The sequence below is a fragment of the Lissotriton helveticus genome, chromosome 4_1 (genome assembly GCF_964261635.1).
Source record: "Lissotriton helveticus chromosome 4_1, aLisHel1.1, whole genome shotgun sequence".
Classification (NCBI taxonomy): domain Eukaryota; kingdom Metazoa; phylum Chordata; class Amphibia; order Caudata; family Salamandridae; genus Lissotriton; species Lissotriton helveticus.
The window spans coordinates 1,762,232,433-1,762,376,611 of NC_136063.1; positions in this window are offsets into that span (position 1 = coordinate 1,762,232,433).

Here is a 144,179-nt window from a genome sequence, read left to right on the forward strand (position 1 = left end):
AAACAGAGAATATTAGAATGATGTTACAGCAACAACTCAACGACCTCATGACCATTGACATTGACTCAGACTAGCATGAGTCTTTTGTGCTTTGCCTGAGTATGGCAAAAGGAGGGTCTGAGGTTACGTAGCTTTCGGCTTCGCTTCGTATCTAGTCGCCATTTTGTGTCTAACCGCCATTTTGTGTTGCCTCACTCAGGCAGCACGGCGGACACGGTGTTTTTGCTTGGTTCAGCTGCTACGTGTCTCGTCTGTTAAAGAACTAAACCCCCCTGCCCTTGTTTACGAACCCGATGTCAGGGACTGGCCGAGTCCACTAATCCATGTCTAGGCTGATTGATCCCTGTCTCGACTGACTGTTTGGCTCTCACTATTCTTTCTGACTTTATCTTATTTGACTGGCCTTCGCTATTCTCTTCGTGTATTCTCTTGTTACATAAACTATCCTTTGAAGCATTCAAACATGTTCTACCACCTGCAAATTGAATTACGGGCACTAATGTTGATTAACTTGAGGGGAGGAGAGCACACAGGGTCTGAAAGAAGGTATGTTTTTGACATTTGATAACTTGTTTTTGAATTATTCCTATTCGTCAGTTTTGTATATTTGGGAGTGGGCATTGTAAATCTGTACGCTATAATAGATTGTGCGCCACGGAATTAAGTGGCAGTCTCCTGAGAATTTACCACTGGTGTACTTCTAGGACCACTGTGCTTAGCTGCAGCTAATAAACTTGATTTTCTGTGCCTAACAGAGTGTCTTGTGTCTCTGTCTGACAAGGCAGGTGAAACCGGAGATATTAGGCGTGCCCTGCGCCGCTGGGCCCATAAGGCCCAGTTCTCCACCAGGCAGATGCTGCTCATCTCCTGCAGACTCAGAACTGGGACTGCTCTTACTGAAAGTCAGTTAGGCGATGACAGTAACTCCCATCCGGACTGACAATTGCCCTATTCCTCAAAAAGACCTACTCTTTTATTTTTGAATTTTGTGAATGTCTTTCAAATAAATATAGACATCTGTTTGTGTCTTTGATTTTCAAAATGCAATTTTTAATGTAAACAGACTATCAACTAGACCACTGTTTCTCTTTCGTAATGCTCAGTGGTTTGTGTCTGACTCTCAATGCTTTGCAGCTTAGGCAAGATGCCAGAGTGTTACAACCACACACTGTTGTTTTATGTTATAGTTGTCTACCTAACATTGAGCAAGATGGCCCCTGGACAGGAGCTCCCCTAGTGAGCTCCAGGTTGGGGATCACCAATTTGGTTATTATCCCCATATAACCCATCGCTAACCGCCTGGAGTTCCATCCTCACTCCATATCTACTGAACCGTTGTTCTTTTGATCAAACAACACTTACCTCCATCTGCTATGCGACGGACGACTCACCTCGGCTGGCCGACGACGGGGAACCTGCGCTGTCCGGTGTTTGTCGGGTCAAGACCCCTGCACGGCCCAGCAGTGTTGCGACATCTAGGAGTCCAGGTCTTGGATACTGGGTCTGGCTCTACCGTTTGGGGGCCCGCGCTAGGTCTGGCTGCTGGAGGCGACCAAAGGAGATCGGTCAGACTCCCTGGGAGCGGGAACTGGTCCAGGAGCTTTTCGCTGGGTCCCCCATGCCTACTGACAGCAGGAGCCTGATCAGCGGAGCAGCGAGGCCGGGAGTCAACTTTCACGGCACCGGTAAGTCCCTGATAGCTGCCCAAGAGGTTTTAGTGCCTGCCACCCGCGGGGGGTCGATTCCGGAGACACGTCTCTGGGGCAGGGTGCCTGTCCCTGAGAACGACCTCCTAGATGCAGACGATGTCGGCACATCGTCTGCCGATCGATGGGCGATTTAGTGTCTCTGAGGAAACGGAGAACTGCCTGCTTGGGTGATCCTGCGAGCCTCTGCAGCGTATAGGATCCAGCGTTCGCCGAATGGAGGCTGGTCGATATCTTCTTAAAGGCACCGCACACGAAGAAACAGCCCCAGCTGCATTTACTCTCTTCGCAGCAGTGCTCTCCACTTATGAAGGCACAGATACAGTTAACTTTTTCGGATCTACCATTACTGAAACACTCTTAAGCCTGACGCCACAGGAGATTTGCCTCAGTCGGAGGCTTGCAGCCCTTATTTACCCACCTACTAGTTAATAACATGGACTGTTCTCTATCAATTAGTGGAAACATTAACTCTCCTCTCAGTTGAGTGCCTGCTTTAAAGACACAGATAAATTATGGTATTTGCTCTGAATTCTCTGGGCTCTTCTGAAGCCTGACGCCAGAGGTGTAGATCACCATTTTGTTTCACTTAGCCCTTATTATCTACTGTTGATCTCCAAAATCGAGGCTATCCTGTAGCCCGGAGGGGAAGACCAGCATGGCAGCTTTGCCCGTAAACCAAGGCCTTGACATGGAGAAAGGTCTCTGGCTGTTTATTGTGCACTAAAACTAGAAAAAGGACTAACAAAAAAAGGGACTTAAACTAGAACAAGGACTGCAAAAAAAAGACTACTAAGAAGAGAGGAGCAAACCTGGTTATACTTGGTGGCCATCTTAGAAAGACTTTGCCACTCTTTCTAGCAACTGAATGTTATGGTGGCTGGATTTGTTTCTTGTTTACTGGGAACTTTCTAGTAATTATTTCCCCTTGTCAAAGCTGGAGTGACCGGGATCGTCCCTGCCATCTCTCTTCTCCTTGGTTTACTCTTACCATGGCTGTCAACAGCAGCAGCCTGACTGAAGGATCGCTTTCCAAAGTTGGAGTCAGTGCCTTTAAGATCACATATCCACCTAACCTCACTAAGAGTTCATCAAAGAATTCAAACACAGCTTAATAAAAAACAAACAGAAACTCTTATATCAGATACATACTTCAGTATGTACAATGGCAACACCATGTCTGACCTAATCTTCTTCACGATTAAGAGAGCCCAATGGAGGAAAACTCTCATATCATTTTTCCAGTGCAAACAGATAAGGAAAACACCCCACTGATTTAGTCTTGCTATCACTCCCTCCCGGATCCACAAAATAGATATCATCATTACTATCTATAACAATGGGATTGTTCTCATTCAAACTGCTAATCGAAACCTAGAGCAGTTCGATAAACTCTTTTTGAAGATCAAAAGCTTGGTAGCTAACTATTCAACCCCAGGGCAACTAGATACAACACTAACCACCTCAAGTTCAGTCCAATCAATGCTTCCATTCCCTCCTCAGATTCACATCCCTCCTCTATCACCACCCTTGCATTGCCCCTTCAGGCTGCAGAACTGTTCGAATCACATTCGAATCATAATTTGCGACCATTGACTGTATCACCATTTCCAACCTCCTTATCAATACTACCTGGCACACCTCCAAAACTCAGTAACCAACCCCCCAAGAGAACCTCCCATTATCACCGCTGACCCCTCTAACACTAATCGGCACCCAACCCCCTCTGCAGCTCTCCACACTCAATCAACTTCCTGATCTATGCTTCCTGAAAAAACGCTCATATTCAGGGACATACCTTCTCCCAGGCAATCCCCCATTACCACCTCGAACCCCTCTAACACACTTGGTCACCCACCCTCTCCAGATCTCCACACTCAATTTCCTCCACTTTCACAACACCCAGACTTGTTGGCACGCTAAGATAATATCTCCCTCCAGCTGCACCTTCTCTCCCTCAAACTCGACGGGTTGAAAACCCTCTCACCTGAATATCTCCCCTTGTTAAGCCCCCTCCTCTCTAGTTCGTACCGGCCCAGAGCCCCCGCCAACGCCACTGACACTGCTCCCCGTGACCATCCCCTGTCACCTATCATCTCCAATTCTGTTCCAATACCTCTCACCCAAGAAGCACGTCCAGTCTCACGCCCAATGAAATCGACAGTCTTCTCAAGTCTTATTCATCCAACACGGACTTCAACCCGAGTTCGAAGGGTATAATTCAAACCATTCATTCTAACCCTAACAGAGAACCCTACCACAACTTCAGAATCATAAACAACGATAACCTCAAGAGAGTGAACATCACTCAGACCCCTCCCACCCATACTCCGGCTCCACTCAAATGCATACTACTCAATTGTAGGTTTGCTAGCAAACACGCCTCCGAGATCTTCAAACTCATTCAACAGAATGAGATAGACATCATTATCCTCACAGAAACTTGGCTCAACCCTTCATCCACTCCAATTCTTGACCTTTTCGTGCCCCCCACCTACAACATAATTAGTCTTGACAGAGTTAAGAAGCTGGATGGTGGCCTAACTTGTATACATCGGAGTACGCTTGTGGTCTCCCTTTCAGAGTCATCTTCGCCGGTAACGTGCGAATACCTTGGTCTCAACATTTCTAGTAACAATCATCTGGTTTGCAAACTACACACATTCTATCACCACCCAGGCAACAATCTCCCCTTCATTGAACAATTAATGGAAAGCATCTCTAGCAATTTGGACTCAGTCCAGTCCCACATTTACCTTGGGGACTTTAACCGTCACTGGTAACACTAATGATCAAGCAGTCTCATGCCTCAATTCCTTCTTACATGACCACAAACTGATTCAACATTGTGGCCAGCCTACTCACATTAAAGAGGAAACTTTAGACCTCATCATATCTAAAGGTCATTCCATCTCATTGAATTCCATCATACCATGTGATTGGTTGGACCGTCACATCATTTCCTTCCATATCAACTCAGAGGTTTATCTGAGTAAGGCACAAAAAAAACCCCCAAAGATCTGGAAAAGGGACCCCAGATATATCAATACAGCGGACGTAGCAACCTGCTGTAATGAGGCCCTCTCTCACCAATCGGACATATTTGAAGTCCATGCTCTCACCGACTTCTACAACTCTTCTATTTCCAATATCATGGATTCTATGGCCCCAGTCCAACAAAAAATGCACCTGCAAAAATGTCTAAACCTTGGTTCAATGGCAACCTAAATTGAGAAAGTCGCAATCTAAGGGCCATAGAACGTTCCTGGGGAACGTCTTCATCTGCTGACCATCTAAAAAACCTTAGAGCAGCAAGAAATGCATTTAACAAACAAATCTAGACAGCCAAGGCAGAGTTTTTCAGATCCCAACTCAACAAATCGGTGAATCGCCCCAAGAAACTGTTTGAAATGGTTAAAAAACAATCAGTGTTAGCCCCTAACCGATCAGCTTAGTAAATCAGACCTCCCACCCTCATGTGATGATCTGGCTGCCTTTTTTACTGAGAAAACTAGACTTAATAACATTGATTTGGAAGCTAGGAAGGCACTATTTCTACCCAATGAACCTGCACCCCCACTGCCCGTACTAGACAACACAACACCACATATCTGGGGTGTTGTATAGCTCCTATATATCCTTATATCATGTTAAGTTAGCATAGGTACATTTGAGATTTAAACGCCATTTTTCCTTTCTTGCAACTTCTGCACACGACCCTTAATTGTTGACTTAGCTTTCAACCTAGTGGTTTGCCGTGGTGTATGTGAGAATAATATGTTATTGCTCTGATATCAGTTTTGTTTGTTAAACCATGTCTGCACGGAGAGTGCTGAAGTTTCAGGAGCAACACGATATGGAATTGTTATGAGGTCTGATCTCCACGCCTTCATAGTCATAACACAAGTGCAGCCTTTGCCAACTTGGGCTTGAGGCGGGATTGATATTGCTTTGCACGAGAATTGTTAACACACTTGATGCGGTGCACATGCAGAGAGAGCTGGTGTATGCTGATGTGATTCCTTCATGCTAGGACACTAAGGTATGGGCCCGCCCTAAAACAACCCAAAGAGACCTTCTTAGCTAATAATATAATATATGTGTTAGGGAGGGTGAGATATAAGTGTTGTTAACTCTTATTCATTACAGCATGTTAACATGCTGTCACCATTCGCTTTTTATGTCTTAGTAACTATGCTGATAATTTTGATACTGATAATAAGTATACTTGTATTATCTAAGATACTGCGCCTGAGAAGACGGCATTAGTAAATAAACATTTCAAATGCACATGTGTCTTCTTTACTCCATGTTCTGGTTTGTAATGATAATATAACAAAAGAGTGTTCATGAGTTCCACGTACCCTGAGGTACTGTAAGTTCATGTTCTGGTTTGTCTAAACATTGGGAGTTTGATATGTCCAATGAGACACTGTAGCTAGCTCGGTAAGGGGTGAGTTGGTTGCTAAGGTAAGTTTTGGGACACCCTAATTTGCCGAGGTTCCACTCCTCTGTGCACAGTTCTGTGTGAGTACAGAAACCCTGCAACATGGCGCCCAACGGTTTCGGTGGTCTTATATCATGACACTCGAGTAGTTTATCGTTCATGCCTTAACCCCTTCACATCCGTTTCCGGAAAACGGGGTGTCGGTGAAACCTACCTATTTTTTGAAATAGGTCTTTATTCAAGCTTGATTCTTTCTCAAACGGTTTCTTTGAATTACTACCCAGTTGTGCTACAAAGTATTCTTTGTGTGTTCTTGTTTCCAGTGTTGACATGGCGGCGGTGGCTATTGCGCAGCATAGTCGCGTAGCGGTACGCAACCATCTTCAGACGTACCAAGTCCCAGTAGATGGGATGGCTGTGATTTTCGTGGTATGTGCAGATCCGGCGTTTCCTTACGAGTTGTTTTACTCTTGGGTTACGTTTCCGGCTGTGGACGCTAATTCTGGTTTGTTCCACTCCTACACCGCCTCGGATGTCCCGGCTGAATATACGCCGTACAGGGCATTGGAAATACCTACTGATCATTGGCAGCATCGAGTTTGGTTTGATGGCGCCCTCCCCCACTCTTTGTCCGCTGCGAGGTTAGGTCCACTCTCGATTCCAGGTACAAATTGGCCTGCGTTGGGTGGCTTTACCCCGCACCCGAATCACGGGGCTTGTACCCTGGCAGAAATTCGCAGGCTACATGTTGTTTCCATTTCCGTGATTCGTGCTTTAGTGCAATACATCGGTCGACATCTTCCTGGTGGTCCCCAGGGGGGTGCGGCCGCTCCCATGGAACGAGGCGGAATGCGTCTCAATCCTGTGATGGTTAATTCGGTTTTTGGTGCGCGTCCTGTTGACAACGATGACTTCCCATTCTGGCTAGCAGAGAAGTTTGATCAACTGGAGGCGGTTTTTCCGAATTCTACTCCTGCTGATAAACATAGAATGTTAACGATTACTCTACCAAAGGATATTACTCCTGAACTTGCTGACTGTGAAAGCTGGGGAAAAACTTTTGCGGCAGTTTATACGAGGTGCTTCGGCACCCCGTCTATGAATGCCCTGCCTGAAATCATTAGACGTGTTCAGAATGATCACGGTCCAGAGGCAGCGGTTGAATTGGGTATGCGCCTGTGTGGTTCATTTGAGATTGTAAGTGATCTCATTCTCTCCAATGTTAAAGGAGATGCAGTTAACTTTCAGGTGTCGAATGCTTTGGCTGCTCTGCCCGATGCCGACAAACCCCGCCAGTTAGCAAAGATTGTGGTGGCCGCTTATAAGACAATTGGCCGCACAAGTAGAGGTCTGAAATATTTTCCAGTGAAGGATAAAAAACAACCTCAGGGACAATCTGCAGTGACAGATGTCCAGCCCAAGTCCAAAAAACAGAATTGGCCTAAAAAACAGACACAGGGGAAGCAGACTAGGCAAACTCAGGATTCTGTTCCTGCTATACAAGCTCCTGCGCCGGCAGACAGAGTTTATGATTTGCGCGATCGCGCGATGATTAAATCACCTGATCGTTTTCAGGGTTCTGATCAACGCTCTCCTCGTTCCTTTCAGGAAACATCGGCCCAGAAGACCGGTGGTGGAGGAGGGGGTGGACGTGGACGTGGTGGCCAGCAAGGACGTGGTCAGTCCCGCCAGACAGACGGCGCAGTGAAGCAGGAGGATTCTACGCCTAAGCGTCCGCAGTTTGCGAAGAAGAAAGTCGCGGCCTTAACAGCGCATAGATATGCCACAGATAGTGAGAACGCGGCTTCGGAATCTGACGTGGGCTCTGACCTTGCTGGACAGCGCGGCGGAGATTACCATAGTCAGAGAGGCGCTCCGTCCACTACTGAGGGTGACAGCGACTGAAGTTTTTGTTGTTATAGAAACAGCCGATACGAGATTGGCTCCCCCTGAAAGACTTTTTGAAATTGTCCTGTTAATTGAAGGTGACATACAGCGTACTGTCAGAGGGGTATTTTGGGAGAACCTTTCGTCTACGTACGACATTTTGCTTTCCGAGGCTGACTGGCCCCCACCTTTTGTGCTCGCAGCGCCGCGAGGGGAGGAGGTAATCCTTCCCAGTTTCGCGCACACTGTCTCAACTGAGCATGCGCAGCATTTTGCAGAAGAGTGGGCTCGTGCTCTTGCACCGGCTCTCTACCGCAACCAATGTGGTTGGGACAAATTGTCCCCATGCCACGAAATTCCTTTGCGGTCTGAGCCGCAGGCTCAGCCTCAATATCCCATACGGCGTGAAGCTAAAGCGGCCGTCTCAGAAATCCTTGAACAATTGGAATATCAGGGAGTTATTGAAACGTGTGTGTCACCAATGAATAATCCCCTTTTTACTGTGACCAAACCTGACGGATCATATCGTTTGGTATTGGATTACCGGCATTTGAACTCGCATTGCCGTAACTGTGCAGTACAGAATACTCACGGCTCTGCCCTAGTGGATAGTCTAGTGTGTAAGCGTTTCAAGACAACGCTTGACATTTCCAATGGTTTTTATGCCCACAGACTGGATGGTTTAGCTCCCAGTGGACAAGTTTTACGTCCGCTGGTGTGCAAAAATGCTTCCGGCGACTCCCAATGGGCTACAAAAATAGTCCTGGGGTCTTCACCTCCAGAATAGTCACACTATTGGAGGGAATCGATCCGGATGCATGTTCTTATGTGGATGATATTTATCTCACAGACGACGAAATTTGGATGCATCTGTGTCGAGTGAATTCCATAATTTGTACCTTTGCAGACATGGGTTACAAATTTAATTTTGCAAAATCGCACATTGCAGAACACACAGTGTTGTTTTTGGGCTATGAGCTCAACAATGAAGGTAGAGGTTTGGCTCCTCACTTCTTAGAGAAGTGCGCACAATTGCGCGCTCCAACAACACTGAAAAAATTACAATCTTTACTGGGCTTTTTGAATTTCGGCAGAACTTACATTCCGGATTATGCCCAGCGTATCAAGCCTTTGTATGCTTTGATACAACCAACTTTCTCAAAATCATGCTGGCTGCCTGAGCATTCAGCCATTTTGCAATCCTTGCAGGCTGATCTGCTCGCTTCTAAATATTTACTGACTCGTGATAACCACACCAACCTGGTAATAAGAATAATTCCTGGGACGGTGGGTTTCACATACCTCACTTTTAATGAAGGTGACACAGTACCTATTGCTTACAAGTCACACTTGTACACTTCGGCTGAGATGCGGTTTCCCACAGTGGAAAAGGTTTTAACTGCTGTACAGATGGCTATTCTAAAGGAACGAGCACTGTCTCAGGGGAAACGCATGGCTCTAAACATGCCTACGTTTCCGCATGCGCCATTGTGGTCGGTGCTATGTTGAATGATGAGTTCGTTTCCAGGGAAGTGCACACGTTGCCCCTGGGCGATTGCACCGCACAATTGGCAGAGCTTCGTGCTCTCTTACTAGCTTTGGAGTACGCAGATCCAAGTGTTACTACTCTAATTGTAAGTGATTCTTACTACTGTGTCCAGTCTTACAATGAAAACTTGTTCTTTTGGATTCAAAATGATTTTCATGATTCCAAGGGTAGCACAATAATACATAAAATGATCTGGGTTCGTGTGGCAGAGCTTAAGGCTATGTTGCCACTCGTTTATGTGATTCATACTCTCGGTCATCAGCGCGTAGGAGTTCACGCTGTTGGCAACTCGCTTGCTGATGAAGCAGCGAAATCAGCAGTATCTACATACTTAGTTGCAGCAGTTACTAGGTCTAAAACCAAGATTGATAGCGACATCTTGGCAGCGATTGCTGCCTCTGAGAAGGGAAGTAAACATCCTGCGGGATTCCCTTCGAAGTATAAATACCACTTAAGTCCCGAAAAGGTTCCTTTTGTGACAATTCCTGATGTTGGGGAACGGCTGATTCCCAACTCGGATCGCAGAACAGACTTGATTACAGCGGCTCATGAAGGTGTGGCGTCTGCGCATGCGGGCGTCTCAGCCACTGTAACGCAACTACAACAACGTTTCTGGTGGCGGGGACTGTACAAACAGACGCGTGATTATGTCCTTCTTTGTGACATATGCCAGCAGATTAAACCTTCAACTGCTACGCGTCCGCCACAGACTCAGTTGTACATTTCTAATAAACCACTAGGCTGTGTTTATTTAGACCACTGCGGTCCTTTTTCATCTGATACTGCGTATAAGTACATCTTAGTAGCAGTTGACTCATGCACACGCTTTGTGTGGGTATGGCCACATCGCAGCGCTGATTCACGGACTGTCATTAGAGATTTGCGTATCTTTATAGGGATTTTTGCCTGTGGTACCTTCCATTCGGATCAGGGTCCGGCTTTCGCCTCTAAGGCGTATAAGGATGCCATGACTTCGATGGGGGTCCAAGTCAAGTTTTCGTCACCCTACAGACCTGAGGGTAATAGTATAGTTGAACGAATGAACCGTGATTTAAAGCAATCTTTGACAGCCCGAGTTATAGGCACTGGCAGAAACTGGCTGGCTCACCTCTATGGCGTGCAGCGTGCTCTTAATAATCTCCCTAGAAGGTCTCTGGGTGGGCGGACCCCATACGAAATGCTCTTTGTCATCAAGATGTACGTCCCTGACCTTGACGGTCTAGACTCTGTGGTTCGCGCCACTTCCTTTGACGCAGATGAACATTGCAATGTTTTACAGAATCTACAAAAGACCAGAGACAGTCTTGCAAAGGAACATTTGCCCTCCACATCGGATGATGCGTTGCAGATCCCGGTAGTTGGCTGGCTACCCCAAGTTGGAGAACTGGTTCGAGAGAAGATCGACAACAAGAAAGAGTTTGGTCCCTCCTATCGAGCTCCGGTCCCAGTACTTGGAGTGAAGGGCACGAGAACAGTCATTTTACCACCACTTCCAGGTCGTAAGGAAAACAGGTTTATTTCTATTGACAATGTCAAGATACACAGAGTGGCCGATTCTTCTTAGCATGACACCAGCTGTTTCCTGTCCTTCCATTGTGAGAAATTCAATTATGCCCACTGCTTCTAATAATGAACCTGAGGTGGCCATCGAATTACCTGCTGTTTCCAGTCCATTATTAAATAATTTACCCGGAACTAACATTGATGAGACAGACTATACATACCCCACTGATTTGTCCATGCCTGACCTGCAAGCTCGTTTAGCCACGGAATCCAGATTTTCATTTGACTCTGCTTCCCTTGCCTCGAAAAAACACTCTCAAATTGCGGTATATGCTAGCCTGTTTAAAAAACATTTTTTGATTCCTCCTTGGATATACATTTGGCTGGTCCTTTTTTCGGTTTACCTTTTTATGTCGATTGGTTTTGTGTTTTTTTTTTCGGATTATGAATGGACACTATGTCGAGGAGAGAACTTGCATTACTCATTTAAATGGAACATTGGCCCCACTTTCCTCTTCACATTCTACACACAGATTAAAAAGAGACTTGACTTTGGTTAACATCACAGCATGGCCTGTTCTGGATGGAATCGCGTGGGATGCAGTTCGGTTTCAGATTCATGGCCCAACGGAAGTCGTTAATGTTCCTAATGTACTAAGAGTTAATATGGGGGATGTGGTGAAACGAAACATTCGTTCTGATGATTGGGATGTTAATGCTGTGGAAAGTTTGTTTTCTGATTTGAAATACTATGCTGCTTTTGATGCTGAGGATTTATATTTAGAATCTGCTAATTATGGTGAATTGTTCTGTTACCAACATTATGGCAATCACTTCTTACACAAAACATCTTCCCGAAGGGATGCTGTTAATTTTACTCAGTGGGAACATTGCCCAGCTCCTACACAAGGGAGTTCAGAAACGTTTCTTAAAAAGTATACTTATTTCACTGACTTTAACCAGTCCAATCCCGAGTCCTTTTATTTTAAATTTCACAAACAGCCACTGTCCAAGGTTAGACTTACCGATACAAAATTGTTGTATTCGAAGGCCTTCCTAGATCAATTAGTTACTGGGGGCTATGAGTTATGGAAGGAAACAATAGACCTTAAATCGGTTTGGGGTTCAAGGGCCTGGCAGGTACGAGGCACTGAGGCTTTGCACCGTGCATGTCTCATCCCGAATCATATGTTGTTTTTAAATGAAACCATTTCCCAGACCACATGCTTTGGATTGGCTACATCTAAAAGGTTAAACACCCCGTCTTTCCCGGAGTTGGAGGAATATGAGGATTGGAGTAATTTTACTCGATTGTCCATTAAAGATATACAGGCTCTGCTTCTTAATTCCTCCTTTAACATTTCCAGTATGAATCCAAAGGGTTGGCTGCTTTGGCACCGTAGTGCTGATTCTTGCCAAAAAAGATTTTTAAATATAACTGACGGTTTTAAGACTGTTAGATCTGATCCCCGTTTTGATTTGAGTCATACTGTCACCTCTTACTCTGTGGGCAAGTTATGTCAAGCTTGGCTGAAACATTCAACTTTACCTGCGGTTAAGTATCACCTTTCCAAACTGAATGCAGACGTGGATTTGAATGATTTCATTAAAGGCCCCGCTAGTGGCAGGTCGAAAAGGTGGTTATATGGGGTTTACAATGAAATTTGGAAACTCTCACAGATTGAGGCTGCTTCACGCCTTAGGGCTATTGATCAGGCGAATCTTGAGAAAGTGCTTGCAGTTGTTGACAATAGCATTAACGTGCTTTCCTCTAGAATTTACACATTAGATAATATTGTGTCGTCTGTTGTTGATATTGTGCATGATGAAGTGTCAGTATTATACCATGGTCAAAATCAATTACGGTCAATCATGCAGTTTGCATGGACACTTCAGACTCTGAAAATGGGTAAAGTTCCCTGGGGATACATGAACGTTTCCTCTTTATTTTCACCGTTTAATTTGACAGACAAACAACGCTTGCTTTCAATGCGTGATGCTTCCTTTTCTATGCTCCATATTGAAAGGTTGGAATCTTTACCTTTTTCTGTGGCAGAAGCCACTACTGCTACGTGGCTTATCCACGGTTTAATAACACTGCCTTTTGCTTTATATAAGTTTTCAAATTGTATGAAATATGTGCCAATAGGTCGTTTTGAACCCTTAGGTAGCGGTTTTCTTCATGAGGTCTGGTCACTCCCATACACATACAGATGTTTCAAGGATGAACAAGAAGTTTATCTAACAGGGGATGAGTGTACTGAGACGCCAGATCATTCTTTAATGTGCAGACACATACAGTTACACGGTTCATGTAACAAGGACCGACCGAATATGGCTTGCGTTTTACAGGGCACGCCAGTTCCTGCTATCATCCCCACGTTTAAATTGTTAGAGAATGGTAGTTATTTAATGCTCAATAATGAAAACTGTTGTGGTTTAATTAAAGGTATAGCTTTCATAGTAACAGTTAGTGAGCGAGTTATTTGCTGCAGAAATGTTCTTTATCCTCCCACACGTGAACATAGGGAGTCTTCCATTTGGCCACAGATACCGACCTTGGGAGCAGAATTCAGCGGCATGGCTAGAATAAGAGCTCTATTGTCCCAGAAAGAGGTGGCCTTGAGCTCGGCCCGTGAAACTTTCGTGCTTCACATTGCTAACACCCGTACGGAGGTTCAGGCTCTTTTAAACACTGATTTGCCTTTGCATTTCGGAGCCATGGTCCGTTCTATCTTTAACGCATCCTCCACAACGGGCCTAGCGCATTTTTTTAAAGTTGTTAGCGGTGGTCTCGTGACTTCCTTTGAGAAGATTTTTGGAGTCATCCCTGCCTTCTTCCATTCTATTTTTTCATCCTTATTTGGAGGGTTCCCGTTTTTACTTGCATTAGCGGCTGGCGCATTGGTGGTTTTCTGCCTTTTTAAATATGGATGCCCTTCCTGTGCAAGACCACGCTCAGCTGCTACTGACGCGGTTTCGCAACCGCATGCTTGATTATTATGGCACACTGCCGTTGGCGACTCTAAGCACGGCGTTTGGATTATCTTTTCGGTTCTCCTATTTCACCTGTGTCCAGCCTGTATTTCGCTGCCTGACCTGTGATTTCCTTTGGGCCATTGATTTGTGTCTCTGCGGACCAATATCTTCTGACGTCGATTTTGATCAACTGATGAGTCCTATCATTGCTCACGAGTTGGTTTGTTCTGACGAAAGGATTATGGCCTTGGCGGTGGCACATGGACTAATGGGTCCCTGGGATGTGTTGTCGGCAGCGCAAAATTTCTTGGAACGAAGTTTTCTTGAAAACCCACCGAGCTGTCCTCTGATGGTTATAGAGGATCCGGTGCTGGAAGATCACGTATGTTCCTTTCATCTTTTAAATTGGATGGCTAAACTGTTTTCGGATGAGGACAGTGACTTCCTCCTGGAGGCTGTTGCAGCTTACTTTTCATATACAGTCTTATCATAGACACTGCCTCAAATTGACATGCTGATTGATAGCATTTCCTTGATTTTATTGACTTTTAGTCAAGACATTTTTTTTCTTGCCTATTGGCTTGAGCCACATTGTACTTGTGGGCTATTTTTTAGCATTAGTTTTTATAATTGAATTTTTATTCATGCTCTTTTATAATTGGATTCTGCTCTCATGTGATGGCACTTCTGTTATCTTATTTAGTCCGTTCTCGGATCATGGGGGGGTGTTGTATAGCTCCTATATATCCTTATATCATGTTAAGTTAGCATAGGTACATTTGAGATTTAAACGCCATTTTTCCTTTCTTGCAACTTCTGCACACGACCCTTAATTGTTGACTTAGCTTTCAACCTAGTGGTTTGCCGTGGTGTATGTGAGAATAATATGTTATTGCTCTGATATCAGTTTTGTTTGTTAAACCATGTCTGCACGGAGAGTGCTGAAGTTTCAGGAGCAACACGATATGGAATTGTTATGAGGTCTGATCTCCACGCCTTCATAGTCATAACACAAGTGCAGCCTTTGCCAACTTGGGCTTGAGGCGGGATTGATATTGCTTTGCACGAGAATTGTTAACACACTTGATGCGGTGCACATGCAGAGAGAGCTGGTGTATGCTGATGTGATTCCTTCATGCTAGGACACTAAGGTATGGGCCCGCCCTAAAACAACCCAAAGAGACCTTCTTAGCTAATAATATAATATATGTGTTAGGGAGGGTGAGATATAAGTGTTGTTAACTCTTATTCATTACAGCATGTTAACATGCTGTCACCATTCGCTTTTTATGTCTTAGTAACTATGCTGATAATTTTGATACTGATAATAAGTATACTTGTATTATCTAAGATACTGCGCCTGAGAAGACGGCATTAGTAAATAAACATTTCAAATGCACATGTGTCTTCTTTACTCCATGTTCTGGTTTGTAATGATAATATAACAAAAGAGTGTTCATGAGTTCCACGTACCCTGAGGTACTGTAAGTTCATGTTCTGGTTTGTCTAAACATTGGGAGTTTGATATGTCCAATGAGACACTGTAGCTAGCTCGGTAAGGGGTGAGTTGGTTGCTAAGGTAAGTTTTGGGACACCCTAATTTGCCGAGGTTCCACTCCTCTGTGCACAGTTCTGTGTGAGTACAGAAACCCTGCAACAGGGGTATCAAGAACAACGCATCCTGGGACACCTTTACCCCCTCAATGAAAATGATATCAAAAAGGTACTTCGTATTATCAACCCATCTAATCACTTCAGTGACCCATTACCACCTAACATCTTCAAAGTAATTAAGGACAAAATCGCCCCCTTCTGGACAAAGATTGTCAATGCGTCTCTGTCACAAGGCACAATCCCAGAATGCTCTAAAAGAGGCTTAGGTAACACCTATCTTAAAAAAACCACCTATCTCCAGCATACCCACTCTAGCCAAACTCCTGGAAAATTGCGTCCAGTCACAACTATGTGCGCACATCGAAAATTTTCACCTCCTGGACCAACACTAATCTGGCTTTCGTAGTGGGCACAGCACTGAATCAGCTCTCACTCACGTGATAGATTACATCTTAATAATGCTTGATAGAAACAAATCCTGCCTCCTTATCCTACTTGACTTTTCCTCCACATTTGACACTGTCAATCATGACAACCTCCTATTCATTCTGGAGCATAGGATGGGCCTTTCGGGCCAGGTGCTGCATTGGTTCTCGTCCTTCCTTCAGGACTGAACCTAAAGAGTTAAAGCCAACCACTCACTCTCCCAGCCATCCCCAGTCAGCATGGGGGTTCCACAAGGATCCTCCATTTCTCCCATTCTCTTCAATTTGTTCCTGGAACCATTAGCTAATGTTCTAAAGTCCTTGGACATTTGCTTCCATTTGTATGCAGACGACACCCAACTCTATCTGAAAATCATTTCTCCAGATGACATCACTTCACTCAATTCTACCCTACTGACTATCCAAAATTGGTTCGCTGCGAACCACCTACTGCTAAACACCTCCAAAACAGAATTCCGCCTCATGTCTCCCCCGAAACATACTCGACTTATGGATGTACCAACTCACCGCCTTCAACTGTTCCCCCCGCATTATCGACTCAGCTAAATATCTAAGAATTACCCTGGACAAGCATCTGAATATGAAGTATCACATTAGCAATGTGTGCAATGGAGCTAACCATCTTCTGAGAACACTTAGGTATCTCAAACCTTTCCTACCGCAAGATATCAAGGAAGTGGTCCAAACGCTTGTTTTGCTGAGACTTGACTGTGGCAGTGCCACGATATGTGGCCTCCTGAACTACTCTTTCGCCTCTCTAAAGTCTTCACTGAACGCAGCGTCCAGATTGATCACGGGCACCAAGCGAAAAACACACATCTCCCTGGTTTTAAAATGGCTAAATTGGATACCCTACGAAAGTAGAATTCAACTGAAGATTGCCTGCCTTTCACACAAAGCCCTCCACTTCAAGACCCCCATCTACCTTGCACAAAAACTAGAACAATCCGGAGGAGGTAGACTGCTAAGGAGTGCCAATTCCCTCCTCTTGAAACCACAGATCTTCTACAAAAAGAGAACATGCCAACGAGCCTTCTCTGGCTCGGCTCCGAACATTTGGAACTCCCATACACCGAAAATTCGGAGGATCTCTTCCAAGACTGCTTTCAATTTGGAAGCAAAAAGATTCCTCATGAATAATTTCTTACCTTAAAAGGAGGGGCAATTTTTAGCTCAATGTGCATCGGACATACTATAGTATCGGTCATTATTCCAGTATATGATTATTATTTGGTTTTTGGTTATTATTCCTGTACATGATTATGGTATTTACTCCCCTTAAGTCATTATGCTATATCGTCTTGCCCATTCTTCATTCATACAGGTGTATAAATGATCTGTTAGATGTTCACCACTTGATTCAATGCCTATTAGACGCCCCATTTGACTCATGTTTAGGCTATTATTTTGGTATTGGTTATTATTCCTGTATATGATTATTTTACTTCTCCTTTTATATCACTATGCTCCATCGTATAGCCCATTCCTCGTTCACTCAGGTTTTGTAAATGAGCTGTTATGTGGTTACTATTTGATTCAATGCCTATTATATTCCCCATGTTAGACTCATGTTTTGATTTGTTACCTTTCCCTCTAATTGTAAAGCGCTCAGATATCTTCCAGGATCAAGTTTGCGCTATATGCGCTATATAAAAGATTATAAATAAAATAAATCTATCAGGAATTACACTATTAGCCACTCTTGATATTTCAGCGAAGAGCATTGAGAATGGTTGGATTTGAACTTCAGATATTTTCATTCTAGGCATGAATCTACAAGTCTCAACAAGCTCAGTGTTGTTGGATGATAAAATAGAAGTGCCTCCAAGAAAATTCATGATATGTAACTAGCGGGTAAGTATGGGTATTGAATGTATACTTGTAAGTCCAGGTACCATAAGCCTGCAGCTTTCAAGCAAAAATGAGAAATCATTGAGACAAGTATTATCATCTGTCATTAGAGCAGTAAAAAGGAGATTGTACTTCAAATTCACTGAATTGCCATCTGATCTTTTTTAGGGTTTGCCTTTCAGGGTCATGAGGTTGAGCTATCAAGGCTTGCTTTTACACAGTAGTGTGTGAAAGAATTTAATATACAGGGAAACGCATAAAACTTCGATTTATATTAAGTTCAAATGATATTAACAATGGGCCCTTAAATCAGACAGTTGTAGTGATAGGTTAAACAGAGCAATGACTGGGGAATACTCTGAGTACTTTACACGCATTATTCAGGTTCAATGAGGAAGCAACACTTATGGGGCTCAGAGTAAGTGTTGTGTTTATACGTGGTGGCAGTACAATGCTCAGCAGAGTTTTACACACTTCTGTTGCACTCATTTATATTTAATTCTTTTTTACCGATTTATCGTCCTTGGTGGCAGGATCTAGTGGAAGGTTGCACCAGTTGTAACTGTGTGTCCCAAATCCATGTCAGGGCTATTAAGTACAAAAACAGGTGGATTATCAGGAATGGATGGTATGCTCAGCACTGAATAGCAAAAGGGAAAAGGACAACCCCCTGGAAGAGAAAGAGTACCTATATAATTCCATGTCTCCATTATTCACAAATATAATATACACGTTTGAGTATTTTACACATGGAATTTACTCTTAAACTTTTTAGTAAATTTATACTTGAAGTTTGTGAATAGACAAAAGTAGTAACTTACTTAAAAGTGTAAGAAATTTTAGAAGAAATGTCAATGATTTACTTAAAAAAAGTGACAACTTCTCTTTTTGAAGTAGGACTTTTTGACTTCGAGACTCTTCACCGGAACTAATCCACTGATTGTATCTGAGAGGGGCTCCATTGCAGTCGGCCTCATATAATGCCTGTGTCGCCATCTACCACTCTCATGAACTATCATTGGTGCTTTGTGTAATTTGGCCCTGTTTCTACTTACATTATAAATAAAACAAAATTTCTGCTTTCCCCTACCGTTTTTTTGACAGTTTTTCTCTTTATTTTAAGATTGGCGGCACAGTTTTATTGCGTTTTGTGCGACTTTTTCTAATGCATATTCACTGCATGAATATTTTACACATTGGCTTTGAATTAAGCCTGACTGCTTTGTGCCAGGCTTCCACAGATTGAGAAGAGGTTTATTTTATTACATTTCTGTGGCATGTACCCGGAGATGGCCTTACACTTTGAGCATGTGTCAGCCCCAATTATTGATTCACTCTACTACAGGGTAGAAATATAATTTTAGGTGTATCAATCCTTCCCCGCTATGAAAAAAGGGTGGATAATTTTTCAGTGATATGGGTAAGTTTGTCTTTAAGTACATCAACGTTAATCTTCACCAAGATAGAGAACCAGATTCATGAAATGTAATATTAGTAGTGGTCCAAACAAGCCCAAAATATTTAACAATTCTTCTAAACAATATTTGCTCTGTGGCATAGCTTCTGATTTATCAATATTTCATTTAAAACCAGTCTGTGCCTGAGCTGTAAGCCACTGCACTCAGCAACAACTTCTGGGCACCTCGATCTTTGATAGGACCATTTACCTGCCGGCACTGTATCTTTTCCTGCAACACTGAAGTTCCCACACACAGGACAGACATCACCATAACAGCTACAACTGCTTCAGAATACTCCGCTGCCTCTTACTCAACCCAGAAACACTCTGCAAGCCCGCCACCAAGATCAGGGACACCAACTCTGTTTCCACGCCTGACATAACAGAAGCAACACATACAGCTACAAGATAGCACACCAGGACTGCAACATCAAACATGGAGGTGGAATCACCATTATCACCCTAGCTGTCCTGCTATCCCTCACCCGAACTGCCATCCGTCGCATCCACCCGGCAAACAGTAGAGGCTGCTCCTTCTCCCATCTGGTGGCCAAGACATCGAAGGACCCCCCCCCCCAGCACCTCAGAGCCTCACTATCTCTCCAGCAATTCAAGAAGGACCACAAAACCTGGATGTTCAACCAATAAGAGAACAGGCAGCATGATCCAACAGCTCTTCGTGACTCTCATGGGTGAAGCAGGTGCCCTCTACAAATCCTGATTGCCACTGAATTCAAGCTAGCCTGGCTGATGAGGGCTGTTAGCCCGAAACCGGTCCCAGGATGCTTGTCTGCGGTCCAGGGAAGACATAGCTTGGCAAGGATGGACTTTTCCCATGGGGCACAAGATCAAGACTAATATACATATAGTTGTGTTTGAACTGGGGTGGCGAAGTGAGCTAAAGAACAATGATGGATTCATCCCAGATCTGTGACTGGGGTGAGTGTCTGAAAAGATTCAGCGTTCCGTCCGTCATCTCCTTATGTTTGCTTTGAATGAATAATTCCACAAACACCCCATTCACTGCACAAGCGCAGCAGATGACACCACCCCAAACATGAATTCCTCAATTTCCAACTTTATACTGCCATAAACAGCACCACCAAAGGCACACTTGCCTACAGACCTCAAAGACCATGCCCCAGTTCATGCAACACCATCCATGAATGTATTGCTTGCCATTGACTCCATTGTCTCCAAACAGTAAGGGGCTCATTTATTAGAGGCTCGAACTGCCAGGGAGTTACGTATTCTGATGCTCCAGTGGCGCAAGCCTCTCAATCTTATTGATTAGTCTGTGCAAAGCCACTCTGCGTGGCTTTGTATGGCCTCCTAGATAAGACAAAGCTTATTCTGTGCCAAAGAGGCATTCCACGGTCATTGCGGTGGGTTTTCCCATGCAACACCCATGGATTTGGACACAGCCCCAGATTTACTTAATCATGTAAACCGTGGGCAGTGCCAAAACTTTACGTCACCCCAGAGCAGATGTAACAAGTTTAAATATTTGTATTTCTCCTTGTTTTTTCCACCTTCCATATGTGGCTCCTGGTGCTATGCATTCTAGATACAGTTTTATTGCATACATCAATATTGTTTTACTGCTATTTACATTGTTATGTGTGCCTAAATCATGCCATACATTGACATTGTTTTAGTGGTGTTGATATTCTTATGCATGCATAGATTATGGCATACATTTAGATTGTTTCGACTGGTAACACCACTGTTATGCATGCATAGTTTATTGCATACTTTGACATTGTTTCTACTGGTTTAGACAATGCTATGCAGGCATAGTTCATGGCATACATTGACATTGTATTCACCCATACTAACATTTCCCCCTCTAGTTGAATTTTAAACTACTTTATCCTCCCCTTATGTCATGATGATTACATTATTTGAAACCTATATTTGTGTGTTGCAGTAGTGTCTGTTACTCTCTTCCCAGATATATGCATACTACCTAATTTGAGGAGTATGTTTTAACAGCAGGAAACCCCCATTTGTAGGAAATCACACAACAGAAGTACAATGAAAATTGGGATTAGTGATGTGAATAGTTTAGACACCCATAGGGGGATCCAAGAAAAGATATGCATTTGTTCCTGCTCAGGGGCACCTCCCTACTTCTTCATGTCTGCTTGCAGATGATGCAGTTCTTGGGTGGCAAGCGCATGAGTTCCGTTGCCAAAATAATTTCCCAGAATAAAAGAACAAGGCGAGGCAACAATCTGGGCACAAATCCCACCAACCATTCATGGTCATCAAGTCCAACACATTCCAATGTTTCCTCACCATAAGGCGGAAGGCTCTCAGTTCCTCCTATATAGTGTTAAGGCTGAACTCAGTATCATTTTGCATCTTCAACAGCTCCCACCTAGTTATCTATAACCGAAGGGCATTCAGCTTTGTTTGCATGGTGAATAAGCATATCGACCCTCCTGCATTTACTTGAGTCTCCGTAACAGTCTAAATTCTTCTGGAATGTCCTTGTTCTGAGCCCAGCCAAAATAATCAGCAGGTTTTCAAGAATGATTAACAGAGTTCTTCTGTCAAAAGTGTTGTGACTACTCAGACAGCTCTTCTCCAGGTAGGACCAGCGTTGAGGTGTGTATGTCACAAAGGTGCAGAGTCCACGCCATGCTGGGACTAGCTGGGTGTGTGTAAGTTCACCGCACTGTCAGTAGATATCGATCAACTTGGAAGTGCCCCATTCACGTATATGTAGTATCATGCTACAGTTTTTAGTTGCTGCCAAGCAATATGGCTCCTTTGCCTCTGAACCACAAAGAATACAGTGTACGTTTCTGTACAATTAGGGGTTGACCCCTTCCCTCCAACCATGTGCACCTATTAATCTTGTTATCTCAAATTTCTGGGCACAGCTCATCAATACTAGTGTTATGTATGTTATGTATTATTTTAGGACCCTATTGTAAGTTTCCTGATTCAAGCCCTTATATAGGGCTTGCATATTATATGTAGGCATTGCTCATGCAGTCCAAATACGGCAGGGCTACTTCCACTAGTTCCGAAAATCCACAACGATTTCTTGGGAAACTCAGCTTCAGCAGCTAGGGACTTCCCCTTGCTTGAATATTGATTTGTCCAAGAACTCATGGAGTTTTCAAAGAACTGAGACTCTTTGATGACGTTATTATGTCCAACTGTATGGCACCGTTGCGGAATAAATATGCCCACACTCGCCCAAGCAAACACACGGTGGTTTGGAGCAGTTCGACTATCTACTTGCCTGACGCGCACTGCTACAGCAAGTGCCAAAGAAAGCCGACCCTCCAGCAGACACACTGATAGAGACGCTGTCTTTTCTCCTGCCGAGAAACCCAGCTCCACTGTTTCCAAGCTACCCTTGCGGGTTGTTGGGAAATCAAGTCTGACCTTCTCCATTCTAAACTAAGGTACGGAGCTGATTAGAATTCTACAATTATGCTACACCTCACTTACTTCTTCCCTCGTACTGAACTTAGGTTAGGTACACCGGGATAGGCGTATTTAGAAGCACCAGTTGAGTACTTTTAACCTCTAATATTTATGTGTGTATTTATATATGGTTTAGAAACCATACAATGCTCTAACAGTATTATTTGATCCTACTTTTTATACTGTATGAATTATAGTCTATAAACAGTTTTACGATTGTAGCAGTTCATTTCTTATGCTTGAGAAAGAAGACTGTTTAATAAATCCTTTTATTGACAACACCCAACGTTCTACTCTCTCTGCACCTCTAGTGAAACGAAGCATGCATGATTGACTGAGTGAAATATCTATCTATTGTTTCCACGGCTCTGAAGATACGTTTTATCTTGGGGAAACAAAGTTGTCATGTTTAAGCGGTTGTCAGAGACTAATCCCTTCTTGTGAATTCGAGAAAGTTTCTAGTGACCACTGAGCTAGCGGGCACACACAATTAAGTCTAGTATACTCGATAGAGACCTAGTCGACCTGAGTCCTACGTCTAATCTATAGGATATACTATTCCAATGCCAGAGCCTATTGGGAATATAGGAACTATACTATGTGGCGCCCAACATTTGGTAAGGCACTAATTTAATGCTAGATCCTAGAGTAACTCAGTCGTGCTATTCACAGAGACCCCTTTTTCCCATAAATAATCCAATAGACGTCTGGAGTGGGTCAAAGGATAAAATATCCGCCATAACTGAGTAGGACGAAAAATCCTATGTATTAGTTTTTGGTTTGTTCAACGTTGAAGGATACAGTGTTCCAAAATATTGTGCACCTTATCTTTATTCCTTGAAACTTTCTCTGCAATACCTGCAACAAAATACAAGATAGCGACGAAGAGAACAGTGGAACTGCAGGCACTATTGCCCGACAGGTCTCCAACAAAATGACCCGGATGCTATAATCATCCTGGAAAACGTAAGGAAAGCCATAGCTATAAAGCTTATAGAAAATGGCCTATCACCGATAGGTGGTACGGTTATATTTGTCATAAAGGCACACGAATATCAGCAGACAGAGGTATTCTATTCATGGATTGTCTTTCCACAAGCAAATCCAACAACACATGTGTTCCACTACTATAAGATGGAGGAACATCCAGCGGAATACGTTCCTTTCGAGGACGTAGAAATTCCACTAACTTGTCAAGAGCATCAGCTCTGGTTTAAAGGCGCCCTACAACATCAAAATCACATTACCAGGCTTGGTCCACTAGGTAGACCAGGAGCAACATGGCCGGTACTAGCCAGCTAAACACCGCATCCTAACTTTGAAAAAATGTCAGATGTAGAACTGTTAGCTCAGCTACAACAATTAATTAAAATACATAGACAATTGGTACAATATGTTATACGGACCTTAACGGTCCAACCTGCTATAACAATTTCACAGCACACCCCTCATCAGGGAAACAAACAAAATCACACCACAGACTATACAGTCAGGAATTGGTAAATTACCTGCAAAAAGGGAAGAAACTCCATTCTGGTTAGCCCAGAAAATTACTCAAATAGAGGCAGTATTTCCCGATAGTACACCTCATGAAAAACGCAGGGTTCTAACAATCTGTTTACCAATGGGGATTGAACCACACGTGGAGGACTGTGACACTTGGGGTACAGTCTTTGCTTCAATCTACACAAAAACACATGGTGTCCCGTTTATGGTGGTAATTCCAGACGTTCTGAGACAGATTCAAAATGAATACGGTCTATAACCAGCTTTGAATCTTGGTATGAAATTACTGAAAGATTTCAAACAGGTCTCAGCTATCTTATTAGCTAACATTAAAGGTGAAGCAGCATCCGTGGCAATCCGCCAGAAATTAAAATAATTTGATATTACTGAGCAACCGTATGAACTTACCAGAATTATTGAAAAATCCTATGAACAACTAGAAAGAGATAGTTTGGGAGGGAAACCTGTAAATCCTGAACTAACAGAAAATCCTGAAAAAGTTGTTATCAAAAACAATCTAACTACTCCTAAAAAGAAATGGGAAAATAGTAGACAGTCACTACCTAAAGAGAAGCGCTCTCAGTCCAGAGGTAATTCTCCTCAAAAGGAGTACTCTGAATAGAGATAAAACCTTAGAAATAGGATAATATAAAAAAAACTGATAGATATCAAGATACTGATACACGATCCTCTCGTACCTTTCAGACTTCCTCGCAGAAATCCGAAAGAAAAGGACGATCAGAACACAAGGAGGAACTCGTGAAGTCCAAAGACGATCAGCACGTTCAGAAAAAAAAGAAAACCCAATTCTCCGAAAAGAAGGTAGCAAGTCTAAAAATCAGACATGCCGAGGATCTTGAGGACACAACTCAAGAACGGGGAGTGGGCCCAGACAATGCTGGACAGCGCAGCAGAGGTCACCATAGCTCGCAGGATCCTGAAAGATCATCTGGAGACAGTGGATCTGAATGAATACATTCAGGTTGAAACTGCCAACACCAGGGTTGTTGTACCCTATGAGTTATATGAAGTAACACTCCGAATAGAGGGGGATATAACTATGAAGATTAAAGCACTCTTTTGTGAAAAATTATCTAAAGGTTATGACATCCTTCTAGCTAAAAAAGACTGTCCACCTGAATTCGTCAGGGAGTGCCCACATGGCGAAGAGATCATTATGCCAGCCTTCTGTAATCATATTCCTATTCATAAAAAATACACCTATGCCAGAAAATGGACTGTTGCCCAGGCTCCAGCATTATAAAAAAATCATGTGGGATGGGATGAGGACTTTCCTCACCATAAAATTCAGTTAAAAAAATCAACCAACTGCTCAGAGACAGTATCCAGTTAAGCAGGAAGCTAAAAACAAGTCAGGGAGATCTTAGATCAACTTGAATACCAAGGGGTGATTGAAACATATAATAATAATAATAAAACCATTTATTAAGCGCCTGGTTACACTAACAGTGTGTCCCCGCGCTATAGAACCACCTCACAAAACCCTCAAACCAGCCAGAGCAGTGAAATCTCCAATACAACATAGATCATTAATCAATAGGGAAAAGATGCGTCTTAAGTTTCATGCGGAATCTCCTCTCGGAAGGTTCCATCCGCAACTCAAGAGGCAGTCTATTCCAGTAGGAAGCTGCTAGATAGCAAAATGAGCGGCCGCCCATTTTAGCTTTGAAAATGCGAGGGACTGAAAACAGCATGCTGCCCAGTGATCTTAAATGACGTTTCGGGCGGTAGATGTTAAGAAGCTTGTTCAGATAAGGAGGACCTTTCCCTTGTGCAATTCGATGGGAAATGCACATGGCCTTAAAGAGTATACGCTCCTTTATAGGAAGCCAGTGCAGTTTAGATAAAGCATCTTTCCCTGATGCTCTACGGGGGAGGTTGAGGACTAAGCGGGCAGCCATATTCTGGACTCTTTGGAGTTGTCTCAAGCCTTTTTGGCTCAGCCCTATAAGAAGGGCATTGCCGTAGTCCAGATGGGGGGTGACTAAGGCATGTACAAGAGTTTTCCTAGAGCTCATCGGTACTAGGTCCAGAACTTTACGCAGGATTTTAAGAACAGCATAACATTTGCCCGTAACCTTTTCAATATGCTTCACATACGAAAGATTGGTATCCAGTAACATTCCTAAATTTCTGGCTGAGTTCGTAGGAACAGGGGTCTGGCCAAGTTCTGCAGGCCACCAGTCTGATGACCACACTGAATGAACCTTCCCAACGAGTAACACTTCGGTCTTGTCTCCATTAAGACGCAGACAATTACCATTCATCCAGCTCGCTACAGCTGAAAGACAAGCTGAAAAGTTGGTTGCTGTCTCTTCACCGTCTTGGCTGAGTGTAATCATTAGTTGAGTATCGTCGGCGTAAGTTATAATATTAACACCAAAGGACTCAACTATGCGTGCAAGGGGTTCCATATACAGATTGAACAGAGTAGGGCTCAGACTTGAGCCCTGTGGAACGCCGTGCTTCAGCTGTCTGGGAGTGGACTTGAATGGCGGACAGTGGATCTGGAAATTTCTGTTTTCCAGAAATGACTTTAGCCACTCATATGCGTCTCCTTCAACTCCGATCTCAGATAGACGTGACAGCAGCGTGGAGTGTGACACAGTATCAAAAGCTGCGCTTAAGTCGAGTAACACAAGTGCTGCTGTCTGGCCTTTGTCGGCTATTTGCCTTAGTAGTTCAGTAGAGTAAAGGACTGCCGATTCAGTGGAATATTGAGCTCTGAAGCCTGATTGAGTAGGGTGAAGGAATTGGCCTTGCTCCAGATAATCCATGAGCTGCATGTTCACAATTTTTTCTGCCACTTTCATACAGAATGGCAACAGAGAAATTGGACGTAGGTTCTGAAGTTGAGACATATTCAGGTTAGCTTTCTTTTTCAATGGAATCACCTGAGCTCTTTTCCAAGGTTCAGGTACTAGCTTTTCAAGGAAGGAGAGAGAGATAAGATGACTTATGTGTCCTAATAATACATCTGTAATGTCGGTAAAGCATTTAGGGGGAGCAGCATCATTCGGTGAGCCTGATTTCACACTATTGACAATGCGAAGCATTGACTGACGGTCAGGCACCGCGAAACTATTTAATCGCATAGTTCTTTCCGGGCAATTGTCTATCATGTACCCCTGTATAGGACACACAGGTGTTTTATTGAATGAAGCATGTATTGTGTCTACTTTGTTTATGAAATGGTCTGCGATGGAGTTACATAGTTCATCGGACAGCGTATCGTGGGCCAATAGTCTATTAGGGACCGTTATTTCTTTGTATATGGCAAAGAGTTCTTTAGCAGGATTATTTGCATTCGAAATTCTGTCGTTGAGACATTTACTCTTTGCTGATCTGATCAATTTGGAATATTTACTTAATTCAGTTTTGTAAAGTTGTTTACTCTCTGTATTATATTCTCTTCTCCAGAGGCGTTCCAACCTTTTGCATGTGGCTTTGGCCCTTTTTAGTTCAACAGTGAACCAAGGAGCCGTTTTATTACTTCTGACTGGAATTTTCGTAGTCCAAGGAGCAACTTTATCCAATGCCTTTTCCGTCCATTCTTCATAATCCGCCCAACTTTTAGACAAATTGTCATACAGGGGAGGGGGATTTTCCAGTAGGGCCAACTTATAAGCTTCTTGCGTAAATCTCTTCCAATTCCTGCGCCTATAAGACAGGAATGAAGGAGATTTCGTAGTGTTAAGGACGTGAGAGATTTCAAAGAGAATAAGCTTATGGTCTGACCAAGGAATTGTGATAGGAGGAGCGGTTTGAATGGAATTCCAGTTAGCAAAGAGAGGGTCGAGTAGGTGGCCTGATTGATGTGTAGGTAACATAGATTGGGGTTCTAACATCAGGGATTTGAGTGCCCCTAGGAGAGTTTGTGCTTCTGTGCACTCTATGTTCTCAAAATGCATATTTAAATCCCCCAGCAGGAGAAAGTGATTATATCTGACTGCTGGTTGAGTAATTGCGTCCAATAAGCTGTCACAGAAGGTTGTAACAGGACCAGGAGGTCTATAGAGCAGGTAACCATTTGAAACATGCACCTCGTCAGTGAAAAATCAATTTTTTCCTGTCTCCAAACCAGACGAAACATATCGTCTAATTTTGGATTACAGACATTTAGGGCTAGATGTAGGTAATACCCATTTACAGACTCCTAAATACCGAATTTTATCGATTCGGTATGTGAGAGTCTGTAAATGGGAAGGGTGCAGATTTAGGTAATTCCGAATTCAGGAATACCGAATCTGTAAGATTCGGTATTTACCGATTCGGTAAATACCGAATCGGTATTGCCCATTTATTCCTATGGGCCTTGAAGCCCATAGGAATCAATAAGCAATACTGATTCCGTATTTACCGAATCGGTAAATACCGAATCCTGCAAGGGTGCAAGGGGTGTCACTTTGACACACTCTAGCACCCTAAGTACAGGCCTGTGTGACATGTGGCACACAGACATGCCCTGAGGGCATGTCTGTGTGTCACATTGCACAGGTGTGCATGCACAGATGTGCATGCACACCTGAATTCGGTATTTTACCACACAATAGGATGTGTGGTAAAATACCGACTCTTAAGGGCCTGTGGCACTCTCAGGAGTGTCAGCTACATATGGATTTACCGATTCAGTAAATATACCGATTCGGTATTTTACAGAATCGGTATATTTACCGAATCAGTAAAATTACTGATTCTTAAAATTACATGCCCCTACATCTGAAAACCCAAATACCGGTCGGTAACGGCCGAAATCGGCCGTTACCGACCGGTATTTGGGCTCCTACATCTGGCCCCAGATCTCTTGTTGCAAAACTTTTGCAGTACAAAATTCACACAGTGCAGCACTAAGGAATAATATCGTTTGGAAGAAATATAAAACTATTTTAGATATTTCAAACGGTTTCTTCTGTCAACATATTGCACCAGAAAGCAAGTACTTGACCGCTTTCTCAACAATGGGGCCACAACAACACTTCTGTCATCTCCCCCAGGGATTTAAGAACAGTCCTGGGTTATTTTCAGCCAGAGTAACAGAGTTACTACAAACATATGATGATGAGGCATTATCTTATGTCGATGACATCTACCTGACAGATGATGATTTGGACAGGCACTTGAACAAGGTGAACACTGTAATACTTGGGTTCGCCTCAGAGGGGTATAAATTTAACTTTAAAAAATCAAGAATTGCCCACCTCAACGTCCTATTCTTAGGATACAAACTTTCAAGTGAAGGCAAAAGCCTGGCAGCAAACTTTTTAGAAAAATATGTGCTGCTCCAAACTCCAAAAACCCTGCAAAACTTACAGTCCTAGGATTCCTAAACTTCGGAAGAACTTAAATTCTGAATTATGCAGAAAGGTTTAAACCTCTCTACGAACAAATCAAACCTGATTTCAAACCAACTAATTGGACTCAGAAACACACAGAAATTTTGCGTTCAGTACAAACAGATATGTTGGCAACAACACACTTACAAACACGCGACAATGTACGCAACCTTGTTATCCGAATCATCCCAGGGAGATGCGGATTCACATACCTGACCTTTAATGAAGGTGAAAAGGTACCAATAGCATACAAATCACACTTGTACACACAAGCTGAAATGAAATTCACTTCAACAGAAAAAATTCTGACAGCGGTTCAGACTGCTGTAGCAAAGGAGAGAGCCCTAGCACAGGGTAAACGCATTAAAAATGTTACACCTGTACCTGCCTTAGAGGCAGTGATGAAGGCAAGCATTCCAAATGCAAAAGCTCTACATCAAATATGGATACAATGGGTTAATTCTCTTTCTGCAACAGACGTTGAATACGTTTTTGACCCTTACTTGAAGACACAAGAATTTCTCCAATACGAACAAGAATGTCCTCTGCCTACTGAAATTCTACCTCTAGAACATTACGGCTCTATAATTTATACAGATGGATCAGCACATTCCGCGATTGGGGGCAAACAAGCTTACAGTGCTGCGTGCGCGACTGTTAAAGGTCGCAGGCGCGATGGTAAATTCAGACCTATGGTCACAAAAACTCAATCACTATTAGACTGTAAAGCTGAGCTAGCTGAACTCCAAGAATTCAAGATGGCGCTTGAAAATACTGATCGCGAATTCCCTACACTCATAGTGTGCGATTCGTATTACTGCGTCCAGTCACACAATGAATATTTGCAGACCTGCGTTCAAAATGGTTTTAAAGACGCAAAAGGTGGCACAATCAAGCATAAAATGCTTTGGGGACAAGTAGTTCTTTAACAGAAAGAACTACAAAAGGTTCACGTGATCCATACATTGAGTCATCAGCGTGATGGCGTTCACGTTGAAGGGAATTCATTGGCTGATGAAGCTGGAAAGGCTGCTGTGCAAACGGCTTCCTTAGCTGCAATTACTCGTTCAAAAAATGAAAACAGACAGCGAAATAATGCAAGCGGTCACTACTTCTATAAAAGACAGTGGTAAAACACTACCGAAGGGCTTTCCACTCAAGTACTCGTATATAACTGATGCGAATAATGTTACTTTTGCTCGAATCCCTGGAGTGGGGGATAGAGTAATCCCAAACATGGAACACAGGTTAGGACTAATCTTAGCGGCACATGAAGGGCTTGCCTCTGCACATGCAGGTGTTTCCGCCACAGTTTCATTATTAAAACAGCGATACTGGTGGCCACGCATGAGGAAACAAACCAGAAACTATGTTTAGAAATGTGAAATATGCCAGAAAATGAAAGTTTCAACAGTGAAACGCCTGCCGCAGATGCCTCTTCTGATTTCAGATAAACCACTAGTGTGTGCTTACCTGGAGCACTGTGGTCCTTTACAAATGGATGGCAACTATAAATATATCTTGGGCGCAGTGGATTCATGCACAAGATTCATTTGGATGTGGCCTCAGCGCTCGGCTGACGCCCGAACTGTTATAAAAGATTTGGGAGTCTTTATCGGCACATACGCAATCGGCACACTACATTCTGACCAGGGTCATGCGTTTAGCTCTAGGGCTTACAAGGAGGCCATGGCCAGTTTGGGCGTGCATTGCGATTTTCAAGTCCATTCCATCCTGAGGGAAATTTGGTTGTGGAGAGAAAAAATATGACATAAAGCAATCTATAACAGCTAGGGTATTAGGCTTGGGTGATGGGTGGGTCAAACATCTAATAAATGTCCAACGTAGTCTTAGTAACCTGCCAAGAAATGTTCTGGGTGGAATCACTCCATATGAACTCCTTTTTGGTACTAGAATGTTGGTTGAAGACCTCAATCGTCACACTTCAGTGGTGGAACAAAAACTCTTTGGTATCAAAGATCGTTTGGCTGTTTTACAGGACTTAAATGAAACAAGAAGTCTAAGCAACACCAGTGAAAAGCCAACGACCACTGAAGAAAAACCACGTGTCCCAGCAAAACCTGTCTGGATTCCAAAGGTTGCGGATCTAGTCAGGGAGAAAATAGCAGATAAGAAGAAATGTGGGCCTTCTCACAGAAAACCAGTACCTGTACTAACAATCCACGAATCAAGAACAGTACTACTGCCGCCCCTTGCTGGAAAAAAGGAGAACCGGTCTGTGTCAATTGACCTGGTTAAACCACACTTTGTGGCCGATAATAAGTAGTAGGCCCAGTGGACTCCTAAGATGTAGAAGACGACCAAATCTTACTACTATCCAAGAGGTTCAAACTGAAAGACTCATCACCTTTGAAGATTCTAAAGTGAGAAAAGAAGGACTATGCAACAAAGCCATGGAACTTGTGCCTCTTGAAACCCAAATAACAGTTCGTCAAGAAACTCCTGTCTACAATGATGTAGCATCTGACTGTACAAACATGTCAAGGGAACAAGCAACTCCAGCGACTTTGATAACTTTTCTGAGGATCCCAGTGAACCTGAAACTACGCCAGCAAATAAAACTTCCAAGGAAAAAATAAAGGAAAATGTATCATGATGTACCTATGAGCAATGTTTATTGGAACTAACTGACCTTTTACAGGCTGTAAAGGCCAATTTGTATATATAGTGCATTGTATTTCTGTCACAAACACCTTTTCCCTGTCCCTCACCCGTGAACTCACTATCACTGCTCTAATTTCGCCTTTTTGCTTCCTACACCTATGAGCACTATTAATAATATATATTGACCCATTAATGCTTTGACTGATAATCGCATTTAATGCTGGCACTACGTGGGAAATTCAAATTTCCGTCCTTGAATTGATTTTCGATTTATGGTGATCTGTTTTCATGTTTTCTTTTTGTACTTTGAAGTATATTTGATTTTTGGACTACTCCGACCAATTGTGTAAACGTACTGCAATATCCATGTGCAGCCAGTAGGGAGGAGTCTGCAGCTGCACTCCTGACTTGAATACCATTGTTCTCTCATTTAGAACATGTATACAATCTTCCCTGTGAACTATTGCTAAGTCATCAGCAAATTGTTGCACATAGTTCCTCAACATTATTGAGAGCTGAAGACACAATCCAAATACTCAAGTCTCACTCTTAGCGTGTGAGACTTGAGGTCTGTGTTTCTCTCAAGTACCCAGGGTTCGATTGGGATTAAAATTGGCCCCCTTAGGTGGTTCGGGCTCGCTCGCTCACATTACCGTGTCGAAAAATGATGATTGTCGAAAAGTGTGTCACCATCATGAAAAGTTTGGAAAGCTGTGCGGTACACTATTGTGTCAAGGTATTAATTTATACCGAGCCTGCGAAGGTTCTTCCAATAACCTTTCTTACCACCTGCAGTATTCACCCACAGCAGTGATAGATCTAATTTTCAGGCAGCTTTCCAATGGTAGCTACATCATGTTAAATGATCACAGCTGTTGTGGAAGGATGCCAGGAATAAGCTATCTCGTTACTGTGTCAGCCAGGGTCACTTGCTGTATGCAAGTATTGTTTCCTAAAACTAAGGCAGTTGTTGTGGGGGAGGATATTCATTTGCGGATTGATTGATTGCGGTTCATTTTTAAGAGACTTGATTGGGGTTCTAGGATTGCCTAAATTAGACACGGGGCTAGAGACTGGTTGGAGGTAGATATCCTCATGTCAGAAGCCTTTCCTGAGTAAGAAAAGTTACTTACTCTTTTTAACAGCCAGGCCTTTTTTGTATTGATGCTTGCAAGCTGAAACCTCTGAAAGCACTACTTCGTAATTTGAGAAATAATACTCCTAATGCCCCTTGCCATAAAACATGCTAAGCAATATACTACATGTGATACCACACATCAGGTATAGGTGATAGTATATTTATTTATTTCTTTTTATTTATTTATGTATTTATTTATTTAATGCGATTTTACATAGCATGAACATTTCAAAGCCACTCTAAGAAGAGTAGCAAACAGATAAACTATAAAATCACATAGGAGTGGTAGTAATTACAATGGTCTACTACTTATACTAGTGGTTAGAGTTAAATATATATATATATGTATATATACAAATTGCATATTCACTAAGGATTACATTTTAACAGCGATTAGGCTTGTACAATTATATATTACATATTTACAGAGCAGGACATTCTTGCCATCGTTCAGCCAGGTGTTCAGGTGGTGTTGGAAGGAAGGCACTGACCAACAGTGAGGATCAGTCTGAGTGTCAGTTGCAGCCACAAGATGGAGGGTCCAGGTCATGGAGGTAAATACCTCACGACAAAATTGCGGGCAATGCATGCAAAACCGAACCAGCTGAAAAGTCAGAGAGAACACCTACCCCTGAATGGGAAGGCAATGTCACCAAAATTTGAAAGAGGAACAGCAGGGTGTCGTCGATCCCTCACCGGGCATCGAAAGTATGGGGAGATGTCAGCGCCGGCTTGGATCCATAAGGGAATGGCAGTTGTGGGGTCCAGACGGCGCGACACAGCCAAAGGGGAAAACAAGCTTGGAAAGACGGGCTTCTGCACTCTCCAGGAATGCACACAATTCAACAGCCCCAAAGCGGCACCACCGGAAGATGGGAGTTCGCAAGAAAGGTCTGGGATGGCAAGCGTAGATCGGCAGACCGCCCGGTCAGCAGAGTCAAGTATCAGCCGCAGTGAGGCGAACAGGCAGCGGCAAACCCACCGGAGTTCCTATTCCTTCCTCCACTGACACTGGCAATTGCATGCACACATAGAAAACTCTCACATCCATTGTATCTATATACTCACACAACAACTTTGCATGTGCACTCAATGTGTAATCACCCTTAGACAAATCTACATAAAATAAGCAACTAATTTCCTCTATCATAGCTCTGTTAGATCCTAATGTACCCTTTTTTGTGACCGCCCTGACCCGTGCAGAAGCTTTCGCTCCTCTCACTCGCTGATCTCCTGGGTATCGTAGCGCTATATCGCTGACTACTGCCAAAGAACCAATTGCACATTGCACGCAATCAAACTGGTTGTGCCTCTTTAACATCGTAGCGCTCTATCACTCGCATTGCATTGCTCGACTTTAAAAATTGTTTGTGCTTTAAAATTATTCATAGCGCTCTATTGCTCGCATTGTAATTAGTGCCTGATTGTGTCGGTGCCACCGCCCATTGCGACGTTACACATTGTGCCCCAATCTCACCCTGTTTCGCTTTGTTGTTGTTGCTGCCATTTTGTTGTTGTGCCGTTCCAGCCCGTCTCTCCACCCCGCTCCCGCCTCCCAGCTGCTCCTCCCTCCCACTGATAGTATAGGATAGTCCCGTTCTTGTGAAGCCCTGTGACCGTCCTGACCCGTGCAGAAGCGGTCACTCCTCTCACTCCCTGATCTCCTGGGTATCGTAGCGCTATATTGCTGACTGCTGCCAAACAACCAATTGCACATTGCACGCATTGCGTTTCAAACTGTTTGTGCCTCTTTAACATCGTAGCGCTCTATCACTCGCATTGCATTGCTCGACTTTAAAAATAGTTTGTGCTTTAAAATTATTTATAGCGCTCTATTGCTCGCATTGTAATTAGTGCCTGATTGTGTCGGTGCCACTGCCCATTGCGACGTTACACATTGTGCCCCAATCTCACCCTGTTTCGCTTTGTTGTTGTTGCTGCCATTTTGTTGTTGTGCCGTCCCAGCCCGTCTCTCCACCCCGCTCCCGCCTCCCAGCTGCTCCTCCCTCCCACTGATAGTATAGGATAGTCCCGTTCTTGTGAAGCGCTGTGACCGTCCTGACCCGTGCAGAAGCGGTCGCTCCTCTCACTCCCTGATCTCCTGGGTATCGTAGCGCTATATTGCTGACTGCTGCCAAAGAACCAATTGCACATTGCACCCATTGCATTCCAAACTGTTTGTGCCTCTTTAACATCGTAGCGCTCTATCACTCGCATTGCATTGCTCGAATTTAAAAATTGTTTTTGCTTTAAAATTATTCATAGCGCTCTATTGCTCGCATTGTAATTAGTGCCTGATTGTGTCGGTGCCACTGCCCATTGCGACGTTACACATTGTGCCCCAATCTCACCCTGTTTCGCTTTGTTGTTGTTGCTGCCATTTTGTTGTTGTGCCGTCCCAGCCCGTCTCTCCACCCCGCTCCCGCCTCCCAGCTGCTCCTCCCTCGCTCCGCCCCCCTCCACTATCTACATATGTCAGAGCAACACACGCGCAGCGATCGTGCCCTATGCGTGCCGAAGGCGCGCCAAAGGTAAGCCCGTCTAAGCCCGTAAGTGCCTGGACCGCGCCCAGCGCCAGACCCCCTGGCCCCCGCAAAACCCACTCCACTCGCATAATGTACGACGCCGCAACACTCTCTGCACTCAACCCCGGCCGTCTCCCAGTCTGCCACCAAGCCGCCCCAGGACACACTCATGGACCCTTCACCTGCCACTCCTGCAAGTTCGACTGCATCAAGACCCACACCAAATCCACAAACTCCAAACAGAGCTCCGACACTAACCACCTGAAGTGCATCCTACTCAACACCCGCTCGGTCCACAGACACGCCATTGAACTTTGGAACCTACTTGACACCACATCGCCGGACGTCGCCTTTCTTACAGAAACCTGGATGAACGCCTCATCAACGCCCGACATCGCCATAGCCATCGCGGACGGCTACAAGATCATCCGAAATGACCGCATCAACCAAACAGGAGGAGGCATCGCCATCGTCCATAAGAACACCATCCGCATCACGACCAGTTCCGACGATAACCTCACAGCCGCCGAACACCTTCACTTCCAGATCCACACCGACCCCAAGACCACACACAGAGGCACCCTCATCTACAGGCCACCAGGACCCCACTCACAATTCAGCATAGACATCACTGACTTCATCAGCCCACACGCCCTCCCCTCCGAAGACTACATTCTACTGGGAGACCTCAACTTCCACCTGGAAAAGAACGACAACAGCAACACCACCACCCTTCTGGACAACCTCGCCAATCTCGGACTCAAACAACTTGTTGACACCCCCACCCACTATGCCGGGCACACGCTCGACCCAATCTTCACCTCCAGCAAGCACATCTCCTTCAATCACACCACAGCTCTCCATTGGACGGACCACAGCTGCGTTCACTTCAACTACAAGAAAACTACGACCCACAACCACCCACAACCAATTCCCCGCAGAAACTGGAACAAAATCACCACCGACCAGCTCTTCACATCACTCCACCAAAACCCTCCTACCAAATCATCGGACCCAAACCTAGCAGCCACCAACCTCGCACAATGGATCACCCACAGCGCTGACGAATTAGCACCCTTGAAAAACCATCAAATCAAGCAAAGTAGCAAAAAAGCCCCCTGGTTCAATGATGACGTTAAGAAATCCAAGAAGATCTGTCGCACCCTCGAGAAAGCCTGGCTAAAAAACCCAACCACTGACAAGCTGGCTACCTTCAAGAACGCCACCCGCAAACACCACCAACTGATCCGATCCACCAAGAAATCAGCATTCAAGGATTGACTCGACAACAACGCCCACAACAGCAAGGAACTATTCAACATCGTCAAAGAGCTCACCAACCCCACCTCCGGCACCAACGACATCACTCCCTCCCAAGAACTCTGCGACTCTCTAGCCTCATTCTTCCACAACAAAATCGCTGACATACATAACAGCTTTGGAGACCAGTCCAAAGACCAGTCCACCCCACCCACCTCCGAACTAAAACCCCCCTCCAACTACCTTTGCGCCTGGAATCCAATCACCACTGAAGATACCATCCACCTGATGAACTCCATCCACTCAGGTTCGCCAACCGACCCATGTCCCCACCACATTTTCAACAAAGCAGACTCCATTATCGCACCCCATCTCCGAGACGCCATCAACTGCTCCCTCAACTCCGCTACCTTCCCGGATAGCTGGAAACATGCCGAACTCAGCGCCCTCCTGAAGAAACCCACAGCAGACCCCACTGAACTTAAAAACTACCGCCCCATTTCACTCCTCCCATTCCCTGCCAAAGTCATTGAGAAAGCCGTCAACAGTCAGCTCGCCGCCTTCCTCGAATCCAACAAATCCCTCGACCCTTCACAGTCCGGATTCCGAGCCAAACACAGCACCAAGACCGCCCTCATCGCAGCAACAGACGACATTCGAACTCTACTAGACAACGGAAAACAGCTGCCCTCATCCTACTTGACCTCTCCGCAGCCTTCGACACAGTCTGTCATAGCACCCTCATACAATGCCTCAGCAACGTTGGAATACAAGGAAAAGCATTGGACTGGATCATCTCGTTCCTCACCGGGAGAACCCAAAGAGTCCGCCTCCCCCCTTTCAAATCGGAAGCCACTGAAGTCATCTGCGGTGTTCCACAAGGATCATCACTCAGTCCCACCCTCTTCAACGTATACATGAGTCCCCTCGCATCCATCGTGCGCCAACACAACCTCAACATCATCTCCTACGCAGACGACACCCAGCTGATCCTCTCCCTCACCAAAGACCCAAACACCGCCAAAACTAACCTACACAAAGGAATGAAAGAAGTAGCCGAGTGGATGAAGAACAGCCGTCTAAAACTGAACTCGGACAAAACGGAGGTCTTCATCTTGGGATCATCCCCCTCAGCCTGGGACGACTCATGGTGGCCACCGGCCCTGGGAACCGCACCCATACCAACAGACCACGCACGTAACCTGGGCTTCATCCTGGACTCCTCCCTCTCGATGACCAGACAAGTCAACGCCGTCTCATCATCATGCTTCAACATCCTACGTATGCTCAAAAAAATCTTCAGTTGGATCCCCACCGAAACAAGAAAGACGGTCACCCATGCACTGGTCACAAGCCGACTGGACTACGGAAACACCCTTTACGCCGGAACCACACCCAAAATACAGAAAAAACTCCAACGCATCCAAAACGCATCAGCCAGACTCATCCTAGACATCCCCCGCCAAGCTCACATTTCCGGCCACCTGAAAGATCTCCACTGGCTCCCCGTCAACAAGAGAATAACGTTCCGTCTCCTCACCCACGCACACAAAGCCCTCTACGACCTAGGACCCGAATACCTCAACACGCGCCTGTCCTTTTACACCCCCACCCGCTAACTACGATCGTCCAATCAAGCCATCGCCGCAATTCCTCGCATCCAAAGATCCACCATGGGGGGAAGATCCTTCTCCTACTTAGCAGCCAAGACCTGGAATTCTCTCCCCATCCACCTCCGCCTTACACAGAACCACCTCTCCTTCAGAAAACAACTAAAAACTTGGGTATTCGATAAGTAAAGTACCTCCCCTCCCTCAAGCGCCTTGAGACCCTCTGGGTGAGTAGTGCGCTATACAAATTCTAAACTCTAAACTTTTTTGCACTAGAAGCAGAAGGAGTGGATGTCCCTCGTACTCCCACCCCCTCAACCTCTGTCTCATGCAACTCAACAATGGATACAATTATTACTTACAACTATAACTATGATTACTCCTACTATAAGTGTACCTTATACACCCTTCTATCTAAAGTTTGAATTTCCAGACTCCATTCTGAATCGGGTTTGGATAGTGACTTGCAATAGGACCAACCAAAGTCTCTTCTTTGCCTCTCACTTGTTGCACATAAAGTTCATATGCGATGGCCTGGAGTCCTGGAATTTATTCATACTCAGTTTACCTCAAACTTATTTACACAGTCCAATATTTTCCCTAGCCCTCTTTCTTTTTCTACTGGAAAGTCCATAAATGTATTCTTCTTTCACTTGGGCATAGGTTATCTTCTTAGAGTGATAGCTTTTTTTGTTTTGTTTCTGTACAGTTCAATTTACATCATGCATGAGATCGGAAAGAGAAGTTCTTCAACAACACGTTGCAAGATTTCCATTTGATATTCAATGATCTCCTGAGCTGAAGGGTGACGCCCAAAAGTTGGAACTGAAAGCTCGTTTAGAATCAGAATCCGCAAGCCACTCAGCCTTGGAAGATCTGGTACTGTCAGCACAGCCAAGTCATGGAACCTCCTCCCTATCACAATAAAAAGTAGCCCGTCCATTCTGTCATTCAGAAAGGTAGTAAAAACCTGGCTCTATCCCTGCTAAGCCAGATTTTCACCTCAGCAATAACCTGAAGCACATCGAACAGTAGCTCCAAGACGCATTCGGGCACTCTTCACTTTATAAGTATACAAATCAAATCAAGTGTCAGAACTCCACAAGCTTCTACTCCAGGAACCAACAATTCCGTTTAATTTATCAGAGCTAAGGTTCCATGCCTCACTAGTCTGGATCTCAGCCTCCCGGATCTCGCTGTTCCCGGCATCAGTGATCAGATATGTCCACTCCAGGTCAGCCTATCTCTGCCATGGTACTCTTGCTCGCCTTGATCTTCTCAAACATCCTTGATTTTGCTCTGTGTCGCTTTGCTCTGATTCAGACATTTCAGAGATGTGAGCAAGGACTCTTTCTGCTGCAAGTCTCAAGTTCAGCCTTCCTTGTCTCACCAACCATGATTCTCTTTCGACTTTTGTTCTTCTCTGCAGCACTTGACCATGTCCCGTCCAGTCTCTTCAGCTGAGTTTGACTCTATATCACTTGCAGCGTTACCATCTCCCTCAGAGTCTATGCCTGGGCCTTGTACCATTAAACCCCCCCCAGCTCGACCTGGTGGGTAACCAGCTTCTTCAGGAACTCCCATAGCTTGGCTTGCCCTCTCCAATGGCCTTGTGACCACTGCTGGATTTTCTTCAGGGAGAGGTGCTGTTTCTCCTGAGGGTTCTGGAACCTTGCGGGTATGGGAGGCATGAATCTAGTTCCGCAAACCTCCACACTTCACAGCAGTATTTGTCACCAAGATCACCTGATACAGACCTTGCCACCGTGCATCAAGGTAGTTCTTCCTCACATGCTTGCAAACCAATTCCCAGTCCCACTGTCATAGGTCGTGCAAGAGGTCCTTCGAGGTCGATGCCGTTGTAGCTTCAACCTGGTGAAACACAGAACGATCCACATCAGCAAATACTTTACAATATTCAAGGATCAGGTCATTGATGTTTATCAATGCTGTAGCTGGCACTGCAGGCAAGCTCATCACCCTCCCCATCAATATTTCATGACACAAGAGTCCTGTTCTCCTATCTGGAGTGCTATGCAAACTCATCAGCGCCAAAGGCAGCACATCAGGCCTATTCAAAGACGTCAAAGAGCACACTTTTGCCATCCTCATCTTGAGGGCCCGATTCATTTGGTCCACCATTCCTGACGCTTCCGGCCTATAACTACAGTGCAGTCTCTGGTCAACCTCTAAGGCAGCAGCCAACAGCTTCATGATCTCGCTACTATCACAGAATAACTGAGTGATATCTTGATCCTGAGATGCACATTGTTTACATACGGTGATAGACAAACCAAACTTTTCACAAGCAATGGGCTCCCTTGATTCAGTCCTTTTCAAAGAGAACAACGTTGGGTCTTCAGAATGAGGAGCGACAGACAAGGATTGAATTATGAGATTCCCTGGACCAATCTAGGGCACTGAATATGTTCTATGATAGCAACTGACACCCGGGCAGAGACCACTATTCCCATATTGAGATCTCTTGGAGGACAAGGCTGTGTCATTCTATGCCTACAATAGTTAGGTCAATTTGTGCTTTAGTCACACCCTTTCATCTTTACCTCCCTTCTCTTTCTTCTTCACCACCGAGAGGCACTGATCACGTTTATGTGCCTTCTAGTTCAATCTATAATGTCCCGCCATGGCAAAGGCCAACCCCACATTGATGCAGGAACTCACCCATGTGAGCCACAAAGGGAGTAACCCTGTTAGCCCTTCCAACACCCTGAATAGATGCCAGGTATGCTTCACTCCATTTAGTGCACCATACCTGACATTCCGCATATCCACACTGCTGTTCTGGTGTCTCTTTATTCACAACTTTGAACACAACCTTTGGAATAACAAAAATATTTTCAAATAATCCTTACAGATTTCGATCGTAAACTATTTGTCACCATCTCGATCCAGTTGCAAAGATGCCATCGTAGAATTACATCTCCCATGAGCAGTGTGTGATGCGCCTCGCACCCAAGCTGCATGTCACACACTGAATTTTCAAACATAACGTGGACGGCAGTTGATCCTGTCTCTCGCTGGGGCATCCTGTCCATAGCTGCATCCACTAAAAATGGAAGTGGTGCCGATCGCGGTCGCTGAGTTGCTCCTTACCAATGAGCTTGACACTCTGAAACACAAGTGTATACATTTCTGCCACACTCCTTAGGGAGTGGTATTACCGGATAGGCTTGCGGCCTCCAGACTGCATACCTGCATGTCCCTAGATGCCTTATGCAACTCTCCCAGCAAGATGACCTTTTTCTTAGCCCTCTATCAGCCAAAGATTGAGAAGAGGTCATGAACATAAAAATGTTGTTGTCTTTCCATGCAGCTTCAGTATTTGACAGTGTGGCTCTGCCTCACACACACATATTTTGTTATATTCCATATAAGTACCATAATATAGGCCCCAGTAACTTCATTACCCTTCACCTATATTCTTCCCTTCATTACACTTGTCACAGTTTACAGCGACTGACCTTTTACCTAGATACGACACTACATTCAGAACACAGGTTTTCCTTAGTTCAAGAAACATACATTATGCATGAGGATTCTTGGAAGCACCGCTGGGCGATCATGTCCTGTATAATATCTATATATAAAGTTTATGCCTGACGTCATCCTTAGGCTGACACAGTAATACAGAGAGGTAGGACCCCCTGGGGCGTCCAGTTCGAGACCAGGATGGGGTCCCATAGTCTCTCACTTCAGGTAATGGGGTTGACTAAATCCTAGAGGGATTCTTGGCTTAACACCTATACACATGCTAGGTACATTTAGGTACATCCAGTTAGGGAAGCATTGTAGGAGTACGCATCTTTTATAATGTGTTTCATATATTCGTATATATTCATGATTATTGTAAGATGGTAGAACTATACCATCCATTCACCTTTATGGTACTGCTAATCATTTATATATTATACTGTCTAATGGTTTTTGCAGCTCATCTATTCTACACCAGAATAACAACTGTTCAATAAATACTTATTGAAAATGTCCAGCCTGTTTATTCTGTGTTTCTCTCTGAGAGAGACTAAGTAAGCCTGAGTGATTTAGCGAAAAGTAGTATATTGTTTCCACTGTCCTGCGGGATCAGGGTTGTCATGTTAGAGGGTTGCCAATAACTACTTTCTCATTGGTAAGTGGAGATTCTAGTGGTACTGTGAGCTAGTTGGTACAAAAGGCAAATGTACCCGGTGGGGGTGTTCAGAATCAATCTGACACCAATCTAACAGTGTATATTGTTTAAACGCGCAGATCCTGTATACTTTTATAGAAACTACATGACATGGCGCCACCAACATTGGGTGGGTACTTATTTAACAGTTGAAACTGAGTAGGTCAGTTGTGCTATTCACAGAAATTCCTATTCACAAAACACCAGAGACGTCTGGGGTGGTGGGTAAATCTCCGACACAGCTGAGTAGACAAAATACCCGATTTATTGGCTGTTGGTTAATCAAGCTTCAAGGACAGTGTTCCTGAAAATTGTGCAAAACAGCTTATCTTGGTTACCTTGAAAAGTTATTACGTGTTCTAAACACAATGACTAACCATGACATAGACCCATTAGAGCAACCGCTGCTCCTCTCGGAAGACGAGGAAGATGCAAACGCAATACATATTGCGGAAAAAGTTAGAAATATGATCACCTGTAACTTCTTGTGAATGGTCTAACATATAGGGGTGGTGTAGTAGCTTTCGTGAATGAGGCACGCAAATCATACAGAACAGAGGTATTTTGTTCATGGATTACATTCCCAGCAGCACATGCAAGAACAAAAATAGTTCATTTCTACACAGAAGACGAACCACTAGCGGAATACTGTCTGTATGAGGACATTCAGGTTCCGCTCTCGTGCCATGAACACTTATACTGGTTTAAAGATGCCCTCCCTCATACAAGACGTAGAGTAAGGCTCGGTCCACTCGGAAGAGAAGGAACAACATGGCCAAAATTAGAAGCCTGCACACCACACCCTGACATCGAAAAAATGCCAGAAGGAGACTTAATGATACTTTACAAACAATAAATACAAATTTACAGAAACATTAAACAGTTTGTCATGAGGACACCTACAGTCCAGCCAGCAATGGTTACAACAAATACATTTCCTGTTCAAGGTACAGCAACTAAAATAGCACCACAAATGTTACACGCAGTAATGGGTAAAATGCTCGCACAATGTGAACTAATGCCATTCTGGGTAGCTCAGAAAATAACACAGCTAGAAGCAGTATTTCCGAATACTAGCCCATATGAAAAACACTGAATTGCCCATGGGGATAACACCACAGATGGAGGACTGTACCTCTTCGGGTACAGTTTTACCTGCCATATACACCAGAACTATTGTTATCACGTCATTAGCAGTAATACCAGATGTATTAAGACAAATAAAAAATGAGTACAGGGCACAGCCTGCTCTGAACTTGGGGTGAAATTACTAGGTAATTATGGCCTGGTATCAGCTATAATATTAAAGGGGAGACAGCATCAGTGGCTATCCCCCAATGCCAAGGGAGTTCAATCTTTTACAACAGGTGCGCAAGCCACCTAAAATAATTGAAACTGCATATGCAAAATAAGGCAGTGACAGTTTGGGTGGGAAAGCACTAAAACCACAACTGATGGGTAGTCCTGAAAAGGACACATTCAAGCAGACACCTACTTCATCAAAAAAGAACTGGGACAATAAAAAGAAACAAAACGTTAAAGAAAACAGATGTAGATCTCCTCCACGGGAGCCCTCGGAAAGAAGGTATAACCTTAGGAATAGGGACAATATTAGGAAACCTGAGAGGTATCAGGATACTGATACACGTTCCTCTCGTTCCCTTCAGGGTTCAAGAAAAAACTCCGAGAGTGAAGGACGGTCAGACAGACAAGAAGAGCATACAAAGTCCAGAGACAAGCAGCATGCTCAAGAATATACTTCCAAAAAAGAAGATAAACCAAAACAAAAGCCACAGTTCAAAAAGTAGAAGGTTGCAGGTCTAAAGATCAGACATGCCCATAATTCTGAGGACTCGAATGATGAACGGGGAATGGGCTCTGACAATGCTACACAGTGCAGCAGAAGTAACAATAGCTTGTCAGAACCTGATGAAATTTCTGGTGACAGCAGACTTGGATGATTATATCACAGTGAAAGCACCTGATACTAAGGTAAGTGTCCCACATAAATTGTATTCAAAATACTTCAAATGAAGGGAGACAAATGCAGAACAGTGTAGTGAAAGAGCCCCTATTGTGGTTTGGCACCCTATGATGACCTTCAATTACCACCATTTTAATTGACTTTAGTGTGTTATTTTACCCTAGCCTTAATGTAGGACAGTCCTGCATATGCCTGCTTCTTTTCTGTCTTGTAATCTTGCTGGGTTTCAGTGGGAGCTGTCACGAAGTAGAATAGTCCTGCCAGGAATAGAAGGTGTGGGATGTGCATTTGAAAGCGTGAGGGGGAGAGAGAGCTGGGAAATGTGCTTTTTGGTTTCGAAGTACAGTGTTGTGAGCGGTGATGCACACATGTGCTCTAGTGTTGTACATTGAGAGATAAAGTATGTGATGCTATAAGCAGTTGTGCAGAAATGTGCATTGTGTTGTACATTGATGAGAATTACTATTGGCTTTGGCATGGCCTCATGTCATCTTGTTTTCTGGTTGTGCCTTGCTGCTCGCACGTAGCTGCAAAGTGAGGTGGGCATGTTTCCTCACTTATTGTTCGCTCTTCACTGACCAGAGTGAACTGGATATTATCTGTAGAATGTACAACTCTGCCTCAAAGTCAAAATACGGGAGCCTGGCCAGTGTCCATCTTGGCCGTGATGCAGACTGGTACAGCCAGCTTGGTTCTTTCTCATGAGAAGGGTACGAGGTTTTCTAGAAGTTTCGTCTTACGTTTAGTAATGGTATTTATGCTGGGAGTCTTCGGGGGCCAGGTGGAATTTCAAGACAAATAGACGTATTGTCGTGGAGGTGATGGAACTTGAGTCCTGGTTGAACTCCTTCCTAGGCTGTTGATGGGCTTCCCCGAGCTTGAGTTGGCAAGGATGGTGCAAATTCAATCGGTGAGGTGTTCCTAACCATTCTCTTTTGTATATATTTTCTACTCTTTGCTACTTGTATATACTGCATGTTAAACAAATTGTACATTTAATTGTTCACTTAATATTTGGAAATCTGCATTTACTGATATATTTGGCCTACCATTCTAAAATGTTGCATTAATAAACTTGTGTGTGTTATTTTACATGCACCTGGATTTGTTTTCTTACCTCGCCTTAAGGGAGTGCTGGGTTTTTGCCTCGTCTTTTTAGAGTTTTGCTCAAACATGTATTATTTTAAGGTGCAGTGCTAAACATGCCTCACTTAAAGGGATTGTGCCTAAAGTATATTATTTAAAGGTACAGTGGTGTATTTGCCTCCAAAGTGGGAGTGCAGGGTTTGGGTGTGGCTTATTGGTGAGAAATCACATTCATTACAGACAGTTAAGGGTCTCTTTTGGGAGAACTTGACGTTTGGTTATGACATTTTGCTAGCTGAACAAGATTGGCCACCAGCATTCGTCATAGACTGCCCTAGGGGAAAAACGGTAATTTTACCAGCATTTTCTGACCCTGTTCCCAGATATCTAAAATACACATATGCACGGGAGTGGGCGGGAGACCGAGCTCCGGCATTATACAAAAACTACCTTGGATGGGATGAGGATCCAACCCACCATCTTATGCCACTAAAAAACACTCCGACTGCACAGAGGCAGTATCCAATAAAGCAGAAAGCTAAGAAACAGGTCAGGGAGATCTTAGATCAACTTGAATACCAGGGGGTGATTGAAATTTGCACCTCTCAAATGAATAACCCTTTGTTCCCCATATCAAAACCAGACAAATCATGTCATTAATTTTGGATTATAGACATTTAAACACTTGCGCTAGGACATTTGCAGTTCAAAATGCACACAGTGCTGCATTAATTGGTAACATTGTGCGGAAAAAATACAAAACAACGCTTGATATCTCAAAAGGATTTTTTTGCCAGAATATAGCGTGTGAGAGCAGGTATTTAACTGCATCTCTGCATTAGGCTCCCAGGGACAATTTTGTAGACTCCCCCAGGGGTAAAATAACAGCCTAGGGTTGTTTTCTGCCAGAGTAACTGAATTACTTCAAAATTTGGATGAAAGGGCATTGTCCTATCTGGATGATATTTATCTAACGGATGATGACCTGGAGGAACATTTGACCATAGTAAATGCCATAATATTGGGATTTGCCTCTGAGGGCTACAAATTTAATTAAAAAAAATCAAAGATATCCCACCTCAATGTCCTTCTTCTGGGATAGGAGATTTCAAGTGAAGGAAAAAGTCTAGCAGCTAACGTTTTAGAAAAGTGTGCACTGATACAACCTCCAAAATCATTGAAAAACTTACAATCAATCCTGGGATTCCTGAACTTTAGCAGAACATACATTTTGGATTATGCAGAAAGAGTATAACCTTTCATACGATTTGATAAAACCTGACCTTTTAGTTAGATATCGCACACAGGAACACACAGGTATCCTTAGTTGCCTGCAAGATGATATGATCACTTCTAAAGACTTACAGATATGCGTAAACATACGCAACCTGGTGATCCGTATAGTTTTACACAAATGCTGAGATGCGATTTGTATTAACAGAAACAATTATAACAGCATGTAGTGAGAGAAAGAGCACTGGCTCAAGGGAAAGCGTAGAATAGTTGTTAGCCCACTTCCAGCCTTAGAAGCTGCAACAAAGGCAAGTGTTCCCAACATTAAAGCCTTACATCCAAGATGGATACAATGGGCTAAATCTCTCACTGGAACAGATGTAGAATATGAGTATGACTCAAGTCTAAAAACACACGCATTTCTGCAGTACGAACAAGAATATCGTCCACCAAATAAAAATAATGCCTCTTGATTAGTATGAATAAATAATTTACACTGACGGTTCTTCTCAACCGGCCTTAGCGAGTAAACAGCAATACAACGCTGTGTGTGCTATCGTTAAAGGACACATGCAGGATGGAAAGTTCCATCCAAGTTGTACAAAAACGCAGTCTCTAGGAGACTGCATGGCGTAGCTGGCAGAATTAAAAGCACTGTTACTGGCACTGGTAAATACTGAGCGAGAATTCCCCACAGTAATCGTGTGTGATTCCCTTTACTATGTGCAGTCATACAATGAATATTTACATCACTGGGGACAGAATGGTTTTAAAGATGCAAAAGGTGACATGATTAAGCACAAAATGCTATGGGAATAGGTATTGGAGTTGAAAAACGAACTACCAAGGGTTCACGTGATACACACACTGAGTTATCAACGTGATGGCGTTCACATTGAAGGGAATTCATTGGCTGACAAAGCCGCAAAGGGGGCTGTAGGCACGGCATCCGTGGCTGCAATCACTCGTACAGAAATGAGAATAGACGGTGAGATAATGGTTGCGATTATTGCCACACACAATAAATCGGCAATACTGAAAAGATTTCCACTCAAGTACTCTTACAAGTTAGATGCAAACAATGTTCCATTTTCTCAAATTCCTGGAGTGGGAGATAGAGTAATACCAAATATGGATTGTATGTTAGGATTAATTCTAGCAGGACATGAGGGTATGGGCTCTGCACACGCAGGGGTTACAGTGACAGTTTCTCTACTAAAACAGCGCTACTGGTGGCCTGGATTACCAAAGAAAACTAAGGACTATGTCTTGAAATGCAACATCTGACAGTAGATGAAAGGCTTGACCGTAACCGTCCAGTACAGACACCATTACTAATATCAGACAAACCACTTGTGTGTGTTTATTTGGACCACTGCGGCCCCTTACAAACAGATGGGGATTACCAGTATCATGCTTGCAGTAGATTCTTGCTCTAGATTCCTATGGGTGTGGCCCAAGCGTTCGGCTGACGCTCGAACTGTTATAAAAGGTTTGTGAGTCTTTATAGGGACAGACGTAATAGGCACATAACATTCTGACCGTGGCCCTGAGTTTAGCTATCGGGCGCACAAAGAGGCCATGGGAGATTTGGGTGTAGCATCGCAGTAATCCTCTCCGTACCATCCCGAGGTAAATTCAGTTGTGGAGGGGAAAAACCGGGACTTAGAGCAGTCTTTAACAGCTAGAGTATTAGGCTTGGGTGGAAGTTGGGTAAAACATCTACATGGAGTTCAAAGGGCGTTGAATAACCTGATATTGATTGTGAAGGCACCGTGGCGGATGAAAAACCTTTTGACATCCATAAACGTTTGGCTGTATTACAGGATCAAAATGAATCCAGGGCACTACAAAGTAACAACCAGTTGAAACAGATTGCCACTGGGGAAGTCAAGTCTGTCACAGCAAGACATGTCTGGATCCCTAAATTCGGGGACCTGGTCAGAGAAGAAATAGTGGACAAAAAAGAATTTTGCCCATCATACAGAAAGCCTGTACCTGTCCTGGTGGTTGAAGGAACAAGAATAGTACTTCTGCCACCTCTTGCCTGTAAAAAGGGAAACCTTTGCCTCAATAGACCTAATCAAACCACACAATGTGGCCGCGTGGAATCCAGAGTAACAGACATCCTCCTCTCGCAACTGTACAAGAATTCCAAACAAGAAAGACTCATCACATTTGAAGAGTCACCTGCACGAAATGATGGACTATGCAACAATGCCATGGAACTTGTTCCTCTTGAAACAGAAGTTCAAAATCAGAACTTGAATGAAAAATTCATTTCAATTCAACCAAAAACGGATATCTACGTTAACAGACCCCAACAAGAGCACCCTGCAGTTTCCACAAGACCTGTGGAATGACCAAAAATTGATTGAACTGCGTCCGGCTATTTAATTGACTTTGATACGTTTTCATTGGACCCAAGTGAGCCTGAATCAAAGCCAGACCAAAAAACTTGTCTACAGCGATATTAACATTTTCTGAACTTCATTAAAAAGACTTACCTGGTATCACCTTGGGTAGAACTCTAGGTAATTACCGGGATACTTTTCTTTCTTTTCTGGTTAGGTCTAGTAACTGTCTTTAGTATGCTCATAAATGGAACTGATCTTCGAGAAAGCTCTGCAGCACAAAGAGTGAATATTATTCTAAAACCGCATCTATCATCACATCGTGAAAAAAAGAGACCTATCATCAGTGAACATTACAGCAGTTCATATACCTGACGATATAGTGTGGGACAAGGTTGATTACGATATAGTTGGCCTGACCGAACTTTTAAAAATACCACATTTATTTAAAATTTCATTGGGCGATAGCATTACCTAGAGTACATTTTCCAATGATTGGGATTATGAAACTGTAAATAATATGTTGTCTGATTTAGAAAAATCTGCTGCTCTTTCTAATAAGGTAATGTTGGAAGACATATCAGACTTTGAAACAATGTATTGCTATCAACATTATGGTCATCACTTCCTGCATAAATCTCCTACCCCCAATGGGAACATTGTCCGACACCATCGAAAAGCAGTTAAAAAACATTTGGACAGAAATGTCCATATTTTTAAGGGTTTAACACATCAGACCCAGCCTCATATTATTATCAGGTTGAACCAACACCAGCACAGAAAAATCTGTTGACTAACACCAAACAAATATATTCTGCTTCCTTTAGTGCCCAGTTGCCTGAACAAGGTTTCAACTTCAAGAAAGACACCATGTACCTAAAATCTGTCTGGGGTACTAGAGAGTATCAGGTTCAGGAAACAGAGACACTATTAAGAACATGCCTTATATCCACCTCAGATTCCCACACCATCACACACTGAGGGTAACATAACATCACAATGCGGGATTACGCTAGATGAGATCATGCAATACAATAGACCAGACCCCGATTGGAAATGATGATTGATTTGGCCCACAGACACCAATACCTGTCAGGAAAGATTCATGGGTAAAACCAAAGGGTTTAGTATCAACTGATTGACCACCCTCCCGCTGCATTTTGAGGCGGATGCTGGGTGTGGTAGGACGGAGGTTTGAAGTACTGTTCCTGTACTGTTACTAGAGCAAATCTTAACAATTTCTAATTGCGCTGATCTAGAGTGCATTTTAACATTTTAAAATTGTGTTTGTTTTGCTGTATTCACCGCTACTGCGCGCTGATTGCTAGCGCGTCAGGCGGCTGCTCTAGCGTGTGTATTAATTTCCTTTGTGCGCTGACTACTAGCGTTTGTGCCTACTTTGTGACACTACCTACCTGACGCTCATTTCTCCTCCTCCTTCTCTCCTGAGGCGGAAACTGCCCGCAACTTTGGCATTTTTTCCCCACTCCCCACTTCTCTCCCAGACTGCTGGTGTGGCAACAGCAGCGCGGGTGAACATTGCGCGCATTTCCCCAGACCTGCTCGGCTGTTTGGGCACGCAAGGCATTCTGGGTCCTGTAGGCCAGTAGGCTGCAGTTAGTGTTCAGGGGCCATCTTTGGAGGATTACCGGCACGCTGGTCGGTGCGCTGGTCGGCGGACCAGTGGTGCGGTCTTCCCCACCTTCCCAGGATTGGCTATAAAGTTAGGGGCCTTTCTCTCCGCGCAGCGGTCAGCGGGTGCGGGCGCGCCTACTTTCGCGCCAAAGGAGTGCCTAAGGTAAGCCCGTCTGCGCCCGTCAGCGTCCCGGAGGCGGATGGGTGCGGGCAGTTGCTCTTTGTGCCTCCTTTTGGACCAAAGCCTTTCCCAGCATGCTCACCTATACATCTGAAGAGCTTGTCTCTATAAGAGGAACGGCGGGCTTCTGTCATAGGCTTCTTCCTGGGAGACATGCTTTTAAAAAACGTTGCTCTGCCTGCGGCTGGAGCTGCGGGGGCCTAACAGCGTCCTTCCCCCGGGACTCGCCTATAAACCTGACTTGTCTTCTGCTGAATACAAGATCTCTTTCCAGACATTCTCTGGATATTTACAATCTGCTGGTGGACATGAACCCTCTGTGCCTTTTCCTGACGGAGACTTGGCTGGGTGAAAATTCGGGACCCGACCTTGTGTCGGCTATCCCCCCCAACTACGTCATCATTAGGAAAGACAGAGCACAAGGCAGAGGTGGTGGCATAGCCCTGGTAGTGGATAAACGCTTTCCCTGCACCACTATTTCGATAGACGACATCTTAGGCTGTGAAACTCTTGGGTTTTCTCTGGCTGTGTCCCCACATCAAACTTATACAGGGATCCTACTCTACAGACCCCCTGGCCCCCTCGGCGCCTTTTTTGAAGAGCTTAACACTGCTGTAGCAGCTCTGTGCCCAAAAAAGGACCACTGTCTGTTGCTGGGGGACTTTAATATCCATATGGATATAAACACTGATGTCGATACCATCAAGCTACTAGATGTTACCACCCCGTTAGGCCCGGTTCTTTACATCACTACTCCTACACATAGCAAAGGTCACACGTTAGACCAAGTTTTCTCCACCACACCTATTGTCGTGTCTCCTCCGTGCCCGGTTTTATGGTCAGACCATCTTCTTGTTAAATTCCGGATTCCTGTGACCAATAAATCATTAACACGACCCTTAGAGGGCGCGCATCAGACAACGAGAGCGTACAATCGAGTAACTCCATCTATGCTGACACAAGCTCTCGTGGACCATCCATGCCTGTTGTCGGGCAGTCTTGAGACGGATCTTGCCCTTCTGCAAGACTGGTTGGTGGAGAGATTTGATGAACTTGCTCCTGCCTTGACCCCCCGCAAAAGCTGCAAGCGGGCATCTGCACCATGGTTCACAGCCTCTCTTGCGGATTTGCGATGCAGCTGTAAAAAAGCGGAAAGATCTTGGCGCCGTCATTATGATCCCCAGGAGAAAATTGCTTATAGAGAGTCCATCAAGGCATATCACGGCAGCATCAACCTGGAAAAGAAAGCGTACCTCGCTAGGAGAATTGAGGCCGCCACTGTAGCTAGCAAGGAAATCTTTCATACAGTTAAAGAATTTACTACGCCTTGTTCTGTTTTGCCCACGCAGCAACATTCGGAACTTTGGGTGTCGGAGCTGGCCTCTTTCTTTATTTCTAAAATTCAAACTATTCAAAACTCATTTCCCACCAATATCCCGAATACGTCTTCTGAAATGTGTGCCTCTTCCCCCTCTCTTTCCCTTAATGATGGTCCTACTCTTGCCAATGTTCCATTTCTTTCGTTAACTGTTTCTCATGATCTGTTGTCCAAGCTTAAATCTGGCTCACCCTTGGACCCCTGTCCTGCAACATGCCTGGGCAAAATGGCTCCAGTGATAAACGATCTTGTCAACCCAGTGCTGAACTGTTCGCTCAGCACGGGTGTGGTCCCCAGGCATGGAAGCATGCCCTGATCTTGCCGCTTCTGAAGAAGCCTGGTCTGGATCCTTTGCTGCATGCCAACTATAGGCCTATCTCCCTTCTCCGGGCCTTGGCTAAGGTCGTGGAGAAGCACGTCCACGCCTTTCTTTCCAATTTTTTGGAAACTAATAACATCTTACATGACACTCAGTCAGGCTTCCGTGTTAATTTAAGCACGGAGACGGCATTACTTGAAGTCACAGATGCCATCAGAGAGGTGCTGGACGCGGGAGGTAAGGCCTTGCTGGTTATGCTGGACTTGTCGGCGGCCTTTGACACCGTTCCCCACAGCGTACTGCTGTGCAGACTTAAGGAGATCGGGCTGAGGGGAGCGGTGTTCAATTGGTTTAAGTCCTTCCTTGCTGGTCGCGGACAAACGGTCTGGGCCCCTCCGTTCTCCGGCGAGATGATGCCATTGGAGGTCGGGGTGCCGCAGGGCTCTGTGTTGAGCCCTACTTTGTTTAACATCTACATGGCACCCCTGGTGGCTCAGGCGGAGTCCCATGGTGCCCAGATCGTGTCCTATGCTGACGACACCCAGCTTCTTTTTACTTGCCCGAAGGGTGCTGATTTTGACGGTGTGCAGATCAGTGGCTGCTTAGGAGCGGTTTTCCAATGGTTTGAGCAACACAGCCTGAAATGCAATTCCAATAAGTCAGAGCTGCTATTTTTTGTCTGCCCATCAGACCCCAGGTGGCAGTCTTGGTGGCCACCAGATATGTTCAATCCCTTGGCTGTGTCCTCCAGGGCTAAGAACCTGGGTGTACAGATTGATGATGGATTGACATTGAAACCCCAGGTCATGGGCCTTGTGGGCAAGTGTTTTGGCATCATCAAAATGCTCAGAAAATTCCTCCCGATGTTGTCTCTATGTCACCGGAAAGTGACGGTCCAGGCTTTGATAGGCTCCCGCCTGTATTATTCTAATGTGCTCTATCTGGGATTGCCGAATTTTCTCATTTCTCGTCTGCAAGTTGTACAGAATGCCACTGCTAGAGCCATTTTTGGCTTCCATCGCAGAACAAGCGCGACGGCACTGTTACAAAAACTTCATTGGCTCCCCATCAGAAAGCGCGCGGCGTTTAAGGCTCTCACGCTAGCCTTCAAGGCGCTCCACGGCATCGGAGCCAAATATATTAGAAACAGGCTGGCTTTTTATATGCCTTCACGCACTTTGAGGTCAGCTTCTCTGGCCTCTTGTCCGACGGGCCCGACTGGGCGGGCGTTCCTTTCGCTATCTAGCTCCCAAATTGTGGAACTCCATGCCTGTCCCCCTGAGACAGAATACCAGCCTTTTGAAATTTAGGAAAGAGCTAAAGACATGGCTCTTTATACAATAGTCCTCGGTCTGATCTGCCCGCCCCTAAGCACCTGTTCTCAATCTGATGAAGCGCCGGGACACTCGCTATATTAAGACAAACTTTAACATAACATAACATAACAGGCCAGATCCACGCTATGTACAAAACCAACACCCAGGGGTAATGACATCATACAGTGTTGGGAAATTATACCTTCATAGGCTAAAGACATCAACACTTACACATGTGAAACAACACTTATCCTTACTTACAGAGGATGTGGACCTATGGGATTTTGTATTAGGTCCTAGCTAGCCACGTCATAAATGTTTTCTATTATGCAGTCTATAATGAGTATTTAGAAAATATCCCAACAAGAGGCAGCAGAAAGTTTACGACAAATAGATCGCCTAGAGAAAGCTCTAGCAGTGGTTGACAATGGGTTAACAACACTAACCTCCAGGATATATTCACTGGGCAACATTGTTTCTTCTGCTATTGATGTACTAGAACAGGATTTGTCTATATTACAACACGGGGAATCATAATTGCGTTTTATTGTGTTATCTTTGCACACAGGCTATGTGCCATGGTGTTTCACAAACATCACGTCTTTGTTTTCTTCATACAATCTGACAGAAAAACAGATGGAAATGGCACAGAGGGGAGCAAAGAAATAGGAAGGGAGTTCATCAAGGAATCTTGTGAATTAGTATACAGGTTTCAAAGCCGGAGAGGGGAAAAACTGCGAGAATACTTTAAGTAGATTACTCATATGCCAGGATATAATGCTTCATGGGGCCTGTAATGGTTTGGTAGCAAAGTATCCTGTTACTGAAGGGGTGCTCAGCTGCTGTGATCACTCAAGTGTTCAGGCTACATTCGAATGGGAGTTACTTCATGCTGAACGATCAAGGTTGCTCATGGGATTCTTCTGGGCATTGTATATCTGGTATCTGTAAGCTCCAGGGTTACTTGCTGTAAACAAGTATTATTCCCACCAACACATACAGTCAGGGAGGTACCGTTAAGGCCTTTGCTAAATGTTTCATTAATACAGTTTGATGTTTTGAGCAGAATGAAAGCCATGCCTATATAAAAATCTGTGTCCCTATCCCTTGCTCGAGAGACTTTTGATCTTCAAGTCACAAGGTCTTCGGCAGAGATGCAGGCCCTCAAACATACAAACTGCCCCTTCCATTTCGCAGAAATGGTAAATGGGATCTTTAACATGTCTGATACGACAGTCATCATCCACCCATTTAAGACCATAGGATCTGGACTATTAGGCACCTTTCAGATGGTCCTCGGAGTTATACCAAACGTTATACACTCCGTATTTGGAAGCATATTTGGAGGGCTGCCTCTGATCCTGTTTCTAATAGCAGATATTCTGGTTGTTATTTTTCTACTATGAAATGAACGTTACAGTCACCAAGGAGATAGAAACAGTACTCCTGGAGCGAAAAAAACGAGATTGCATGGTACAAAATCTAGGCACACCTCGCCTAAGAGAACTAAGTGCATCTTGGTTCTTGTCATTTAGACCAGCCTGGATGGACTGCATCTTACCTGTCCTCTGATGCCTGTTTTGCAGAGAAGAATTTCTGTCTGAGACTGCCATCATGTGCGCAACCGGATGTTGATGCTTTACTGGACCTGATAACGGCTCATGTTCTGCAGTGTCGACCACGTATTCTGACATTGATGGCGGCATTCCTAGAGCCACCACAGGTAGTATCAGCTCCTGTTGGTATGGAAATCGACTCCTCCTCTGACACCCAGGCCTTTGATTGCGTACAGGATGCCCCAGCATCGTTTGTGGACAGTACAAAAGATCATCTGTGCTCAATTGACATAATCTGCGAGGTGTTACAGGGACCGTTTTCTGCGGAGCTAGGCAACGAGAATGCTGGGTCTACCAGCCAGGACACATAAACATTTGACTAATTTAGCCCATCGTTTAACCTTTTTATTTTGAATAATTGGAACTCCAAAACAAAATTGATGTTTGTTTGAGCATGCATGGCTTTCAAATGCTTTTAGTAGTTCGAACTATACCTATGGACACTTTAGGGCTATTGCTTGAGTGACAATTTCCTTTTTAAATTTTTAAAGACTTTTTTGAACTGTTAAACATTGTTTTTAGGAATCAATCTTTTTTATTTGGAGTAAGAAAAAATAATTGCACACAGCTTCCTGCCCACATCCATGGGCCGTCAGCGCCATCATAACATAGTAATACACAGCGTTCAAGCCAACAACCCGGAGGCCGGCCATGTAATGAGCAGTACTGGTGCTGGTTAAGTTGCATCTTCCAAAATTTTGAGGATAAAAAGGAAGAATAACACATGATAAAAAATATCAAAGCAAAATCCCTCCCAAACCCTTACGTCCCACCCCATCCCCCTGCACCAGCTATTGCCTTGCTATGCAAATCTAAAGCTTCTAATATTAGTCGTTGAGAGAGCCATATGTTTATGTTGCTGATTGCTGGGCAGCAGGTAGCCGCACCAGTGGCAGCAAGTTAAGAATCTGCAAATACTTAGAACAAGTGACTTCCCTCAAGTCTCGTGTCAGCAGTTGAAAGGTCTTGTGTAACCAGTAGGAGATAATTATATACAAGACAATGCCACATATAATATTAGAGATTTAGCGAGTCATTCTTTGTTATTAATTCCTCCAGCTCTGTATTGACTGCCCAGCTGCTGACGTAAGGAAACAATATCATAGTGCCTTATAAATTGATGTTAAATGCCAAGGCACAGTCTATAAACAGGTATGAGTTTGCCACCGAAGTATCAAGTTCGGTTTTGGTTTTTAAAAACAATGTTTATAAATTTAGGCTGTACTAGTTTATATATTGTATCTAGCAGGACTAACAGTGTATCGGGAGCCCAACGCAGTACATGGACATTATCATTCTAAATTCAGTGGTCCGTGTACAAATAAATAGAATATTTGTTTGGAATAAAAGTGAGCACTTAAATATGTATCATATCGTTAACATCGCATTGCTTGTTAATAGAGATTCGTGGACTAAGAAGAATGATTATAATAAGGATAGCGGGGCGAACTGCATATAGATTAGATAGATAAGCAAATAGAATAGATGGATAAGTATATCACCCTCTCTATTAAATTCCCTATCTCTAGATAAAAGAAATCTCTTTGAACGGATAACTGAACAAAAGATTCTAAGAAATAAAAAATAGGACTTCACGATCCCCATATCTTCACAGTGGGATTTTTAAGTAAGTGTAACATCCTCCATCTAGGGTGATAATACTTGACATCTGACAATCAAGTAAACTATCATGGTATATATGTTTGTTTTATTTCTATATTACAGAATTAATTGTTTTACGAACTAAGATCAACAAGGGACAACATGACAATATTCCCAGTTTTTGTTTATGTTCCACAATGCATGAAGTAAGTAGACTGAGGCTTTGAATTATACAATATTATTATAGTATAGGTCAACATGAATTTCTTCCCGGTTTCTATACGTAGCCCCCTTATCTTATTGTATAGCTGGTATAGAGTAAACTATCCTTCGTTTACTTTTCCACATAAACCGAGTTGTTTCAAAATTGGATTTGGCCAATATAAGCAATGGAAGCAATGTCTCATTTTCAACAAATGGAGTGGCATTGTGCATTTAAAAAAAAAATAACTTTTTGTAAGATGATGTGTATATAGGAATTTATTGTTCAAAGTATTAAATAAAAGTGAAATAAGATACATAGGTACAAGGAGATATACAGTGGATTATCATAGACTAAGATAATCATGGTTTATTACTAATAAAGGAACTGTAGTTGATATAAGTGTTTTAACCTTGTGTCCAAACAAACTCTTTTTTAGGTTGTGGTAATTTCCTGAAGAAGGCGTTGGATACGCCGAAACGCGCGTCGAAAAATTACCACATTACTAATGATCTGATTGTTATTACATTAATGATAGCTACCCATTGATTAAAACCTCATTGTATTTTTTAATATTGTATTTTTATTGTAAAATTGATTGTTGACACAGATGTGTTATGAAATGAATTTCTGATGTTTTTTAATTTGTCATGAATTTTTATTAATGGACAATAAACACATTATATATTTTTTATAGAACACTCTATTGTTTTGGATTTTTGCCATACCCTCCGCATATGTATATTTTTTTTATTTATGATTGCCTAGGAACTGTTCTTCGCACATAGCAGTTGAAAGAAAGGCACCCACAATTTAGCCAAATCCCTCACCCTGCCCTCCATGCCAAGAGACATGCGTTCCATACCCAAGAGATACCACAGACGGTGTATCCAGGACAGCAGCTCGGGTGCCGACGTCATGCCCCATTGAGATCTAATGACCTGTCTAGCTGCAAGCAGCGCTAAGGCTATTTGTCTAACTCGTATAGATTTTAATGGGAAGACCTTGGGGTGAGAGAGGCCAAGGAGGGTGTATTCTGGTGAACGGGGCAGAGAGATATCAAACACTGCCTCTGTGTTGTCTAGGACCTCTGTCCAGTATTGTTGCAATTTTGGACAATGCCACAGTAAGTGAACCATAGTACCAGACATCCCACATCCCCTCCAGAAAAGGTCTGTCTTGCTTTTGTCCCAACTGTGGATTCGACCAGGTGTGTAATACCAGTAAGAGAAAATCTTAAATGAGGATTCAGCCCCAACTGTGTTGTGTGCTGTGTGATGACTGCGGTATAGGATGTGATCCCATTTCTTAGGAGATAGTGGCCTGCCTATTTCCATTTCTCAATGGACCTGTTTCATTGGGCGCTGCCAAGGTGGACCTACAGTTCTCATAGTGTACAATTCATATATGAGACAACGGTCATCTTATTTGCGATGCAACCATTTATCAAACACGATAAGAGGTCCGGACATTTGAGCGTAGTTGGAGGGCATCGTGATCAAGTGAGATAGCTGATGATAGGGGTACTCATCAGTGGTTAAAAGTCCATTATCCTGTCTAAGCTGAGCAAACGAGATCAGCCCCTTTGTGTCAAAGAGGGATTCCACCCTTTTACAACCCTCTTCCCGCCACCGCTGAAATACTGCAGACTCGTGACCTGAAGGAAAATCAGGGTTATCTACAATGGGAGTCAGTTCAGTTCATAAGCTTTATTCGATTATTCAATAAACAATCATAAAAGCACACAGAATATTAAAACAACACGTTAGGATTAAAAAGAAAAGGAATACAATATAATACAAGGTATAAAACAGTTTGATGGGAAAGAATACAATAAACATAGCAGCTATTAATACACAAAAGGCATAATTAGAACTCCAGGCTTTTTCGGTTGGACATAGATTTTAGAATAAAGGTCGCCGTAAAAAAACAGACATCAGAAGTATCAAGTGCAAATAGGAGACTCATAGCAGTTTTAACTGTAAACACAGAGTATTTCTTAAAAAGAGGTTTAAGGTAAAAAATACGAAGTTGCAAATACAAGGGGCATATTAGCATAAAGTGCAACGTGCTCTGTTTTGTGGCTCCATCACATGGGCAGGGAGTTGACGTATGTTTTTTCATCTGGGGGAATTCCACCAGGTAATGAACAATGCCTAATCTCAACCTTGTCAGGACAAACTGATGGGACTGTTTGGTAGTTACTTTTAAATACTTAGGCAAGCCATGACCGTCCACATTATTAGAATTATAAAATACATGAGTGGTGAGGTGGCTACAAAGTTCTTTACGCATATTAGATTTGACACCCAAAAAGACGTTTTTGACCTCCTTTGTAGATAAATTGATTGCACATACAGGGTCACTAAAAACATCCAGATCAAACATTTCTTTATAGGAAGTTAAAACATATTTTAACCAAGGGATCTGACGGGCTTTATCTAGGCGAACACAATCTTGGATTATTCGCCTAGTGAAACCCGGTGCGTCCTTGGCCCAAATTGACCTCCAGGCCATAAGGGGTCTCAATCCTGTTAAGTCGGTCAAGAATTCCAACCCCGCCTCATTGTGAATTAGTTCGGTGAATGCCGAGGGTGGGAGACAGAGAAGTCTCTTTAGGAATGTATTTTCCACTACTTGCAGATCCCCTTGTTTACAGTGTCCCCACACTCCCGAACCATAAAGAGCAACTGAAGCACATCTATGCCGGTAGACATTTAACATATCAGGAATGCGACGGCTGCCTAGTTTGGAAGCAAATCGGAAAACTCCTGAGGACCCCTTACCCATCTTGGCCTTGATGTTAAGTAGCTGGGAGTCATTGTCGAGGAAAAGGAGGTCCAGCTTTTTTTAATCGCCACCCTATTCCAGATGTTAGCGTTGGCGATGTGACGGCGAGGAGTAAAGACCCCTGGCCCTATGTTTGCAAGGTAACCACAGTTCCCTCCAGTTATTGACGCCAGCAACGGACTGGTCCATAAAGTTCCAATGTTTGCTGCATAGCAGTCTGTTCCACTCCACCAAGTATCCCCCAATTAAAGGTAAGCCCACTCCCCCTTGTGTTTTCGGACATACCATCTGGGCAAGTGAGAGAAATGGCTTTTTCCTGCTCCACTCAAACTTATAAATGAGAGCTCGCAATTGCTTGATTGCCCGAGATTGCGGAGACATAGGAATCATTTGAAAAGTAAAGAGAATGTGCGGAAGAATTGTAATTTTCACTTCCGTGATCCTTCCAAACCACGCAAGGCACAGACACGACCAGACGTCCAGCGCCTTGGTCATCTGCTCCAATAAAGTCGCGTAGTTGAGCGTAGCTGTTCGGGCAATGGTTGGTGCTAGTCTAATAACAAGGTACAATATGTCACCCTATGTCCACTGGGATGGGAATTGTTGCTGTAGAGTAGTCATCCCTTCTGGAGGGATTGCCAGATTCAGAATAATGGATTTACCCAAGTTAACCTTAAACCCTGATATTTCCGGAAAAGAGGATAATTCCGCAAGCAGGGCAGGTAAGGTAGTCTGCGTCTGCATGAGGGAGAGGATCACATCATCTACATAAATACTTTTTTATGGATGTCTGCTCTGAATTTCATACCCACAATGCATTTATCCACTCTAATATGCTGAGCTAAGGGCTTCATAAAAAGGGTGAATAAAAGCGGGGATAGAGGGCACCCCTGCCTGGTCCCACGAGAGATTGGGAAGGATGATAATCTATTGCCATTGACCAACACGAAGGCCGTGGGAGCAAAATATATGCACCGGACCCAGTTAATGAAATTTTCTCCGAACCCATGGCAATGCAGTGTCTCAAAGAGATAGGCCCACCCCACTCTATTGAATGTCTTCTCTGCATCTATCGCCAACGGGGTGTAGTGATGCTCCAGTGTCCATTCCTATGCTGACTGGAGCGCTGTCTAGCAATCCCCTGAGGCAGGACTTGCATGACGGCTGATGTGGAGTTCCCCAACTAATAGCCCAAACAAACTCCCCCAAAAAGATAAACAGATTTTCAAACAATTATAATAGGTAGAAAATGACCAAACTCTGTCAAGATAAGAAAAGCCCAGGGAGACAAGGCTGGGGCGGCTACCTAGCCACCTGCGGAAAGACTGTCAATAATCAACTTAGGACAACCCTCCTGTCCCCCCGACACCCAACTAGGCACTCATCCCTGAGCCCTTCATTGAGTACCTCACAGGGTATCCGGACACTCCGATGTTTGCAACAGCGATGAAATCACAGCCTCCCACTCTTTGTCCCTTGTGGCCTGATCGGGCTTCTGGACTGTGGCTGCTTTTCCTACTTTCTGCCATCCTGCTGTGTGGCGGGGGTTGGGATTTTTAGGCTGCTCTCTTTGATCCGTCGCAGTGGTGTCTTCCAGGGTGAGGATCTCAGCTCTTGTGGGGGCATGGCGCCTACTGCACTGCTTCACCGGCTGGATTCTCCACCACAGTCAAACTGCCACGGCTGCCGGATCCTCAAGCTTCACCGGGACTCGCTGCGCCTAGGAGCGTGAAATGGCGTCTGCTCGGCAACCTTCTCTCCAGTGCCAGTATCTCTGCGTCTGCACCGCTGGCCGCCGCCGCCTGCTGTCAGGTAATTACTGCTCCGTTTCGTCAACTAGTGACACCAGCAGCTCGCAGGTCGCGACTTCAAGGCCATGCCACCACGTATTCATCCCCAGGTTGGCTCCTCGCACACAAGCAACCCTGCTAAGCCCTGGCTCGTGGCAGTGCCGTCCACTGGAGGTCCCAGGATCGGAAACTTGCTCAGTTGGTGCAGCTCGGCTCCCGGAAGATTATCTATGTATAGAGTTCATGCCCGATGTCATCCTTAGGCCGACACAGTAATACAGTGAGGTAGGACCCCTGGGGATCACATCTTGCTAAGATAGACAGAGGAGACAGAGACTTCCTGGCTGACACACTGACCAGAGACGCTGAGGTGTTTCGTCGTGTTCTAAAGTGGAGTCAACACGACTCTTCAGGGCTGGTAAAGACCCAGGCATCTATCGGTAAATATAAAATGTTGATGTAGTGGAGCGGTGAATCCTGTGTATGACTCAAAAAAAAAAAAGATCACAGCGTAAGTAATCCCGATTGACTCAGATCCGTCCATGGAACACGGCGATCGGGAACACACAGAGGAGGGATGCCAAATCTAAGCGTACCGCTTGAATTTTAAAAAAGCAATTAGACTACTCTAGTTCCCGCCTTTTGGATCCCCTCCCGGTAGAATCTGACACTTACACGTGTCTAGTCTCTTTATGCTTTCACCATTGCGCTTCAGAGAGCGCCCACGTCCTAACCTAATCATATTCCCAACCCGGATCTGAGTCAATCGGGATTACTTACGCTGTGATCTTTTTTTTTTTTGAGTCATACACAGGATTCACCGCTCCACTACATCAACATTTTATATTTACCGATAGATGCCTGGGTCTTTACCAGCCCTGAAGAGTCGTGTTGACTCCACTTTAGAACACGACGAAACACGTGTCGGCTGAATGTGGATCCAAATAAAACGTCTTTGGAAATTTTGAAAATACAAGATCTGCTGTTGTTCGTCACTTCATTGTCAATACTGTGTTTCATGCTATTTTACTGCCTTGTGGTTGCGAGAGCCTTGCTGTTTTCTCATTATTGAAATTCATTTGATTTTCGCTGAACGGTTTGGGTTATCCCGTTCGCTCTTCACGCACCACGCTACATACATTATTTTCTTACCACACTGTAACGTTTACTGTAGGCAGAGCGCCTTCCATCTGTACTGAATATAACCCTCACAGCTGTTTCCAGAGACGCTGAGGTTCCTGCATTCAGATACTCCCGCTCGCAGTGGTCTAACATCCCTCGCGGGGTGTCCAGCTAGAGACCAGGACAGGGCCCCATAGTCTCTCACTTCAGGTAATGGGATTGACTAAATCTTAGAGGGATTCTTGGCTTAACACCTATACACATGTTAGGTACATATAGTTAGGGAAGCATCGTAGTAGTACGGATCTTTTATAATGTGTTTTATGTATTCGTATATATTCATGATTATTGTAAGATGGTAGAACTATACCATCCATTCACCTTTATAGTCCTGCAAATCAATTCTATGTTATACTGTCTAACGGTTGTTCCAGCTCATCTATTCTACACCAGAATAACAACTGTTCAATTGAAAATGCCCAGATTGTTTATTCTGTGTATCTCTCTGAGACAGACTAAGTAAGCACGAGTGACTGAGCGAAAAGTAGTATATTGTTTCCACGGTCCTGAGGGATCAGAGTTGTCATGTTTTATGGTTGCCAAGAACTATTCTCTCCTTGGTAAGAGGAGATTCAAGTGGCACTGTGAGCTATTTGGTACAAAAGGCAAACGTACCCGGTGGGGGTGTTTAGAATCAGTCTGACACCAATCCTACAGTGTATGTTGTCTAAACAAGCAGATCCTGTATACTTTTATCGGAACTACACGACAATATAAACACACACTGAGGTTTGTTGATTTATACTACCAATCCAGTTTGAATGCTTTGACTTTGCTTGACAAGACCTTATCAATGACCTTGTTAATGAAACATTGGCCGATGATAACATTACACTACATATACTTTCAGGAAGTATTTTTTCATTTGTTTTAGAAACCCCTTAGATCTATGTGTCATATGTCTTAATTTTTAGGTGGGCATTGTAAGACATACCCAGGGGCTGGAAAGTGGATCACACTCCTCTTACCACTAGGTAAGATTCTCTATGTGGTAAGAAGAGATATTTTGATATGTACCAGATCATTAAACTAGAGCAGTGTCTCCTCCTGTAAACCAAGGACAAGTCTCAGGAGGATAAGGTCACTAATGTCACATCCCTATTGGAATCATCTGAGATCCAAGTAGGTGGTTCATGACAGAAGGCTAAGTCACACACCTAACATTTGGATGGCACCATGACCAATCAAGACCATATAGTCATGGACAATATTGCATGTGCCTTATCAGCAGACTTCAATGACTCTAACAATCTTTCTGAGTTAATGCAGCAGTTGCAATTTCATCTCAATAGGTTAAAAGCAGAAAATGCAACACTTAAGGAACAGGTGCAACGAGAGAGGACACATTTCACACAATGAAGGGATGCTAAACCCCAGGATAGTCGCCGGATAGTTTACTATTGACTCAGTCTGTGTTTGGAGAACCATTGCAGAGAGAGGCGTTTACAACTACTGACCAGAATCTGCATGTATCTTATTTGGGAAGTGTATTTTTGTTATTTTTTTATTTATTTAACGCAATTTTATATAGCGCAAATTTTACCCGAAGGTGTCAGAGCGCTTTACATAAGAACCAGTTGCAAAACATAAGGACTAAGGATTATATGCGTTACATAAAAGATAGAAACAGAAAAAATTGCAAATGTACAAGATGTAAAGTCACACAAAGAAGAGATATAAACAGAAAGAAAAATTGCAAATGTAAAATAGTAAAGTCACTCAAGGAAGAGATACAAATGGATATACTCTAAGAGTCACATAGGAATGGTAGAGAGTACAAAGGCCTACTGCACATACTAGTGATTAGAGTTATCGCTATATACATAGGGAAGAGATACAAATGGATATACTCTAAGAGTCCCATAGGAATGGTAGAGAGTACAAAGGTCTACTGCACATACTACTGATTAGAGTTATCTCTATATACATAGGGAAGGGATACAAATGGATATACTCTAATAGTCACATAGGAATGGTAGAGAGTACAAAGGTCTACTACACATACTAGTGATTAGAGTTATTTCTATAGACATAGGGGAGGGATACGAATGGATATACTCTAAGAGTCACATAGAAATGGTAGAGAGTACAAAGGTCTACTGCACATACTAGTGATTAGAGTTATCTCCATATACATAGGGAAGGGATACGAATGGATATACTCTAAGTCACATAGGAATGGTAGAGAGTACAAAGGTCTACTGCATAAACTAGTGATTAGAGTTGATCTGTATATACAGAAAAGCAGAGTTCCATTAAGTGGGGTCGGAGGGGGGATGCAGTCACATCACCAAGGGAGGGTGGGAGGGATATACGGCAATGGAGAAAAGGCAAATCAGAAAAGGGAAGAAACATTTGAGAATCATCAAGGGGGAAACGAGGAAAGAGGGTTAAAGAACGAGGGAATGGGCAAGATGGTGGGTCAGGGTCCAGAAAAAAGCGGCAAAGAGCAGCAGCAAAATGGCGGCCAGGACAAAAGAAAAAGTAAAGAAGTCCAGGAGAGTCTGTGGCGTAGTTTCTTTCATTCAAATGTGGCAGCAGGGCTGCTGACTGCATCTGGTGTTTTCACAGCCCCGCTGCTTTGTTTTGCAAAGAGGTGTGTGTGCCCCGAGGGCCGCTTCGCTCGGATCCTCTCTGCTGGCCCAGAATATTGCAAGGCTGCTGCAGACGTGGGGCGGCCGGGGAGCGTGGACAGGGCTCACCTTTCCCGGCGGGGGCTGCATGAAGGAAGTTTGTTCCTCGCTCGCAAAGCAGGTGCCTCCGCCCTGCCCGGGCAGCTCCTGCTACCCTGATCATTCTGCTCTGAAACCCGACCACGCTGCATCCTTTTTGCCTGCACAAAGCCCAAGAGAAGTGATGACCCCGAGATCATGCGGTCTGCGCCCCCAGGGGTCGGTCAAGGGGATTTCGACTCAGTTGCGCTCCTCCCCGGTGCCATGTGCATGTGTAAACCGGCCCTCCTTGGCTGGAGCTGCTGCCGGTCTCATCCACGGCTCGCGGGCTTCAAGGAGCGCCCCCGCTTCCCTCACAGGCCCCCAGCTCGATGCAGTACCGAGGCTGAAGACACATCGTCCGGCGGGCGGTCGTTGGTGCAGCCGCCCTGCTGCAGGCGGGCCTCGACGGAGGTAGTAAATCAATAGACAGTAGTATCACGTCTGATTGTAAAATAATAAGGAGTTAGGTTTTAACCAAGCACCTGAATTATGAAAAGAATTTCAAAGGTAGGGAGGGAGCAGGTGATCGTCACCAATCACATCAACGAGCCCTCAGCCGGATCGCCACTCGTCCGCCGAGTTCCTTGCTACATCTGGAGAGGTTCTGTACACCTCCAGCAGCTTACCAGCAAATTGGTGGGCTCTGGCTCTTGTTCGCGGCCACGCCTAAGGACGTCTAGCCGCCATTTCTGCAATCTGCAGTCTCACTGAATGGACGCAGGCCTGAGCTTTGACACCTACCCGAATCACAGGTGGAGGGATGGTATGGAAGGGAAGGGAGAGATGACCAAAGGATTAAACCTTTGACCTCCCCTGTGCAGGCTGCCAACCAGCCCACCCCACAGTGGAACTAATCCACTGCTCTGGATGGCCCGGAAAAAGAGGGCCCACAGGAAGATCAGGGCGAGTTCCAGGAAGACGTGATGCGTAGACGTGAAGGCCCGGAGGACGCCTTTCAGCAATGCTGAGACGAGTGCCAGATGCCGAGAGCCAAGGAGGAGGAAGAGTTTGTGCCCCACATTCAGTCCAACAACAGAGGCACTGAAGGCGACACCCCAGAAGTCTGGAGCGAGGAGTGGTGGACACCACAGAAGAGCTCTGTGTACCGATGCAACTCAGGAGAGTTGCAGCTATTGCAGTGATTGACCAGGAGAAAGAAGAAGAGGGAGGGGGGTGGAGAAAAGGGACATGCTGCAAACGTCACACCTCCCACCAGAACCCCCAGAACTACCTGGAGCTAACTTTGCGACTCCATTGTGAACGCCTGATTAAGTAGCTTACATTTGTTTTCCTTTCCTTTTTTTATTCTCTCTTAGTTTTGGTGCCTGTGTTCATTCACATTTTGGGGGCATTATATGTGTTAAAGTGTGCTGCCCAATATAAAAAAGGGTAACCTAGAGGCACTTAGAGGGGCCAGCTTGCACCTTCCAGAGAATTAAGTACTTGTCAGTTTAAGAAAAAAAAGGAAAGACCTGAATTTATTTATTTATTTTTTGCTTGTTTTTGTATGTTATCTAGGGAGAAAAGTATTCTCCTCTGAGAAAGTGTAAGAAAAGCCCTACAAGAGAAGTCTTCTTCTCCTCCCCCCGGTCCTCCTACTTTCTTGTTTCCCTCACTCCAAACAATCTTTATATTTCATTCAATTCAATTCAAAAATCTTTATTTCGATCACAGATCATAAAAGATACAACAAAAACAGACATTTTAAAAACTTATTAAACATGAAGTGATCAGTGATAAAAATCATTAAATATTAAATAAAACACTCGGGGAAATCGCTGAAGGAGTCCGTTATACCAGTCTTTTCAGCATGCGAGTTCGAGTAACCCATAATGCAGTTAAAAATTTTGACAGTGCAAAAACTACATAAGGGGAGAGGTCAGATTTTAGAACTCTATACGCAGTATGAAAAGATCTAAATCCCAGGTTCCTAAGCATAGGGACTAGCCAATATTTTCTACTTCGGTCATAACCCCTACAGAAGAAGATTGCGTGGATGTCATCCTCTTTCGGGTAGGCACACATCGGGCACGATGGTGTCGTAGAACACGCTGTCCAAGACGCTGTGTACGAGGCCAGAGGCAGACATCCATAGCGCCACTGGAGGAACAATTTCCTTGTTAATGCGGGGGAAATATTGTCCAATACCTTTTCAAGAGAGTAAGTGTCTTTAATTTTCAGGAATGATTTTGTCAGGGACCCCTCAGGGGAATTATTGAAGGCTTTAGTGAGCATCAAGTCATTGTAGGCGCTCGTAAGTACCTTCTTGGAGGTTTTCGTGCATGAATTGATAGGGTCAGACCATAATTCTGAGAGCCCAATTTCTTCGAGCCTTCCCTTGACATAGGTCAGCCAAGGAATCTTCTTTGTCTTCCCTATTTCCAGGAATTCCTGTAATTCCTCTCTGTAAGTTATAAGATCAGGGCTAGACCACAGACGCCTCCAGAATTTTAGGGGTTTGAGTCCCAGTTCCTCTGTTATTGGAGTGATACCCAGATCTAGCCTGAGTGGAAGTAATGGGGTACTCTGGGGAAGGGTGGCTAGCTGTCTCAAAAATTTGTTCTCACTGACCTGCAGCTTCGGGTGTTGAATATAGCCCCACAGCTCACCCCCATAAGTAACCCCTGCTCTCGCCTGCATCTTGTATATGTGAATAATTGGGGCAAGGGGTCGATAGCTTGATTTATTCGCCAGGCGCAAAGTGCCACCCGCCAACTGTGCCAGTTTGATGGTCATTTTGGCCTGGTGGGATGACCAAGCGAAATATTCATTTATCGTAATGCCCAAGTATTCAATGTTATGGACCCGTTCTAACTGGATCGTTCCTAGGTTGGGAGGGGCTCTATTTCGGGCGCTCAGATTTAAAATCATAAATTTGGTTTTTTGGGGGTTTATTTCCAATCCCCTCTCAGAGCAAAAGTCTAGGAAGCCATCCAAAATACGTTGGATCCCCATCGGAGATTTAGACAGCAGCAGGGTGTCGTCCGCAAACATGATTGCGGGCACCCTGTTGCCAGTCAACTTTGGGGCATCAGAGTTAGCAATCCTGTTGAGGTGGGCAACTACCCCGTTCACAAAGATACAAAACAGGGTGGGTGCAAGCACGCAACCCTGTCTTACACCTCTGCGAACGGGGAACCTTTCGGTTAGCTTGCCACCTTTGCCACACCTGACTCGGGCATAATTGTTGGAGTGGAGTCTCATCAGGATTGCCAAAATGTCCTCAGGGACGTTCAGGTCCTTCATGACGCTCCACAACCTTGCTCTGGGAACAAAATCGAAGGCGGCACGAAGGTCTACAAAGATGGTATATAGACTGCCGCCCTCGATAACCGCTGTTCTCCAATAGAGCAGTTGAAGCCTGAAGATTTGGTCAGTGGTAGATACACCCTCCCGAAATCCTGCCTGGTATGGTGACAGGATATCCATTTCTTGAATCCACACCTGCAAACGATTTAAAATCAGTCTGCCAAAGAGTTTTTGGGATATGTCTATCAGACTGATAGGACGATAGTTGGATGGGAGCAGAGGGGATCCCTTTTTAAAGATTGGGACTACCTCTGCTCCCATCCAAGTATCTGGTACAGTCATTCCACCCTGAATAGCATTGAACATAAGTGTGAGGTACGGTGCCCAAATCCCTGGTTCCTGTTTGAACAGGTCCCCCGGAACCCCGTCCAATCCAGGTGCTTTTCCAGCAGATAAGCTCTTAATGGCCTGCCTCACTTCTTTCTCTGTAAAAGGAGGCCCGGAGGGGGTTGGACAAGTCAGAGAGCACTCATTAGTGGGATCCCCAACACCCTGCTCATACAATGCTTCAAAGTGGGCCTGCCACGCAGAAGGGGCTATATTTGGCTCAAGTGCTGGAGATAGCTCAGTCGTACCATTCGCTACTACCCGCCAGAATTTACGTGAATCTCTGGTTGATAGTGCTTTCGTGAGGGTCTCCCAGTAATCATGATCCCATTCCGCCTTGGCATTCACCACAAGGCTCTTGTAGTTTTTTCTCCTGTCACTAATTTCTTCCCTGCCAAGGCGTCCCTTAATAGCAGCTATCAAGTGCGCCTTTGCATTCCTGCACGTGGCATTATACCACGAGATCTTTGGCTTTAAGCCCTTCTTTTTCGTGGCGGATGTGAACAAGTCATGTTGAAGGGAGTCTGTAATATTTTTGTGTATTGTTGCTAGTTCGCCTCTAGTTACTTCATCCAGGTCTTTAGTACCTAGCTCAAAGGCACACTCTAAAAATGGAATTAGCCTTTCATAGAGGCACGGTATTTTATTTGCGCTAGTGACTAGCGTCTCCCACTTGACTTTCCTACGATTGTTTTCGAGTAGGAGGCCTGACTTGTCACTGCCAGTTCCCTGTGAAGGTTCCTGGTTCCAGTGAAGGGAATAAGTCAATTCCAGGGAATTATGGTCGCTATCCATTCTTGGGCATACTTTAAAATCGATTATTGCTGGCCACATGAAGGTTTTGACCATAATGTAATCTAGACGGGATTCACTACCGGGTTTGTTGTAAGTCGGTTTACTTGGTATGTCCGAATTACAGTGCCCATTACATGCCCGGAGGGCCAGGTTAAGGGTGAGGGCGTTTATTTGTAAGGCCAAGGGGGTCCAGGCCTTTGGAGGTGGTGCCGCCGACTCTGGAATCAGCCAGGTAGAGTCTTCGTTCAGGGAAGGACCATCACGTAGTTCGGAGAGGGGTTCATAGTGGGAATTGAAATCCCCGCCCACTAGACAGGGGTGATCACACGGGATGTCTTCAAGAAACCTTGCTAATTCGTCTATAGTGGGGGATTCATTATACATTTTAGTCGGCCTAGAGTAGATGTTGATAACTAAAAGCTTTAATGCGCCAGGCCACTGTAATAGGACGGCCAGCAGATCATCAGAAGCGGTCTTCATTCACTCTCGGTGTGGTGGAGGCCTCCTTTAACGAACCTATAACAAAAGTACATCATACTCACCACCCTCTCTTCTTTCTTTTTAGCCTCCTGGGGTACATCCATCATCACCGATACACCCTGTGAAAGAAAGGGAAAAAAAAGAGGAAAATAGATTAATAATGAAACCAAGGGTCAGTGATACGAAGAAAATAAGCAGAGCATCACAACAACAAAGAAGGGACAGAGAAAGCCGTACAAAGCACAAACCAAACAAATTCTACTCGGACACTGTTTAATAAATTAGCCGAAATTGAGAACCTCATTTAGCCTCCTAGATTTTGTGACACATCGCTGTGTAGAAACAGCGATGTGTCACTTTTCACTGCGCCCTCCTTGCGATACCAAAGATGCGCCATATTTACAGTATGACGCATCATGGGGCAAGGAGTTACAGATACGTCAGTATTTCTGACGTATCTGTATGGCGCAAACGTGACGCAATACTGGAGTGTGTCACAAAAGTAACACAACTCCAGCAATGTGTCCTTTCACATGGGGATGGCCTGCGTCAGTCTTAGGCCTGCTGTGAGGCAGGCGTAAGGAATTGACCCATTTGTGTCCTAAAAGTGGCGCAGTGAAATCTTATAGATTTCACTGCGTCACTTCCATGACCCTTTCTTGCGTCAAAACGCCCCCCTTGCATACATTATACCTGGCGCAGGTATAATGTAGCGCAGGGGTGTACAAAGTGACGCATCTAACTGGATGCGTCACTTTATAAATATGGCGCAACAAGGCGCATTTTTTAAGCCATTGGTGCGTCACAAAAAGTGACGCACCGGCGGCGTAAAAGTGACGCACAGCCTCATAAATGAGGCCCAAGGTCTCTTCAGGTGTTGTCTGTATGCAGATCTTCAGGTTGTTCTGTTGGAGTAAGTTATTTATTGATGGGATGGTTTGATTAGCTCCTTTCCGGAAGTTAAAAGCAATGAAGAAAATCATAGCTATGGTTGGATTTTACTCTCGAATCTATGTTTGCGGCCATAACGGCTTTTCTTTGCTATTTTCCTTTTTGCACGTGTTTCTTTTCAGGCCACTTGCTATGCAGGCCACCAGAAGTGATGAATTCCCGTGTTTATTCAGTGTGGCACTTGGCATGTCACTGCTTTTGAGGTGATGCAACAGGTTTTACAGCCGAGGGTGTCTTAAGCTGGAAGGTGGCGTCAGGCTAAATCGTAGAATTGGTGCCTGACGTAATAGAACTGTGCCTTTTCATCAAAAACATCTAAGGAAGTAATGCAACATTAATATACTACATATTTCAAGCATCTAAAGTATTGACGACCAAAGAGTTTGTGATTTTCCGCTGCACTTAACCTTGTCTCACAGGGTTGAAGGACAATGTACAGTTGGACAACGGATTTTTCCTTCCACAGTCTCAGTATCTCACTCTGTAGAGGGCACCCTTGGTTCATGTACAATGTATAACCTTTTAATGCTGTTTGCTTTACTTTTAGCCATATTATTTTCAGCCTGACACTTTCAGATAGTGCGCATTCATTCTCTTTGTGCCTGTAGATGCATTGTTCAAATCAGTATCCCTGAACACAGTGAAATGACTAAAAATAGTAATTTTCCTTTTCGTAAAGCATGTAATGTTTTCCACAATAACCGATCATGAATTTATTTTCTGCAAGGAAGTAGTTCCCAGAAAGCATCTGCACCGTCGCTCACGTTTTTTTCATTGTCTTTGATTAGTTCTTAAGAAGGTTTTTTTTATCTCCACCACGAATACTTTCGATTATTAAATTAAAGACGTTTCCTTGGCTGCAACAAGAAATTGCAGCAACATTATTAAATGTTGCATTGTATGCTTGTGTTCTGATTTTTTTTAATCAATTTAATCAGCAAATCGTTCTATGTTGCTTTGCTTCTTTTAAATATATATATTTTTTAATGTAGATTTTACATATGGACACAACTAATGAGTCAAAAGAATGATTTGTTTTATCTTGCTTATATTTGGAGGACTTAGTGGGCACTTAAAGACTAACTAACAGTCAATTTAATCATAGATTATCCGTGCCTTGTTAATACCGCTTCCATAAGGGAACTCTTTTAACCCTGTGGTTAGTTTCACCCCATAATTACCAGTCGCTGTGGCAATGGAAGTTCAAATGCGAATTTACCACCTCAAGAGCTTCACATGATTCGGATTTAAGACCTAACCTATTAGGCCTGACAAAGTGCATGCGAGGTCAATAGAATCATTGAGACATAGGGCCCCATTAGGATGGCGGGCGGATCGCCCCCGCCAGGCCGGCAGTAGCCACCACCGGCCTGGCAGGGGAGATCTGCCTGCCATCCATGCAGGAATGACCCCCTGCCATATTATAACGCCTGGGGGGTCCGCGGCGGACGGAAAGACATGTCGACCGGGCGGAAAAGGCTGCTATATGGTGGCGGTGTCTTTCAGACACCGCCAGCCATATTAGAATGTGGTATTGTGAATGCCTTTCCGTGGCGGCATTGCCGACACAGAAAGGTATGCAGAGTGTGCTTTGGGGGCCCCTTGCGGGCACCCATGGACTCCCGGGAGGAGTGGGGGGTGCACATTGGGGGTACGTATGGTTCCCCCTGCCTTTCAAAGACCAACGTGGCAGGCACCGTGCGGTGCCTGTCACGTTGCGCAACATGTATTTTTGCTTTCAGCAACGCCCGCCACAATGTTAAAAATATAGGATGCGCCTGCCACTGTGGTGGGCGCATCCTAATTGCCCCTACGGAACCCCTGCCCTTATGGCGGTCGGTCTCTTTCACCGTGAGGATGGCAGGCGTACAAAGTCCGCCCACCATCCTAATGGGGGCCATGGTCTCAAATTCCAGTCACTTGTTACTTTCCAGGAAGGCGCTAGTTGCTGGAGTGCCAAGAAATTCCCTAATATCCCACTGCGCTGTTCTTGTATTCCTTCATCCGACTAATGGGAGCAGCCCACTGAAGCAAGAGGTTTGGAAAATAAGAAGCACTCGGCAGATTTCACAGAATGGCCAGGAGTTCTTCTTGACTTGACTCAGTTTTTTTAATAATTCCGATTCTTTTATGGATGAATACAGAACACCATTAAAATTCCTAACAATCCACTAGCCAACTCGTTTGTACTAATACAATCTCTTCTTACCTGGTTATAATAATCTGTATTTTTTTAATGATTTAAACTTGACTCGGCAATATAAAGCTTGTCTCTTAGCAACACACATTTCTCTCTTTAACAGTCTTATTCTTTAGTCTGTGACATCAGATGCTAACTCCGATTAATGTTTAGTCCGATAAAATTTCCTATATAACAATGTTTTTGACTTTATCTTGTATGTGCTCTGTTCCAATGGTGTGGTGCCTGCAGATTTTCAGAAGCGCTTCTAATGAGATGTGCGGGCGCCCTGCAAAGATGCGAGATGAGGAACCAGATGAACTTGTTCAAGGACCAGGGAAGTTGGTTCAATTAAGTTGAACACTAAAGCCAAGCAATTGGCAGTTGGCTTCTGTGTGGTTTAAAAAGCACTGTGACCAAGATAGCTGCCATGCTAAGTGACGCCCGGCATCTTTTACTATTATCAAAAGACCTCAGGACACACAAAATAACCAACAGACCAAGAGGCCGAGAATAATCAAGAGAGGGGAACCCTTGGAAAAAGTCGGGATCTTTGGCACCTTTGGCATGGGTTCTCATGCCTTTTTACCTCTACCACCTGTATTTCTGATGCTGTTCTCAATTTCGTTTTTTCTGGCTTAGAAGCTTTGGGCATTTTGCCACTGTTGATCAGTGTTGAAGTGCAAGTGCTCCCTGTGTAAATTGTTGTTACAATTGGTTCTCCCTGATTGGCATATTAATTGACTGATACGCCCCTAGTAAAGTGCACTGTAGTGTGCCAGGGCCCGTAAATTAAATGCTACTAGTGGGCCTGCAGCACTGCTTGTATCACCCACATGAGTAGCCCTGGAAAGGTATCTCAGGCCTGCCACTGCAGTGTCTGTGCACAGTTTGTTAACTGCCTTGTTGACCTGGCAAGTGCACCCACTTGCAAGGTCCTAACCTACCCTTTTCTTACATGCAACCGACCCCTATGGTAGGTCCAAGGTAACGCCCTGGGCAGGGTGCAGTGTATGTGAAAGGTAGGACATGTACTGGTGTTTGTGACATGTCCTGATAGTGAAATACTGCCAATTTCATTTTTCACTGTTAAAAGGCTATCTGCCCCATAGGATAGAATGGGAAATACTTTGTAACATCTTACAAGCATAACATCCCATTGGGACAAGACTGAGACATTAAGTTTAGGCTCTCAGAACTCAGAATTTATTAACATATCTTTTAGTGATGATGTTTTTTTTTTAATTTTGTGTTTGAAAATGCTACTTTCAGAAAGTAGGCATTTTCTTGTTTAACCATTCTGTGTGCCTCTGCTTGTTTGTGTATTGACTGTCGGGTTTAGGAGTAACAGGGGCTGGGGATGTGCATTTACTGTAGAGAGCCACCTGGAGGGCTGAAGTGTGCCTGGCCTTTCCTGGATGACTCAGAGCTGAGCTGAATAGGGCTCTGTTGCAGTTAGAGTAGTGGGAGGAGGTTTCCTTGCACCTGAATAGGGCTTGTTTCCCTTGCATAATGCTGTCTCCACCCCCTGTGGTCATACTGCACCAGTGAGGACAGAACTGGTTTGAACTGGGCTCAGAGACCCTTGTAAAAAGAGAACAAATGCACTTAAGGGCATAAAGATTAGACCATAAACCCCAGAACCTTAGATTACTTTTGGACTCAAAGGTACCTTTGCCAAGGAGAAGAGCTGAAGAGCTGTGAGGAGGAGTACTGCCCCTCTGCTTCGTGCTGTGTGGGGTTCGCCTGCTGTTCCTGGTTGTGCCAGTGAGAGGACAAAGACGGGAACTTTGCTTTGAACCTGCTTGAAGAAGATCTCCATGGGCCTTTGTTTGCTGGCCTCCTGTTCTGAAGTCTCAGGCACACAAAGACTTCACCCTCAGCTCCCCTGAACTCTGCTGCTGATTGTTCTGACCTGCCAGGCGTTGCCTGTTCCAGGTTGTGCCTGCTTTTGGGAGCAGGAAGAAACCTAAGGAACTGAAGAAATCGACGTATCGCTCATCTTACAGATGTTTTTGCGAAGCAGCACCGCTTTGGTAGAAGAATCTCCACGCATCACTGCACTGCTGCCAAACCGACGCAGCATCTGTCGCCGCTATAAGAAACAATGCATCGAGGGATCACAGCTGAAGAAAATGATGTAATGCCGTTCAACGCCGCCGCATCGATCGCCAAAGGATTTCGTTTGCCGGTACATTGTGAGAAATCAAGCATACATAATTTTCTGTGAGTCAAGTTGATTGAAATCTTTTTAAAGTCATATTCTTAGGACATGTATGTTGGATTTTTCGGTCGTTTTGGTCTTGTTGAGTTTAGATAAAGATACTTTATTTTTCTAAACTGGTGTGGTGTCCATTTGTGGTGTTATCAATGTATTACTGTGTGTTTTGAGTACAAATACTTTACACATTGTCGTTGGGATAAGTCTGTCAGCTCGTGCCAAGCTACCCAGGGGTAAGAAGGGGTTATCTAAAGTGTGTATCCCCCTTACCCTGACTAGACGCAAAGGTCCCTATTTGGACAAAGGTAGCTAACTCTGTCAACTAAAGACCCCCATTTCTAACAGAAACTTACAAGGAAAGGCATGAGTAACATCATAGTAAACATTTGAGGGGATGTGGGTGGGAGTCACCAATGGATAGATGGGTTACATTTGAGAGAAGTGCAGAAAGAAGAGGCGCACAAAATTGCAAGGTCACAGCAAATACTTCTCCCGATTGACAAAGCAGTTTTTCTCTTACTAGGTCTAATCACTTGTTTGAAATTCATGAGTAAGTTGTAGTAGACAATAACTACTCACCGAAAAATATTTGAGATTTTAGAAAATAAACAATGTTGTTTTCTTTGGCACAGACCTGTTCTGTTTCTCTGCTACACCCTCCAACGAATGTAAAATAAAATTATGTTCTTGCATTATATTATTTAGCATTCACTGGCTCCTAGCCAGTGTTGTAGGGAGGGGTGTGGCCAAGCCATGAAAGGGGGGAGGAGGAGTGCTATGTTCTTGCATCAGTTTATTTAACATTTGCTGGCTCTTAGCCAGTGCTGTAGGGAGGGGTAGGGCCAAGGCTTGAGAGGGGCGTGGAGGAGTGTTATGTGCACTATCTAAGTGTACATGTGTGTTTGCCCGGCCATCTCAGGCCGACCAAAACACAAATGCGCACTTTGGTTTCTCCTGCCCGACTGCATGATTCTCCACAGACTCCCTGGCTTGAGCAGAGTGTCTTTTTAGCATGCTCAGGCATATACCCTGCAGCACAGGAATTGCATGAGAGTCTGTCACAGCGGCTGCTGGGACCCAGGAAGAGGAGAGGTGGCGCAAGGCTGGAGGTGGCTAAAGGTAAGTTCTTAATTAAACACCTCTCCCTGTAACACCCATGAATGACCCTCCCACATTCCCTGCACCAGCCCACCACTCTTTATTTGTGACTGCCGCCACTGCCATTGAGTAGCATTACATAACATTGTGTCATGAAATTTTCCCAACTATAATTTGATAGGCATTTTTGTACCAATTATGCTGCAGCCCACGCATGAAGGGCCTCGAAGATTCATTCTTAATATTTCTGACACAATATATTCTAGTTGTGTTTAACTTTTGCTAGCTTTTAACATAACATGGGTTTGTAAAGCTCACGTTCACCCAGAGGTTTCTTGGTGCTGAATAACAGATGTTCATTGTTACCCAACTCAATGGTAATCATTTTATCAACCTCAGATGGCTGAAAGCTGAGTGAACCCGCCAGGATTTGCACCTGTGACCATGAGGTTGAACACAGGCCCCTGCAATGGATGCATTAGTCCACTGAGCCACCAGACCCGGCAAAGGTACTGATGTAGAGGCACTAACACTTATGAATATGTCTGAAATGTGAAGACAGATACAGAGTATCTAATTTGTATCTGTTGTCCCAATAGGTTAAGTGTGAATTTCAGAACGAGCGGGAGGGAGAGGTTCATTAAGTCATCAATATTATTACAACCTAAAGGTGTGATAAGGGGCAAAAAGGCATGCGTTACTGGCCATGTAGACATTTATCAGTCAGATGCAAATCAGATTTGTCCTTGCTCCAACACAGAGAATCCATCTTAGATTACATGGCCAGGTCCCCTCTTTCAATAACAAAGCAGTGCATGCAACATGTCAGTCATTTTGGGTTTCATCGGGTATTTGCAGCTTGACTATCATGGAAATGTGAGTATTAAACTCAGGTCTGAACACACCAATCATACCTAAGGAGTTACTATTAGAAAGAAGTAGCATTGGAGGGTGGACTGCTTTAGTTGTGGCTATATGCAAATCAGTCTGAACCTGTGCCTCAAGGGAACAGTCCAGCCCGAACTGCCAGAACGGTGATGGATTCGTTCGGATGCTCCGTCCATCACCACCACCTTTTGTACCGCTTTTGGCCACCACAAGTGTGGCAGGGTATGCTCAGACGTGAGTCCCTTGCTCACTTTGCCACTGGATTCAAGCAAGCCGGGCTGAAGACGGCTGTAATGCCAGAAACCGGTCCACGGAAGCTTGTTTCCGGTCCAGGGAAGACATGGCTTGGCAGTTCGGGCTGGACTGTTCCCATGAGGCACAGGGTCAAGGCAAGTCAAGTCAAAATGTGTGTAGCGCACTACTCACCCAGAGGGTCTCACGGCGCTTGGGGGAGGGGGGTTTTGTTATTTATCAAACCACCAGGTTTTGAGTTGTTTTCTGAAGGAGAGGTGCTTCTGTGTAAGTCGGAGGTGGGTGGGGAGAGAATTCCAGGTTTTGGCCGCTAAGTAGGAGAATGATCTTCCTCCCATGGTAGCTCTTCGGATTCGTGGAATCGTGGCGAGGGCTTGATTGGATGATCGTAGTTGGCGGGTGGGGGTATAAAAGGTCAGGCGCGTGTTGAGGTAACTGGGTCCTAGGTCGTAGAGGGCCTTGTGTGCGTGGGTGAGGAGACGGAACTTGATTCTCTTGTTGATGGGGAGCCAGTGAAGGTCTCTCAGGTGACCGGAGATGTGATTGTGGCGGGGTATGTCTAGGATGAGTCGGGCGGAGGTGTTCTGAATGCGTTGGAGTTTTTTCTGCAGTTTGGCTGTGGTTCCGGCGTATAGGGTGTTTCCGTAGTCCAGTTGGCTTGTGACAAGTGCTTGGGTTACCGTCTTTCTTGTTTTTGTGGGGATCCATCGGAAGATCTTTCGGAGCGTGCGTAAAATGTTGAAGCATGATGACGAGACGGCGTTGACTTGTCTGGTCATTGAGAGGGAGGAGTCTAGGATGAATCCCAGGTTGCGTGCGTGGTCCGTTGGTTTGGGCGCGCTGCCAAGGGCCGGTGGCCACCATGAGTCATCCCATGCAGAGGGGGATGATCCTAGGATGAGGACTTCCATCTTGTCTGAATTCAGTTTTAGGCGGCTCTTCTTCATCCACTCGGCTACGTCTTTCATCCCTTCGTGTAGGTTGGTTTTGGCGGTGTTTGGGTCTTTTGTGAGGGAGAGGATCAGCTGTGTGTCGTCAGCGTAGGAGAGGATGTTAAGGTTGTGCTGGCGTGCGATGGAAGCGAGGGGGCTCATCTAGACGTTGAAGAGGGTGGGGCTCAAGGATGATCCTTGTGGTACTCCACAGATGACTTCGGTGGCCTGTGATCTGAAGGGGGGGAGGCGGACTCTCTGGGTTCTTCCGGCGAGGAACGAGATGAACCAGTCCAATGCTTTTTCTTGTATTCCGACGTTGCTGAGGCGTTGTATAAGGGTTCTATGGCAGACCGTGTCAAATGCTGCGGAGAGGTCCAGGAGGATGAGGGCAGCTGTTACCCCGTTGTCGAGTAGTGTTCAAACGTCGTCTGTGGCTGCGATGAGGGCGGTTTCGGTGCTGTGTTTGGCTCGGAAGCCGGATTGTGAGGGGTCGAGGGAGCCGTTAGACTCGAAGAAGGCGGCGAGCTGGTTGTTGACAGTCTTCTCTATGACTTTGGCAGGGAATGGGAGGAGCGAGATGGGGCGGTAGTTCTTAAGTTCGGTGGGGTCTGCTGTGGGTTTCTTCAGGAGGGCATTGAGTTTGGCATGTTTCCAGCTTTCTGGGAAGGTAGCGTTGTGGAGGGAGCAGTTGATGATATCTCGGAGTTGGGGTGCGATTATGGAGTCGGCCTTGTTGAAGATGTGGTGGGGGCATGGGTCGGTTGGTGATCCGGAGTGGATGGAGTTCATCAAGCGGATGGTGTCTTCGGTGCTGATCGGGGTCCAGGCGCAGAGGGTGATGGTGGGGTCTTCAGTTCGGTGGTGAGGGGAGTGAGTTGTTCGCCGAAGCTGTTATGTATGTTAGCGATCTTGCTGTGGAAGAACGAGGCTAGAGAGTCGCAGAGGTCTCAGACTGATTTGCATATGGCTATGTCTGAACTGGGGTGGCAGAGTGGGCTAAAGAACGGTGATGGATTCAACCCAGATCTTTTGACTGGGTGTGAGTGTTTGATTGGTTTGGATGCTCCGTCCATCACCACCCCCTTTTGTACCGCTTTTGGCCGCCACAAGTGTGGCAGGGTATGCTCAGACGTGAGTCCCTTGCTCACTTTGCCACTGGATTCAAGCAAGCCGGGCTGAAGACGGCTGGAATGCCAGAAACCGTTCCTCGGAAGCTTGTTTCCGGTCCAGGGAAGGCATGGCTTGGCAGTTCGGGCTGGACTGTTCCCATGAGGCACAGGGTCAGACTGATTTGCATATAGCCATGTCTGAACTGGGGTGGCAGAGTGGGCTAAAGAACGGTGATGGATCAAACCCAGATCTTTTGACTGGGTGTGAGTGTTTGATTGGTTCAGATGCTCCGTCCATCCCCACCCCTTTTGTACCGCTTTGGCCGCCATAAGTGTGGCAGGGTATGCTCAGACGTGAGTCCCTTGCTCACTTTGCCACTGGATTCAAGCAAGCCGGGCTGAAGACGGCTGGAATACCATAAACCGGTCCTCTGAAGCTTGTTTCCGGTCCGGGGAAGGCATGGCTTGGCAGTTCGGGCTGAACTGTTCCCATGAGGCACAGGGTCAGACTGATTTGCATATAGCCATGTCTGAGCTGGGGTGGCAGAGTGGGCTAAAGAAGGGTGATGGATCAAACCCATATCTTTTGACTGGGTGTGAGTGTTTGATTGGTTCAGATGCTCCTTCCATCACCACCCCTTTTGTACCGCTTTGGCCGCCATAAGTGTGGCAGGATAAGCTCAGACGTGAGTCCCTTGTTCACTTTGCCACTGGTTCAAGCAAGCCGGGCTGAAGACAGTTGGAATGCTAGAAACCGGTCCTCTAAAGCTTGTTTCCGGTCCAGGGAAGGCATGGCTTGGCAGTTCGGGCTGGACTGTTCCCATGAGGCACACGGTCAGACTGATTTTCATATAGCCATGTCTGAACTGGGGTGGCAGAGTGGGCTAAAGAACGGTGATGGATCAAACCCAGATCTTTTGACTGGGTGTGAGTTTTTGATTGGTTCAGATGCTCCGTCCATCACCACCCTTTTTGTACCTCTTTGGCCGCCATAAGTGTGGCAGGATAAGCTCAGACGTGAGTCCCTTGTTCACTTTGCCACTGGTTCAAGCAAGCCGGGCTGAAGACAGCTGGAATGCCAGAAACCGGTCCTCTAAAGCTTGTTTCCGTTCCAGGGAAGGCATGGCTTGGCAGTTCGGGCTGGACTGTTCCCATGAGGCACACGGTCAGACTGATTTTCATATAGCCATGTCTGAACTGGGGTGGCAGAGTGGGCTAAAGAACGGTGATGGATCAAACCCAGATCTTTTGACAGGGTGTGAGTGTTTGATTGGTTCAGATGCTCCATCCATCACCACCCCTTTTGTATTGCTTTGGCCGCCATAAGTGTGGCAGGGTATGCTCAGACGTAAGTCCCTTGCTCACTTTGCCACTGGATTCAAGCAAGCCGGGCTGAATACGGCTGGAAAGCCAGAAACCGGTCCTCGGAAGCTTGTTTCCGGTCCAGGGAAGGCATAGCTTGGCAGTTCGGGCAGGACTGTTCCCATGAGGCACAGGGTCAGACTGATTTGCATATAGCCATGTCTGAACTGGGGTGGCAGAGTGGGCTAAAGAACGGTGATGGATAAAACCCAGATCTTTTGACTGGGTGTGAGTGTTTGATTGGTTCAGATGCTCCGTCCATCGCCACCCCTTTTGTACCGCTTTGGCCGCCATAAGTGTGGCAGGGTATGCTCAGACGTGAGTCCCTTGCACACTTTGCCACTGGATTCAAGCAAGCTGGGCTGAAGACGACTGGAATGCCAGAAACCGGTCCTCGGAAGCTTGTTTCCGGTCCAGGGAAGGCATGGCTTAGCAGTTCGGGCTGGACTGTTCCCATGAGGCACAGGGTCAGACTGATTTGCATATAGCCATGTCTGAACTGGGGTGGCAGAGTAGGCCAAAGAACGGTGGTGGATAAAACCCAGATCTTTTGACTGGGTGTGAGTGTTTGATTGGTTCAGATGCTCTGTCCATCACCACCCTCCTTTTGTACCGCTTTGGCCGCCATAAGTGTGGCAGGGTATGCTCAGAGGTGAGTCCCTTGCTCACTTTGCCACTGGATTCAAGCAAGCCGGGCTGAAGATGGCTGGAATGCCAGAAACCAGTCCTCGGAAGCTTGTTTCCGGTCCAGGGAAGGCATGGCTTGGCAGTTCGGCTGGACTGTTCCCATGAGGCACAGGGTCAGACTGATTTGCATATAGCCATGTCTGAACTGGGGTGGCGGAGTGGGCTAAAGAACGGTGATGGATCAAACCCAGATCTTTTGACTGGGTGTGAGTGTTTGATTGGTTCAGATGCTCCAACCATCACCACCCCTTTTTTACCGCTTTGGCCGCCATTAGTGTGGCAGGGTATGCTAAGACGTGAGTCCCTTGCTCACTTTGCCACTGGATTCAAGCAAGCCGGGCTGAAGACGGCTGGAATGCCAGAAACCGGTCCTCTGAAGCTTGTTTCCGGTCCAGGGAAGGCATGGCTTGGCAGTTCGGGCTGGACTGTTCCCATGAGGCACAGGGTCAGACTGATTTGCATATACCACGTCTGAACTGGGGTGGCAGAGTGGGCTAAAGAACGGTGATGGATCAAACCCAGATCTTTTGACTGGGTGTGAGTGTTTGATTGGTTCAGATGCTCCGTCCATCACCACCCCTTTTGTACAGCTTTGGCCACCATAAGTGTGGCAGGGTATGCTCAGACGTGAGTCCCTTGCACACTTTGCCACTGGATTCAAGCAAGCCGGGCTGAAGACGACTGGAATGCCAGAAACCGTTCCTCGGAAGCTTGTTTCCGGTCCAGGGAAGGCATGGCTTGGCAGTTCGGGCTGGACTGTTCCCATGAGGCACAGGGTCAGACTGATTTGCATATAGCCATGTCTGAACTGGGGTGGCAGAGTAGGCTAAAGAATGGTGGTGGATAAAACCCAGATCTTTTGACTGGGTGTGAGTGTTTCATTGGTTCAGATGCTCCGTCCATCACCACCCTCCTTTTGTACCGCTTTGGCCGCCATAAGTGTGGCAGGGTATGCTCAGACGTGAGTCCCTTGCTCACTTTGCCACTGGATTCAAGCAAGCTGGGCTGAAGATGGCTGGAATGCCAGAAACCGGTCCTCGGAAGCTTGTTTCCGGTCCAGGGAAGGCAATGCTTGGCAGTTCGGGCTAGACTGTTCCCATGAGGCACAGGGTCAGACTGATTTGCATATAGCCATGTCTGAACTGGGGTGGCGGAGTGGGCTAAAGAACGTTGATGGATCAAACCCAGATCTTTTGACTGGGTGTGAGTGTTTGATTGGTTCAGATGCTCCTTCCATTACCACCCCCTTTTGTACCGTACTGCACACACAGCCAGCTCCAAGTCCGCCTGACAGCCAAGAGTGAGTATTAGTCCCCCTCATGCACCTGTCTCTCATACAGGTGTGCTAGTCCTGCCCATTTATTACAACCTAGGTGTGTTGCTGGCCATGGAAGGGTACAGTCAAACACACTCACTGTGCAGCTTCACATGTCCTGACTCTGCACTTTGCCATGCCCACTGGCCTTCCTGTTTTGGCATTGCCTCTGCAGCTTCTCATGTCCTGACTCTGCACTTTGCCATGCCCACTGGCCTTCCTGTTCTGGGCTTGCCTGTGCAGCTTCTCATATCCTGACTCTGCACTTCTTCCTGGCCACTGGCCTTGACATTCACTGCTGTTCTGGCCTTGCCTGTGCAGCTTCTCATGTCCTGACTCTGCACTTCTCCCTGGCCATTGGCCTTGTCATTCACTGCTGTTCTGGCCTTGCCTGTGCAGCATCTCATGTCCCGAATTAGCACTTCTTCCTGGCCACTGGCCTTGTCATTCACTGCGGTTAGGTGTTTTGTTATGTTTTAGTTATACTAAAAAAGTATACTTACTTTTGCAGTTAGCTGTTTTTAAAAGTTGAACATGTTCTGTTGTGGAAATATAAGGAGATAAAACATATAATTTAGTTCTTTTTTAGTAAGTAATTAAAATGTAGGTTACATTTAAATTTACAGTTTATTTAAAAATGTTTATTTACTTACTTCTTGTTATTTGTAGTTGGCTTTATTTTAGAAGAGTCTTTGAGGGTGTAGAAAATTTGGCAGAGTTTCTCCTTACTGATTTTCTCGTTGAAGGTGTAATAGTTTTCAGTTTAGTTCTTTATGTAGTGAGTATTTAATTAGTGGTTGTATGTTATTGGTCAGAAATATTTATTTGTGTTTCTATTGGTTCGTTTGATTTTTTTTTTTAGTTTGTTAATTATTTTAGTTGAATGTAAATTGGCAACGTCGAGAATTTGTATTTTTTGTTCTTTGATGAAGGACATTATGAAGGTATATTGTTTTAAAAAAGGTATTTTATTTATTTTATGTTTTGTAAATGTTGAGTGTATTTGTTTTAAATGTTTTCGTTTCTGTAGTAGCTTTTATTTATTTTATGTTGTATATATTGTGATATTTATGTTTGTTTTATATTTTAAATATGATATCAGTGTATATGTTAATTATTTGAATTATAGTGTAGAAAATACTAATTGCCATGTATTTTTGAGTTGTCGATAATCTTGATGTCTATATTTTTGTTACGATATTTTTGATATGTACTACGTTTATTTATAATCTTCGATATGTTGGATTACGATATTTGTGTTTGTGATTTTTGTGTAGTCGATATCTTTGCATTATGATATTGTGTTATCGATATTTTTGTAGTTTTATAAATAAGTATACGTCGATTTTTTTGTTATCGATATGTAGGACTCGATATGTGTATATGTCTATTTTTTCTTTTTTGATAATATGTCAGTGATTCCATCGATCCAACATCGCTGTCTCAAAGTTTCACTCTGAAACCCTGGATTTGTGTGAATACCTTGGGATCTCCATAAAACCTTCCTATAACGATCCCTACAAACTAGATATACTCTACCATCCCCCAGGTAAAAATGTTGTATTCACAGACCAACTTATGGAAATCATTACAACTACCTCAACAGCTCTCTCCAATGACATATTCCTTGGCGACTTGAATATCCATTGGGAAGAACCCTGAGACAAGCAGGTCAACGCTATCAAAATCTTCCTAGCAGACTATTCCGTGATCCAAACCGTTTCAAATCCCACCCATCCCAAAGCTGCTGCACTTGACTGGATCATCTCTAAAGAAAAAATGGTTGAATCTCTCTTGATCACCTCTTGTGATTGGTCAGACCACCACATTATTACTTTCCAAAATCCCTCCGCTGAAAAGAAAACGTACTTGCAGCAAACCAAGGCCAGCCATTGGATAAGAGACACGAAAAACCTTAACTGGAACAATCCAGCTTCCCACTGTGAGAAAATACTCTCTCCTCCCAATAACACGTCAATGATCTCACTGCTCACTACAACTCCAGGATGACCAAAATATTTGACCAAGTAGCACAACAAAAACTCATAAGAATACCGGACAAAGACAAAAACCCATGGCTCAACGGAGCCCTGAATGAAGAGAGAAGTAAACTAAGACTAACTAAATGGACATGGAGACAATATGCCTCCTCCCTTCAACTCAAACCACTAAGAATATCTAGAAACTCCTATAAAAAAAGTATTCTACAATGAAAAAAAGACTTCTTCAGATCGGAACTAGACAATGCCAAAAATAGACCAAAGAAACTCTTCGAAATGCTAAAACAACAATCAAACAAATTTGCCAAAACCTCACTCATGACTTCAAAACCGCTGCTAAGTAGTGAAGAATTTTCTTTACTCTTCACAGCTAAAATCAACTCTTTCCAACACGAGCTCATGATGGCAGAAAACAACTCATTATCATTAGTCTTCAAACTTTACGATCTCTTTCAAGGTCACATCCCGGATTGCTTAAATATTGGTCAAGTCACCACAATTCTAAAAAGCTAACAGAAAACCCCTTAGATCCTAATAACTTCCATCCCACAACCAACATTCCCATGCTAGGCAGGATTTTGGAAAAATGTGGTTAGCAACAATTAAAGCAACACATCACAGATTTCAAACTACTGGACGACTGCCAATCATGTTTCAGATTAGGGATAGAACAGAAACTGCAATTATTCATATATTCCACAACGCCCTACTCGCTCTTGACCGTAGTGAAACCTGTCTATATGTCCTGTTCAACATCTCATCAGCCTTCGACACTATCAATCAGGAAAAAATTCTAAAAAACTGGAAAACAGGATGGGCCTATCTGGTACAGTCCTTCAATGGTTCAAATCCTTTTTGGAAAGCAGAACGCAAATGTTTATGGTGAACAAACATCTTTCTCCCTCTTCCCCTACCCTACTAGGAGTACCACAAGGCCCAACTTTATTCCCCACGCTATTCAACGTCTATCTCGAACCACTAACCGAACTACTACAGCAGGCGAATATCTCTACCCAGATGTACGCGGATGACACTCAACTTTACATCAAGATCACTTCCATTGAAGAGATCAAGATGATGAATCAAGCTCTTGAAAAGACTTGCCACTGGTTAACTTCCTCAAGCTAAACTCGCAAAAGCAGAATTTCTTTTATTCTCCCACCAACAAACTCTCCGGTGATTAAGGAATGGACAAAGATGATCACAGCTCTAAATTGCACACCGATCCTGGTGGACTCCACCAAATTGCTTAGAATCACACTGGATAAAAACGTTCACATGCAAACACACAGCAACCTGTTGGCCTCAGCTATCTCAGAAAAATTAAACCATTCAACGAGAAGCCTGACCTCAAAACTGCAGTTCAGGCTTTAGTCATATCGAGGATGGAGTACAGATGTACTACCCTATCGGGGCTTCCCAACATCTCAACAGCCCCTTTAAAAGCCTGTCTCAACGTAGCAGCTAGACATGTAACAGCATATAGGAAATGTAACCATATCTCGCCAACACCTGAAGGCGCTCAACTGGCTACCCTACGAAGCTAGAATACACCTAAAGATGGCCTGCATCACTCATATAGCGTTACACCACAATACCCCCCAATACCTATCCAGGAAACTTACTATATCTGGAGGAAACAGACACTCTAGGAGCTCCGACTATATACTCCTGAAACCTTCACGCTTCAGCAAGAAAAAAACATTTGACAGAGCATTCTCCAGAGCTGCACCAAGAATATGGAACTCACTACCTCTGAGCATCAGGAAAATCTCCTCAACACCATTATTCAAAAGGAAGCCAAATCATTTCTGATGAGCAAATTCCTCCCTTAACTCCTTAACAATCCTCATCATCCTGGGCCCTATCAATTACACCAGCTAACTCTCTGACTTGCACCTCTCTGACCCTGACATAAACTCTACTCTTGATATCACTTCTGCCTGCACTGAACCATTCAACTTGTATCTATACTTTCTGTGATGATACCCTTGCTTTTATGATTTGCTCATACTTGAACATGTTCCTACTGCACCAAACAAATCATCTCTATTATCGTTTTGCTCTCTGCCGAACCTTGCTAAAATGTTTTTATACTTGCTCTGTTCTGTATTGTAAAGCTCTCTGATACCCTACTCAAGGTCTTGCTCGCGCTATATAAAACTTTAAAAAAATAAAATAACAATATAAAATATCTTTTTTGTGATTATCTGGGAGGTGGGTGGAATTTATCGGAGAACAGCCATAACAACGCGGGGATTACCCCGCACTGCCATTACAATGCGGGGATTACAACGAAAGTCGTTACAACGACTTTTGCTGGAGGGCGCTGTGGGATAGGGAATAGTTTAATTTTCTATCCAACACCTTCCCTACTGTCAACGTGGGCTGGAGTTGGAATAGAAAATTAAACTATTCTACTATCCAGCGCCCTCCAGCTACTTTCGTTGTAATCCCCGCGTTGTAATGGCATGCGGGGTAAAAGCCAGCGTTGTATTGACATACAACCAATTTATCTGCATTCTCTGGGCTTATGAGGAGCTTGAGGTTGGTAAGACTGGCTAACTAGGCCAGTTTGATCTATGATAGATGCCCTCTTGGTATCAGTATGAGAGTTTCCAGCTGGGTAAGAGTGGTGGGTATCAGTGCATCAGGTTATGATATTAATTTTACACCTGGCCCGTTCTGTACACCTTGTGGAGAAGTGTGGCTCAATGGTTAGAGCGACAGACCCTGATGCAGAGGTCTGGCCCGGGACCAGGGTTCAATTCCCACCTCGGCAGGACTTGGGCTTAAATTCCTCGGGCCTGACAATTCTCGCTTCGGTGCCTATTCTAATCATGGGTCCCACGCTGCAACTCTGGGCAATAGCTTGCTTAATCTCCACAACGGCCCCCAACAGCGCTGGGATGCCTGACTTCACCTTGGGGGTGCCCAGGAGTGGACATTTCACAGGGAAAAGCCAGGAAGTGTTCCCAGCGGTATGAGTGCAGCACCAGGACGCCCCGTTGCTGAGGCAGAACACATTTACATTTACATTTACCTTTTAGCTTCACAGGCAAATTGAGCATATCCCTACACAGTTGCTCTACTGTTATAATTTACTCAACTAACGGCTTAAGTTCTGCTTAAAGGGTGGATTTCACTTTGGCTACGATGTCTCCCACTAGGTTTACCACCCAACCGCAGGAACTTGCTCACATGCCAGATTTTTACAAGTAGCAGGAAGTGGTGGATTCTTGCCTATTGTCCATTGCAATAATTATACAAAAAACCTTTCAACGGTCACATAACAAACATTCGAGTTGGTTAGAGGGCATGTGCCGGAGGTATACAACAAAGGAGAGAAAGCCGTAGACGTTTCGACCACTTGGCGTAGGCTAAATTAGGTCCTTTTACGGGGTCTTCATCAGGACAAGTGCAGTGGGAGGGCAAGGTGGGCGAAGATATCTGTGAAATTAAAAAGAATGGGTAAAATCACTATTTATTGTTATTACGAGCGTCACTAAATGGACATAATTTAATTACGTTAGCAGAAACAATAGCCATGGGCTTAGGGCCACCTGGGCCTCCAAGCGTAGGAATTGGAGTAAGACCAAACAGAAATTCTCGGTCAAACACTGCGATATAAATTTGCATCTACATATACAGAGGAAAATGGTATTGGGCCAGTGGCCCCTCAAACGATTAAATTTGGCAAAGGGATCCACTCACATGTAGTATCAACCGATGGGCTGATCGATGAAGCTTTCCTGGCGTGCTTGTGAACCCACACTGGAATTGGAGGGTGCAGGAGAGAATGTATCAACTGCAATTGAACCATTTGGAAAGAGAGTTAGGTCAAACACTGCTTATAATGGTGACCTTGGTCCATCTCGGTCGAGCCTTACAATTACTTACATTAAAAATTGCGTGTGAAGTCAGATACCACCATGGGTTTAAATCATCAGGGCTCTTTTCTTCATCCGACTTCCAAGGTGAAAGATCGCTGAAGGTGGAAAAGGGGGGAGTCAATTAGCTAAAAGCTATCCGTTGTCAGGTTAAGTTGATGAAAATACGGGGCATAGTAGCCACGTACGTACCTCCGTTAGACTCAGTCTAAGAGCCGACCTTCCTGAGCTTCAATGTCGGTTTCCGTCATCCATTTGCAGCAATCATTCAACCAAAAGTTGGAACCCTATTTAAGAGAATTAGACTCCGATATAAAATTACCATTTCCGAGTTTGGCAGAGAAGCTTGTTTGACTAAGGAGAGTTGGGGATACAAATAACACTGACTTACATGTAGTGTGGAGGAGAACTTTAAATCAAACGCCGACTCCGCATAATTTCTTTCGCGGATTGCAGGCGGAAAACGAGATGGATGGCTTCGGGGATGGTTTTGCTAAAGATATCAAAGAAAGGACCAGTAAAACACCCGTCCTACTGTCGCATGGTAAAATCACTCGTTAGGGCAGGGAGGCATGGTACTTACAATCGCTTCGGGACACCACAACAGACAATGCTTGTGCACGGAAAACTTTGCTACGCTGCTAAGCGGAGTTGGGGGCGGAGTCAGCCTTTGATTGACAAGGCAGAAATGGAAGAGTTACTTGGAACTCGCATTTGCCGGGGGGATAGTACTTGGTAAGAACGCATTTCACCACATAAAAATTACGTATGCGCATAGACACTATTTATAATAATCTGTTTAAGACAAAACCAAATAGTGAAAAGATTTTGTGCTCCTGTCTGTACTAGAGGCAGAGCATGATATCACCAGGGTATAAAAAGTACCCATCAGTTCCCATTCAGTACCGCCCTTGTCATCATATGGGTTCTCCTTACACGAAGGAGAATATGCTCGCAACCACTAGATATTATAAGTGGTTGTCACCAAACCATTGAGAATATTAATTAGGAATGGGGAGTACCAGGACAACAAAATATTTTAGGGTAACTGATATGCAGTGCGTGAATAAGTGAGAGTGTGAAAATAGTGAAGTGTATTAAATTGGAAAGAAGAGAGAAGAATTTTTTTTATTGATATCTCTCAAAACTTCCAAGTCTTAAAAACAGTGCAGAACATCAGCAGATTCACCAGATAACTGCTTCTTTTAAGTCATGGGTCAACATGTTTCAGCAAATGTGGATGCTTTTTGTCCACTGCTTTCATCAGGACCATGGATTCGCTACTGCAAAGAAGTGAAAATCATACAACTAATAACCATGTCACCTGGTCATCCTAGGTCATGGAAAATTTTCCTCCAGGAAACTGCGTAGAAAACCGCTCTGAATAGCCGTTCGGAGCGTTTTTCCCGTATGAATCGTACCCTGCAACGTCCCCCGTACGTACGACGAAGTACGATTCGTACCGGGAGCCGTACTCCGTACGAGTCGTACAGAGACCGTACAACTCTAATCTCCGTACGATTCTCCCTCAGAACCCGCTGTACGCGACATCTGTATGGTTCGCGGCTGGTTCTTACGACCCAGCAAGTACGATATGTGTTGGGTACGCACCGTACGACCCTTTTTCTACGGGAGCTGAAAACAGACGTAAAAGCAGAGTTCGTGCCGAAACAGGTACGGAACCCCCCCGGGTACGGTGTGTACCCCCCATGATCGCAGGGGTACGCACTGTACCCCTGCAATCATGGGGTGTACGAGCCATACCCCATGTACGAAGGGTGTACGAGCTATACCCCATGTACGATGGGTGTACGAGCCCGTACAACATAAACGATGAGTACACCCATCGTACATGGGATACGGCTCGTACACCCATCGTACATGGGGTACGGCTCGTACACTCATCGTACCTGGGGTACAGCTCGCACACCCATCGTACATGGGGTATGGCTCGTATACCCCATGATCGCAGGGGTACGGTTGGTACCCCTGCGATCATGGGGGGTACGGACCATACGGTGTGTATGTGTTTGTGTGCTTTTCCGTACGACTCGCCCTTATCTGACGTGGACCTTACGAATCGCGTCCTCATACCCCGGTCTGGATCGTACTCGTTGGGTCGTATGGCATGTGTACGAGTCCTACGGCATGTGTACGAGTCATACGGTTCACGGTTTCAGCCTTGCAATACGTACGGATCGCGACGATTTGGACGGATTCACGGAATACGGATCGTACTACGTGACTCGGACGCACGGGTACGATTCATACGGAGAGGGCTCCGGATACAAATCGTACAGACGTTTTTTTTCCCGAATCGGAATTGACCCCCTAATGTATACATCAAGTCCGCCCATCATGCACCTGTAATTGATGGATTATGCTGAAAACAGTTTAAATCAGGTGATTCATCTTTAGACTCTAAGATTTGTTTTAGGTCTTCAACAGCCAGCTGAACTTCTGCCCGATAACCTGTAAAAAAATGCACACAAGTATGCCTTTTAAAACAAAGTCTGCGTTGTTGAGACAATAAGGTTAGTAACTGTCTCAGAACAATAGCGCTCTAAATATCTGTACCTTACTGAAAGTCAAACGTTTCCTCTTGGCTTCACGATAATGGTGGGAGAGCCTGTGAGCAGATTTAATTGATTTGCTTACAAACAGCTCTTACAAACATCACACGTTGCAGTTTCATAAATCTTGTAAAAAAGAGAAGTTTCTATTCAAGTGATGTTCACAATATAACAATATAATTTAAAGTTGCTGGACTGGCATTCTTATCAAACTCCTTAGCACGAAGCACTAATAAATACAGGGGCTTTGAACTGGCACTAAACAGTTCAGACGCCTAAGATTAGGACTGCGTTAGATCGTTACCCCCTTAAAGAACAATGAAAAGCATATTCAAAATCAAAAGAACATGGTTTAAGTAGCACATGAGACTACACATGTTTTACCCCTGAACAATTTCTATTATTACACAGAACATTAACAAATTACACATACATTTTCAAGAGCTTCATTCTTTTTGCTCAAACAAATAAAACAGCACAACCCTTTCATTTTTGGAATCCTGGTGGTTACCCCATGTCGGGGATTGTATATGCAAGGTGTTGTTTCTCAATCACATTTGCTACAACCAGTGGGTCTATCCCATCTCTGACTACAGAGCCTTCTCCCCTTCCATATGAGGCCTTTTGTGGCACAGGCTTTGTACCCACAGACCCCTCTTGTATATACGGCCCTCCCTCATAGTGGCTTGAAACACTATTCACAGCCTGATGATGGCCCTTAACCTTGCAAACCCAAAGTTATAAGCAACAGATTTATTTATACATTTTGTAGCACATATTCTGACAATGCCTGCAGCTTCATATACAAATTAAAACAGCACATTGAAACAATCGACGTGCTTCAGCGCACGTCTGTTAAACCTATTGTAAAAACAGCCAATCTAGGCTTTGAGACATATCAGTTTAAAAGAACTATTGAACAAGCGGACAGCTTGTTTTACATTTACATTTTCTTTATTACAGGATATTTCCAAGGGCTAACTTTTCAACATTTAAACTTTCAATCAATCATGAAATTTGTATAGCGCGCTACTCACCTGGAGGGTCTCAAAGCGCGTGGGGGGAGGGGGGTCCGTTACTGCTCGAACAGCCAGGTCTTGAGTTGCTTCCTGAAGGAGAGGTGGTCTTGGGTAAGACGGAGGTTGATGAGGAGGGAGTTCCATGTTTTGGCTGCCAGGAAGGAGAAGGATCTTCCCCCATGGCGGCTCTTCGAATGCGTGGGACGGCGGTGAGGGCGTGGCTGGTCGATCGTAGCTGGCGGGTGGGAGTGTAGAAGGTCAGGCGGTTGTTGAGGTACCTGGGGCCCAGGTCGCGGGGGGCCTTGTGTGCGTGGGTGAGGAGACGGAACGTGATTCTCTCTTGCTGACGGGGAGTCAGTGCAAGTCTCTCAGGTGTCCGGAGATGTGGATGTGTCGGGGGATGTCCAGGATGAGTCGTGTGTAGGCGTTCTGGATGCGTTGGAGTCTTTCTGCAGTTTGGCTGTGGTACCGGTGTAGAGGGTGTTTCCGTAGTCCAGTCAGCTGGTGACGAGTGCCTGGGTGACCGTCTTTCTGGTTTCAGTGGGGATCCATCGGAAGATCTTTCGGAGCATGCGGAGGATGTTGAAACACGATGATGAGACGGCGTTGACTTGTCTGGTCATTGAGAGGGAGGAGTCCAGGATGAAGCCCAGGTTGCGTGCATGGTCCGTTGGTTTGGGTGCACTGCCCAGGGCGGGGGGCCACCAGGAGTCGTCCCAAGCAGTTGGTGATGATCCAAGGATGAGGACTTCAGGCGGCTGTTCTTCATCCACTCGGCTACGTCTTTCATCCCTTCGTGTAGGTTGGTTCTGGCGGTGGCTGGGTCATTGGTGAGGGAGAGGATCAGCTGGGTGTTGTCTGCGTAGGAGATGATGTTGAGGTTGTGTTGGAGTGCGATGGCTGCGAGGGGGCTCATGTAGATGTTGAAGAGGGTCGGTCTGAGTGATGAGCCTTGTGGTATGCCCCAGATGACTTCGGTGGCCCTGGATCTGAACGGGGGGATGCGGACTCTCTGGGTTCTTCCGGCGAGGAACGAGGTGATCCAGTCCAGTGCCTTCTCCTGGATTCCGACGTTGCTGCGCCGTTGTACTAGGGTGCTGTGGCAGACAGTATCGAACGCTGCGGAGAGGTCCAGGAGGATGAGGGCCGCTGTTTCCCCATTGTCGAGCAGGGTTCGGATATCGTCAGTGGCTGCGATAAGGGCGGTCTCGGTGCTGTGGTTGGCTCGGAAGCCTGACTGTGAGTGGTCGAGGGATCCGTTTGTCTCGAGGAAGGCGGCAAGCTGTTTGTTGATGGTCTTCTCGATGACTTTGGTGGGGAACGGGAGGAGCGAGATGGGGCGGTAGTTCTTGAGGTCGGTGGGGTCTGCTGATGGTTTCTACAGGAGGGCGCTGAGTTCGGCATGCTTCCAGCTCTCCGGGAAGGTGGCGGTGTCGAAGGAGCAGTTGATGATGTCCCGGAGTTGGGGTGCGATGATGGAGTCGGCCTTGTTGAAGACGTGGTGGGGGCATGGGTCAGTTGGCGATCCGGAGTGGATGGTGTTCATTGTGCGGATGGTGTCTTCGGTGCTGACCGGGGTCCAGGCGTGGAGGGTGATGGTGGGGGGCGTTGGTTCTGTGGTTGGGATCGTGGTCTGTTCGCCGAAGCTGTTGTGTATGTCTGCGATCTTGCTGTGGAAGAACGAGGCGAGTTAGTCGCAGAGGTCTTGTGAGGGAGTGATGTCGTTGTTTCTGGCGCTGGGGTTGGAGAGCTCTTTGACGATGCTGAAGAGTTCCTTGCTGTTGTGTGCGTTGTTGTCTTTCCGATCCTTGAATGCTGTCTTCTTGGTGGTGTGGATCAGCTGGTGGTGATTGCGGGTGGCGTGCTTGAGGGCGGTCATGTTGTCTGTAGTCTGTTTTTTCGCCAGGCTTTCTCGAGGGTGTGGCAGTTCTTCTTGGAGTTCTTGAGATCATCGTTGAACCAGGGGGCTTTCTTGCTTCTGTTGCGGTGGTTCTTCAGGGGTGCGAGGTCGTCAGTGCAGTTGGTGATCCGCTGTGTGAGGTTGTCGGCTGCTAGGTCGGGGTCCGTTGATCTGGCGGGAGGATTCCGGTTCAGGGATGTGGTGAGCTGGTTGGTGGTGATCTTGTTCCAGCTCCTGAGGGGAGCCTGTTGCGGGTGGTGGTGAGTTGTGGTCCTACTGTAGTTGAAGTGGACACAGCTGTGGTCTGTCCAGTGGAGACCACAGTCAGGTCAGGTCACAGCTCCCCGTCGCGCTTACCGCCACTTAAGTGATCCGGAGGGAGGGAGGAGCAGCTGGGAGGTGGGAGCGGGGTGGCGCTGGGAGGGGATCGGGTACTCGGCAGCAGGGGGGGGTGAGGGCAGCAGGGTAGCAGCAGCAGGGAGCGGGGAGGGCGAGGAGACGGCAAGAAGCCCAGGGAAGAACCAAGGCAAAAAACCAAGGAGAAATCAAAAAGTCTAGAAACAAGCTTAGGGACAGAAGCACTGGGAGCGAGCAGAGACAGGCAGGTGGGGGCACCGGGCATACTCACGGGGAGGCGCGAGGTGGTTGGAGTGACCGTCCCCGACCACAGTCAGGTAAGGTCACAGCTCCCCGTCGCGCTTACCGCCACTTAAGTGATCCGGAGGGAGTGAGGAGCAGCTGGGAGGCGGGAGCGGGGTGGCGCGGGGGGGATCGGGTACTCGGCAGCAGGGGGGGCGGGGGCCGCAAGGGAGCAGCGGCAGGGAGCAGGGAGGGCGAGGAGACAGCAAGAAGCCCAGGGAAGAACCAAGGCAAAAAACCAAAGAACAACGAAGGAGAAGCCAAAAGTCTAGAAACAAGCTCAGGGACAGAAGCACTGGGAGCGAGCAGGGACAGGCAGGTGGGGGCACCGGGGACACTCACGGGGAGGCGCGCGGCGGGTGGAGCGACCGTCAACGACCACAGTCAGATCAGGTCACTTTGCACATTAAACCTATGAGAAATAACCTCCTTTTGAACAATGTGTTAGTTTGCTTATAAAACACAGTAACCTCAGCCCCTCACAACTAACTCTCATTAAACATTGCTGGAAACTTTACACCGGGGTCTCCAACTGGTTATTCGCAAGATTCCGGTAGCTCGTAGACGCCCTGTCAGTAGCTCATTTCCTGACTTCCACTTTAATACCCTACCATCATCGGTGTTTTTTTAGGCCTTTTGCTGGTGCTTGTCTGCTGCTGTAAGAACAAGTTGCTATTTGAACCTATCTGGGGTTGGGCGAAGTGGTTGATGTCGGCCAGCATTGGCAGTGTTGGGTGCCCATGGAGAACCACTATGCACGTCTTTTGCTGCATGGCTTCGTGCTATGATTCTGTGCATGTTTGCTGCTGGAGCAGCAGCCTTGACAGCATAATTGGGTCTTCATGCTGCAACACTGGAGATGCAGTGCGAGCCATCTTAAGCACAACCATACAGGCATCAGGTTTGTGGCCAAGAGGAACTTTTTTTTTTAAAAAGATGCCTGTGCATGGCATTATTCTGTTATTCGAGGCATCTAAAACATGATCAGTACTTCAAATAACTGATAAATCAATCTGAAACACTGCTTTAATGTAATCATTAAATTAAAGCAGCATTTCACAGGCATCTTTTATTTTGAAATAAATAGTGTGCCTTGCATGTTGTCCCTGGACCCAAAAGGGAACCAATAACATAATTTTATATGCCTTTTCATTACATTTTAATGAAATATTGGGAGAAATGTAATGTAAAAAAAGGTTCCTGGCTCCAGTTTTTGCCCAGGGAAAACCTCCAAGAGATGTATTTTTAAACACAAAATATGTGAAAACAATGAGTTTAATTTCATGCTATCATGTGAGAAATTTAAAATGAAGTGTTGATTTTTAGCACAATGAATATAAGGCTTCACAATTTACTTTAAATGTATCCCATTTAAAAAAAGTACCTCGCCCTTGCAGTGGCCATATATTTCTGTTGTCAACCAGGCCAATTAATTAACAAGAAGAGCTGAGCATGCGCCAAGCTAAGGTCTGTGGCCCCTTCCTTGACTTGAAAATAATGCGAATAGTGGCACAAAAGTCGTACAAAAATATGTTGGAATGTTTTAGAAAATACGTTTATTTCTCCTACATGCATAAGCATTTCGTATGAAGAGCATATTATATTACATTGAGAGGCTTTTTTGGAAGTAATAGCTTTTCAACATGAAACAATCATAGACTTTCACCATCCCTGATGACAATTCAATCATAATGAACTAACAATTCAGGCATTTAAAGGTCCGGTCATGTGATAATGTAGAAAAATGAGGCATGATGTAATAAAATATTTGCATTGCAGCATTTGTACATAGTGCTTACTGCCCTGCAAGCCAATCCATGTAGGTCGAATGCAAGAGCATCGAAATTCCTATATGAAGCTGCAGTTTCATCAGTCGTTACTAGGTTTCCATCAGAAGTCAAATCCAAAAGCATTGAAATTCCCACATGAGACTGCACTTCTAATTGTTGTTAACAGAGGTCCAGCTCAAGTCAGAAGCAACTACTTCAAATGTCCTTCAAGCAGAGGGGGTGTGGCTTTTGTATAGAAAATTGCATATACACGTTTGATATGCTAATCATTTGTGCTTGTTTTCAATATGATAACTTATTTGCCAAAGCTGGTTCTTCATAACCAGTCAGAATTACAGATCTTGATGCATTTTCTTACAGTTTATAATCCTGTGTCACTATTTATAGGAACTTGAATTCACAGATAAGTACAAATACATTTACATAACTTATTTTGGCTCTTTTTTGTGGATGTACGTCTTGCTTTGAGTTGTGAAGAATGTTTTATGCATCAATACAGTGTTGGTACTACATTCTATTAGGGGTGGTGTAGTTCCAGAAGTAGTTACAAGAGGTTTGTCCCAAGTAGTTGAAATGTCAATCACAAATTAGTGGGAGGGGGGTTACCTTTCAACCTGAAAATCTGCATACACCTTTTAGCTATTCTAATGAATTGTGCTCATTTTTAGTAGAATGAATAAATAAATAGACCAAATCTGTCTTATATTGTAGAATGAACATTTTAATTTACAATAAATGTCTTGAGAGTTATGAAAATATTTGCTGTAACCATACTTTACATAGGGACCATCAGCCACTGGGAAGTACAAGTGCTAAACAATTTCTATTTTTAGGTGTATGTGTACATGTGAAAAGGAAGTACCCAGTTTCTCAAAGTGAAGGCATCCACTGGCTGCAGTGGGCTCATAATTTGAGTGACATGTCAACTGACCAATGGTGAAAAGTGTTGATTGAGAGGCTCTTTATATGTATGCATTTTTCGTATGATATTTTTTTGGAAACCAGAGGCTAGAAAGACAACTAAATCTGTCTTTAGGCCAAACCTAAAAATTAGAAATGCTACCATCCCACATACACCACACAGTTATCCCACATTAGTATAACCTCACAGAAACACATCACTGACCACACAGGACACACAGTACAATGTATTCTGCCCATTGTGAACACACTCAACAATTCTCAAAAGCTAGACAGAATGCACTCACTACTCGATACACATCCGTTGTAGCGAGATCTGTTTATGGCAGTAAAGGATTCTCTTTTGTTTTTTAACAACGTTATTTTTAATGTTGGGGAACATAAGGACACACAAATTGGTATTAATGTTTACAATGATCTTTAGCTTGCAACAGAGGACAGTTCAAAATAGCATCCGTTATTACAAATGGACTTTTTTACCATCCTCCAACTCAAACCCACTCCCCAAGAGTCACCTCCAACCCCTCAATGCAAGAAACTCAAAGCAACATGTTGACCTCAAGCCTGATTGTCCTGAGGAGGTTGACTGGCTACCTGCCACTTAGGAGTAATCTCATACACACCCTGGTAGCCTTCAGAGTCTTAGACATTGTCAAGTGCATCCAACATTTCATTTAAATGCACTGCAAATAACAAATGTTTTTACTCAATTTAATGGCAATTATCTACCAACCCCACAAGAGTGGTAGGTTGAGTCTGCCTTGCCATAAATCATACTTTTCACATTCACATCACTGTAGACAACAGAGGCAGATGTTAAATTAATGCCCATTCTTGGCAGAGTATATGAAATGGTGATGTTTTACATTCAGAAAGAGCATACAAACATAAAAAAGATTGAAAAACACAATGAAGAAAGGAAGGTCAAAAGTTAGATGAATAAATGAGAAGTAGGGTTGGAGGAATGTACAAAGAAATAGATACCCTAACAAACTAAAATAGACAGATAGATAGATAGATAGATAGATAGATAGATAGATAGATAGATAGATAGATAGATAGATAGATAGATAGATAGATAGATAGATAGATAGATAGATAGATAGATAGATAGATAGATAGATAGATAGATAGATAGATAGGTAGATAGATAGATAGAGGCAGATAAATGGACAGGTGGAAATCTCTATTTCGATAACCTAAATCATCAGCAAAAGAACACATTAAATGCAATTCAATTTATCACCACTGCATTAGATATGCAGCAGCAAACCTTCAGCTTCACACAGTGCATGGTCACACGATATCAGCTTCCTTCCTAAGTCACCTGGTGAGGAGTAGATATCACACAGTAATGACTGGAAACCACGGCAGATGGCAGGTTTCAAGCTATTTGTTTGGAGGCTCCATGTAACCAATGTCTATTACGCAGTGCAAAACCTCCCAAGGACATCTGCATCACCCTCAGAAGTAACCCTGGGCGAAGCACTACGCTACGCTTGCGGAGTTTGCGAAGTTTTTGCAACTTCGCACTACGCGAGCTGCACGTAGCACAGTGCGAACATGCGTAGTGCAGCGTAGCGTAGTGCAGCGGTCATTTTTTGCTTGTTCGCGGTCCTGAACGTCATGTTCGCGACCGCGAGCAAGCAAAATGACATCCCGGCGAGATTCTCAACGCGAGGAGGTCAGGTTTCTCATTGTGAGTGGTTGCGCATGCTCGCGACCGCTCTCAATGAGAAACTACCGGTTCGCGTTGAGAAAGCTGCCGCTCGAGTAATAATCTACTCGAGCAGAAGAAAACTACAGCTCGCACTGTGCAAGATGCCGTTTTCAATGCTTGCACAGTGTCGGATGCTTGTCCGCACTGTGCAATCATTGAAAACGCATCTTGCACAGTGCGAACATGCTACTACGCAGCTCGCATAGTGATACGTGAAGTTCACGTAGTGCGAAGTGCACTTCGCGTAGCTTCGCGTAGCGCTACTACGCGAACTACGCCCAGGGTTACTCAGAAGGATTATTTTTTGGTGTTGGATGGAGGAGGCAGCACATTGTAAGCACGTCATCCTGTGCTCACCACAAAGCCATTTCCACATCACACAGTAAAACATTTTTATGAGTTGACATGTCTGGAGTAGGACCTTTAATGATTATTTGTCATCATGGTAGCTTTCCAGGATTGTGAATTTTCACTGACACTATATACCCTAGTGCTTTGCGAAACCATTGGTAAAAGAAACCATATATCAGGGGGTTGCATGTTGAGTTAATGTACCTGAGCCAATTAAAGGCATCAAACTAATCTTCTGGGGTAGAAAACCCCAAGACAGGATCAATTAAAATTACAATAAAAACAGGAAGCCAGCATGCTACGAATACACCCATAACTATACCCAATGTGTTGGCTGCTTTCCTGTCTGTTTTATTAGAGAGATTGTGGTTTGCTTCATCATGCCCCATTGATGACATTTTTTAAATAATTTGTGCATGCCTTTTGGATACAACAAAGATTTATATAAATATATATATATATATATATATATATATATATATATATATATATCCCAACAATGACCGACCCTTGAGCAGAGAAGCATGCAATAAACATCACATTGCTCCACAATTTCTTGAATGTAATGGGGCACAAACTAAAACAGGTAATTAGTATTTCATATCCCTCTATCCCAGAGAAATGGGCATCAATTATAACCACCCCAAATGCAAACACCGCTGGCACTGACCAACAGAACACAACAAATCCCCTTATCACAGCCATGGTCATTTTTGTAGAATACCGTAGGGGGTCACAAACTGCATCAAAACTGTCTACCGCAATTGAGCACAGGTGGAAAATGGAGATGACACTGGGCATCAGGTAAAATCTGAAATGGATTCTGCAAAACATGTCATCAAACAGCAAGCACTTCTCCACAGACTGGATCATTTGGTACGGCATAATGATGAACCCAAGTAGGAAATCTGTGGCAGCCATTGAGAGTATCAGGACGTTTGTCGGGGAGTGAAGCTGCTTGAAGTGGGATATTTTATTTTAATTTTATTTGCGTGTTTGTATAGCGCGTGAATAAAATTCTGAAGGAGTATCTCCGCGCTCAAAGAGAGCAGAGCAAAAAAAAAAAAAAACCAGGACAATAATATGGAGATGATTATGACAAGATTTCCAAATATTGTGATTGTGATTGACACAACAAGGAATGAGTACATTATGGTCCGAATACTAAATGACCTGATGTGGCTCGGACAGGATAGTGAAACGTTCCCAAACTGAGAGCAGTTGGGTAAGGCCTCAGTGCCCTTTGAAGTATCCATAGTCTTTCTCAGTGAACTGATTTGTGGAAATTAGTTTCTTCCTTCTACTTTCTTGGTAGTACTGATGTCACATTGAGAAGATATTCTGATATGGGGTAAAAAAGAAACATCAGTTATAAATCTGGCATCGTAAGTAGTAAAAAATACAATTAATGTGTCAAGCAGGCCTGGTTGGTGAATTGCACTTAATTCGCGGAGTTTAAGGAGTTTTCCACACGCTACACTCCCCGGAGTTTTTCCTCACTTGCACTTGTCAACGTTAAGTTGGCAAGCGTGAGCGAGAAACACCCAACTTTAGACCACCTCCCAGCAAGATATCTTAACGCAGGCGAACACAGATGGTCACGAATGACCATGACCGCTCATGTTGAGAAACATTCTGTTCATGTCGAGGAAGCTACTGCCCGAGTAGAACATCTACTCAAGTGGCAGAAAGAAGCAGCTCCCTCTTTGCGCTGCGCATTGTGCCATCCATGCTGATTTTCCAGCGTGGGACAAGCACCCTGTGCTAAAAATCATCATGAACGGTGTGACCGAATGCACTTGGCTCCTTCTGGAACTCTACGTAGCACGGCAGAGTGATTCGGTCACTTCGCAGAGTTCTGCATAGCAGAACGCCGTGAGCTCGCCCCAGGCCTAGTGTCCAGGCAAAAATTGGATTATTTTTGACTCTGGCTGAATTTAAGAACTGGCAAGCAGGCATTGGTAATTTGCCTTACCAAGCATGTCCTGGAATTGCCTTTAAGATTGAATTGTGCCTGTTACAGCCCATCTACACCAGAATAAATGCACATAAAAGAATCTAAAGAAAGTAAGCAACATAAGAAGAAATTGAGTATTCATGCCTTATTTAAAAACATTTTTTACCTATACATTGTTGTTGTTTGAATGACATATTTATATTTTAAAATAGCATATACAATCAGTTTGGAAGATTGAAACCATTTTCCAATCAAGAAACCCAGTGGAACATTATTGTTACAATTGCCAAAAGATTTTTATCAATCAGCATGCATACAATTTTGAAAATAGCACATTTTGTGAATGCCCAAATTAACCATAACATTGCAAATGTGTACAAAGTGGTGTGGGAGCACAAATTGTAGTCTCCAGCTGCATTTGTGTAGGCCCAAAATTTGCACTTGGGTATGTCGCAAGTGCAGTGTGAGGTTCATCTGGAAAGGGAGTGACATTATTGGTTTTCCCACCAAAACCGTCTTTAAAAGAAGAAGCCACGCAACAGAACGTTATTTCCCATCACCCATTAGCACAGGAACTGACATCACTGGATCTCTTATTTTACAAACACACTTGACGTGACATCAGTGAATTTCCCATCATCCAGCTGAACAATATGTGTCATTACTGATTTTCCTGCAAAAAAATTGTTTAAAAGAAAAAGCCACGCAAGAGGTCTTCATTTCCCATCCTCCTTCAGCAGAGGAAATGACAGCACGTCATTCTGCACTCCTCCCAAATCAGGACCTACTTAATGGCAGGTGCCACACAGACATGCAGTAGGTGCACCACTGGAGCACTGAAGACCAGCCCATCTGCGCCTGTCCATGCCTGGACTGTGCCCAGTGCTAGCAACCCTGGTCCAATCACTGCCCCGTGATATTTCACAGGTCTCCTGTGGTTGCTGCACCATGGACATCATTCTCCGAATTTATGATGGAACAAAGCATGCCATTACCACACAAGGCATTACCACACAGCATTTAACAGTGGCTAAATGCTGTACCTTCAAGCTAGGATGTACCACATTAAAAGCCCTACCTTTATCGCCTCTAGGATACATCACTGTACTCCCTCTCAAGAACTGCACTCCTTCAACTTAAACTTGCTGACTACTTCCTTATTTAAATGCAAAAAACACAAAGGACTCAGATTTGCGGTCCTGGCTCCGCAGTTCTGGACCTCGCTCCATGTGGTTATGAAGCTTACAGCCTCTAATGCACAGTTCAGAAAACTGCTCAAAACTTTTTTCTTTTCCCAGGCATATCTGTAACCCAAAAGCATTGCTCTCGCAGCTACTCTCCCGCTCATGAGCGCCATGAAACTGTTTGGTGTACGTGCACTGTACAAATATATTTAACGTTAACATTAACATGCAATACCTTTACCACGCATTGCCTTTACTATGCAAGTCATTAACACGCATATGCCTTTACCATGCATACCATACATATATATATATATATATGTAAGAAGCATGATTCCTACAAGAAGAACCGGAGAGACTCAGCGGGGCTTTCAGGAAAGGGATTTATTCAGCAAGTGTGGCATGACGCGTTTCGACAACAATGTCTTCATCAGATGCCTAATACACCATTACATCTGCCAGTTCGTTTTGATAGTTCAAAATAGCGTCCTGCCATTGGTGGCCATCCAGGTGGTTCAAGCTGATTGGAGGAGAGGCGTCATAGCGGCGTCGGCACACTACAACTCCCAGCATTCATCAGTCAAGAAAGCCAGGTAAGTAATTCCCCCTCGAACCACATATATATGTATATATATTACCTACTGGCGGTCGCCAGTAGGTATATATAGTTAGGATTTTTTCTCTATGGGATTTTTGAAAATTCTATGTCTAATAACTTTGGCGTTTGTGGACGGAATTGGCTGAAATTTTCAGGAAAATGGCACATTTTGTTTCTGAGCAGCCCCTGAAAATTGGGGGGGGGTTCGTCCAGGGGGGGTCGAGAAAAAAGGGGGGTCCCAAAACGTGTTTTTAACATTGAGTTTTCCATAGGGCGGTTGGCCTCACTTTTAGCCCGAACGGCTGAATGGATTTGCACGAAACTTGGCAAAATTGTAGGGACTGGTAGCCCGATGTGCCTTTTGTAGGTCTCAATATATGTGCTACAGTGGATTTTGAGAAATTAATGTTTAAAAAAAGATATATATCTGTAACAGCGGACCGGGCAGCGCTCCAGTACGCGTACTTTTCGCGCAACGGAGCTTTGTGAAGCGAAGCTGATTGGTTCTCCGGCGTCTGTAAACATTCCAAACAGTCCGTAGCGGCCGACATCTTGTCTCTCGGTAGGATCGAGAGACAAGAGGAGGCCAAAGCGAAGGGGCAAATGACCATAAGGGGGCATAGTAGATCCTCGCTGACCCCCTAGGTTTGATGTGGAGGTTTTAAAAGGGCCCCGCGGGGCAAAAAAGAAAAAATAATAATAATAATCGAACGGCTGAATGGATTTGCACGAAACTTGGTAAAATATTAGGGACTGGTAGCCCGATGTGCCTTTGCTAGGTCTCAATATGTGTGCTCCAGTGGATTTTGAGAAATTAACGTTCAAAAAAAGATATATATCTGTAACAGCGCTCCGCTTCGCGTACTTTTCGCGTTACGGAGCTTTGCGAAGCTGATTGGTTCTCCGGCGTCTGTCAACATTCCAAACAGTCCGTAGCGGCCGCCATCTTGTCTCTCGGTAGGATTGAGAGACAAGAGGAGGCCAAAGCGAAGGGGGAAATGACCATAAGGGGGCATAGTAGATCCTTCCTGACCTCTTAGGTTTGATGTACCATTTTGCCAAGTTTGGTGTAATTCCGTTCAGCCATTCAGGCTGTAGACGTATGTAAATGTCCTATGGAAAATTGCATGGGGAAAACACATTTGAAAGTGTTGAAATTTAGAACCAATTAAAATGTTACTTTGGTTTTGTATTTGTGTGTGATGAAAGTTAATTGGTTATGTATATATGTCAAATGAGAGGAAACCACAGCCATTTTGTGATACTACTGTCTGAGGTACATTTGTGAGGAATTTTTGGTGGTGAATTTCTGGTGTTTGATTTACACAGTACTAACACTTCTCCTACTTTTAAAAAGGTGAGTTGTTAATTTGTAAGGGGAACTATGTTGTACACTTGAAGATAATTTGAAAAATGTTTTCTGTTATTTATTTGCAGTCCTTCTGTTATACTAAATACTTGATAAAGTTAGTTTTATATTATGTATTACTAAAAACGATAAATGAAAGTGATTATTTTTTTCTGCAATTTACAGCAAGCAATTTCAAAATAAAATGGCTCACAATGAAGAGACCGTGGCAATTTCTTTTGAATTGTCCACTACATTGATTGAAATTGAGAGCACCAATAATGAAATATTGTCACAAGGAGGAGATGACTTGTATGATTCCATTAGATTGATTGAAATGGACAGCACCAATAATGAAATATTGTCACAAGGAGATGACTTGAATGATTCCACTACATTGATTGAAATTGAGAGCACCAATAATGAAATATTGTCACAAGGAGGAGATGGCTTGTATGATTCCATTAGATTGATTGAAATGGACAGCACCAATAATGAAATATTGTCACAAGGAGGAGATGACTTGAATGATTCCACTACATTGATTGAAATTGAGAGCACCAATAATGAAATATTGTCACGAGGAGATGACTTGAATGATTCCACTACATTGATTGAAATTGACAGCACCAATAATGAAATATTGTCACAAGGAGGAGATGACTTGAATGATTTTTTTGATCAATCTGTTGATGGCAAATTTATCGAATGTTTGGAGACCATAGAGTTACAAGAATCACCATTGCAGACTTTTAATGAGGAAATTGCTGATGAGGACATGTTACTAGTTCTTTCAAATTTAGAAAATTCTGAAGAATAAATTTATATTTAGAAATCAAAAATTGTTTGAGACATTATTCATTTTTATTTTTAATTTATGAGGTTGTAGCGAAGTGATTGTAGTATAAAATGAGACTTATAGTATAGAGTGCAACATTTTTATGTTACATGGTAAGTTTACTCATATTTACTTCCCTTCTGCCACTATATTATCTCCAATGTGTATTTGACATCTCTTCTTCATCTCCGGCCTCCTTTCTCTCACTGTGTGTCTCCGATGCATCTTATCGCTGCTATTTTGTGTAATTACAGAAGAGAGTAAAATAAAATAGTTCGGAACGTGAAAAGGGGGCAAAGTAGAGTACCCCTCACCCCCTAGGCCTTTTTAGGCGGTCCCAAAAGGATCAGTTTCTGCTTTCCTGAGAGATTATGGTATGAGTTCCATATACCACAATAATTTGCATTACAACATGCAAGATATCTATCTCCTATTACCAACTTTGAGATATTCGCGCTAAGCGCGAATATCTCCAAAAAGTAACACCTGCCCTGAGCAGTTCTTAGCCATGTTATCCAATGGGAGGTGGATAACATGGCTAAGAGCATTAGCTCGGTAATGCATGAATATCGCTGACTTTTTAGCGATATTCATGCATTGCGGCCGTTTATTATCGCATTTGCGATAAACCTTGATAATAGCAAGGTTTATCTTCGATAATTTCTGACGATGCTTAGCGGTAAAAAATTCGTTGCTAAGCATCGTTAGGGATAAATATCGCTTAACTTTGGTAATATGCACCAACGTCTGTTAACGTTCGATTCGAAGGAAATGAGGAAGTGTTGAAAAACATTGTCTGCGCCATCTTGCTTTTTTTGAAATGCCACACTTTTGTCGTGCACGGCAGCCATTTTAGATGCCTTGACCAGACCCACTCTCTGCACGCTGTCGATTCGTAGCATGGCTCCCCACCCTCGCAAGCATCTTCCCCAGGCACTGGTCACCCCCGCTCTCTGTCTTATGCATCGGCAATAAACCTCCCCCCATCTGCGCTGCTCTTCCCTGAAAATCACACTCTGTGCCCGCCCGACACCTCCCTTTCGCCCTATTCACTACCGCACCCTCTGACACTCCTCTTCCTCTGTGTCCGATTGTCCAGGCTATCACCTAGCCCTGCAGATGTAGTTTATGGCCCCAGCTGTAAAGAATCACCCCTCTTCAAAGGAGTTATAGTAGATCAAGGCCCACACCCGATGAGATCCGTCACACCACACGTGTTCCTACTATCTGAAAACCATCCTGTATTGTGATTGGGGAGGGGACCGAGCCTGAAGCGGAAGATTCCAGGAATGACTCTTTGTACATCAAAGTTTTTACAATTATGTGTCACATTAAAAATATATAACATAACAAAAGAGAAATTGCCAGTACTGATAACACCGCAGTAACATAAATTCAAACACAGTACTTGAGAAAATATTCAAGACTGAATGCTAGTTAATAGCTTTTATTCTTATTTCTGATTTTATCAAAAGATACTTTTTCATTTTGTGAAAACAAACATGTAAAAAACAATTTACTGACCAAAATCAAAACTGGGGGTGATCGTTCATCATATCACTCATATCACAACCATACGATAAACAATCATTCAAGGGGAGAAGGGGAGCACTAAATAAGAGAGCTACAACATTTATCAAAACATACAATATTTACAATATAATACAATACCATACATAAAACAAGAAAAGCCAGTGTCTGCAAAACACTTAGATAATACTTTCTTTTGATACACAATCAATTTTAACGTACATTCCTATAGTTAAGTATATAAAAATACTTCTTGGATCTTTAGAAAAAGGATAATGTACAAAAATTAGTGATAAGCAACAATTATCATAGCATTCACGCTTATCACTAGAGCAGACAGTGAGGTGGCTGGGGCCTACGCGTTTCGAATCCCAATGACTTGTAGGGATTCTCTTCAGGGCCTTTGGGGTTCTCTACAAAATTGAAAAGAGAAAGAGAGAGGAGAAAAAAGAATTAGAAACAACTCAGACAGGCAAGATTAAATTTAGTCACAAGATCGACATCAGTCACCTGCACTCAGTGACCACCCAGAATTCCTCAGACTAACCGCTAGGCTGTACAATTACAACTGACTAGTACAGGGTGTTTTAATGAGTCTTAAAAATACCGCAAGCGGAGTAATACTTCGAAGGTAGCAAGGCTTTACTCACATTCTGTATTTTGGAGAATGAATAGTCTCAGGGTGGGGATTGGTTGACACAGTTGGATGGTGGTAGACCTGTAAGCGGGATTGAAATTTATTAAGGAAGGGGGGGATTGTATATTAAATTTGAAGTGTTGCCAGTTTAAGAGAGAGTCTCACCTAGTGAAATGGTGTAGGAGACCGCGTCTATAAAGGCTGTCCGTTTTTTGTCACTGGACGTGTCTTGGGAAAATGGAGAAACGCAACACTCAGTATAACCTTATAAAGCGTTAGCATGGTCAAAAAACATGGTAAAAAAACAGCAGATATCACTCATTACCAAAATGCGTTGTTCTACGAAGAGATAAAGTAGCACTTGTTCGCGTAAACCGTCTGAAAAAAGGGGGACTTTCAACGCGTTGCTCATCTAAAAAAACAGTGGACACCATTAACCGCCAGCACACATTCTCCTTGAAGAAGTAAATTAAAACGGGGGCGGCAGCTTACCGGCATAACAAGTCAGCTACGTGTGACCACGGTAGGTACGGCACACGGTTGTTTTGAGTTCAAGACGCCTGTGGGCTAGAGTGGAGAATGAAGCGCGTGAGAGTCAATTACATTAACGGAGCCGCAGAAGACAAACACGTGGAACGCGTTAGTTAGTTTGTGCTCAGACATGGCGTGGCATAAGGGATTAATACAACTCAGGGCTTACCGGCACATCTTTGTTCAACGCGGTCAGCGGTAGATATTAAACTAGGGAAAAATAAATGAAAGCCAGGGTAAGAAACTAATTTTAACTGTCTAAACAGAGCGTGACTTAGCGGATTAGCAGTTTAGAATACTTACTAATTTTAATCAAGGCGAGTTTTCAAAAAGGCAGCGTCCAAAACAGCACTATCCGGCGGCTCCTGCGCAGTAGCAGGCTATGGTTAAACTGCTCTTCCTATATACCTGGCTGATGAGCAGAGGGGCCGCCCATTCAGTGGCCAGGGTTACATGAGAATACTGGGCTGGATCCAAAAAGAGCTACGGATCGGAGTTTCAAAAATGCGCGAACAACACAAGTGTTTGCCTGAATACATTTCGTTACAGGACTGGGGAATGGGTTAAATACAGGTCATTTACAATTTGAAGATTTCACTTAATTCATTAAGTCCAGATACTGCTGTATCAAACTTCACAATAAGGAAAGCTTCACGTTTTGATAATGTCAAGTTTAAATCGCCACCTCTGGGATTTCGCTCTATTTTGGAGATTACTGTCCACTTGAGGTCACTCACAGAATGCTGCAATCGCGTCCAATGTTGCACCAAGGGGGCATTTTCAACTTTCCTGTTGATCCTTGATTTATGTTGCGAGATCCGTTGCCGGATCTCTTGATTGGTTTTGCCAATATATAACAATTGACATGGGCATATAATACCATATACCACATATTTGCTCTTACAGTTACTCATCGTGTCATGTTTCCATGACACTCCGTTATGCTGGAACAAAGAACCTTCCATGGTTGATTCACAGCATAAACAGTTTCCACATTTGTGGTGTCCAAGAATGGGTGGCATCCCCATCATTTGGCGTAACGTTTGTGGTTTGGCAATGGGCATGGCAGCTCGAACAATATGGTTTGCAATATTATTTTCTTTCTTGAAGGCAAATAGTGGTTCATTTGCTAGACTAGCATCGAGATTCTTGACCAAGTGCCAGTTCTGTTTGATCACCCTTTTTAGACGGTTGGCGTTGGGGCAGTAGGTTGTGACACATACTTGCTTTTCTAAGGCAGGTTTGAATTTACGCTCTAGAAGTGTTTCACGTGGGGTCCATTGGGCTCTTTTCATGCAATTTTTGACAAGTTTCTTGGGGTAACCCCTCTCGCATAACTTAGATGTGAGGTTTTCTGAATGTTGTTCGAAATCTTTTTTAAAAGTACAGTTTCTGCGAACTCGCAGAAACTGCCCATACGGGAGGTTTTCTCTTTGATTTCTAGGGTGGTTGCTGTTGAACATAAGAGACTTGTTGCGGTCCGTAGGTTTAGTGTACAGGGTAGTTGCTAGCTTGCCTTCGGAAGGAAAGACTTCCACGTCTAAGAATGCGATCCTGCTGGTGGATTCAGAAATGCTGAATTTTATGTCAGCTGTTCTATCATTAAGCCATTGGTAAAACTGGTTTAGAGTGTCACCATCGCCTTTCCATGTCAAAAAAATATCATCAATAAAACGGAACCATGTTCCGATGTATTGAGAAAAAGGGTTGTTGTTATAGATGTATGCATTCTCATACATGGCCATAAACAGAACTGCCAATTCTGGAGCAAAGGGGCAGCCCACTAAAAATATATAGCACTCCAACAAAGTAGTAGGAATATAAAACTTTAATAACATATAAATATATACAACAAAACAAAAACAGTAAAAACATTTAAACAACGACGAGACCGTGGCAATTTCTTTTGAATTCCTGATGAGGACATGTTACTAGTTCTTTCAAATTATGAAAATTCAGAAGATGTTGCCTGGGGGTGGGTCGTCAGTAGCAGTCTGTTGTGCGAATAGTTCCAAGGCATCAGAACGTGCTGAAATCTAGATGGCACGAAAGTGATGTCTAGTAAGTTGCCGCCCAGCAAATAACGGCGTGGGGCGCCACGGGGGTGAGTGAGTCCAGTAGGCACCACAGCTATTCTTACCGGCATTGCAGAATTACTGCTGGGGACAATGCCTGTGCTGTAGCAGGGTCACAGCAGAAACAAAAAGGATTCTGTTGAAGATGTTGTTGGTTTTCAATTTGAATACAGTTCTGGTGTCAACTGCTATGCTAATGTAGTGGTTAATGTTTTGTTTTCTCTAGAAAATGTAAAAGAGGGGGAGGCAGTCCAAAGTTCCGTTAAAAGGGCAAAGGAAAGGATCGGTGGTTTGAACTATCAGTCAAAAAGGGGAGGGGGTGCAACAATTTTTCCTACCGGGTCACACTGTGCTTTCACCGGAACTGAGGTCTGCAGGATTCTAGTAATTCAAAGTGAGGCTGGCGCCAGCATGGGAGCGCCGACGTCCCGCGGATACAGTTTCGTCACTCCACGGGCGATCATGGCAGTCATTCCCCATCGGGGGTCGGAGACTCCCGCGGCTCCTCTAGAATCTTCAAGGTCGTGGAGGACTACGGTGGTGGAGTCAACCAGTGACCGGGCCATTTCTTTATGCTGGGCCCGCTCTTGCCAGGTCGACCGCAATTTTGAGAGTTCGGTAGCTACTGGCGATCGCGGGGTCAAATGAGCGGACGGGCTCCACCCTGCCGGGCGAGACGTTGCAGCATGGCCACAGTAGAAGAACCCTTTTCCGGGCGCCTGGAGCGCTGAGGGTGCAGCTGGGAAGCCTCCACCTGGGGAGGCGGGAGAGGCCTGTTCGCACCGTCTCTCCCTCCCAGTGCACCCCACGGCGTCTCGCTTGAGATTTGTTATGGCCGGACCAGGCGATGAGGACGAGGGGGGGGGGTCGGAGGCATGTGCAAGACATCCCCCCCCAGTGTTGTCGCAGCCATTATTCAAGAAAGAAGAAGTGTCCCGTCCGTCTTCGGGCCGGGCTTCCGGTAGATGTCAGCCGGACGCCCCTGGCTCTGGCCCCATGAACGGGTTTCTTGGTTTATCGGCTGCAGCCGGATCCCGTCGGCCTCGGCCCCCCAACCTTTGGTGGCCGGACCGGAAGAGCATGTGGCGGGACTACCTGAAACTGTCAAGGGCCACCGTGGCCGGACTGGGAGAGAGAGGGGAGGGTCGAGGAGACATTCCCCCCCCCCTGCAACTGTTCAGCGTTGTAAAGGCAATCCCCTGGCCGGGTCCCGCTGGCCTCGGCCTCTCCTCCGGCTACACCCTACGTTAGGATCTCCTGGCCGAGGCGTGGCAGCAGGACCCGCCTTATATGGGCTGCTCCCGGCTGGGCGTAGCCGCAACCCTGCCCCACCTTGGAAGTTTCCAGAGTGGGGGCGGATGTTCTACTGACTTGCATTTTCCCTAGTCTATTGATTTTTTTGGCGTGGCAGGCGGTGGGACAGCGAGGGGTGATTTGGTTTCTCTTACTGTTTTTCTGGTCTCTCACCACTGGCATATTTGAACGTTTTCTTGTTTCTAGGACATTAATAGGATTTATCATTACGTTATGTTATCGTTTCTTTGTTCGTTGTTTAATAAAAGTTCATGTTCATCAGTGGCCTACTGATTTTCGTTTTCCTATTCTTTTCTTTCCAGGTTGTTTCATGCTAAAGTTTCTGTTAACCGGATACAGTGATCACTTCGTTATTATTGCATATGTCCTTTTCACTAGGGGTGCTCTCTGGTCGGGCCAGATGACGTATCTCTAGTAAATGGTCCGGGTGAAACAGGTGCATCAATCAGTGGGGAGTAGATAGGCATGACAGATTACAACGGGGGAGAAAGGTCCGCATTACGTACCCTTTCACTATTTGCAAAGATTTTCCTACGTATATTTGCAAACAGGGAATACCTCCAAAAAGAACCAATTCCCAAACAGTCAATGTTTGGGGAAACAATCAATCAATGAGGAACGAAATAGGCACGACGTGTTAAAGGTTTGCGTTACCTACCCTTCACTATCTGCAAAGGGAGAGAGAATATTCCTATTCTTCCTCGTTTGCAGGCAGAGAAGATTCTTAAGAGAACCAACTTCGAACAATTCAATGGTCGATTCAAACAATCAACAAGGGGTACTGTGAACACAAATGAACGCCGCTTATGTACATACACATTGGTATTATCAACAGGTTGTTCCTAATGTTTCTATTTTAGGGAGGTCAAAAAGAGATCCCATTAGTGGCCTACTGATTTTGCTCGATTCCTTTTGTTTTTTTACCCGATTTTTCGCTATCTGCAAAGACTAAACAGAGTATTGCGACTCTGTGCTTGTTTGTAAATAGAGAATGAACCAAAGAGAACAATCAATCAAATGAAGAGAGAAGCAGGCACGACGGATTACAACGGGGGCAAAGGCCTGCGTTAACTACCCTTCACTATCTGCAAAGAGAGAGTACTCCTAATAGAAATGAGGGGTGGGGGGCAGCATTCAAAGCAGATCAGTGTGCATAAACACGAAAATGTTTTTACTTACCACGTACTTGACATTCGACAGCTTATGATATTTGCTATTAAAAAAACATTGAAATTCACTGAAAAAACCATAGGTTATAGACCATATATAGTTAGGAATTAGCATTTACAAAACCTTGAAAATTCACTGAAAAAACCATAGGTTATAGACCATATATAGTTAGGAATTAGCATTTAAAAAACCTTATTTTACTCACACAAAACCATTGAAATTCCATATATAGTTAGTTGCACTAACTATATATCGCGCACCCGCAATCCACTGCTGATCATGTCACATATTACATCATTCATGACATGGTCAGTGACATCACTGATGACATCACTGATGACATCTCAAATGACATCACTGATGACATTACTGATGACGTCTCATTTGACATCATTCTTGTGCTAATACGATAAACCTCTTCAGACTCTAATATAACCTTAGATACACTCAGTGTATACAGACACTCACACACTGCCACTCATCCATGGAGTTACTCACACACCCAGTCAGTCATGCAAAGAAACAATCTCACCTCCATTTCTTCAACTATACAGTTATACACACCTTACTTATTGAAACATATACTAACACATATTTACTCTCTTATACAATCCCTGATACAAGTTCACAATGATCGATACAACCACTCACTCATTCAGTGGCTCTCATGCACAGTTATTTATATATGCCAACTCTCACATGTACTGTGTTTTACATATGTACTTACTATGACATGTAGCATTGAGATATCCATTCACTCATCAATACACTCATGCACACAGTCAACTGCCCATGTAGCTGTTTCCACATGCACTCTTGAACTCATACACCTAGTGAATAAACTGCTCACACATCTATGCATAGAGTCACACACCTTCCAGCGACCCCCACACAAACTCAATCTCCCATAGAAATACTTGGGCAACCAATTAATAACACATATAGCCTCTCGTATATCTAATGATCAACACATGCAGCAGTTTACATCACAACAGACATAATGATGCACAAATTAAGACAGTTTAGTCACTAACCCATGCATTCAGTGAGACACATTTAATCACTCACTCATACAGTCAGTCACGCACCTACTAAATCCTTCATCCAGACACTTATACATCCACTCATTCTTCAATATCTAAGACATATTTTAACTTTACAGAAACATACAGTCACTGGATGTTGTCATCAGTGATGTCATCAGTGATGTCATTTGAGATGCCATCAGTGATGTCATCAGTGATGTCACTGACCATGTCATGAATGATGTAATATGTGACATGATCAGCAGTGGATTGCGGGTGCGCGATATATAGTTAGTGCAACTAACTATATATGGAATTTCAATGGTTTTGTGTGAGTAAAATAAGGTTTTTTAAATGCTAATTCCTAACTATATATGGTCTATAACCTATGGTTTTTTCAGTGAATTTTCAAGGTTTTGTAAATGCTAATTCCTAACTATATATGGTCTATAACCTATGGTTTTTTCAGTGAATATATATATATATATATATATATATATTCACTGAAAAAACCATAGGTTATACACCATATATAGTTAGGAATTAGCATTTAAAAAACCTTATTTTACTCACACAAAACCAATGAAATTCCATATATAGTTAGTTGTACTAACTATATATCACGCACCCGCAATCCACTGCTGATGATGTCACATATTACATCATTCATGACATGGTCAGTGACATCACTGATGACATCACTGATGACATCTCAAATGACATCACTGATGACATCACTGATGACATCTCAAATGACATCACTGATGACATCACTGATGACAACATCCAGTGACTGTATTTTTCTGTAAAGTTAAAATATGTCTTACATATTTATGAATGAGTCGATGTATAAGTGTCTGGACGAAGGATTTAGTAGGTGCATGACTGAATGTATGAGTGAGTGATTAAATGTGTCTCACTGAGTGCATGGGTTAGTGACTAAACTGTCTTAATTTGTGCATCATTATGTCTGTTGTTCTGTAAACTGCTGCATGTGTTGATCAGTAGCTATATGAGTAACTATATAGGTTATTGATTGGTTGCACAAGCATTTGTATGGGAGACTGAGTGTGTGTGTGGGTGGCTGGGAAGTGTATGACTCTGTGCATAGATGTATGGATTCAAAAGTGCATGTTGGAAACAGCTGTATGGGCGGTTGACTGTGTGCATGACTGTATTGGTGAGTGAATAGATATCTCAGTGCTACATGTCAAATTAAGTACCTATGTAAAATACAGTACATGTGAGAGTTGACATATATAAATAACTGTGCATAAGAGCCAGTGAATGTGTGAGTGGCTGTATGGATCATTGTGAACTTGTATCCAGGATTGTATAAGTGAGTAAATATGTTTTAGTATATGTTTGAATAAGTAAGGTGTGTTTAACTGTATAGTTAAGGAAACGGAGGTGTGATTGATTGTTTGCATGACTGTCTAGGTGTGTGTGTAACTTCATGGATGAGTGACAATCTGTGAGTCTGTGTTTACACTGAGTGTATCTAAGGTTATATTACAGTCTGAAGAGGTTCATCGTATTATCACATGAATGATTTCATCAGTGATGTCATCAGTGATGTCATTTGAGATGTCATCAGTGATGTCATCAGTGATGTCATTTGAGATGTCATCAGTGATGTCATCAGTGATGTCACTGACCATGTCATGAATGATGTAATATGTGACATCATCAGCAGTGGATTGCGGGTGCGTGATATATAGTTAGTACAACTAACTATATATGGAATTTCATTGGTTTTGTGTGAGTAAAATAAGGTTTTTTAAATGCTAATTCCTAACTATATATGGTGTATAACCTATGGTTTTTTCAGTGAATTTCATTGGTTTTTTAATAGCTAATATCAAAACCTTTACAATGTATTATTCTTTAAAAAGAAAAATATTTTTTACATGTTTTTTATACAATTTTTTTTTTATTTTTTTTTGTTTCGCTCCCAGTATGCGTACCGGTTAGCTTCCCGTTAGCTCAATCCGGAGGCGCGACCCGGTACGCGAACTGGTAAACGTTCCTTTTGCGCACCTCTCGCATTACAAAACAACATCGCGACGCTTCGCGTCAGCATGACGTTTCGCGTTCTCGCGTAATACGTCATATTACGTGCTACGTTCGCGTACCCGGAAGCGCAGCGGTACGCGAACCGGAAGCGATCCGCGGCGCGGCGCCGACCGCGTAACGTAAACATAGCAGGTCATGTGACTCGGTAATAACACTTTTCATTGGTTCATTTCACTTTTGGTTTCCTAATGATGTAATACAAGGTCATGTGATCTAAAATGGACACTTTTCATTGGTTTAGAACTTTTGTTTTTCCCAAATGATGAAAACCCCTCCTTCTTTCATCACTCTGACTTTCATCTTGGTGAGAGAAAGACCCTTTATTGATACTTTGTGATGGCTTCATTAGTAGCTTCAGCTGGTGCTAGCCCACCACCTCCACCAAATCCAAGAAAGAGAGGACCACCTGCAGAAGTAATTTTGCAAGAAGAGGAAGAACAGGAAGAGGAGGAAGAGGAGGAAGAGCATGAGTTTTTGCCAGAGGAGCCCAGGAGGTACAATCGAAAGGAGAATTACATCTGGCAATTCTACAGAATTCCTGAGGGGCAAAAGAAAGTGAATGCACGTTACGTGTTTTGCCGCATATGCGGTGATAGATTGTCAAGGGGCACTGATAAAAAATACAGTTATGGCAATCATACTATGCATCGGCATATGAGTAGGTGGCACCCAAATAATTATAGTGCTGCCCAGCTACGTGACGAACAACAAAATCCCCTCCCAATGGCAAGAAGATCGGTGGTTCCAGAGGTGTCGGGACCAGAGGCGAGGGAGATGATCGCAAACATCCAAATGTTGTTTGGGCACGTAAAGCAAGTGTGCGTGGAATGTGGCACTTTCATCTGCTACAGAGAAAGTAGCATCACTTTGATTTTGCGAGCAATTCAAAATCATATTAATGTTTGTACGAGACGCACCAAAAAATAAATTCTTTTTTTTTTTTTGCTCCTGTTGAGCCCTTTATAATGGATCGTTTTTGTTTCCCCCCCCCCAAAAAACCAAAAAAAAATTAAAAACGTTCAGAAAATACAAAAAAAGTAAAAAAATGTTCAAAAAATACTAAAAAAAATATAAAACAACAAAAACATTAAAAAAAAAGTTCTTTTCAGAACTAACTCCCCATTATAAAAAAATTGGTAGAATATTTGGAACTCTGCCAACCTCTATTTCTCTTAGTTCGCTCCCGGAGCGCTACCCGGTACGCGTACCGGAAGCTAACCAAAAAAAATATTTTTTAAAAAAAAGAACAGTAAGTATAAGGTAAGCAAACAGACAGTTATGTTAAAAGAAAGACAGCTCTAGGGAGTAAACTAAGGATACTGTTACCTACAATCCACTGCTGATGATGTCACATATTACATCATTCATGACATGGTCAGTAACATCAACAGCAGTGGATTGTAGGTAACAGTATCCTTAGTTTACTCCCTATAGCTGTCTTTCTTTTAACATAACTGTCTATTTCCTTCCCTTATAGTTACTGTTCTTTTTTAAAAAACATTTTTTTGATCAGTCATAAACAGTGACATTAATAGAAACAGAGAGAGTGAACAAGAGTGAAGAACTATGGTCCTCCTCAGCCACCCTCAGAAAACCAAGGGGGTCAAGATACATCTACCGTGCCCCCTTCTACCCATTCTGAACATTATTTGCCCTCCATCTTGTATCTTGATTCGACCGAAACACAAAATGGTGGACTGCCATAACGCTGCTGGTTTGCGAACCGGGCAACTTCCCGGGAAGCGGTCCAAAAAAAAAAAAGTTGGGAAAGTAATTCACAGACACTAAGAGTAATAGAGATGGAGTGAGTGAACAAGACTGAGGAACTATGAGAACAGAGGGACTGAGAAAAAGAGTGGAAGGAGTTGAGTAAATAGGTAATAGAGAAAGGAATGAGGAAAGTAGCAAAGGCAGGAAACTGAGGATTAAAGAAGTGAAGCAGTGGATCTAATAGTAGGTGAATGTGATAGAAATGTAACGAAAAGAGTACAACTATTTACCTTGTAATTGCCGTTAAATTAATCACATTTTATTTCTATACTTTCAATCTGTGAAAGAGAGAACCAACATTTGAAAAAAATTAAAATATGTATTTAAAAATTACAAAAGACAAGGGAAAATATTGAAGGACAAATAGTTTTTCAACAACTTTGACACTGACATAAGCTTCTGCTTCTCCAGGTCCTCTACACAATCCTAAAGATATACATTTTAAACTAACAGTATCTTGATGCAGATGAAGTGAGGCCTTTCTTAAAACATGGTGCATCTTTTGCATTGCTCTTGTTTCAGAAAAGTGTCGCTTCAGTATGCCAATAACATGTCTCCTATCCAGAGATTTGTTTGAGGTGAGGCCTACTCAGAGTTCAAGATGAGATTTACACTTGTTGAAGTGTACAGAGGAGATAATATCTGTGAAAGTCTACTAATGAAGTGAGTCATGTCCACTGCACTCTTCAACAAAGTAGAAACCTCCTATGTTTCCCTGGACAGACCTAAACTTGATCTGCACAATGTGATTCGTAATGATAGGAAACACAGGTGATGTAATTGAAATATGTGCAATTTATTTTGCTCATTTCACAATCACATCACTTGTGTTTCCTTTGCTTAGGTATCTCATTGTGCAGATGTAGTCCAGCATATGAAAGAATACGTAGAAGTGCAGCACTGCATACAATAAATTTAACACTTACAGAAAACTCACCTTCTCCATGCCTCCTACACAGTTCTACATATACATCATAAATGCAAACAGTACAGAATTAATTATACATGTTAAATGGTTTATTTTTGCTGTTCTCAGAATGTATCAAAATTCACTAAAAACAGTGACTTGAAGGTATTCATCATGTAACAGCGGGGAAAAAAAAACACAATCAAAATGATTGTGTTTAAAAAACCCATACAACATCAGAAATTAAAATTCAGAACTCCTTAAAGTTAACTTACTTTCCATGACGTCCAAGGATGTCCTATGAACAGCTTACACTCTTTTGTGCTGTTATTACTTTCAGCCCGCCACTTTCTGAAAGAAAACCTCCATCGTTTTTAAAAACACGTTACATGCAATAAATGACTTCTTGCTCTCTACCACTATTTTCCACAAGGCCAAATCTAGTCAGAGATATTTATAACTCTTGGATTTCTTGTAAGCCAATCCCATCATTTGGCATTTCCGCAACTTTCAGAATTAAAATGTTGAAGATCATTTTCACAATCCTGGAATAGTAATATCTTCCCCTTCTTGCTCAGTCATGTTCTACATTTCCTATGACACTGATACTGCTTAATATGAAGCAGACTTACACTACCTCTATGAGTACTACAATTATTTAATTCTCTACATCACTTTTAATCACAAAGCAATGTAAAACAGTAGACAGCATTGCAGACTTACATTCCCTCTACTCCATGTTTTGATTGGCTGCTTCAATTAGCTTATGAAAAGAAACAGTTTTTCTGAACTCATTTAAAGTGCACATACATCTCCATGATGTCTAATCCTATGATTAGAAGTTATGTCTCTGAACTACACTTATCCTCAAGGCCAAATTGTGTAGGAGCCATTAGAACTTCTTGAAATTCCACAGATCATATCCCGAGATTATTTTCCTAAAATTTTGGTTTTAAAAACACCAGGTAAGAGTTTTTAAGGTCATACGGCATTTTTTTTTTGAAAATTAAAACAGAATCATTGCAGAATGACCAGCCATTTCTAGACTTTAAATAAGCTGTGTAATGTCCTGATGATATTGAAGGGCCGTCATGATATATAATTGCTGTAGTTACAAAAGTCCTTCCTGATATTGACAACTGCGAAGCTACAAAATTTTTTATTAAAGTTGTCAATTTTGTTCCATCAGGCCTACATCGTTGGAACATTAAAATGACGTACTGGCCATATGTTCGTATAAATAATGTGGACATCATTTCAGATTTACATTGGCTACACTCCATGTTGTGATTAGCAGCTTTTACTAGCTTATTAAAGGAGACTGATTTACTGTCTGGCAAAGTTAAATATATAAATCGTTCTGAGTCTACACTAGTAGTACTTGATACCATACAGTTCTCGCAGTCATGCTGCCATTGATAAGAAAGCCCAAACAGCTGATCTACATCTACACCTTCAGCATGTAATACATCAAGCATATACATTAAAAACTCCTGACAATCTTGCTGAATATTTTGAGAGAATTGTGTTTGGCCTGAACATCTATCTAACAGATTTCTAATTTCAGACACACTTTCTATGTTTCTTCTATCAGTGGTACATTTCTCTAACACAGAATTTAACAAACTGCAAAATCTTTGATCAGAATTGACCACAATCTCTTCTTTTACATTTTTTAGAGAAAACAAAACATTAATTACTACATTAGCATAGCAGTTGACACCAGAACTGTTTTCAAACTGAAAACCAACAACATCTTCAACAGAATCCTCTTTGTTTCTGCTTGTAATTTTAGGTTCATTCACTTTTTGTCTTTTTGCTACAACCTCCCCAGTATTGTTCTCATTTCTTCGTTTCCGGCCTACCAGACGTTTCTCAAACAAAGGAAACTGAGGCAAATGTGGCGCATACTCTCTTCTTAACCTATTGTATTCCTTAACACAATCTAGATCTGCACAAATGTTTCTGACATCACACTCAATCAAGTACAATCCCGATAAAGTTCTAACTCGTGACAATGCCACATATGCCATACCCTCCTTGAACACAGAACTGCCAATATTCACCAATGCAGTGTCTACACTTAAACCTTGCGATTTATGAATTGTCACCGCATATGCCAAGCAAACAGGGAACTGCTTACGGCGAACATATAAGTCTTTTACAAGCAAAAATCTAGCAGAACAACGAGCAATTAGCTGTACTTCCTCAATGCCATCAAATTTAATTTTTAAAAATTCAATTCCATCTCTATTTCTGTATTTCACAAAATCAACAACATTACCCATTGATCCATTTACCAGACCTCTTTCAACATGTAAATTCCTTCTTAAAATTATACGGCAGTTCAAGCACACATTCAGAGTCTTTTCAAAACCTGCAGTTTTAGATATACTCTTCTCTAATGAATCCAATTTTGTTTTCAGATTCTCAGACAAAATAATTGTTGATCCCATATGCTCTACTCTATCAATAGCTTCCACTTTCACAATCTCTTGCTTTTCTAAATGCAACATATTGTTGTTAAATTTGGCACATTCTGCAAGAGTTGGCATCAAACATATTCCAGATTTCTTATCAGTAATTTTCTGAAAAATATTCTCAGGCACAACATCTTGTTCTGGATATAAATTTGACAGTAATCGTGCATGTAAAGCTTCTTTCCCATGCTCGGTCACTTTTCCAATTCTAACATCTTGTAGAATAGTCTTGTAAACTTCATCCTTTGCCTGACGCATATTTTCATGCAGTTCAGCATAATTGAAGTTTAACCATATATTGACGTTGCCAATGCTGCCTAGGCACTTCCTGGTATCTTCATGCGTGAGCATTTTGAACACAGGTTGCCCTTTCACTGGTGTCAGCTGCAGAAGATCTCCGAAAACAATGATGTGTTTGCCACCAAATAACACATCATACTCTGTTTTGAGAACTTCTTGCATCCTCAAATGCACAAAGGCAAGCATGACATTGGAAACCATGCTTACTTCGTCAATGATAAGAAGTTTCATTTTCCTCAAGATTCTTGAAACTTCAAAACAAGCATCTCCAGATAGCTTGTGATATTCTAATTTGTTGTCATGCTCCACTGGCAGCATCAGTAAACGATGTAAAGTAATCCCTTTAATATTATGTGCTGCCAGTCCAGTTGGAGCAGTGACAACACAAGACAGCGATGACTCTGTCCTTTCCTGCAAATAGCATGAAATTGCTTTAATGAGGAAACTTTTTCCAGTTCCCGCTTCTCCACTCACGTACAGTCGGACAGGCTTCAACGACGTACATGAGCACTCTTTCTTATCATGACTTAATCCATGATCAATTTGCATGGTAACTTCGTCATATATTTTCCTCTGCTCAACGTTGAGTTGCCTTTCCAACTCTTCTAAGTTAACCGCATCCTCTTGAGCATGTGCCATGGCTCTTTCCACCTCATTCATAGCAGTGGCAGCTTCATTTTCAATAAGAGGTCCTCCTAGTGGATCCTGACTCAATGAAGCAGAACTCTGACTGTCCTGAGAACTGTCTCTGGCAATCTCGGCTGCAATCGTTGCTTCCTGCTCAATTTCCGCATTCAACATTTCTACATATTTGGGAAAAGCAGGACATTCTATGGTCTCCTTGGCGGCATTGAAAGAGTCTTCGTAACAGAGGAAATCTCCAAGCAGTTCCTCTTCTGCACGCCAAGGCTTGAAAAGTTGCAAAAGTGCTAAATAGAAAAACTCCTTTTTTTCAGGAGATTCGCCACTCAATTTTCGATGGTTTATCAAGTGGCATTTTCTTTGCTTGACCAGACATCCCTCACTTCCTATTACAGCATACACTCCTTTCTCAGTATCTTCTTTGATGTTCCTCTTGAACATGTAATTTTGCAGAACCTCATACAGACAAACATTCTCTAGGTGACTGCTTCGATTTGGATAATATGTATCCAACATGTTTGTCTTCAAAATGTCGGTACTGTTTGGCTCCTTTTCCGCCAAATACTCAATTTCCCGCACAGGTTTGAGAACTCGATTACGCGTTGCAGCAAGACCAAGACTCGCCCAAACGATACTCCTGGACTTGGCATAGAGACTTGCTGAAGACAACCGGTCAGAACATTCGTACGCTCCGATTTCTCGATGCGACAACATCTTCAGACTGAAACTGTACAACTTCTTGCTGAGGCTCTTTTCATGGGAAATGTCCTCCCACATATCCTTCAATTCTGTCTTCTCTTTTTTGGTGATGTAAGACGTCACATACCGAGCCACAGCCATACAGTTATCAGCCACAAACTGTATATCCATGTTAGCATTCCACATGGACAAAATCACCGGGTTGTAGTCGTTGATGTACTTGGACTCTTCGTTCCTCTTCAAATTGTAAGTGTTTTTAGGTGATTTCTTCATCACATTATGTCGCAGCGAAGACATCAAACTGTTTACTCTTCCTTTAGAAATCACCGGTCGTGGAAAGCCGAAACGACATTTGGTGTAGAACTTGTCTTTGTTTCGGAATTTACGACGGCAGTACTTTCCACATCGATGGCTTTGGAAACGCAGAACTTTTTCTCTTAGGCTTTTCTTCTCCTTTGCGTTTGGAACAGCACACGTAGAATACTGTTGGATGAAACTCATCACTGAGTCTTCTGGATCCGTTCCAAATTTAGGTGCATCCTTGATCCACAGCAACATATGTATATGAGGAGCACCTCTTGCTTGGTACTCCTTTCTCCAGAAGAAATCCAACACCTCTCCAAGAGGTGGATTCTTCTTATTCATGATGAAAGACATCATAGCTTCAAATCTATGATTGAAGTACCTACATACATTGACTGGATCCAAAGAGCACAGTTCTCCGGGTGTCTTGAATTCGATGTTTTCTACGTTAGCATTTGCCTCTCGTAGAAATTGAAGTAAGTCTTCCCAGCCATACTCGGCACAACTCAGAGTGAGGAACCATGTGGGAGTACCTAAGTTCCTCAGCATACATTTTAAATCACCATGACGACGGTACCAGTACTCATTAGTACCACGCTGACACGCCATGAGATTAATCAGGTGAGAATCCAAAATACTATCTTGGACATTCACTTTATCCATAAAATCACTTGCCGAGATGTTTTGCATGTGTATACCACTTTTCAAGATGTGGTTCACTGCATATGACAGTCCAGACAGATCGCTTTCAAACAGGAGATGAAACAAATAAGGAATGCATTGTCGAAACCTAGCATCTCCTGCATACAATCGCAAAGTCCGGTATTCAGAAGCAGGAATTTGATGAGGTCGCTCATCATATCTTCCTCCCTGACCTGTTGGAAAAAGCTGTGGGAAACACCGAGCTTCCAAACTTTCCTCCCAAACACTAATGGGACTCCCTTTGGCTTGTTTCATTTGAAACAACTCAATAGCATTCCCCATGACTTCCTTTGAATGCAAAGGATGAACACTATAATGTTCATATATTTCCTCACTAGTAGAGGGTTCTACTTTCTCAATTTGACCAGCACACAAATCGCTATCCTCTTCCTCACTTACTTCCTCTTCTGCAACATATACATTCTTATAGTATTTATTATTTTTTTTCAAATACAATGTTGCCTTTTTAACTTTCCTAACATCTACTAAATCTTGCCATATTTTCTTATTCTTTGTCGGAACCCCATTAACTAAGATAACCAGAGGTTCCTCTTCCACTTTTTCTACTCCAATTGTGTTAATGTTTTTCTTGAAATCTAGAGGCAAATAAACAACTCTTCCCTTTAATCCTCTCTGTAAATCTGATGGAGGCAATTTCCCTGTCTTTGGCTCCATTCTTACAATAGCCTGAAAGGGATGGATACTTTGAATCAAAATAGATTCATAAGTATTTAAGTCCTTCAATTCAGAAGGAATCTCAACCAATTCCAGATTATTATGAACTGCTCTAGCAGGCATCTGGTTTTGTTTTAATTTGTTACAACAATAAGTACACACACGTTGATCCAATCCCAAATCAAAACAATTTTCTACCATCAAGTATGTTGCAAAATCCTTCCATTCACTATTATTTTCCCTTTCACTTTTTGCATATAAATCCACTAACTTAGTCTGATTCTTATAATAAGTGCGTCTACAACACACACAAGTGAAATTAGGCCTCTCACTTGATTTCATGTCAAACGTCGCAATTTCCCTCTGGAAATTATCTGTACTGGAAACATGTACACTATCTTCCAAATGACCCTCTACTTCTTGCTCAATTTCAACATTCTCCTCTTTACTTCCAAAGTAACAAAACTCAATTTCTTCACATATATTCTTCACATCTATTTCAGAACCATGCAAAAGAGCAGCGCATAATTGTTTCAGCATAATTGCTGGACTCTTAGCATAATACAACAGTCTAACTAACTTCCTCACTTTGTTATGATGCACTGCTAGCATCCTGAAATGATGAAAAACACTCTGGCATACTCTCCTGGAAAGACAAGCCAGTGAATGACCATGCAAACCTGTCACTTCTCTCACTCTGCAAGGATCTAATTCTTGCAACAACCTTATTTTCTGCTTCAAACTTTTCTTGTTAAATGTCCGTACAAAATCACAAAGCAAATTGATGGAATCCTGTCGCACACTGCAAATACTACTACACTTCCAGGTGTACACAGGACCCTTAGCACGTCTTCCTAAAACCTCATTACCTAACAACTCTTCTGCCTCTGTTGTCACAAGTTTTTCTTTTTCAACTGGACAACCATCTTTCACTTCATAAGCAGGACCACTGATGTCAACTGCATGCACCAAATCATTATCCTGGAAATAACTCTCTTCATTAAAAAATGCCTCACAGCTTGAACTATGTATCCATTCTCCAGAAAAAACTTCACAAAAATTACTACGATTAACTATTCTCTTCCATCTACTATTTCTTTTGAAATCAAAAATTGCCTTGTTTAGCTTCCTAATTCTATTGATTATCAAAATAAATAACTTACGTTTAATTTCAAAAGCCTGATCAATAACTTTCTCAACTTTTTTTTTTCTCCTATAAAAAACTAATTTCTGTTGACCTTTCTTAATATTTTTTAACAAATTGCCAATTATCCTGTTACGGAACATTCGTTTACGAATCTCCCTAAACTGTTGTTTCCTTCTACTATCATGCACAGATTTATCTCTTGCTCTAGCAGTAACATTTTCATTTGTCCTTTTCTTTCCATTTGATTTACTTGTCATGTTATGGATTGAAACATTTTCTGTACTAATATTTTTTTTATTAGAAATATTTCTTATGAAATATTTAGAGCTCTTACCCGGTGCTTTCTTCATGGCTTGAGAAATCTTTTTGTTAGAGGACTGCTGCGTTTTTTTTTTCTCCTGCTGTCTTTGACGTTTTGCAGCCTTTATCTCTCTTATTTTTGTAGGCATATTTAAATCTTGAAATGATCTGCAGTTGAATCTGAGGAAAAATATAATAAAAAATGTTATTAAACATTATTATCAAACAGTAAAACAATAACAGTGATCAAGAACTTAACACACTACTTGACATTTTAAATAGAAGATTTTTTTAGTCAAATTTACAATACAGAAATACCAGAAAAGAAATGACATTTATATTTATGTTACCTATGCTATTTTATATGTGAATCTGATCTAATTTTATGAGCATATTTTAATATTTTATTGAAGACACTACACATAACCTGTTTTTGAAGGTGTCTTTATTTTTAAATTAAACGGTTTACCTTTTTACTTTTTATTGATTATAAATTTTAAAAATAAATGTTTATAATTCCAAAGGCTCAAGCAGGTCAGCTTCCCATCCTATATCATATAATTCGGACAAATCTGCATCCTCATCACGCTCTTCTTCATCCTCAGGATTTAAATCATCCAATGGATCAACATCCACTGATGTTTCAATTACAAGTTCAATGATGAGGTCAAAATCAACTGATTGCAGATTGTCGCTCATGTTGAGGTTGTCTTTATCTTTAAAGAAAGATAACAACAATGAGATGTTGCAGAGTAAGAGACAAATCTCACAGATTATAATAGTAAAATTATTTAACAAGAGTGACATTTTGCAGCTATTATTTAGCCATGTCCAGCGATGCTGAGCAGGTGAAGCCTATGTCTAATTTTTCACTGAACAGGACTCATCTGTTCTTAACCTTGGATAAGCCTCAACGACTCTGTGTCCCCTGCACATACTCAAATGTTAAAGTGCAGATTTATATTAAATGGCACATCCCCAGGCATGCACCAGTTAATGTGCACCACTGCTTTACCACCCATGGTGTGCCGCATTTACAATCAGATAGGAGAAAGCTGCTTCAAAACCCTGCGCCTGCTTGAAGCTGGCATAGGTCTTGACACAGCATTGTATAGATGGGGCACCCCTGAGCCTTGCTGGAGCTGCATCGCACTTACGATACAACTCCAGCAATGCGCCACCTTTACGGCACAGATGCGTCACGCATCTGTGCCGTTTTTGCCCCATGCTGCGCCGCATTGTAAATGCAGCACAACATGGGTGGCGGAACAGTGGCGCAGGATGACTGTCACATCCCTGGTGATGCGCCACTCATCATAAATCTATCCCTAAGCTTCTTATCTTGTTACAGATGAACTGCCATATGTATCATCAAAATATTTTACATATTATAAATAGCAAATTTTAAGGAATAAATAGCGATTCTTTACTATTCCTAATTTGCAATGAGCAAATTGCTAATTGCAAATTACCCATTCATTTCCATAGGCTAGGAGGCTCATAGGAATTAATGTTGCAAGTTGTGATTAGCAATTAGCTCATCACAAAATAGGATTTTTTTCAAGCGTGCAGGGGTATCTCAAGAACACCCTGCTGCACCCCTGAAAAAGAAATTTGGGAGCACATGGCACACCTACATGCCCTAATGGCATGTATGGGCGTCATATGGGACCTTTTTTTTTTTTTTTTTTAAAATGCTTTTTGAAAAGAATTCGCAAATTACCACAAACTAGAAGTTGGTGGTAGTTTCCAAATCCTTAATATCATTTTTCACATATATTTTTTTGATACATTGCATTTAAGGAATCACAAATTTTGAATTATTGACATTTTAAGTAATTTCCACATGTGCAGTGTTTTCAAAATATAATTTGAAAATCGTTTTTGGGGAAAAGTAATGGTTTGCAAATTTATGACAAGGACATAATGGTGTATGCTTCTCTATAAGGCATTTCAGTATCTCTAATGTCATTTTTCCCATATTACATTATAAGACCTTTCCCCATGAAGCACATTCCTTGTAAATATGCTCCCACCTGTGCATTGCAAATTTAGATTTTGACTGTTTCAGACACATAGCCATGTTGAAAGTGACCCAAAAAAATTGCAAACGTTTTAAAAAAAAACATTCATGTGTCTTAATGACATTTTAAGTCATTTCCCCATGGACAATGTTTTCTAAGTGGCACAAAAGAGGTATACACCTATCATAAATCTGTCCCTAGCATTATAAATGATTAAATCAGGATGACAATAAGATGTGGCCTATCCAGAGGTTTGTTTAAGGTGAGGCCTACTCAGGATTGCAGATTAAAGTTACGCTTGATGAAGAATACAGAGGAGATAATTTATTGTAAAGGCCTACCAATGAAGTAAGTGATTTCTACTTCATTGCACCAGTCATCATAAATGTATCCATAAGCTTCTTATCTTGTTAGACATCAACCGCCATATGTATCATATAACTATTTTGCATTTCCAAAAAAGCGAATTTTAAGGAATAAATAGCGATTCTTTACCATTCCAAATTTGTTTGAGAAAATTGCTAATTGCAAATTACCCATTCATTTCCATGGGCTAGGAGGCTCATATAAATGAAGGTGCAATTTGCGATTAACAATTTGCTCATCACAAATTAGGAATTTATTCCAAAGGTGCAGGGGTGTCTCAAGAACACCCTGCTGCAACCCTGAAAAAGAAATTTGGGGGCATATGGCGAACATAAATTTTAACAACATTCCTTTACCTCAAAAACGATTTTCAAATCATAACTTCAAAACACTACACATGGGAAAATTACTTAAATTGTCCTTAAGACACATAAAAGCGTTTTTTGATTGGCTTTCCTGCATGGTAGGGTCACTTTTAACATGGCTATGTAACATAAACATTCAAAATCAAAATTTTCCATGTACAGGTGGGAGCATATTTACAATCAATTTGCGCCACAAAGAAAGGTCTGACATTAAAATGGGAAAAATAACATCAGGGACAGTCAATTGCCTTATAAAGAACCATACACCATTATGTCCTTCTCATGAATTTAAAAACAATTCCTTTTTCCCAAAAACGATTTTCAAATCATAATTTCAAAAAACTGCACATGAGAAAATGACTTAAAATGTCATTGAAACACATGAAAGCGTTTTTTGATTGGCTTTCCTGCATGGTTGGTTCACTTTTATCATGGCTATGTAACACAAACATTGATAATTAAAATTTTCATGCACATGTAAGAGCATATTTACAAGCAATTTGCGCCACAGAGAAAGGTCTTACACTAAAATGAGAAAAATAACATCAGGAACAGTCAATTGCCTTATAAAGAACCATACACCATTATGTCCTTGTCATGATTTTATAAACAATTCCTTTTCCCCAAAAACGATTTTAAAACCATAATTTCTAAACACTGCACATGGGAAAATGACTTAAAATGTCATTAAAACACATGAAAGCGTTTTTTGATTGCCTTCCCAGCATGGTTTGGTCACTTTTAACATGGCTATTTAACACAAACATTCAAAATCTAAATTTTCCATGCACATGTGAGAGCATATTTACAAGCAATTTGCGCCACAGAGAAAGGTCTTACACTAAAATGAGAAAAATAACATCAAGGACAGTCAATTTCTTATAAAGAACCATACACCATTATATCCTTGTCATGAATTTAAAAACAATTCCTTTTCCACAAAAACGATTTTCAAATCATAATTTCTAAACACTGCACATCAGAAAATGACTTAAAATGTCATTAAAACACATGAAATCATTTTTTGATTGGCTTTCCAGCATGGTTGCGTCACTTTTAACATGGCTATATAACACTAACATTCAAAATCAAAATTTTCCATGCACATGTGAGAGCATATTTCCAAGCAATTTGCGCCACATAAATCATAATTTTCTCCTTAAAGCACACTATTCTCTATCTAAAGTAAAGAAATATTTTCTCACCTTAGCAAATACTTTGAGTTTGAAAACAGTCTAAGAAACACACCAATTTGTCTTCAGCAGAGCAAAAGGTATGCACTCCAGAGTCTGCAGCTATCAAAAGCACAGAAATGGTGTAATTCTTCACACATATTTCTCATGTCACCCAATCAAAACTCTTCCCTCACTTTTTTTCAAATGAAAACCCTTCCCCCTCTGCCCTTTCTGCCTATTTTCCATAGCAACCAGCTCTTGGAGAAACTCTGGTGTTTGCAAATTCACACAACAATGTTGCAATTGAACTCTGAACTCTCAGTGCACCTGCATATCCAGTGCTTTCTTTCATTTAATGATTTTTTATTGACCACTCAAAATACATCTTTCAAACAACACATCCGTGCACCCTAACTTTTTGTTTTCATCAATCAAAATCCACCAATCACTGTTACTACTTCATGAACACAGAAACTCCACAGTTTTTTTCATTTCAAACTCACATTTTTTCAACTGCCATTTCATTGCCACACTTCATCTGACTGCAGGAGAACCTTCTCTCACCATGTTTTCTGTCTGGATTGTTGGTCATAGTTATATTCACTGGGCTCAAAGGTACGTTGAAAGCAGGAATTTACCTAACCTCAATTTACAAGATGTGGAAATTAAGTGGTTTGGCCACAGAGGATTAAAATGTCACCAATTGATACCATTGGTGAAAACCTTTATGCATTTGCCCAAACCTGACCTGTTAATTGTGCACTGTGGAGGTAATGACTTGGGCACTTTGACTGGTGTAGGTCTGGAAATGCTTTTAAAGGACACCTTTGAGCAATTAATGGCACTTTTTCCTCAGACTGCCTTGGTATATTCAAATATATGCCAAAGACAGAAATGGAGGTGGTCAAACCAATTTTGTCCACAAATTGAGAAGTCGAGGAAGCATGTAAACAAATCTGTTTCAGCTTACATGAGAGACCATGGAATGGGCTCCCTGTACAACAATAACTTGCGTTACTACATGCAAGATATCTACAGAGGAGATGGAGTTCACTTCTCAGATGAGGGCAACAGAGTTTTCACTCTGAATTTAAAAATGTGCATTGGTACCTACTTATAAGTACCAAAATGTACCATAAACCCAAAAGCTCTTCTCAGAGCTACCCTACATCTAATCACTCACAATTATTATTTTACTCTAACTTTTTTCACTAATTTTCAACAAAGTACACTCCCTGGGGCGCTACCCGGTACGCGTACCGGGAGCTAACCTCGCGAAATTTTTTAAAAAAATGTTTTTTTTTCGCACATATAAACCTCCTCAGCCACCCTCAGAAAACCTAGGGGGTCAAGATAAGTCTACCGTGCCCCCTTCTACCCATTCTGAACATTATTTGCCCTCCATCTTGTATCTTAATTCGACCGAAACACAAAATGGTGGACTCCCGGAACGCTTAAGGTACGCGAACCGGGGCGCTCAACGGTTCGCGTACCGGGTCGCTCCCTGGGAAGCGCACCATCAAAAAAGGTGGGAAAGTAGTTTACAGAAAAGCCACTGGAGACAATTTCACCAAATATAGATTAGCTCATACTACATACCAATCCCTACCATTTTCACAAATTTGATTGGAATTCCATTTAGCCATTTAGCCTGTAGACCTCTCTAAATACCGTGAGGTAAATTACTTCACAAAACACATCTGAAATGTTGGAATTGACAACCAATTAAAATGTTACTTTCATTTTCTACTTTTTTTACCTCACATTTGATTGGTTATGTACCCGAATATATATAAAGGAAGAGAAGGAAACACAGCCATTTTGACTACTACTTCCTGGTGTACATTTCAATAGGATTTTCATTAATAACTTCAACTTCTTTTTAAAGGTAAGTTGTTATTTTTAAAACTGAAGTATATTGTGCACTTTAAGTTAATATGGCAAACTTTTTCTGTTAGTTATATACTATCCCTCTGTAGTACTTATAAATTTAGATACACTTTTTTATATTCCTACTTCCACTCTGATACTATACACTGCCCAAAGATAAATTCTCTGTTAAAAACTGCCTATCTAAAATTAATCCCAACAGTGCCCTACCTCTACTAATATATATTTTTTTTATGCAAATTTCAGGAAAAATGGAAAGTGAACAAAACATTTCATTTGAAATTGTCCTTCCAGAGTCCAACACAGAAATCATTGATCCAAATGAGATTGAATTTATGGATGAAACTTGGGACCAAGAACTACTGCAATGTGTACAAGCAGTAGATAACCTCCTTGCAAATGAGGACATTTTACAACCTCAGAGACTACAATCTATATTCCATGATTATGAAATTTCTGACAATGAAATGTTAGAAAGTTTAATAAATTATGAAACACAATAAAAAAAGCTTAAAAAAAAAAAAAAATAATCAACAAAACCAACAATCAATTAACATACAGCATTTGAAAAGTCTAACATTTATTTTTCATTGTGATACGCTCCCCAGAACGCTTCCCGGTTCGCGTACCGGGCGCTAATCACGAAAAAAAACAAAAAAAAAATTTTTTTTTTTGCTTAGCGGGGCCCCTTTAAAGCCTCCACATCAAACCTAGGGGGTCAGGGAGGATCTACTATGCCCCCTTATGGTCATTTGCCCCTTCGCTTTTGCCTCCTCTTGTCTCTCGATCCTACCGAGAGACAAGATGGCGGCCGCTCCGGACTGTTTAGAATGTTGACAGACACCGGAGAGCCAATCAACTTCGCTACGCGAAGTTCCGTTACGCGTCAAGTACGCGTACCGGGGCGCTGCCTGGTCCGCGCTTACAGATATATATCTTTTTTTGAACGTTATTTTCTCAAAATCCACTGCAGCACATATATTGAGACCTACAAAAGGCACACCGGGCTACCAGTCCCTACAATTTTGCCAAGTTTCGTGCAAATCCATTCAGCCGTTCGGGCTAAAAGTGAGGCTAACCGCCCTATTGAAAACTCAATGTTAAAAACACGTTTTGGGACCCCCCTTTTTTCTCGGCCCCCCCTGGACCAACTCCCCCCAAATTTCCAGGGGCTGCTCAGAAACAAAATGTGCCATTTTCCTGAAAATTTCAGCCAATTCGGTCCACAAACGCCAAAGTTATTAGACATAGAATTTTCAAAAAACCCATAGGGAAAAAATCCTAACTATATATACCTACTGGCGACCGCCAGTAGGTAATATATATATATATATATATATATTCATTGAAAAAAGACATATATATATATATATTCATCTCAAATGACATCACTGATGACATCACTGATGACATCACTGATGACGTCATCCAGTGACTGTATAATTCTGTAAAGTTAAAATGTCTTACATAATGAAGAATGAATGGATGTATAAGTGTCTTGATGAAGGATTTAGTAGGGGCATGGCTGACTGTATGAGTGACTGATTAAATGTGTCTCACTGAGTGCATGGGTTAGTGACTAAACTGTCTTAATTTGTGCATCATTATGTCTGTTGTTCTGTAAACTGCTGCATGTGTTGATCAGTAGCTATATGATTAACTGTATGGGTTATTGATTGGTTGCCCAAGCATTTGTATGGGAGACTGAGTGTGTGTGTGGGTGGCTGGGAGGTGTATGACTCTCTGCATAGATGTGTGAGCAGTTGATTGACTAGATGTATGGGTTCAAAAGTGCATGTGGAAACAGCTGTATGGGCGGTTGACTGTGTGCATGAGTGTATTGGTGAGTGAATGGATATCTCAGTGCTACATGTCAAAGTAAGTACATATGTAAAACACAGTACATGTGAGAGTTGACATATATAAATAACTGTGCATAAGAGCCAGTGAATGTGTGAGTGGCTGTATGGATCATTGTGAACTTGTATCCAGGATTGTATAAGTGAGTAAATATGTTTTAGTATATGTTTGAATAAGTAAGGTGTGTATAACTGTATAGTTGAGGAAATGGAGGTGTGATTGATTCTTTGCATGACTGACTAAGTGTCTGAGTAACTCCATGGATGAGTGACAGTCTATGAGTGTCTGTTTACACTGAGTGTATCTAAGGTTATATTAGAGTCTGAAGAGGTTCATCGTATTATCACATGAATGATGTCATCAGTGATGTGATCAGTAATGTCAAATGAGATGTCATCAGTGATGTCATCAGTGATGTCATTTGAGATGTCATCAGTGATGTCATAAGTGATGTCATTTGAGATGTCATCAGTGATGTCATAAGTGATGTCATTTGAGATGTCATCAGTGATGTCATCAGTGATGTCACTGACCATGTCATGAATGATGTAATATGTGACATGATCAGCAGTGGATTGCGGGTGCGCGATATATAGTTAGTACAACTAACTATATATGGAATTTCAATGGTTTTGTGTGAGTAAAATAAGGTTTTTTAAATGCTAATTCCTAACTATATATGGTCTATAACCTATGGTTTTTTCAGTGAATTTTCAAGGTTTTGTAAATGCTAATTCCTAACTATATATGGTCTATAACCTATGGTTTTTTCAGTGAATATATATATATATATATATATATATATATATATATATATATATATATATATATATATATTCATTGAAAAATGACATATATATATATATATTCATCTCAAATGACATCACTGATGACATCACTGATGACATCACTGATGACGTCATCCAGTGACTGTATAATTCTGTAAAGTTAAAATATGTCTTACATAATGAAGAATGAATGGATGTATAAGTGTCTTGATGAAGGATTTAGTAGGGGCATGGCTGACTGTATGAGTGACTGATTAAATGTGTCTCACTGAGTGCATGGGTTAGTGACTAAACTGTCTTAATTTGTGCATCATTATGTCTGTTGTTCTGTAAACTGCTGCATGTGTTGATCAGTAGCTATATGATTAACTGTATGGGTTATTGATTGGTTGCCCAAGCATTTGTATGGGAGACTGAGTGTGTGTGTGGGTGGCTGGGAGGTGTATGACTCTCTGCATAGATGTGTGAGCAGTTGATTGACTAGATGTATGGGTTCAAAAGTGCATGTGGAAACAGCTGTATGGGCGGTTGACTGTGTGCATGAGTGTATTGGTGAGTGAATGGATATCTCAGTGCTACATGTCAAAGTAAGTACATATGTAAAACACAGTACATGTGAGAGTTGACATATATAAATAACTGTGCATAAGAGCCAGTGAATGTGTGAGTGGCTGTATGGATCATTGTGAACTTGTATCCAGGATTGTATAAGTGAGTAAATATGTTTTAGTATATGTTTGAATAAGTAAGGTGTGTATAACTGTATAGTTGAGGAAATGGAGGTGTGATTGATTCTTTGCATGACTGACTAAGTGTCTGAGTAACTCCATGGATGAGTGACAGTCTATGAGTGTCTGTTTACACTGAGTGTATCTAAGGTTATATTAGAGTCTGAAGAGGTTCATCGTATTATCACATGAATGATGTCATCAGTGATGTGATCAGTAATGTCAAATGAGATGTCATCAGTGATGTCATCAGTGATGTCATTTGAGATGTCATCAGTGATGTCATAAGTGATGTCATTTGAGATGTCATCAGTGATGTCATAAGTGATGTCATTTGAGATGTCATCAGTGATGTCATCAGTGATGTCACTGACCATGTCATGAATGATGTAATATGTGACATGATCAGCAGTGGATTGCGGGTGCGCGATATATAGTTAGTACAACTAACTATATATGGAATTTCAATGGTTTTGTGTGAGTAAAATAAGGTTTTTTAAATGCTAATTCCTAACTATATATGGTCTATAACCTATGGTTTTTTCAGTGAATTTTCAAGGTTTTGTAAATGCTAATTCCTAACTATATATGGTCTATAACCTATGGTTTTTTCAATGAATTTCATTGGTTTTTTAAAAGCTAATATCTATAGCTGTAAAATGTATTCTTCTTTAAATCCAAAAATATATTTTATATGTTTATTAATAATTTTTTTTAATATTTTTTTTGTTTCGCTCCCGGTCCGCGAACCGGGAAGCTTCCCGTTAGCTCAATTTGATTCCGCGATCCGGTCCGCGAACCGGTAAGAAATCAACATAGTGACGGTATCGCGTTGCCGCGTAATGCGTCTTATGACGTACTGCGTTAGCGCACCCGGAAGTGCCCCGGGGCGCGGACCGAGGCGCGAAACGCAACTCCCCGGAAGCGATCCGCGGCGCGAAAGCGCGACGTATCGCGTTGCCGCGAAATGCGTCTTGTGACGTATGGCGTTAGCGCACCCGGAAGTGTCCCGGGGCGCGGACCGAGGCGCGAAGCGCAGCGAACCGGAAGCTAACCGGGGAGCGTTCCGCAGCGCGTAACATGAGCGTTAGAGGTCATGTGACTTGTTAATAAAACTTTTCATTGGTTCATTTCACTTTTAGTTTCATAATTATGGAAGGCTAGGTCAGGTGACCTAAAAATAACACTTTTCATTGGTTGAGAAGTATTGTTTTTTCCAAATGATGAAAACCCCTCCTTCTTTCCTCACTCTGACTTTCATTATTGTGAGAGGAAGACCTATTTTGCTTCTTGGAAGACCTATTTTGGTTGTGTGAAAATGGCTTCATTGATTGCTGCAGCTGGTGCACCCCCACCACCACCTCCACCTCCTCATGGGAAGAGAGGACCACCTCCCCAGGTGGTTACCAACACTGAGGAGGAAGATGAAGAAATGGATGAGGAGGGAGAACAACCACAATTCCTGGAAGAGTTGCCCCGGGTTTCAAGAAAGAAAGCCAGTTTCATCTGGCAGTTTTTTTCCATCCCTCCTGGCCAAAAAAAGGTCAATGCCAGGTACGCAACATGCCTCATATGCAAGGAACAATTGTCCAGAGGGACGGACAAAAAATACAGTTATGGTAATCACACCATGCATAGGCACATGACGAGGAAACATCCCCTAAATTACAGCCGGGCGGAATTAAGGGATATGATGGACAATCCTAGAGCAACTCCTGTGGCGAGATCAACAACATCGGTTTCTTTAACACCAGAGGAGGCACGGGAAACTGTGCCAAATATCCAACCAAATTTTGGGAATATGATACATTTATGTATGCGCTGTCGTGCATTATTAGCTTGTGGCAACATGAGCATCAATGCACTCAACCTTGCATATGAACACCATGATTGCCCTAACCGCCCCCAGTAATTTTTTTTTGCTCCTGTTGAGCCCTTTTCAACGCCTGTTTTTTGTTGTTTCCCCCCCCCCAAAAAAACCAAAAAATATATAAAATCGTTCAAAAAATACAAAAAAAACAAAAAATGTTCAAAAAATACAAAAAAAATATAAAACAACAAAAATATAAAAAAAAAAGTTCTTTTCAGAACTACCTTCCCTTTCAAAAAAAATTGCTACAATGTTTAGCACTCTGGCAAGCTCTATTTCTTTTGGTTCGCTCCCGGGTTAGCTTCCCGGTACGCGGACCGGGAGCTAACCCCCAAAATTTTTTTTTTTTTTAAAAAGTGTAAGTATAAGGAAAGTAAACAGAGAGTGATGTTAAAAGAAAGACAGCTATAGGGAGTAAAGAAGAGATACTGTTTAATAGATCTATTTACCGAAGAAAAGACAGAAGAGGGTATAATTGTGAAAAACAAAATAGATAACGAAGTGAAAGAAAAACAAGCATTGGCATAGCCAATAGATCTCGCCTTTGGGACCTTCTAAGTATTTAGTTATGCAGCATAATATCCTTGGTGCAGCAACATCAACTGTTGCATGTCTAAACACGTATAAGGTCCCAAAAGCGAGACCTATTGTCTATGCCAATGCTTGTTTCTTAAGTAGAATTGCAATATGTCTGACTCTTCCATGTGAAAAGATCTTATCTTGTGCTCTAAAGATTGCTAAAGTCTCGACAGAGAACAGGCTAGGCTGTAAGTAGGGTAAATTGCGCTTGGTGATCTGTTTGAGGGAGCGTCTGCTTTGCCTGGTGTCTTTGGAGAGCAATTTTGATTGTTATACTGGACAATATAGCCCTAATGTAAATAACATAGGGGCATATTATCAACATAGGCAATAAAAGTTTTGCAGCTTTTTTCGGCAGAAATGTGTCGCTAAAGCTGCTTTTGCGGCAGAAAACTGCCGCTAAAGCCGCTTTTGCACCAGTTTTCTGCCAATAAAAAGAGCAATCATTTTATTGGCTGTATTCATAATATGCCACTTAGTGTGCTTCAACTACACAGAGAAAGCATTAAGAACAAATAGTGATACAGTGATCAGTCAAAGACACTAAGAGTAATAGAGATGGAGTGAGTGAACAAGAGTGAGGAACTATGAGAAGAGAGGGACTGAGAAAAAGAGTGGAAGGAGTTGAGTAAGTATGTAATAGAGAAAGGAATGAGGGAAGTAGCAAAGGCAGGAAACTGAGAATTAAAGAAATGAAGCAGTGGAACTAATAGTAGTTCAATGTGATAGAAATGTAACGAAAAGAGTACAAAATATTTACCTTATAATTGTCGTTAAATTACTCACTTTTTGTTTTTATACTTTCAATCTGTGAAAGAGAGAACAAACATTAGAAAAATATAAAAACATGTATTAAAAAATTACAAAAGACAAGGGCAAAGATTGAAGGACAAACAGTTTTTCAACAACTTTGACACTTACAGAAGCTACACAGTCCTAAAGATATACATTTTAGCTAACACTATCTTGATGCAGATGAAGTGAGGCCTATATTAAAACATGGTGCATATTTTGCATTGCTGTTGTTTCAGAAAAGTGTTGCAAGACACTAAAATTTTAAATAATTGCTTCAGGATGCCAATAAGATGTCTACTATCCAGAGTTTTGTTTCAGGTGAGGCCTACTCAGGGTTGCAGATGAAATTTCGAGTTGTTGAAGAGAATAGAGGACATAATACATGTGAAGGTCTACCAATGAAGTGAGTCATGTCCACTGCAATCTTCAACAAAGTCCAAACCTCCTATGTTTCCCTGGACAGACCTAAACTTGATCTGCACAATGTGATTCGTAATGATAGGAAACACAGGTGATGTAATTGAAATACATGCAATTTATTTTGCTCATTTCACAATCACATCACTTGTGTTTCCTTTGCTTAGGTATCTCATTGTGCAGATGTAGTCTAGCATATGAAAGAATACGCAGAAGTGCAGCACTGCATGCAACAACTTTGACACTTACAGAAGCCTCACCTTCTCCATGCCTCCTACACAGTTCTACATATACATCATAAATGCAAACAGTACAGAATTAATTATACATGTTAAATGGTTTATTTTTGCTGTTCTCAGAATGTATCAAAATTCACTAAAAACAGTGACTTGAAGGTATTCATCATGTAACAGCGGGGAAAAAAAAACACAATCAAAATGATTGTGTTTAAAAAACCCATACAACATCAGAAATCAAAAATCAGAACTCCTTAAAGTTAACTTACTTTCCATGACGTCCAAGGATGTCCTATGAACAGCTTACACTCTTTTGTGCTGTTATTACTTTCAGCCCGCCACTTTCTGAAAGAAAATCTCCATCGTTTTTAAAAACATGTTACATACAATAAATGTCTTCTTGCTCTCTACCACAAGATTCCACAAGGCCAAATCTTGTCAGAGCCATGTATAACTCTTGGATTTCTTGTTAGCCAATTCCGTCTTTTCACATTTCCGCAACTTTCAGAATTAAAATGTTGAAGATCATTTTCACAATCCTGGAATAGTAATATCTTCCCCTTCTTGCTCAGTCATGTTCTACTTTTCCTATGACACTGCTACAAGCAGACTTACACTACCTCTATGACTACTACAATTATTTAATTCTCTACATCACTTTTAATCACAAAGCAATGTAAAACAGTAGACAGCATTGCAGACTTACATTCCCTCTACTCCATGTTTTGATTGGCTGCTTCAATTAGCTTATAAAAAGAAACAGTTTTTCTGAACTCATTCAAAGTGCACTTATTTCTCCATGATGTCCAGTCTTGTGGTTAGAATTTATGTCTCTGAACTACACTTATCCTCAAGGCCAAATAGTGTAGAAGCCATTAGAACTTCTTGAAATTCCACAGAACACATCCCGAAATTATATCCCTAAAATTTTGGTTTTAAAAACACCAGGTAAGAGTTTTTAAGGTCATACGGCAATTTTTTTTTGAAAATTAAAACAGAATCATTGCAGAATGACCAGCCATTTCTAGACTTTAAATAAGCTGTGTAATGTCCTGATGTTATTGAAGGGCCGTCATGATATATAATTGCTGTAGTTACAAAAGTCCTTCCTGATATTGACAACTGCGAAGCTACAAATTTTTTTATTAAAGTTGTCAATTTTGTTCCATCAGGCCTACACCGTTGGAACATTAAAATGACGTACTGGCCATATGTTCGTATAAATAATGTGGACATCATTTCAGATTTACATTGGCTACACTCCATGTTGTGATTAGCAGCTTTTACTAGCTTATTAAAGGAGACTGATTTACTGTCTGGCAAAGTTAAATATATAAATCTTTCTGAGTCTACACTAGTAGTACTTGATACCATACAGTTCTCGCAGTCATGCTGCCATTGATAAGAAAGCCCAAACAGCTGATCTACATCTACACCTTCAGCATGTAATACATCAAGCATATACATTAAAAACTCCTGACAATCTTGCTGAATATTTTGAGAGAATTGTGTTTGGCCTGAACATCTGTCTAACAGATTTCGAATTTCAGACACACTTTCTATGTTTCTTCTATCAGTGGTACATTTCTCTAACACAGAATTTAACAAACTGCAAAATCTTTGATCAGAATTGACCACAATCTCTTCTTTTTACATTTTTTAGAGAAAACAAAACATTAATTACTACATTAGCATAGCAGTTGACACCAGAACTGATTTCAAACTGAAAACCAACAACATCTTCAACAGAATCCTTTTTGTTTCTGCTTGTAATTTTAGGTTCATTGACTTTTTGTCTTTTTGCTACAACCTCCCCAGTATTGTTCTCATTTCTTTGTTTCCGGCCTACCACACGTTTCTCAAACAAAGGAAACTGAGGCAAATGTGGCGCATACTCTCTTCTTAACCTATTGTATTCCTTAACACAATCTAGATCTGCACAAATGTTTGTGACATCACACTCAATCAAGTACAATCCCGATAAAGTTCTAACTCGTGACAATGCCACATATGCCATACCCTCCTTGAACACAGAACTGCCAATATTCACCAATGCACTGTCTACACTTAAACCTTGCGATTTATGGATTGTCACCGCATATGCCAAGCAAACAGGAAACTGCTTACGGCGAACATATAAGTCTTTTACAAGCAAAAATCTAGCAGAACAACGAGCAATTAGCTGTACTTCCTCAATGCCATCAAATTTAATTTTTAAAAATTCAATTCCATCTCTATTTCTGTATTTCACAAAATCAACAACATTACCCATTGATCCATTTACCAGACCTCTTTCAACATGTAAATTCCTTCTTAAAATTATACGGCAGTTCAAGCACACATTCAGAGTCTTTTCAAAACCTGCAGTTTTAGATATACTCTTCTCTAATGAATCCAATTTTGTTTTCAGATTCTCAGACAAAATAATTGTTGATCCCATATGCTCTACTCTATCAATAGCTTCCAGTTTCACAATCTCTTGCTTTTCTAAATGCAACATTTTGTTGTTAAATTTGGCACATTCTGCAAGAGTTGGCATCAAACATATTCCAGATTTCTTTTCAGTAATTTTCTGAAAAATATTCTCAGGCACAACATCTTGTTCTGGATATAAATTTGACAGTAATCGTGCATGTAAAACTTCTTTGCCATGCTCGGTCACTTTTCCAATTCTAACATCTTGTAGAATAGTCTTGTAAACTTCATCCTTCGCCTGACGCATATTTTCATGCAGTTCAGCATAATTGAAGTTTAACCATATATTGACGTTGCCAATGCTGCCTAGGCACTTCCTGGTATCTTCATGCGTGAGCATTTTGAACACAGGTTGCCCTTTCACTGGTGTCAGCTGCAGAAGATCTCCGAAAACAATGATGTGTTTGCCACCAAATAACACATCATACTCTGTTTTGAGAACTTCTTGCATCCTCAAATGCACAAAGGCAAGCATGACATTGGAAACCATGCTTACTTCGTCAATGATAAGAAGTTTCATTTTCCTCAAGATTCTTGAAACTTCAAAACAAGCATCTCCAGATAGCTTGTGATATTCTAATTTGTTGTCATGCTCCACTGGCAGCATCAGTAAACGATGTAAAGTAATCCCTTTAATATTATGTGCTGCCAGTCCAGTTGGAGCAGTGACAACACAAGACAGCGATGACTCTGTCCTTTCCTGCAAATAGCATGAAATTGCTTTAATGAGGAAACTTTTTCCAGTTCCCGCTTCTCCACTCACGTACAGTCGGACAGGCTTCAACGACGTACATGAGCACTCTTTCTTATCATGACTTAATCCATGATCAATTTGCATGGTAACTTCGTCATATATTTTCCTCTGCTCAACGTTGAGTTGCCTTTCCAACTCTTCTAAGTTAACCGCATCCTCCTGAGCATGTGCCATGGCTCTTTCCACTTCATTCATAGCAGTGGCAGCTTCATTTTCGATAACAGGTCCTCCTAGTGGATCCTGACTCAATGAAGCAGAACTCTGACTGTCCTGAGAACTGTCTCTGGCAATCTCGGCTGCAATCGTTGCTTCCTGCTCAATTTCCGCATTCAACATTTCTACATATTTTGGAAAAGCAGGACATTCTATGGTCTCCTTGGCGGCATTGAAAGAGTCTTCGTAACAGAGAAAATCTCCAAGCAGTTCCTCTTCTGCACGCCAAGGCTTGAAAAGTTGCAAAAGTG